The 131,163-nt window shown below is 45.3% G+C and overlaps 25 protein-coding genes across 47 annotated transcripts; 15 read left to right on the forward strand and 10 right to left on the reverse strand.

Annotated features, from left to right (window-relative positions):
• The first annotated feature begins 3,745 nt into the window (after positions 1 to 3,745).
• Positions 3,746 to 5,388, forward strand: LOC117583987 (probable cytochrome P450 6a14). Its single transcript, XM_034272699.1, has 2 exons — positions 3,746 to 4,901; positions 4,958 to 5,388. Exons 1-2 carry the CDS (start codon positions 3,788 to 3,790, stop codon positions 5,371 to 5,373), a joined length of 1,530 nt encoding a protein of 509 aa, XP_034128590.1. The 5' UTR covers positions 3,746 to 3,787; the 3' UTR covers positions 5,374 to 5,388.
• Positions 5,389 to 5,581: 193 nt separating this feature from the next.
• Positions 5,582 to 7,364, forward strand: LOC117583990 (probable cytochrome P450 6a13). The gene has a single exon (XM_034272715.1). It carries the CDS (start codon positions 5,624 to 5,626, stop codon positions 7,103 to 7,105), a length of 1,482 nt encoding a protein of 493 aa, XP_034128606.1. The 5' UTR covers positions 5,582 to 5,623; the 3' UTR covers positions 7,106 to 7,364.
• Positions 7,365 to 7,868: 504 nt separating this feature from the next.
• On the forward strand, positions 7,869 to 9,949 carry LOC117583309 (cytochrome P450 6a22). The gene is made up of 2 exons (XM_034271557.1): positions 7,869 to 9,050; positions 9,111 to 9,949. Exons 1-2 carry the CDS (start codon positions 7,985 to 7,987, stop codon positions 9,539 to 9,541), a joined length of 1,497 nt encoding a protein of 498 aa, XP_034127448.1. The 5' UTR covers positions 7,869 to 7,984; the 3' UTR covers positions 9,542 to 9,949.
• A 491-nt stretch (positions 9,950 to 10,440) lies between these two features.
• Positions 10,441 to 12,087, forward strand: LOC117583299 (probable cytochrome P450 6a23). Its single transcript, XM_034271544.1, has 2 exons — positions 10,441 to 11,558; positions 11,627 to 12,087. Exons 1-2 carry the CDS (start codon positions 10,475 to 10,477, stop codon positions 12,046 to 12,048), a joined length of 1,506 nt encoding a protein of 501 aa, XP_034127435.1. The 5' UTR covers positions 10,441 to 10,474; the 3' UTR covers positions 12,049 to 12,087.
• Positions 12,088 to 12,722: 635 nt separating this feature from the next.
• LOC117592340 (probable cytochrome P450 6a20) lies at positions 12,723 to 14,545 on the forward strand. Its single transcript, XM_034286037.1, has 2 exons — positions 12,723 to 13,872; positions 13,940 to 14,545. The coding sequence occupies exons 1-2, from the start codon at positions 12,786 to 12,788 to the stop codon at positions 14,368 to 14,370; spliced, it is 1,518 nt and encodes a 505-aa protein (XP_034141928.1). The 5' UTR covers positions 12,723 to 12,785; the 3' UTR covers positions 14,371 to 14,545.
• Positions 14,546 to 15,134: 589 nt separating this feature from the next.
• Positions 15,135 to 16,851, reverse strand: LOC117592331 (probable cytochrome P450 6a21). The gene is made up of 2 exons (XM_034286026.1): positions 15,638 to 16,851; positions 15,135 to 15,576 (listed from the first exon to the last, which is right to left on the reverse strand). Exons 1-2 carry the CDS (start codon positions 16,737 to 16,739, stop codon positions 15,158 to 15,160), a joined length of 1,521 nt encoding a protein of 506 aa, XP_034141917.1. The 5' UTR covers positions 16,740 to 16,851; the 3' UTR covers positions 15,135 to 15,157.
• A 282-nt stretch (positions 16,852 to 17,133) lies between these two features.
• Positions 17,134 to 18,809, reverse strand: LOC117592350 (cytochrome P450 6a8). The gene is made up of 2 exons (XM_034286049.1): positions 17,683 to 18,809; positions 17,134 to 17,622 (listed from the first exon to the last, which is right to left on the reverse strand). Exons 1-2 carry the CDS (start codon positions 18,779 to 18,781, stop codon positions 17,207 to 17,209), a joined length of 1,515 nt encoding a protein of 504 aa, XP_034141940.1. The 5' UTR covers positions 18,782 to 18,809; the 3' UTR covers positions 17,134 to 17,206.
• A 2,954-nt stretch (positions 18,810 to 21,763) lies between these two features.
• LOC117583958 (probable cytochrome P450 317a1) lies at positions 21,764 to 24,287 on the forward strand. Its single transcript, XM_034272698.1, has one exon. The coding sequence runs from the start codon at positions 22,043 to 22,045 to the stop codon at positions 23,606 to 23,608; it is 1,566 nt and encodes a 521-aa protein (XP_034128589.1). The 5' UTR covers positions 21,764 to 22,042; the 3' UTR covers positions 23,609 to 24,287.
• A 10-nt stretch (positions 24,288 to 24,297) lies between these two features.
• Positions 24,298 to 48,869, reverse strand: LOC117583606 (KN motif and ankyrin repeat domain-containing protein 2). Of its 7 annotated transcripts, none has more exons than XM_034272319.1 (12): positions 48,767 to 48,869; positions 46,899 to 47,476; positions 36,620 to 36,663; positions 32,868 to 33,154; positions 32,278 to 32,773; positions 27,837 to 28,252; positions 26,365 to 27,773; positions 25,438 to 25,893; positions 25,134 to 25,380; positions 24,853 to 25,065; positions 24,556 to 24,756; positions 24,298 to 24,495 (listed from the first exon to the last, which is right to left on the reverse strand). In XM_034272319.1, coding segments are annotated over exons 2-12 (3,939 nt in total). In that variant the 5' UTR covers positions 46,901 to 47,476; positions 48,767 to 48,869; the 3' UTR covers positions 24,298 to 24,327. The 7 variants fall into 7 exon arrangements, with proteins under 7 accessions (XP_034128210.1, XP_034128123.1, XP_034127957.1 ...); XM_034272232.1 differs by lacking the exon at positions 48,767 to 48,869 and adding an exon at positions 48,566 to 48,729; XM_034272066.1 differs by lacking the exons at positions 46,899 to 47,476; positions 48,767 to 48,869 and adding an exon at positions 38,201 to 38,326.
• A 1,596-nt stretch (positions 48,870 to 50,465) lies between these two features.
• LOC117578406 (alkyldihydroxyacetonephosphate synthase) lies at positions 50,466 to 52,992 on the reverse strand. The gene is made up of 5 exons (XM_034263865.1): positions 52,650 to 52,992; positions 52,482 to 52,568; positions 51,230 to 52,418; positions 51,067 to 51,171; positions 50,466 to 51,004 (listed from the first exon to the last, which is right to left on the reverse strand). The coding sequence occupies exons 1-5, from the start codon at positions 52,775 to 52,777 to the stop codon at positions 50,612 to 50,614; spliced, it is 1,902 nt and encodes a 633-aa protein (XP_034119756.1). The 5' UTR covers positions 52,778 to 52,992; the 3' UTR covers positions 50,466 to 50,611.
• A 110-nt stretch (positions 52,993 to 53,102) lies between these two features.
• On the forward strand, positions 53,103 to 53,838 carry LOC117578408. The gene is made up of 2 exons (XM_034263867.1): positions 53,103 to 53,216; positions 53,533 to 53,838. The coding sequence occupies exons 1-2, from the start codon at positions 53,118 to 53,120 to the stop codon at positions 53,698 to 53,700; spliced, it is 267 nt and encodes an 88-aa protein (XP_034119758.1). The 5' UTR covers positions 53,103 to 53,117; the 3' UTR covers positions 53,701 to 53,838.
• A 2,303-nt stretch (positions 53,839 to 56,141) lies between these two features.
• Positions 56,142 to 60,356, forward strand: LOC117592710 (protein lap1). Its single transcript, XM_034263864.1, has 6 exons — positions 56,142 to 56,476; positions 56,599 to 56,809; positions 56,871 to 57,006; positions 57,070 to 57,359; positions 57,419 to 59,221; positions 59,283 to 60,356. The coding sequence occupies exons 2-6, from the start codon at positions 56,657 to 56,659 to the stop codon at positions 59,457 to 59,459; spliced, it is 2,559 nt and encodes an 852-aa protein (XP_034119755.1). The 5' UTR covers positions 56,142 to 56,476; positions 56,599 to 56,656; the 3' UTR covers positions 59,460 to 60,356.
• A 2,143-nt stretch (positions 60,357 to 62,499) lies between these two features.
• LOC117578407 (fas apoptotic inhibitory molecule 1) lies at positions 62,500 to 64,690 on the forward strand. Its single transcript, XM_034263866.1, has 4 exons — positions 62,500 to 63,040; positions 63,111 to 63,176; positions 64,072 to 64,368; positions 64,442 to 64,690. The coding sequence occupies exons 1-4, from the start codon at positions 62,903 to 62,905 to the stop codon at positions 64,628 to 64,630; spliced, it is 690 nt and encodes a 229-aa protein (XP_034119757.1). The 5' UTR covers positions 62,500 to 62,902; the 3' UTR covers positions 64,631 to 64,690.
• A 1,511-nt stretch (positions 64,691 to 66,201) lies between these two features.
• On the reverse strand, positions 66,202 to 82,243 carry LOC117592708 (atypical protein kinase C). Of its 12 annotated transcripts, XR_004574568.1 has the most exons (11): positions 78,017 to 78,154; positions 73,050 to 73,754; positions 71,779 to 72,772; positions 69,771 to 69,821; positions 69,619 to 69,704; positions 68,589 to 69,545; positions 68,335 to 68,529; positions 67,773 to 67,894; positions 66,986 to 67,112; positions 66,636 to 66,924; positions 66,202 to 66,576 (listed from the first exon to the last, which is right to left on the reverse strand). XR_004574568.1 is itself a non-coding variant. In XM_034286678.1 (10 exons), the coding sequence occupies exons 2-9, from the start codon at positions 81,270 to 81,272 to the stop codon at positions 67,025 to 67,027; spliced, it is 1,830 nt and encodes a 609-aa protein (XP_034142569.1). In that variant the 5' UTR covers positions 81,273 to 81,385; positions 81,978 to 82,243; the 3' UTR covers positions 66,202 to 66,924; positions 66,986 to 67,024. The 12 variants fall into 12 exon arrangements, 11 of the variants coding, with proteins under 11 accessions (XP_034142569.1, XP_034142570.1, XP_034142571.1 ...); XM_034286678.1 differs by lacking the exons at positions 71,779 to 72,772; positions 73,050 to 73,754; positions 78,017 to 78,154 and adding exons at positions 80,875 to 80,995; positions 81,063 to 81,385; positions 81,978 to 82,243 and having other exon boundaries at positions 66,202 to 66,924; XM_034286679.1 differs by lacking the exons at positions 71,779 to 72,772; positions 73,050 to 73,754; positions 78,017 to 78,154 and adding exons at positions 80,875 to 80,995; positions 81,063 to 81,385; positions 82,087 to 82,242 and having other exon boundaries at positions 66,202 to 66,924.
• Positions 82,244 to 83,939: 1,696 nt separating this feature from the next.
• Positions 83,940 to 85,028, reverse strand: LOC117585287. The gene is made up of 3 exons (XM_034274718.1): positions 84,951 to 85,028; positions 84,802 to 84,894; positions 83,940 to 84,742 (listed from the first exon to the last, which is right to left on the reverse strand). The coding sequence occupies exons 1-3, from the start codon at positions 84,992 to 84,994 to the stop codon at positions 83,989 to 83,991; spliced, it is 891 nt and encodes a 296-aa protein (XP_034130609.1). The 5' UTR covers positions 84,995 to 85,028; the 3' UTR covers positions 83,940 to 83,988.
• Positions 85,029 to 86,103: 1,075 nt separating this feature from the next.
• LOC117579433 (caskin-1) lies at positions 86,104 to 101,637 on the forward strand. 3 transcript variants are annotated; one of them, XM_034265320.1, is made up of 6 exons: positions 86,105 to 86,660; positions 93,464 to 94,457; positions 98,309 to 98,542; positions 98,713 to 98,973; positions 99,076 to 99,543; positions 99,604 to 101,637. In XM_034265320.1, exons 2-6 carry the CDS (start codon positions 93,507 to 93,509, stop codon positions 100,450 to 100,452), a joined length of 2,763 nt encoding a protein of 920 aa, XP_034121211.1. In that variant the 5' UTR covers positions 86,105 to 86,660; positions 93,464 to 93,506; the 3' UTR covers positions 100,453 to 101,637. The 3 variants fall into 3 exon arrangements, with proteins under 3 accessions (XP_034121225.1, XP_034121211.1, XP_034121217.1); XM_034265326.1 differs by lacking the exon at positions 86,105 to 86,660 and adding an exon at positions 88,281 to 88,620; XM_034265334.1 differs by lacking the exon at positions 98,713 to 98,973 and having other exon boundaries at positions 86,104 to 86,660.
• An 899-nt stretch (positions 101,638 to 102,536) lies between these two features.
• LOC117584354 lies at positions 102,537 to 115,589 on the forward strand. 2 transcript variants are annotated; one of them, XR_004573846.1, is made up of 5 exons: positions 102,537 to 103,152; positions 103,819 to 104,202; positions 110,993 to 111,860; positions 114,728 to 115,078; positions 115,136 to 115,589. XR_004573846.1 is itself a non-coding variant. In XM_034273195.1 (4 exons), exons 2-4 carry the CDS (start codon positions 104,059 to 104,061, stop codon positions 114,979 to 114,981), a joined length of 1,266 nt encoding a protein of 421 aa, XP_034129086.1. In that variant the 5' UTR covers positions 102,537 to 103,152; positions 103,819 to 104,058; the 3' UTR covers positions 114,982 to 115,588. The 2 variants fall into 2 exon arrangements, 1 of the variants encoding a protein (XP_034129086.1); XM_034273195.1 differs by having other exon boundaries at positions 114,728 to 115,588.
• LOC117584375 (neo-calmodulin) lies at positions 108,997 to 109,680 on the reverse strand. Its single transcript, XM_034273221.1, has 2 exons — positions 109,186 to 109,680; positions 108,997 to 109,130 (listed from the first exon to the last, which is right to left on the reverse strand). Exon 1 carries the CDS (start codon positions 109,642 to 109,644, stop codon positions 109,198 to 109,200), a length of 447 nt encoding a protein of 148 aa, XP_034129112.1. The 5' UTR covers positions 109,645 to 109,680; the 3' UTR covers positions 108,997 to 109,130; positions 109,186 to 109,197.
• LOC117584368 lies at positions 113,660 to 114,828 on the reverse strand. Its single transcript, XM_034273208.1, has 3 exons — positions 114,422 to 114,828; positions 114,126 to 114,362; positions 113,660 to 114,073 (listed from the first exon to the last, which is right to left on the reverse strand). The coding sequence occupies exons 1-3, from the start codon at positions 114,581 to 114,583 to the stop codon at positions 113,675 to 113,677; spliced, it is 798 nt and encodes a 265-aa protein (XP_034129099.1). The 5' UTR covers positions 114,584 to 114,828; the 3' UTR covers positions 113,660 to 113,674.
• A 1,509-nt stretch (positions 115,590 to 117,098) lies between the features above and the next one.
• LOC117585947 lies at positions 117,099 to 117,548 on the forward strand. Its single transcript, XM_034275726.1, has one exon. It carries the CDS (start codon positions 117,222 to 117,224, stop codon positions 117,522 to 117,524), a length of 303 nt encoding a protein of 100 aa, XP_034131617.1. The 5' UTR covers positions 117,099 to 117,221; the 3' UTR covers positions 117,525 to 117,548.
• Positions 117,549 to 118,862: 1,314 nt separating this feature from the next.
• Positions 118,863 to 121,091, forward strand: LOC117591812 (mitochondrial-processing peptidase subunit alpha). Its single transcript, XM_034285141.1, has 6 exons — positions 118,863 to 119,029; positions 119,123 to 119,501; positions 119,557 to 119,973; positions 120,032 to 120,172; positions 120,241 to 120,745; positions 120,804 to 121,091. The coding sequence occupies exons 1-6, from the start codon at positions 118,977 to 118,979 to the stop codon at positions 120,974 to 120,976; spliced, it is 1,668 nt and encodes a 555-aa protein (XP_034141032.1). The 5' UTR covers positions 118,863 to 118,976; the 3' UTR covers positions 120,977 to 121,091.
• On the reverse strand, positions 121,091 to 125,290 carry LOC117591802 (ribonuclease 3). Of its 2 annotated transcripts, none has more exons than XM_034285124.1 (3): positions 123,796 to 125,290; positions 121,408 to 123,729; positions 121,091 to 121,348 (listed from the first exon to the last, which is right to left on the reverse strand). In XM_034285124.1, exons 1-3 carry the CDS (start codon positions 125,219 to 125,221, stop codon positions 121,194 to 121,196), a joined length of 3,903 nt encoding a protein of 1,300 aa, XP_034141015.1. In that variant the 5' UTR covers positions 125,222 to 125,290; the 3' UTR covers positions 121,091 to 121,193. The 2 variants fall into 2 exon arrangements, with proteins under 2 accessions (XP_034141015.1, XP_034141006.1); XM_034285115.1 differs by having other exon boundaries at positions 121,091 to 121,351.
• An 82-nt stretch (positions 125,291 to 125,372) lies between these two features.
• LOC117584583 (ribonuclease H1) lies at positions 125,373 to 126,723 on the forward strand. The gene is made up of 5 exons (XM_034273562.1): positions 125,373 to 125,728; positions 125,789 to 125,845; positions 125,906 to 126,141; positions 126,198 to 126,468; positions 126,523 to 126,723. Exons 1-5 carry the CDS (start codon positions 125,393 to 125,395, stop codon positions 126,619 to 126,621), a joined length of 999 nt encoding a protein of 332 aa, XP_034129453.1. The 5' UTR covers positions 125,373 to 125,392; the 3' UTR covers positions 126,622 to 126,723.
• On the forward strand, positions 126,710 to 128,029 carry LOC117584593 (phosphatidylinositol-glycan biosynthesis class X protein). Its single transcript, XM_034273573.1, has 4 exons — positions 126,710 to 126,905; positions 126,972 to 127,104; positions 127,156 to 127,304; positions 127,358 to 128,029. Exons 1-4 carry the CDS (start codon positions 126,781 to 126,783, stop codon positions 127,764 to 127,766), a joined length of 816 nt encoding a protein of 271 aa, XP_034129464.1. The 5' UTR covers positions 126,710 to 126,780; the 3' UTR covers positions 127,767 to 128,029.
• A 91-nt stretch (positions 128,030 to 128,120) lies between these two features.
• LOC117584570 (putative inorganic phosphate cotransporter) lies at positions 128,121 to 130,839 on the reverse strand. Of its 2 annotated transcripts, none has more exons than XM_034273550.1 (3): positions 130,689 to 130,839; positions 129,034 to 129,698; positions 128,121 to 128,973 (listed from the first exon to the last, which is right to left on the reverse strand). In XM_034273550.1, the coding sequence occupies exons 1-3, from the start codon at positions 130,720 to 130,722 to the stop codon at positions 128,239 to 128,241; spliced, it is 1,434 nt and encodes a 477-aa protein (XP_034129441.1). In that variant the 5' UTR covers positions 130,723 to 130,839; the 3' UTR covers positions 128,121 to 128,238. The 2 variants fall into 2 exon arrangements, with proteins under 2 accessions (XP_034129441.1, XP_034129432.1); XM_034273541.1 differs by lacking the exon at positions 130,689 to 130,839 and adding an exon at positions 129,777 to 129,999.
• Between the last annotated feature and the right edge of the window lie 324 nt (positions 130,840 to 131,163).

Below are 131,163 nucleotides of genomic sequence, written 5' to 3' on the forward strand. Positions count from 1 at the left end.
TTTGCACACAGCTCCAAGTAAGTCCCCCTTCCTCCCTTTGTCCCATCTGTCCGCCTCGCTGGGTTAATTTCCATTCATTTGATTAGTGGTCGAAAGTTGCTCCTCTCTTGCACAGTTTTTGGGGGAAATGCCACACGCAGAAACTTTTTCAATTCAATTGTAAAATAAATATTTTACAAATAATTGTTGCCCCTCCCGCCTTGCTGCCCTGCTGCCCTGCGTGTTGCATCTCCGAATAAAAATATCTGGAAAAGTTTCTATTTTATGCGCCATTTTTTTAATGGCCACACAATTTGCTGCGTTTAGCATTGGCAGGGTGGCAGGGAAGAGTGTCCTGCGCAGGGTACAAACTGGGGAAGGGGAACAAGATGAACCGCAGCTGCTGCACAATTAAAATGCATGACTATTGTCAAGGCAAATTGCTCGTAGAGTGGGCTACGAGCAGCAGGGACTGCGCTGACAATGGCAGAACAATTGAGTCAGAGGTAGAGTGGAGAGGGGAGTGGGGATAACAGAATGAAACCCGGCGAACTGCTGGTAATGGCCGATGTGATTGAGCCCTATATGTTTATGCAAAGTTGTCCTGGGCTTTAACTTATCCACTCACCACTGAAACTTTTGCCAAAGCACCAGATGCGATTTCGAATTTCCTTGTTATTTTAGGCGGGTGAAGCTGTTGGAAGTTGGAAGACGAAGGCCAAAGAGTCAGGATATGGCGGCAACAAGGATGTCCGTGTGCAATCGGGTCGAAAGATTGTTTTTTTGGGTTGGGCAACGTAAGTTTTAGGGGGGAACTACTACAGCGATATTTCGTTATAATGCACTCCACAAATATCAAAGTCATGCAACATACGTCCTGTCATAATTCGACGAATTTGCATGGCCACATGTCAGAAGCAGACGCAGGCCAGGAACTCAACGGTTTGCATGTAATTAAAATGCTGCGAAATTATACATTAGATTTCTAAACTTGCCTACATCCGATGCCTAAACAATGGCCTCCAAACAGCTGCCAGAGCGATGCACCTGAACACGAGCAACAAAACAAAACAAAACAAAACAGAGTAGAACTGGAGCAGGACCAACAACCATTGGCACTCCGAGCAGACAGTGCTAAGAGGTCGCATGGCTGGGCTTGGTTAGCCAAGCCAACCATCCATTTCCTGTTGCACAATTTTAAGCCAGCGCACACAGACGACTCCATATCGCATATGCGAGCCATGATTTTCCAAGTATGTTCTAGAGATGAGAAGGCGATGAGCTGAAATATGAAATTATGAATGAAAGTAAAGTGATTGCAAAATTGACACACAATTTGGTAAATGTGCAGAGAGGCCTGAATTGCCAATCTAAGCCGATTTTTCATAGGCTATTTAAGGCAAATCATTTTCATTTACCAAATAAACGTAAAGTGTATTTAATGCTCCTAAGAATTTCGTTTACTTCAGCTGCATTTATTTGGAATCACATTCAGCGGAATGCTTTTAGAGAATCATTTTTCCATCAGTGTAAGTGGATAAGTACTTAATGAAACTTTGTCTAACTTTCTACGTCTTTTAATATTCACTTTATTTTTGTTTTATTTCTCCATTAGATCACGCTCTCATCTCTAATCGTTGTTGGCCTTTAATGGAGCTTGCATAAATTTGCGCAGCCTTGGCAGGCTACCGAACGCTGGCTGGGATATTGCTGGATGGCGACAACAAACACCACCGCCGACACACACACCGCAAAATAAGGTTTTTGGGTTAAACTGCAAGTTTTTGTTGACATTTAAATTTGCATGGCAACATTTTGGTTGCAGCCAGTGGCAGTGGCAGAGAGTCGGAGCCACACCGACCACGGCCAGCCTGTCATATTTGATGTGCTCCCAAGCCAGAGGCGGAAGTCCGCTGCCAACTGTCAAGCGGCTGCCTGTGTGTACACATACAAATGCGGGCGTGAGTGTGCGTTAACTGGTTTTAAATTTGTTTTAATTAAGGCAGCACTGCCCATTGTTGCAGCAACACATGTACAGCATATTGCCCACTCTCTCACTCTGGTCTTCATAAAATATTCAGTATATTTTTAAGTGCTGGGCGCGGAAAAATTCCTGATCCTAAAAGTATGCAATGCGAAGAGCAAATTGCAATGCCGCCAAGTTCTTCCACCACTCACTGCTGCTAAAATGGGTGGAAAAATGGACAAAACCCTCAGCATTTTCTTTCCAGCCAGGCCCATCAACATAAACAGCTGCTTGCCGCTAAGTGTACGAATACCTTGGGAAGCGACCACGGAAACGACATTGCAAAGCATGGAATGGACACGGCCAAATGGGCAACTGAATAACTGACCAACAGCTGGACACCCGGTTGGTGACGTCGTCAAGGCGATGAAAATGCCAACGCTAGCTGGCCCCCATGGACTTTTGTTCTCCCTTGCCAGATGTGGCTCCAGACTCTGCTGGCTGCTTTCAGCGCATCAAAGTGGTGCCAAATGCCACGGAGACGCAAAAAGACAACAAGATTGGTAAGTAGCTTAGCAGCTTTTACCTGTATAAACCAGTAAAGTTTTATTTTGTGGTTTTTTTCAGTCATCCTAGAACATCTGCAGGTAAGATGTTGTAAGAAATTGAGAATGGGTAAGGGAAGTTTACTCCTAGCCCTACCTGGGCTTATGGAAGTTGATGAGAATCACATGACACTGAGAGGATCGCCGGTTAGGAGTGCCACTTGCTGAATTTGATTTCATCCGCATCACTTTTTTTAACACTTTTGTGTGATTGAGGAACCGAATTGTCCGTTATTAATTCTACTTGTTAGTTCATTCATGCACCACTAAAGCTCACCTCTGCTTTAATTTCCCTATATTTTGTGCTTTGCAAGTTGCTCAAAAGCTCTTCCAATGCATGTAAATATGTACATGTAAAGCCGACCTTGAGGACTGCTACTGCAACCAGAACATCTCTTTTCTGTTCTCGATATATACTTTCTGGCGGGGTAAGCCTGTGCTTAACAGCATTATGATCAACGCAATTTGTTTAATTACTTAAATGTATAGTATTAAATTATAGCGGAATACCTCTGAGAGATTTTTCAACGATTTGTTAGTAGGATAATGTATAAAATATATAAAATATTTAAAATACAATCAGTGAGCTTATCATAAATGGCTTCTATTGCGCCATAGATACTTCAACTAAATGTTTTTTGCAAAGTGTAATCATTAGGTGTAGACTTATTGTGGGAGCTTTTGTGAGATTTATCTCTTTCTGCCACTCTCTTTGAGCTTGCTCTTCAACGAAACTGACGATCAAAACAAAACCAATACATAAAATAAACAAAATAATACGTCTTGATATTAGTGTGCTTTATATTGAACCGCGAATTGGGAGCATAACTTGTTTTGCCTTTTCTTGTTTAGTTTTATTGCTTCAGACATTTCTGCGTGTGTTTTGATAATTATTTTAGAAGAGCAGAGAGAGCTAAGCAAGCAAACAATAACCTTTGCACCACTCATAGGTGATCAATAAAGCTGAAGCTGAAACAAATGAAGAAAAAGAAACGTCTCGCTTCGCGTTTATTTTGATTAGTGTACGTATTCGGGGGGCTTGACCATTGCTTTTGCAAGATTCTTTCATGAATTTAAAAATGTTTACATGTATAAAAGTATAATCTTTTGGTCCCACTTCGGGCATTTCTGATTTAAAAGCTTTCGCTTAAATGTTCTCCAGAAACGTATAGTATGAAGCAAACCAAACAGTCTGGACAGTCTTCGCTGAGAGTGGAACAAGTAAAGTTCAATCTCCATGCTGTTCACATTTACTTTGCTGGGCGTGGCCCTAGCTCTGGCCTACAATTACTACCGCAATACCTATAGCTACTGGGAACGGAAAGGAGTGCCAAATGAACGCCCTCTGCCACTGATAGGAAATGTGAAAGGATTAGGATCCAAGTACCATTTTCGTGACATTAACCAAAGGATCTACGACAAGTTCAAGGGACGCGCGCCTTTGGCTGGAATGTTCACTTTCTTCAAGCGGACTGCACTCATCATTGATCTGGATTTGGTCAAGCAAGTGCTGATCAAGGACTTCAATATCTTTCAAGATCGTGGATTGTTTAGTAATGTGAAAGATGATCCGTTGACGGCTCACCTACTGACTCTGGAGGGCGACGAGTGGCGTTCAATGAGGCAAAAGATGACGCCGGTTTTTACCTCCGGAAAGATGAAGCAAATGTCCGGAGTGATCGTTGAGGTTGGCCATCGACTGGCCGACGCCATGGACAAGGCCGTGAGTGCTGCTGCTGTGGATAATGGCGATGTGGAGCTCAAGGATATTTGTGCCAGGTTCACGACAGATGTAATAGGCACATGTGCCTTTGGGCTGGAGTGCCACAGTTTGAGCGATCCCAATGCCGAGTTCCGCGCAAAGGGCAGGATGATCTTTGAGCAACCTCGCCACTCACCGTTGGTGCAATTTTTCGTCTTTACCAATGCCAAATTGGCGGCAAAACTACGCATGAAACTGTTACCCGACGAGTTGTCGGAGTTCTTTATGAATGCTGTAAGAAACACCGTAGACTATCGCCTGAAGAATGACATCAAGCGAAACGATTTTCTCGACGAGTTGATTCAGTTGCGAGCCGAGAACGAGGAGGCCGCCAAGCAAGGAAAGGCAATTGATCTGTCCAGTGGCTTGACCCTCGAGCAAATGGCTGCCCAGGCTTTCGTATTCTTCACAGCAGGTTTCGAAACTTCATCGAGCACAATGTCCTACTGTTTGTACGAACTGGCGCTGCATCCCGATATCCAACGGCGTGTGAGAGAGGAAATCGAAGCTGTGCTCAAGACTACGGAAGGAGGCGAGATAACATATGATGCATTAGTAGAGATGCACTATCTAGACAAGGTCTTAGCAGGTGCATAAATGCAATATCCAATTAAAAATTCTCTTCTAATCAGTTTTTACGTACAGAAACTCTGCGGAAACATCCCATTATTCCTCAACTGATACGAGAGGCCAATCAGAACTACAAATTGCCCCACACGGACATCATCATTGACAAGGGCACAACCGTACTAATACCTGTGCACAACATTCATCACGATCCTGAAATTTATCCGAAACCCGAACTGTTCGATCCGAGTCGCTTCGAGGCGGATCAAGTGAAGGCACGCCATCCGATGGCCTATTTGCCTTTTGGGGACGGACAACGTAACTGCATAGGCTTGAGATTTGGAAAGCTTCAGGCCAAGATTGGCCTGGTGTCACTGCTGCGAAGGTTCCAGTTTGGCGTCTCTAAACGCACCGAAATTCTCTTGATTCTGGACACTCGCGGTTTTCCTCTAGCCACAAAGAATGGCATTCACCTGAAAGTGGAGCGTATCTGAGTTTTGGGATTATTTTTTTTTGTAATAAACCATTTCGTTTGCGATAAATGCTCAGTATTTGAAAGCAACCGAGTAGGCAGAGGTATGCCCATTACCCATGACTCAATTCAGAACATCAGAGAGATACAATAATATCAGAGAGAGATAGAGAGAGAGAGAGAACGAGGAAACTTATGGAAAGCTTTCCTCTCTACAAGCAAAGTCAGTTGTTTTCCAGAGTCAGTTGCATTTCAATCGAGTGGACGGCAGCATGTGGACTCTGTTGGCTCTCCTTTTTGTTGCTGGCGCGTTGATTTATGCCCGACTGCGTCGGCACTATGACTACTGGCGTCGCAAGGGCGTGGCAGGGGAGAAACCTGTCCTCTTCCTGGGCAACATGCAAGGCTTTGGCAAGAAGCTACACTGGACGGACATCAATTGGCGCATTTATCAGCAGTTTCGAGCAACAGAACGCTTCTGTGGCTACTTCACCTTCCTGAACAAAGCGCTTTTTGTGATGGACCTGGAGCTGATTAGGAAAATAATGATAAGTGATTTCAGCAGCTTTGCGGACCGTGGACTCTTTCACAATGTCAAGGACGATCCGCTGACCGGAAACCTGCTGTTTCTGGACGGGCCTGAGTGGCGCTGGCTGAGGCAGAACCTGACTCAGGTCTTCACCTCCGGCAAGATGAAGTTTATGTTCCCCACCATGCTGAGCGTGGGGGAGAAGCTGACGCAGGCGTGCGAGTTGCAAGTCGGTGAGATAGAGGCCAAGGACTTGTGTGCCCGCTTCAGTACAGATGTCATTGGCAGCTGTGCCTTTGGCCTGGAGTGCAACAGCCTTAAGGATCCCAATTCTGAATTCCGTCGCATGGGTCGCTCCGTGACAACCAATCCTCTCCACTCGGGCATGGCGCTGGCCTTCATGTTTGGCCTGCCCAACCTGGCGCGGATGCTACACATGCGACTCTTCCGGCCCGAGGTGAGCGAGTTCTTCCTGGACACAGTACGCCAGACACTGGATTACAGGAAGCGCGAGAATGTGCAGCGCAATGATTTGCTGCAACTGCTAATAGAACTGCGGGAAGAGGGCACCAAGGATGGGCTCTCCTTCGAACAGATTGCCGCTCAGGCCATGGTGTTCTTCCTGGCCGGCTTTGACACCTCCTCGACAACGATGTCATTCTGCCTGTATGAATTGGCGCTGAATCCCGATATTCAGGAAAGGTTGCGCAGTGAAATCCTCGAGGTACTGGGTCGCAACAATGACCGGCTGACCTATGAGTCCATTCAGGAGATGCAGTACCTAGATCAAGTGATCGCAGAGACGCTACGGAAGTATCCCATACTGCCGCATATTGGGCGCAAAACTACCAAGGAATATCGTGTACCGGACAGCAAACTCACATTGGAGCCGGGCACGAGAGTGATTATCCCCGTGCATAGCATACAGCACGACCCAGAGCTGTATCCACAGCCGGAGAGCTTTGATCCAAGTCGCTTCGAGCCGGATCAGGTAAGGGCCCGTCATCCGATGGCCTACTTGCCCTTTGGCGAAGGTCCACGCAACTGCATTGGGGAGCGCTTCGGTAAAATGCAGGTGAAAATTGGCATTTCCTACATTCTACGCGATTTCAAATTCAGCCAAACCGAACGCACCCAAATCCCATTGAAGTTCTCCAGTCGAACCTTTATTATAGGAACCCAAGCAGGCATACACCTTAAAATGGAAAAACTGGCCGCACCCTAAAAACTGATAACGAGTGCCAAAATCCAGATGATTACATATCTATGTATTTAAGACCCGGTAATCGATTGATAAAGAGCTTCACACACAAAGAGAGAAATATGTACAAACGAACTGAACTTGAAACAGAAATTACCTAAACAGTGGCTGTATGTGAAACTTATGGTATTAATTCATTGCATTGGTCATAGAATAATATTAAGAGAAAACACCTGTAAGAGAGCATTGCAAAGAGTAAATCAAAATAAAGAATATTTGCTCATTTTTTGGTGTAATTAATACATTCCATTCCACATATTAAGAGTAAACCGTGTAAGAGAGCACTGCAAAGAGTAAATACAAGTAAAGAATATTTGCTTATTCTTTGGCGTAACACTCTTACGAGTTTATTAGGAGTCTCTTCATGTGGGTGAATATAGAAATGCACATTATTCGACCAGCTAGCTGTTGTACATAATTTAATTTGCGATTCCCTGCCAGCTCTCATACAGTAGCTGAAAAAGAGTGGGCGGCACATCTCGTCTCTCTCTTTTCTCCAGCCTGTCAGCGCACGTAAACAATTTTTCCACCCTCCTCTTAACTTTTTATTTTTCAAGATCAACGATAGGCACACACACATATACAAATACACATTTCAATGCCGTTTCTTTTTTGTGAGTCTCTTGTCGCTTCTCTCTCATCACATTCGCCTTAGCATCGCTCAAAGCTCTCCGCTTTGCCAGAGTTTCCATTTCGAGTGCAAATTGTGCGCGAGGTTATCTGCTCTCTGTTTTGCTTGTTTACGTTGCCGCCGACTTTGCTCCCCCGGTAGCTGTTGCTGCTGCTCTAATCACTGCGTGGAGGCAGCTTTTGAGTGCAGTTGAAAGTGAAACTCTGTGGAGAATGCTGGATGTGATTGCAACGCTGTTGATTACCCTGGCCATTGGCTTCTGGTATGTGCGCACGAGGCTGAGCTACTGGGCGAGGCGTGGGATCGGACATGTGAGGCCCAGCTTTCCCATGGGCAACATGGATGGACTGCGCAGGACAAAGCACTTTAAGGATATTGTGACACCGCTGTACGAACTGTTCAAGGGCAGCGGAGCACCATTTGCCGGCATCTACATGATGCTTCGACCCGTGGTTTTGGTTCTGGATTTAGAACTGGCCAAGGAGGTGTTGATCAGGGACTTTGCGAACTTTGAGGATCGTGGCATGTATCACAACGAGCGGGACGATCCTCTGACCGGGCACCTCTTTCGCATCGATGGACCCAAGTGGCGGCCACTGCGCCACAAGATGTCACCCACGTTCACGTCGGGCAAGATGAAGTTCATGTTCCCCACCGTGTGCGAGGTGGGCGTGGACTTGGCTGAGGTCTGCGGCGAACTGGCATCGAATGCCATGTGCGGCATCCTGGAGATCAGTGATATTATGGCGAGATACACCTCCGATGTGATTGGCCGCTGTGTGTTCGGCCTGGAGTGCAACGGATTGCGAAATCCCGAGGCCGAGTTTGCCGTGATGGGGCGCCGGGCATTCACCGAACGTCGCCACAACAAGCTGATCGATGGCTTCATCGAGAGCTTCCCAGACCTGGCACGTCGTCTGCGCCTGTGTCAGATACATCCGGACATCACTGAATTCTATGTACGCATTGTGAAGGAGACTGTGAAGCTGAGAGAGGAGCAGGGAATTGTGAGGAACGATTTCATGAATCTCCTCATCGAAATGAAACGGAGCGGCGAGCTCACCCTGGAGGAGATGGCTGCCCAAGCTTTCATCTTCTTTGCGGCCGGCTTCGACACCTCAGCCTCGACCTTGGGATTCGCACTGTACGAGTTGGCCCGGCAGCCACACCTGCAGGACAAGTTGAGGCAAGAAATCGATGCTGCCCTGCAACTGCGTGAGGGACAATTTACTTACGACTCCATGCAAGAGCTGCGCTACATGGAGCTGGTCATTGCAGGTAATGTACTGGAGATGTTCATCTGTCAAACTAGAATTATGATCATTCTACCACCCGCAGAAACACTGAGAAAATATCCACCACTGCCACATCTCACGCGCATCTCCAAGAACTGGTATGCCGCAAAAGGCCACAGGCACTTCTACATAGAGCCCGGACAGATGCTTTTAATACCTGTGTATGGCATTCACCACGATCCCACCATCTACCCTGAGCCACACAAATTCAAACCCGAGCGATTCATGGTCGATCAGCTGGCCCAGCGACCCACCGCCGCCTGGCTGCCCTTTGGCGATGGGCCACGCAACTGCATCGGAATGCGTTTCGGCAAGATGCAAACGAGCATTGCCCTGGTTCAGCTACTCAGACGGTTCCACTTCAGTGTTTGTCCACGCACGGCACCCAAAATTGAATTTGTCAAATCGAATATACTGCTATGCCCAGCGAACGGCATCTACTTGAAGGTGCAAGAGATAAGCAGCCGCAAATGATAGCCATACTCATGGACTGCGTAAGAGATACCCCAAATAATTGTGTTCACCAGCGAATTTCAAACTGATATTACTAGCATACATACATATAATGTTTTTTATCATACCGAATCGAGCCTCAAACAAATTCTATATCTTGCTGTTACATTTTGTTGGGCTAGATTAAAACGCATATTGATTAATTCGTGTATTAGGTGTCAGCACTATCAATACGTTTATCAGTTCAGGTATAACGAATATAATCGTTACCAGGCAAATTTCAATGCTGTTATTTCACAAGCGTATTTAAATTCCTGATCATTAAGTGAATTAACCTATTTTTGTGCATTTATTTTTCACTGTCTTAATTAGTGGAAAGTTTTATTTATCTTCACGTTTGTCACGGTCTAAAGCCACCTCCTCAATCAATCTAACTTGTGTTTTTACCAAAAAATAGTAAAGAACTTTGGTTTAGTACCACTCCATTTTTTAAAACTCACTTTGGAGTGCACTCTGTCGGCTAGAATAATTGTATGCGCTTTTAGCTATTCCACCATGCGTTGCAGAAATCAAATCAAAGTCAAGATACCCTATCACTAGGGCGTACAATTTCCACTAGAGAGAGGCGCATTTCAGTAGGGTATCAAAAGCTTACTGGAGGCCATAAAGCAACTATACTAGGAGGTCTCGTCTGAAAAAGAGGGAAACGTAACAAAGCTGTCAATAAGTGCGAGTGAAAGGGCTCTCGCTGTAAGTGTGAGCGAAACGACAATGGAGTGTGCGCCTGAAGAACTAAAATCAAAGGGAAATGACGACGACGAGACCTCCTTGTATAGTTGCTTCATGCTGGAGACAGAGAACAGAGAGAGAGAGAGAGAGACAGAGCGGGCGAGCTTTTACCCATATAACCCAGTAGACACAGCAAACGGCGACCAGTGTCAAACAGAAAGTAAAATGTCGTTGGTTGTGGCTCTAATTGCTATTGTGGTGTCGCTGATTCTGTTTGCGGCTCGACGTCGCCATGGCTACTGGCAGCGTCGAGGTATCCCGCACGATGTGCCCCACCCACTATTCGGAAACATGAAGGATTGGCCAAAGAAGCGGCACATTGCAGTGATCTTCAAGGACTACTATCGAAAGTACAAGAGTGCCAAATACCCGTTTGCTGGGTTCTACTTCTTCTTCACCAGAACCGCTGTGGTCACAGACATTGATCTGGTGAAGCGTGTGCTCATCAAAGACTTTAATCATTTCGAGAACCGGGGCATATTCTACAATGAGATTGACGATCCCCTCTCGGCGACGGTGTTCAGCATTGAAGGCCAGAAGTGGCGTCATCTGAGGCACAAGCTGACGCCCACATTTACATCGGGCAAAATGAAGCACATGTTCCCCATTGTCGTCAAAGTGGGTGAGGAGATGGACAAGATCTTTAGCGACAGAGTTGGAGGTACTGGAAACGTTCTGGAAATTGTTGATCTGGTGGCTCGCTACACCGCTGATGTCATAGGCAATTGCGCCTTTGGTCTGAACTGTAACAGTCAACAGAATCCGCAAGCGGATTTTGTTACATTCGGCAAGCGAGCCATCACCGATCATCGCTATTGGGGTCTATTGGATTTCTTTATATTCGGTTTTCCGAAACTATCGCGTTCCCTGCGCCTCAAGTTCAATGTGCAGGAAGTGGAGGACTTCTACACCAAAATTGTGCGAGACACCATCGACCATCGCTTGAGGACCAAGGAAAAGCGCAATGACTTCATGGACAGTCTGATTGAAATGTACCAGAAGGAGCAGGAGGGCAACTCGGATGAGGGTCTGACCTTCAACGAGCTTCTGGCCCAGGCATTCATATTCTTTGTGGCCGGCTTTGAGACGAGCTCCACCACCATGGGATTTGCTCTCTATGAGCTGGCCCAGAACCAGGATACTCAGAATATACTGCGAAATGAGATCAACGATGTTCTGGCCAATCACAACAATGAGTTCACCTACGAGGGCGTCAAGGAAATGAAATACCTGGAGCAGGTTGTAATGGGTACGCGTGCTCTATGAGGATTTAAAGTTTGTGTCTGTAACTGCAACACTTTCTTATTTATATTTCAGAAACTCTTCGCAAGTACCCGGTGCTGGCGCATCTAACGCGTAAGACGGATACGGATTTCTCCCCTGAAGATCCCAAATATTTCATTGCCAAGGGAACGACTGTCATCATCCCAGCATTGGGTATTCACTACGATCCTGAAATTTATCCCGAGCCAGAGAAATTCCAGCCGCAGCGCTTCACGGAGGAGGCAATCGCCGCCAGACCCGCCTGCACCTGGCTGCCCTTTGGCGAGGGTCCACGCAACTGCATCGGCCTGCGGTTTGGCATTATGCAAACCTGTGTGGGCCTGGCCTACCTTATCAAGGGTTACAATTTCAGTGTCGCTTCGGAGACACAAATACCCATGAAGATGGTGCTCAAGAGCATTTTACTGTCGGCCGAAAATGGAATCCATCTTAAGGTCGCAAAGGTTTCCAAATAAAGCAAATACAATATTTTGCTGTTAATATTTTTGATTAAATTTGGTGTAATGTTATGGCTAGAACTTAGCACTCTTAAATATCATTAAAATACTAACACGCGCCTTAGTATTGAGTCAACTTTACAGAAAATATGATTATATTGGAGACTTTGGTCTGATCGGCACTATCAGGTTTCGTTTTAACATTGTTTTGAGCTATAAAGCCGGCTATAGCCAGGTCGGTATTGATCACAAATTGTGATCTTTGGTTGCCTTCACTTGAAACCTGTTTTCGCGAATTCATTTGTGCAGTGTACATATTCCAGCGCTCATTTTATGCCGCACAAGTGAAAGAGAAAGAGAGCTTTTGTTATCATTAAGAAAGCTTTTGCAAAGCTCGAACCATGGTTAAATTAGTAATAGGTGACGGATTCACTACAGTGCTTTCTCATCCGAGGCCCACCAGCTCATGGTATAATTACAAATAAACGTTTGCTATCTCTCTCTAGCGCTTGCTTCTCTGAGAGCCGAGCAATCGTGGTGAATAAGCTGAAGGTCCTCCAGCCAGCCGACGACGTCACCTATTACTAATTTCATCATGGCTCGAAATATTTGTCTTCCAACGGTGACTGCCACTTAATGTGTTTTATTTGATTACAGACACTGTATTGGATAGAAGTCAGAGCTCCGAGCAAAGAGAGCTGCGGCTATAAAATGCCTTCCACGTTACGGGCTCGTGCAGTATTCGCTATATCGCTATGGCCATTGTAATCGTATTGCTGGTCGGTGTTGTAACACTCGCCGTATGGTGGGTACATCAGAACTTTTCATACTGGAAACGTCGCGGCATTCCCCATGATGCACCCCGTATTCCTTTCGGTAATACTGCCGAGCTCATGAAGACACGGCATATGTCGGACCTGTTCGGGGAAACCTACCGCAAGTACAAGAACAAGACCGATGGACCCTTTGTTGGATTTTACTTATATCTGAAGAAAATTGCAATTGTCACTGACATCGACTTCGTGAAAACAGTGCTGATCCGCGAGTTTGACAAGTTTCACGATCGCGGCATATTCTATAATGAACAGGATGATCCCTTGACCAATCATCTGGTTGCAATCGAGGGGCAAAAGTGGCGACAGCTCCGCCAAAAGATGACACCCACATTCACCTCGGGCAAGATGAAGAATATGTTCCCCACAGTGCTGGAAGTTGGCGATGAGCTGGTTCGGGTGTTCGCCGAGAAAGCCCAAGGAGGTCCACAGCTGCTGAATGTCGCCGATTTTGTGTCCCGCTTCACCGCCGATGTGATTGGAAGCTGTGCCTTCGGTCTGGAGTGCAACAGTTTGCGGAATCCCGATGCTGAATTTGTCACCATGGGCTCGACTGCATTCAAGGAGCGGCGCCACGGCAAAACTGTCGACTTGTTCATCTTCGGGGCACCCAAGCTGGCGGCCAAGTTGCGCATGAAGGCCACTGTACAAAAGGTCGAGGATTTCTATATGAAAATCATTGCTGAAACTGTCGACTATCGTATAAAGAATAATGTCAAACGAAACGATTTCATGGACATGCTGATCGACATGAAGAAACAATACGATGGAGGCAACACGAAGGATGGTATCACATTCAACGAGCTGGCTGCCCAGGCCTTTGTCTTCTTCGTGGCTGGCTTTGAAACCTCTTCGACTACGATGGGCTTTGCCCTCCACGAACTGTCCGTGCATCAGGACATTCAGGATAAGCTGAGGAAGGAGATTGACGCTGTGATGGCGAAACACAATGGAAAATTGAGCTATGACAGCATGCGCGAGCTTACATATCTGGATAGGGTTATCGATGGTGAGGCAGTCTATTTTTAGCGATCATTTAGATTAGTTTTAATTAATTTTCCGACTTCCATCCCCAGAAACATTACGAAAGAATCCAGTTGTCGCCCATTTGATTCGCATCTGCACACAGCGGTGCGAGCATTCCAATGCAAAGTATTTCATTGAGCCCGGCACTGGCGTTGTCATCCCCACCTGGGGCATCCATCATGATCCCGAGTTCTACCCGGAGCCAGAGAAGTTCATTCCCGAGCGTTTCGATGAGGATCAAGTGCAGCAGCGACCGCCCTGCACCTTCCTGCCCTTCGGCGATGGTCCGCGAAACTGCATTGGCTTGCGCTTTGGCCGCATGCAGATCGTGGTAGGCCTGGCCCTACTCATACACAATTTCAAGTTTGAGGTCCACCCCACAAAGACTACGGTGCCGCTCAAGTTCAGGGTCGGCGATATTCTGTTAAGTGCCGAGGGGGGAGTCCATCTGAATGTGAGCAAGATTCATCATGACATTTAAAAATGTCATTTTGGTCTCAATATTTGAACATGAATGAAATAAATGGCGCATTGGCACACGGTACATAAAAAATAACAATCACAACAGTCTCAGGGTGAGTATTATGACCTAGAGGGAATTTCGCACAGCTTGAAAACCAATAAAGGCAGTGGCTTCTGTTCTGTTTCGTAACAAATGAATTAACTAAGATCAGACTTCCCACACCAATTTTCGCATCGTAGACAACAGAGAACTGTGTTTGGATTAACTGCAAACAGAACTGTTTACAGAGAGAGTCTAAAACCTGTTTCAAACCTGTAAGTATATGTGGACCGTCACTTACACATTTGTAGATAATCGCAGTTACTCGTACAACAAAAAGCACTACGTAAAAAAGGAAACCTTTTTTCAGACATTTGCTCGAGCTTTTTAGATTAAAATTATTATCATAATACCAATACGCGATAAGGTAACTGCTAAATATATGTATTATTTTAAGTTCCAGACATTTTTTCATACTTTTTCTAGGCGTAAAAGATAAGAGATAATGTTTGATTACCATTTTATTATTATCGGCTACAAGCCACTTTACAAGACTCATTTAAAAGCAAACAAATAGTTGAACTTTATATATATAGAAATTCTAGCTTCCCGTACACCATTTAACATCAGAGCTTGTACGGTTGATCAATCATGATGTAATTCCAAACAATTTTATATAGATTAATAGTAGCTTTGGAGGTAACCTGAGCTAAAATTTGATGGATGCGGAATACACGAGTATATGTTACATATGTATATATATTTATTATACACGTTCCACTCTCAGTAAAATGCCAGTTGCACTGGCTATCAAAAAGCTTTCCATGTTGTAGGTCATAGGAATAGTCGTCTCGTCGCACACGGAGAACTTGAAATCCTTGAGCAGCATGGCCATGCCAATGCGGGCTTGCATCTGGCCAAAACGCATTCCGATACAGTTGCGGGGACCATCGCCAAAGGGCAGCCACTCCACCGAGTCGCGGCTCTTGACGCGTTCCGCCGAAAAGTTGTCCGGGTTGAAGACATTAGGGTTGGGGTAGAACCTCTCATCGCGATGCATGGGTCCGGCTGGTATCAGAATGGGCATACCCTTCTTGATCACATACTTTGGATTATCTGGCACCACATAGTCCTCCAGGCATTCGCGATTCAAAACGGGCAGTACGGTGTACAAGCGAAGGGTTTCTAGCGAAGAGAAATGGGTAAGTGGAACGTAACTTTGAAAATGTTGCTCTGTGTCACTCACCAGATATCACCTGATCGAGGTAGACCAGATCCTTCATGCTCTCGTAGGTCAATTCACCATTACACCTCTGTATAACCTCCTGGCACTCCTCCCTCGCCCGCTGCTGAATTTCCGGGTGCTGAGCCAGCTCGTACAGAGCAAAGCCCATCGTGGTCGAGGAGGTCTCAAATCCAGCGGCAAAGAACACAAAAGCCTGGGCGGCAATCTCCTCAATGGTGAGGTTGATGTTGTCACCCGCCTCGGACTTAATTATTTGTTTGTTTTTCAGATCGATCAACTGATCCATAAAGTCGTTGCGTCGTATCTGGTTCTGTTCCCTGAACTTCACCGTCTCCTTGACGATGCGCATGAAAAACTGCTCAATGGGCTCTGCTGTCATCTTCATGTGTAGCTTGCGGGACAGATGTGGAAAGCTGTTCAGGAAGCCGATGCCAAAGGCTCCATGTCGGTGCTCTGTCAGAGCTCGACGACCCATCAGACGGAACTCGGCCTCGGGATCCTTGAGACTGCTGCAGTCGATGCCAAAGGCACAGGTGCCAATCACGTCTGTGGTGTATCTGGCCAACAGTTCTTTGACTTCAACGATGGGCGACTTGTCTACCATCTGGCCAAACACATCGGTGAACTCATGACTCACCCTGACCACGGTGGGACACATGTACTTCATTTTACCCGACGTGAAGGTGGACGACAGCTTGTTCCTCATCGATCGCCACTTGTGTCCATCCAGCAGAAACAGCTGCCCCGACAGTGGATCATCCTCGGGATTGTGGAAGAATCCGCGATCCGTGAACTTGTTGAAATCTTTGATCAAAATGAGCTTGGCCAGTGAGGGCTCCAGTACGAACACAGCAGGCCGCTGGAACCAATAGAAACCGGCAAAGGGTCCACTCAGCCGGAACTTCTTGTAGTAATGTATCCAGACATCGTTGAACGATCGCTTGGTGCGCAATCCCCCCATGCTGCCCATCAGCAAGTGCGGCTCCTCACACGGTATGCCCAGATTCTGCCAGTAGTTCCTGGTGCGATGCCATAGCAGTAGCAGATATCCAACAATCGCCACCAGCACTGCCAGCAGCAGTGTACTCACGCCCACAACCATAGCGATAATATATACCACTTAAGTATATAACTACGTATTTATGCTTGTTTATTTGTTCCCGTTTGTGGCAGTCAAGTGTGCGAACCTGTTCGTTCTCGGGAACTCACTGAGCACCAAAATGCTCTCCGACTGCTTTATATGCCCCACGCAAAACTCAACTGTCATTGTGACCAATGGATCCGAATGCTACTGCCGAAGAATTACGGAGAACTAATGCTTATAAATACATATTTGTATGTGTAGACACGAGCATGTTGTGTAGATAGTGGTGAGATGGTGCTCTGTTCTAGAACACGACTGATTCACGAACGATCGCCCTATGGTCAAACAATTCAACCTGCCCCAACAAATGCTCTCTGAGAATTACTCACGAAAATATGATCACTTTGTGATGTACTTTGGCATCGTTTGAATGGCTAATACTCTATTTAGTGTATATAAATGATGATGAAGATGTTGCTTCAGTGTCACACTGCCTCCACTTTGAGCTGTATGCCATCCACACCAAGTACAAAACTTCTGGGATTGTACACCAAGGGGTCCGCAGTTTCCGGGCATGTGGAGAATCGAAAATTTCTTATAAGCAAAGCTAAGCCGATGAGCGCCTGCATTTTGCCAAAGCGGAGTCCAATGCAGTTGCGGGGACCATCGCCAAATGGAAGCCAGGCCACAGAGGGTCGTTTGGCCGCTTCCTCGGGGGAGAAACGCTCGGGCTGGAACTCGTACGGCTCCGAATAATAGTTGGGATCAAAGTGTATAGCCGATGATGGAATGATGACCGATTGTCCAGCTTCAATGACGAAGTTTGGATGGTCAGGAACAACAAATCGCTTTTTGGCCATTCGTTCCAGATGCGGTACAATGGTATAGAGCCGTAGCGTTTCTGAAAACAAATTGAAGAATTACAGACTGCTTTGACTGCGATTTCGCGTAATTTACTAACCGAAGATGACCTGGTTAAGATACTTGAGATCCTTGGTGGACTCGTAGGTGAATTTCTGGTCGTGCTTCTCCATCACTTCCTCCAGTTCAGTCCTAACTTTGTCTTGTACGTGCGGATTCCTGGCCAGCTCATACAGAGCATATCCCATGGTGGAGGAGGAAGTCTCGAATCCAGCAATGAAGAATACAAAAGCCTGGGCCAGAATCTCTTCGATGCTCAAGCCATCCACCACTTCACCATTTTCCAGTTGAATCTTTTGATTCTTCATCTCAATGAGCAAATCCATGAAATCATTCCGCTTGATGTTTTCCTTCTCCCGCACCGCCACAGTCTCATAAACAATGCGCTTGTAAAACTCTTGAATATGAGGAGGCGTTCGTACCATACGCAGACGCCTCGCCAGCTTCGGATAACTCTGCATGAAGCCGAGCAGTAAGGACCCATGACGTTTGTCCACAAATACACGCTTCCCAATCGTCAGAAACTCGGCGTTTTCATCCCGCAGACTGTTGCACTTAATGCCAAAAGCACAAGTTCCGATCACGTCCACAGTGAATCGAGACACGAGATCGCGAATTTCCAGACTAGAATTTTGTTTCACCTTCTCATGCATGACTGTGATGAGGTCGTCGGCCACGGACACTACCGTGGGATACATGAACTTCATTTTACCAGCAGTGAATGTCGAGGATAATTTGTTCCGCAGGATACGCCACTGCGGTCCATCCAGACTGAAGAGATGCGCTGAGATGGGATCATCTTTCTCGTTGTAGAAGAGCCCCTTGTCGCTAAAGTTTGAGAAATCCTTGATCAGAATGTGTTTGATCAGTTCCAGATCCAAAATGAAAGCCGCCGGCTTTTGGAAGAAGTAGAACCCAACGAAGGGTACCTTGCTCTCGCGATATTTGTTGTAGTAATCCCTTAATATCTCGTGCATATTCCGTTTAGTAAATAGGCCCTGTACATTGCCTTGAAGCAAATGTGGCGGATCGTGCGGGATCCCCCGACGCTTAAAGAACGACAATCGGCGGTAGACATAGTAGGTCACGATCGCCAGCAGAGCGACTGCTATCTGGAAGAGTATATAAGTCACACCCATGTTGGATACGTTGAGCTTCTGACCGGACTGATGTCGGAACGCCTAATGTTCTGCCTTTAAATACTGAGAAAATGAAAACGCTCAGCATGACGAGGCAACATCTCGAGGCAACGAGATTGAGTCAGTTATAAGTTTGGAACTGCTGCCGGTGAGCGTGATTCTTAATCTCAATGTATTGTTTACCATTGATGCTGAAGCAGACCTTTGTGGCTGCAAGCAAATGTGTGGCTCCTACTTACTGATGGGTAAGATAGGGAAAGTAGCAAGAAAGAAATCGAAAGTTATAATATCAGAGACTTACATTTTAATTTACAACGATTTTTCAACAATAAATGCTATTATATTTATTTTATTCTTTTAAATCTGTCGTAATCCATTAATCGTAATTGTTCTAAGTGCTATAATTATATTATCTATAGACAGTAAACGTAGTGAGACACAATCTGTAATATACCGCCCATCCTCCTCTTATCTAACTTCACGCTGTTCTTGCTCGAATCTTTCCGTTAGTTCGCTTCATAGATAATTGTATTTTCTTCATATAAAAACGAGTGGAAACGTGTGCGAAGATTCGTTCGCGTCACTAATTTTTGAAGCAAACTTGATTCAGTGTGATATCACATGAGTCTTCTGAGAACGAGGCGTCAAACAAGACGGACGTACGGATGAACAGACAGATTGATGCTGATCCAGAATATATATACTTTATGGGATCGGAAACACACAGAAAGAATATGTGTTTTTCTAACAAAAATACAATATAACCTACTTACTCTTCGAGTACCGGGTATAAATAGTCATGTTACGTTAATATGTACTTAACATTAAAAATGTAACATTTTTGTTTGTAAATGGAAATTATAGCAACTCTTTAACAGCTCCCGTCTCCACGCTTCTCATGTGTGGTAGCTAACCAGGACTGGTTTCAGAATTAGTTAAGTTGTATTTTTTGTGTTCTTTCTTCCTAACATGTATGTACATTGTATGTTAAATACAATTGAAATTTGAACCACTTTATAACCGCTTCTCATAAGCTCTGATAAAAATCCACAAGCGTCATTGGAGACAAAGTCTCCGACTGCTTGCTTAAGATTTATTACTAGAAGGATAATGATAGCACATAAATGTTGGCTTTGATATGTGTAATCTTTAGTGCCCGGCAATCAGTGCTAATTGCGTATGACACATCTATGTAAATGTGTACATTTATATGAAAAATAGTTGAACTTTTTTATGCATATCAAAGTCTATCAATCCAGCCTACCACAACAGAACTGTGAGAGTAGCAAGTTATTAGCGTAATAAAATCAATTTTTTTTGTTATATGCTTTGCAACCGTTTCATTGATTTGCATACAGATATGTTCATATATTAATTAAGTTTAAGATGGTGACATAGTCATAGTGCCTCCACTTTTTAGCTGCATACTGTCCACAGAAAGTAAAAAACTTATTCATTTTTCCAGCAGTGAATGTGGAGGATAAATTGCGGACATGGAATCATCTTCTTCGTTGTAGTACAAACCCTTTTCGCTTAATCAAAATGTGTTTGACCAGCTCCAGATCCAAAATGAAAGCTGCCAACTTTTGGAAGAAGTACAATCCTACAAAGAGAACTTTCTATCTGAAGACTTACTGCATATTGCCTAGAAAATCCCCCGACGCTTGAAGAATGTCAATGCGAAAAAAAATACGATCAGCATGACAACTGCCGGAGGCCTGATTCTTAATCTCAATTCTCAATTCTTAATCTGTACATTCAGTAGCAGCAATTTTTTTTGCAAGCACCTCTTATGCAGCACTTTATGGGTACAGTAGGCAAAGCAAATGCAAGGCAAATGAAAATAGTTATTTCAAATATGGAAATTTGAATTTATTTTCAATTATATTTACATCGCTTTTTCCATTACGAGGGTTCCTCTGGAGTAATTATAATGCAAGCTGAAGTGATGCTACATTCAATACATTTGTAGGCAAGCTATACTGTACCATGACGAGCCCTCTCTTTATCAGATGTTCCAGGCAAACCCTCTTGAATACAGCGTCATATCCGAATCAGTTCCTGCAACTTCATCATTACTAGTTCTGGTGTGTCCATCTATGGGACATGATATTCAGTTGTGGACTCAGTACATAAAATTGGCAACAACCCTGGTTACGAGATAGCTTTGGTTTTAGTCTCATTTTTGTTTGACAATTGATTAGATTTCAAGTGCGGATATGGGCCGCAACAACAAATACCATTAAACCTGTCAGCTTTTTGTGCTTATTTTTTGTTTGTGTTTCGTTTGTTTTCGGCTTTGTGGATGAGCTTTTCCTTTGTTAATATTTTATTTTTTTGTTATGCCATTTAATCGCTAATTGAGCGTAACATTCGCCGAGTAGGAGGAATGCAAAGCACCAGAATATCATTAGTTCTCACATGCAAATTTGTACTATTTTCGATTAAATGGTACACATTTTTTTGGCCCAGTGTAAAAGCCAGGTACAAAAAATGTTTATTAAAATACACTCGCCAGCTGATAACAAACCAAAATGAACTTTAAAGTAGGTTCTGAATGATAACAAATTGGGGGAACTACCAAGGTGAACACTAAAACGCCCTACAATGAAGGTTGGCGCTCTTAACTCTAGTAAATTAGTTTTTCTTTTTCTTTAGATTCAAAGATAGTTTGTAAATAATTGTTTGCTTATCAAATAACTGTCCATAAATGGCTGGTCCATACTCTGTGCCAGATGGTAAACGAGAATATCTCATTGCGCCACCAACATTTAAAATGAAGAAATAATACGAGTATCCCCTCCATCCATCCATCTGTCTGTCTGTCTGACTGGCCTCACTCCAACGCCCACGTACCGCCTGTGGAAGTCCATAAGCTTCAGTGTAGCGCACACTTCAAAAAAAGCAACAAATTAAAAGCTCCCACCAGGTCGGTCGGTCGGTCGGTCTCGAGAGCGAGCGAGTATCGTAAATAGTTACTTTTCTCCAACGCACTCAGTCGAAAATCGCGATCCGGTAATGAACGTAAGAACGCTCCGGGGAATGCATTAGATCATAGTCGGTGACACTACGACTGCGGTGGCTGGAAGAGAGACGGAAACAAATAGAGTGTCAGTGCGCGAGTGGGAGAGACATAGTGTGTGTGTGTGTGTGTGTGTGTATGTGTGTGTGTTTGGAAAGGAAGGAAGTAGAGTCCCAGAAGCACAAGGGATTTCCATATAATTATATCTACATGTGATTTGTAGTAGAGAAACGCTCATTATGCAGAATATGTGGATAATATTTCTGATTATTGGGCTGGTGGTGCTGGGCCTACTGATTCTGCTTATTATGGCAGCGCGTTATCAGCGTGACTATTGGCGCTATCTGAACATTCCCCACGAAAGGCCGAAAAAGCTATGGCCCATCGTTAGGCAAATAGTGACACAGACTCTCAGTACCGAGGCGATGAAGACGGCTCATTACTCGGCACTCTATGCCAAGTTCAAGGGCGGCGGACCGTTTTGCGGCTTCTACGCACTACTACAGCCGCGGGCTCTGATCCTCGACCGCGAACTGATCAGGCAGATAATGATCAAGGACTTCTGGAACTTCAACGATCGCGGAATGTACTGCAATCAGAAAACGGATCCGCTTTCGGGTGATCTGTACGCCATGCGCGGCCAGAGTTGGAAGGAGATGCGCCAGAAGCTGGACCCCAGCCTGGAGAGCGATCGCATGGCCTGGCTGTATGGCGGTCTGTACGAGGAAGCGGCACATCTGCTGCTTACCGTCAGCTCTACGCTAATGAAGCAACCGCATTCCACGCTCCACATACAGAAACTTATGCGACAATATGTTCTCTCGGCCCTGGCCAGGTGCGTCTTTGGCCTGGATGCCGAGCAACGGCTAAAGTATCCCCTGGAGGACTTTGAAAAAATGACAGAGATGGCCGTGAGTAGCCACAAGCATGGCTATTTGATGAATCTGATGATGATCCGCTTCCCGAACTTCTGTCGCCTTCTGCGCATGCGCCGTACACCCAAGCAGGCGGAGACGTACTTCCTCACTTTACTCTCGGACATTGTGGACCAACGCGAGGCTTCCGGCGTTCGCCATCAGGATTACCTGCAGCTGCTGGTGGAGATCAAGGCCCTGGAGCAAATCACCCATCAGTACGAGGCGGACAAGGAGCTGAAGACGCATCTGCAGAACGAACTGGCTGCCCATGCTGTCGTTTTCCTGAAGGCTGGCTACGAGCAAACAGCCAACACCTTGTCCTACATCCTCTACGAGCTGGCACTCCACACAGACGTGCAGGCCAGGGTGCGGGAAGAGATCAAGAAGGCCATGGAGCGGCATGACAACAATCTGAACTATGAGTGCGTCCAATCGTTGGCATACCTGGGCCAGGTCATCAACGAGACGCTCCGGATGCATCCCATCACGCCGTACATACTCCGCCGCACCCTCACCGACTACCAAGTGCCCGATCATCCCAACTATATACTGGTCAAGGAGCTGTTCCTCATCATACCCACACATGCCATACACCACGATCCTGACATCTATCCAGAGCCCGATGAATTCAAGCCGGATCGATGGGGTGGCCCAAGGGACTCGCTGCAGGAGCAGGGCACCTGGTTCGGCTTTGGCGTGGGCGCCCGCTGCTGCATTGGCATACAGTTTGCCCAGCTGCAGCTGCGCCTGGCTCTCGCCCTGCTGCTCACGGAGTACGAATTTACGCTAAACTCGAGAAGGCCGCTGGTCAGCCTGGAGGATGGCATTGCCCTGCAGCTGACACCATTGGGGATCATCGAGCCAGGCAACGAAGAGAGGGCTATCTGAGGGAATTTAGTTGTACATTTAGAGAGTAGGGATACAGAATATCGAACATGAACAAAGTATAGAAAGCAATTTCAAACGAAAAATATCTAGGCATAAAATGTGGAAGGACTAGAGAGACAAAAAAAATGGCATTCTTACTTAATATACTCGTCTGTGCATTGTTTTATGTAATTCATTTATTTATTTTCGAAAGAGCAAATAGTTTGCTTTAAAATACGTAACTTTGCCGTCTTACAGTAGTAGTACTTGGTAGAAGTATAATTGATTTATTAACATATTTGTCCATTTGATTCGTAGTTACTCGCAATTATTGTTAGTTAAATATCGTTTTGTTGCATTGTCGTTTGCTGATATGGTTGGTTGGTTTTTGTGGTGTGGCCTGACCCACAAGGCCTGTGCAGAGTTGAGCTTATTAGCGTAGATAAAAGACATTGTTTAAAAATAGCTGGCTGCTTTCGTTGGTTAATCGAAATTAGAGTTACGGCTAGAGTCCGTTTTACGTGTTAGCACTAAAATACCAATTAATAATAAATACGCGAAACTAAAGCCTAATTATAAGTCTAAGTTAAGTTTCATTTCCGTTTGCTGTAAGTTTCGATATGGAATGTAATTTGCTTTGCCACTTCTACGTTTTGTCCGGGCCGCTCTACAAAATGCTAATTAAAACGCTATAAACTAACTGGTTTGTTCGACAATTTGGCCGCTAATACAAGATGGCTTTACTCCGGTGACTGGCGGCTGTGCAGCGCCATGGTGAGGAGCGAATTCCGGGCGGTCTCCCCACGATTGGGCAGCTTGCTGCGTAGCATCTGCTCGTGGACATAGAGGAGCAGGCCCACATCCCGATGTCCGGCCTGCCAGGCAATCTTAAAGGCCGTGCTGCCATCCTATGAAAAGGTCTATAATTAGTAAATAGTTTAAATAATGTGTTGAGTTATGTTACTTACCACATCTTGTATGAGGGAGTCGCAGTCTGGACTGGACAGCAAATGCTTGACCACATCCACACGCCCGTGCTCGGCGGCGCACATTAGAGCCGTGCTGCCATCCTCGTCCTGAATGTTGATATCTGCTCCGGCTTCCAGCAGCATGGCGACCATGTCGCCATTACCATGCGACACAGCGAGCATTAGTGCGGTTTGGCAGTGCTGCAATCAGACGGCGGACGGGGTTCGGTTAGTAGGGGAACAACGATCAGATGTCTGGAGATGGGATCTGCGGGGTTTTGGCGGCCCCTTACCTACCTTCTTGGCGCGTATGTTGACATCGGCCATCTTGAACAGTCGCTCCACGACTGTCCGATGGGACGGTTGCTTTAACTTGGCCAACGATACGAGCATCACGCACGTGTATCCGGCGTTATTCGTTTGGTTTACATTGCAAACCTTCGAATCCAGCAGAATGGATACCACGTCAAAGTTGCCGTGCGAGACCGCATAATGCATGGCTGTGTTGCCCTATAATATCGAAAGGAGACATACATAAATATTCGACTCTTAAACATAGATTACAGCACAGAACTTACATTGTTGTCGGAGAGGTTTACGCAATATTCCAGCAGGGGCACTGAGAGAGACTCAAAGTAGTCCAAGTGGTCCTCCACCTCGTGAGGATCAGCCTTGCCAGTGCTAGAGTTTCGGAACCAATGCTCCTGAATTGTCGTCTTTGATAGCTTGAGGCTCTGCGAGGAGATAGGCTTGGCCACCATCCTCTTTAGCAGTGAATCATTGATGACTTTGAGTGCATCCGCCAGGCTCTTGGGTATCTCGGTTCTGGAAATGGAACAGTTTAATAATCTCAATCGAAAAAGGAGTGTTCTTCGAACTCACTTCTTGCGCGGCTCGGCCTCCGCCTGGGCCAGCTGATGAAGCTGCGCCTTTGTGGCCGGTCGCTCGATGACAGTCACCTGGGAGTCCTCGCTTTGACTAGATTTTAGCGGTGTGCTCGACTTTTTGCGTGCTCCCTGAGCAATCTGAACATCCAAGGGCGGTGAGGAGTCACTGGATATGCTCATGGCTTGCTCCTGTTCCTGCTCCGGTGAGGCCGACTTTGTTGTGCCCGATGTTGTGGCCGAGGAGGTCATGAGTGGTGCGGGGGAGGCATCGCGTGACCAGCTGATGCTCACACGCTTCTCCTCCCGTACAATCAGTTCATCGTCACCCACCTGGCTGAGGTCCAATGAAAGGTTCTGTTTGCTGGACGGTTGTCTGATAAAACTTTGTGACTCCCCCGACGAATCGGAAGACTGGAAACTCGACACATTCGGTGGCTTCTCCTGCAGGGAGCTGTAATAAAACAATTTCGTTATTAAGCGCTTGAGAATCAGAGTGGGAGCAACCCACGTTAGCAGCAATGCCGAGCAACCGCTGACCAGCAGCGGGTAGCACGTAAAACTGCTCAGGCTGGAGAACATTGTCAAAATGCGAAAATCAAAACCCAAACAAAAAACCAAAATAAGCGATAACAGAAGCGAATGGCACGAATGTGCCAAAGCAAAAACTAAAGCCTGACTGAAGGTCATCCAACGGAGATTTTCCCCATTCCCCGTTCCAGGTAACCACAAACCAAACAATGCGCAAGTCAAATTTTTGTTTACATTTGGGTTCGTCTCTCACAGAGCGTTGCGACATCCAAAAGCTTGCAAGCGAGTGAGTGAGTGTCTCAGATAAAAGCTCGCGATGTAAAGCTTTGCCACGCAAGCTTTTACGGTGAGTCGCAGCCGACTGAAAAGAGAAACTTCAAGCACGAGAACTCACCTCAGTCGCGTTTTCCGCTCTGCCTTGGGACTTTCGGGCGTTTTTGTGGGCGTCGCCAGTGTGTAGGTATTCTGCCGTTTGAGCTCCCTGCGCACCGGACTGGGACTAGTGATGTGTTTGGGTCGCGGTATGCGCGAGTCCGCCGACGTGGAGCGACGCACTATTCCCGGCTTGGACGGTGCGGGTGATGTGGCTGGGCTGACCTTGGAGAAGCCCTTGGCCAGGTCCTGGATGGCCTCCTTGCAGGAATCACAGTAGTTGGCCGCACAGGCAATCGAGATGTGTGGCTTGACAATCTCGCCGCAGCCCACATCCCGTTTGCGAATTTCATCCGTGTTGCAGGCAGAGTGGGTGGTGGCGGGTGCCTTGATCGGTTCCGGCAACTGTTTTTGCTCCGGCTGATCCGTGTTGCAGGCTGTGTGACGTGTTCGAGGTCGTTGCACAGACTCGGCCACTTGTTCCGTCTTTGTGGCGCTACGCGAGAGGCGCTGCAGGCCGTCGGTATCGGTTTGCCGATTGCTCTGCTCTGCCCCACACTGCACCACCGCGTGCTGCTGCTGCGGCGTCACCTGAGCTCCGGTTGAGCGAACCGTCTTCATCGCAGTCTGACTCGCAGCACTGTGCACCATCGTAATTGGCGTCTGACAGCCCACTGCCTTGCGGATGAGGCTTAGCGATTCGTTCTCTCCGAGGCTGAAGGTGTTGCTGCGTCCCAGCATCTGTGGCGCTGACTTCGCTGGCTTCTCCGTCGTGGGCACTTCCGGACCGCAGCCCACTGATCGCTTGCTGATGGCACACTTCTCGCATAGCTCTTCGTCGATGCGGTGCTCGGAGCTGCCCACAGTGCGCAGATCTGGCTTGCAACTGGTGAAGTTCTCCCTCGTCGCGGGCTTGGCACTGACTCCCACATTGTACTTGAGCTTCGGTCGCTCCGCCAGCGTCTGCATGCCCGAGTCCCGCTGCTCCCGCTTCGGCACGTACATCTGTGTGCCCACTGTGATGAGCTTCTTCAGCTGCTGCTGCTGGTGGCTGCTCAGGGCCAAACCGATTTTCTGCTCCAGCTCTGCTTGTGAGTAAATGGCCGCCGCCTCTTGAGTGGCCACGTGACGGGTGCTCAGCGTGGAGCCAACGGCCACGTCTCGGGTGGCTGTGACCCGGCTGGCTGCCTGGGTGGATACATCGCGACGAATGACGCTGGGCGAAGGCGACGCCGAGGTCGAACTGCTGCGCATGCGTGCCCCCAGGCTCTCCAGCGAGACGGGACTTATGCGCTGTGGCGTGAACTGCACGGGTGAGGCGTTCTTTAGGCCCGGACTGGGAGGTGATGGTGTCTGTCTTTGTCCCCGCACCAGCTCCTCGTTCTTGCGCAGCAGACGCTGCTTCTCCGACCGCAATGAATTGAGTTCCAACTAAGATAGGGAGTCGTTGATGTGAGCTCAGGAATATACATGGAAATGGAGCTGGGTACTCACCTCCATGTCGGGTATGACCTTGACCTGCTCCTCCAGATCCTTCAGGCGCTTCAGGCTCATGGCCATCTGTTCGCGGATCTGGAACAGTGCCTGGGCTTCCGCCGTCGTCTGACCCGTTTCCGAATTCACTGGCGACTGCATGGAGCTGCTCATGGTGCCATTCTCCTTCTCGCCTTCCTTGGGAGTTGCCAGCAGATGATGCCGACGTGGTGGAGGCGGCGGTGCAGTGCCTGGCATAGTCTTCGGCGATTCCAGTTGCTCCACTGGCGACTTGGCATTGGCCGCCACCGTGGCCTGCACATAGCTCTCATACTGCACCTCGGCGGGGCTGGGCCGCTGCTGCAGAGGAAGCGTATTGGAGCGCAGGAAGAGGTGCGGCGTGCTCGTTGGTGATCGATTTCCCGCTATGCAGGAGTCTGTGGAGTGCACAAAAACGAGGATAAATCACAGTTGATACTGAATGCAGGCTGCGCTGATTACTTGGTCTGCCATTTGCCCTGGTCAACACGATTTTGATTTGTAAAGTTGCCATGAGCACTGCCCGTTGGCGACTGGACTGGGCGTTACGCCCACGGCTCGCGAAATAACAATGCAAAAAGCTCGTGCTGATAAAATACATTTTGCTCTACAAATCTAATTTTAATAATTGTGCCAAAGTTCGCATAATTTTCACAGACAACACAATGCAAAAGCAAAGCAAAGACAATGAACAAAAGCCCAAAATGACTCGACGAACATTTTGATGGCTTTTTTCGCTGTGAGAGAGCGAACAAATGCGCCGTGATAAGAAGGGTAAGCAAAGCAGGCATTATTCAATATTAGTTTTTATACCCGGTACTCCTCAGGTAGAAGGGTGTATTGTCTGTGAGAGCAACTGGGTCTCCAAGATCTTAGGTGATAGATTTAAAGGCTAATATGAGCTATTACTGAGAGAAAAAGTGACATCAATATATGAATGATCTGAAGAGGCTTGCTTAGTTAGATGAGGCTATCTTTGAGTCGAGCTGATGTCAGTCTATCTATGCATTTATGTAATTGCTACTTATCGCCATAATATCACAGAAAAACTCAACCGAGTATTTGCACAAGAGACAAGGCTGCCACAGTTGTACTTATCATTGCTGAATATTTGCAAAGATTCTACGAGACAAGTATGCCCAATCTATTAGCACACATTTCTTAGACAATCTTCAAAATATGGATGTATTTTTCCCTCAGTTTCCCTCATACGCACTGTGCGCCCGCTGCCACAACAAGTTGTTACTCATCTCGGGCTGTCAGCCTTGCCAAGTATTTCCCTGCCCCCCTCTGCTTGTGTTGCTTTTCGCCCACTTTGTTGCTATTACTTAATTTTGTATATGCTGTCGGCTGTGCAGTGAACTTTTAGGCTAAGAGAATTCTATTTTCTGTTCGCTCGGTGCCAAATGGGCAGAACGACTTTGGTCAAGGCGAAATGAGGTGGGAGCCAGAGGGGTGGCATACACGCGTGACGCTTGGTAGCATTGACCGGCAGCATAATTAATCAGTTTTTATGGCCCATACAAATTGGACTAAATGGAGTCCGAAATGTGAGGAGCACAACCCAAAGGGTCAGCTCTTTCCGCTAATGAACCTACAGTCACTCCACCAGCTCTTGTCCGGCCTGGTCTTTGGTTCCGTCTTGTGTTTGGTGTTCCTCTGGCCCTGCCGCCGGCGTCTCTGTGGCAGGGCATCATCGGCTGTGGCATACATTTTATTGATTTGCTATTCTTCAGCTTAGCTTGCTAGCACACCATGCGGCATATGGGCCAAGGCAGCAGACATTGCACTTGGGCCCGTCTGTCCGCGAAAAGTTTTTGTTAATTAAAGACTGTTTTTTGTGTGTGTTATTTTTAATCTCCGTTGCCGTTAATTAAAGCGCTGTGTTAGAGACAATATTATATTATTTGATTTGCCAGATATCGGGATCGGGGCAAGCGTAGACAGATCAAAGCGAAAAGCTCATCACATGCTATCTGCTGTACATGCCGTACAGTGGCGGCCACAAAAACAAGCGCGGCTCCCTCAACCACACTCACTGTGCACTAGTTCGTGTTTGATTTTTCTAAGAATCGTTAGCATTATATCGAAAATGGGGTTAACCATTTAATTCAACATATACTGGCGTATTTATCAATGTGATTTATGCTTTTCGTTATAATTAATTTCAAAATCTTCTGTCGTTTTCGCTGCTGTCGAATTGTAGTTACATTTTATCATGTATTTCGCATAAATTTTAAATTACACTTCAAACGTATTTTTATTATGTGTAGTTGCACTCGTTTTATTTAGTTGATCCGTAACAATCATTTCAAACAATTGTTGTTTTTTATTTCGCGGCTAGACAGACACATTTTTTATGCTATTCGTTCGAAAGTCGTCGACCAACTGCTGTCAGATTTTTTTGCTCACACATTCGACCATCGGGCAAACAAGAGCGACAAAACAACCATTTGCCAGCAGAGATTTCTGGGTCATTATTTAACACAACTCTTGTGAAAAACTAATGTTATGTCCGTACTAACAACAATATAAAATAGAAACCAATTTGCTGAAAGAGCGCGCGAGAGCGTAGAGACAGGCCGCCGATAAGGTTTTGCGCTCGGCAAATACAAAATTAAATAATCAAAATAAAAGGCGGAGAGCAACAAAAAGAACATGGGCAACAGTTTGTCTTATTGTTGTTGTGGCTGATAAGCTAAAAGCACAATTAACAGCACAAGCTGATAACGATTATGGCAGTGACGTGTGGTAATGCTCGCACAAAATGCTAGATGAGCATATCGAATCAGGAATACCCTTGGAGTCTGACAGCACTCTTATCTTTATTACATATACCCCATGGTATTCCAGGGTATTCAAAGAGACGTTCGCTGCTTTGTTTGTTTTTGTTTCTTCATAGTCAAATAATATTGATTTTTGATTGTCCATTTGCATATCAATTTGCATTCAGTGCCTGGCCTGGCTTTGATGCCAACGCTGTGTCTCTGAGTCAAGGCCGGGAAGATCATAGATCTATTGATTCATGATTAATGTTGAATAAATCATCATCAAAACACATGCATATGGCATATGGTTTCTATTGCTATTCAATGGGGAATACGTTTATTTCATATCTTATCTGTCTTGCAATTAATTATGGCGAATTTGAAATCTGATTGATTTTCAAAACCCCCCCAACCAATTGGTATTCCTATTAATAGCCAGCATATACCTTATACTAATTATGATTCCAGACAGTTTTTATCTTATGATATATGTCTTCCTAGTACTTTTTGGGGTTGGCAATGGGCTGGGTCCCGCAGTTCCGATCTCACAAGGCTGCCAAATGCCGCTGCCTTTTTAGGCTGGGGAATTTAACACGCATTTTTTGTTGTTGTCGGACATTTTTACTGGCAAACATTTTGGCAACAAGAAATCTATTTTTTGTAGTACTTTTTGGCCATGTTTATTTCAATTTGAAAGCCATTTATTAAAGGCACAAACATACTCCGGCAATTACCTAGGCTCTGTGGCCATTTGGCCATTAATCAATGACAACTGTTTGCTCCAGGTCCTCTGGCACTCTCGAACTACAACAGCGCAAGAAAAAAACAAACTAAAACGCGACAATTTGATTTGTTTATTCGCATTGATTCGTTTCTTGCACACTCTATCGCAAAATTTATGGCATGAAAAAATACAAGAAAATCGAGACGGAGCCAGAGACATTTGCATGCAAATTGAGCGCCAAATGCGCATTTCAAATTGATTTAAGATACGAACGCCTCAAAAATTGCCTTGAAGTTGCCACACGCCACATGCCCCATGCCGTACCTTGCAATTGAGTCTCAAAATGCCAAAGATGAAAAGCGACTGTTACTGTTTCTGTATCTGCATTTGCATCTGCCATCTGCATTTGCATCTACGAGTATGTATATCTGTGTCTGAGCTGCAACTCTAACTGAATTTTATGTAATAATTTTTGTGATTTCAAAGTCCGAGTCTACGGAAATTGAAATATTCTTTGATCAAACACAGCCGCGGAGGTGACTACTCCATGCCAACAATGGCCATATATGGAACATATTCTTAGGAGATTTATAGTGAGTAATAACTGAAAAACAAATAAATGAAAGACTTCCCTAATATCTATCCGTTCAAACTAGCTGCTGGCTTTCACTCTTCATTCCACTGTACAGCATTTGCCTGCCCCCTCCAACAGTTGTGCGAAATTTTTCACACTTTCGTGCGTAGAAATGTCACATGTGCCGCAGCAGAGCAGCGCTAATTGCGTCAAGAAAAGAAAGCAAAAGTATCTGAAAGAGCAACAGTACGAGGCATCTCTGCTCGCTGTTCTATGAATCATCATCGTCAGCGTGTCGGAATGGGAGAGATCAGCCTGAGAAGCTGCTAAATTGAGTTCTTGCTGGGGGCTACTCACCTGCCACATCAAAGTAGCGATCCCACGTGCTGTTGCCCAGGCGCTGATTGCGCTCCTTCTGGCCATAGCCACTGAGATTCAGCATCAACTTATTGTTGTTCCGATCCATGGAGAGGGAGCCGCCCGCATAGGGGGCACCCCCTTTGCGACGCTTCACCGATGTCCGTTCGAGTGTGCGCTCAAAATCGCTGCAGACCTCGTCCAGGGCGTCGTGGAGGAAGGCCCGCGTCTCTGGCGGACTGATCGCCGGTCGGCCATAGCTCTGATGGCGCTGTTGATAGATCCCCGCGTCACTCTCGACGCCGCCGCGCAGCGAGGAGCACGTGGAGGAGGCAGTGCCAAATGGTGACTCGGCTCTCGGCGGGATGCTGCCGTAAGTGAAGCGTGGCACAGACGATGAACGCGGCCGATAGCACGGAGTTGTGGTATAGGACTGCGACAGACCTGCTGCTCCACCGACTCCGCGTGGAGAATCTGGTTCGCTTTCATGTGCGGCCTGCAAGCGGAACAGGGAAAGGTGACAAGTTAATTGAGTGTGAAGCTGGACAAGATCAAAGCGGCCACTGGGCCACCCGGTAGCCGGCACTCACCTCTGCTAGTCGGCCCTGCACTCTCGTCTCCGCCTGCCAGTCGCCGCCAAAGAGGCTCTCGAAGCCGAGCATAACCTCCATGGACTTGCGCGAGCGACGTCGATCCCTACGCCGCTGCTCCTCCTCGCTGGGCTTGGCCTGGGCCAGCGCCTCGCAGTAGCGCACAAAGTCCAGGTCAATGTGATAGCCATAGGGACAGCAGTTGCAGCTGCGCACCGATCGGTTCATACCAGACGACTCCGGACTGGAGGCGGAACTGTTGGTGCTGCCACCAGGCACTTGACGAGCTGTACGAAAGAGAGAGAGAGAGATAGAGAGAGATGAGAATATTGTATCCAAGATGTATCCAAATGTCACTATCAAGGTCAAGCCAGCAGTCGATACATTCAAACAAACAGAGCCACACCTGCGCACCACAAACAAGTTTCGGCTTTGGCTTTGGTAATCTCAGAGCATCCACAAAGGCGCTCATCGCTCTTCTTGGAACGCAGTCGTCTGTGTCTGTGTATCCGTAAGATAAATGCGTGCCTTATTTATGTTTAATTGCGGCATATAATAACTAATTTTGGTTCATTTAGATAAACGACATTTGGCCAGCTGAATCACTTTTAATGGCTTATGCAGCACGGAGAGCACACTACTCTGGCATTGATTTAAACAATTTTGCAATCAAGGAAAATGATAATTAAATAATGATTCAAACATTTGATGATTGCATCGAGCACAAGATCAAGGAGAAATTACAGGGTGGAAGCAATTTAGATGCAATCAACAGATACTTTTATATCCTTAATTAAATGATTCAAAACAGCTGGGATTTATGTCTTACAAATACGTGGAAGCACTCTGTTTCGCTATGTATTTATATAATTTTATCTACAAGGTCTATTTACCACTTTTCACTCACTTTCTTGGTCAACAAACGCGTCCGCCTGTGGCTGAGACTGGGGCCTTTTACCCTCATACCACAGCCACAAGACCCCACACCAGAATAGGTTCCACCACATTTAAATTGTTACTCGAGTTTGCACTTAAAACATTTGAAATTCTTGCAGCACAACGGCTGACCTCCGACTCGAATTCCGATTCAGACCAACCCACGATAGTGCGGCTGGGGGATAGTCTTAGGGGCTACTACTACGTACTACTCCCACTGCACGTCCACACCCAACTGGACGTTTAGATGGTGTCATATTCTCACCGTGCAGCAAATTAGACCCGATAAGATACGCGGCCATTTAGCATTTGCTTATCAGGTCGGAGAGAGCGCCCCCGACTCCGCAGCTTTGCGCAGCGCCATCTCTTGGCGAACAACAAAATAGTTCCGATCGAATGGAGAATCTCGCTGCCACTTTTCACTTTTCATTCACAAACAGAAAACCAGTGGACGGGGTGTGGGACGATGGACAGCAGCTGTAGCTCCGTGTGGGTGTGTGGGGCGTGTCTTGTGAAAGTGTTGAGGCTGCTGCACCACATGATGTTAAGTGGTGCCGCATATTGATGAGCTTCGGCAGCCGTAATTAGCAGCCGGCTACAGGGCCATGGCCAAAGCTTAATTATCAACGATTGAGGCACATCCACCCACTCAATCACTCAATCAGTTGCTGTTTTATTTGGCATCCAATGAGATTTTTGGATTGGGTGGGCGTGCCGAGAATGCAGTTTGCCTAATGTGCGCCATATGCAGAGTAACCAAAACATTTGTACTTGGTCTAATGTAAAGCTTAACTTTCACATTGTCGTTTAATTGCAACTTGCAAGTCTTTGAACTCGATCCGCAATCATTTAAAGTGAATGTTAACAACTTCATTTCGCAGCACAATCGCTGTCCATGTAAGGGCGCCAACATAAATCGTATTCCGGCACCCGACACACATATAAATTAACAAATTAGCCAAGCACTCGAATTACGATCATGCTCAGGCGCTACACGTAGCCGATGTTGGGGTCTCCATGTCTCAATGTTCCAGTGCCAGTCCCAGTCCCAGTTGCAGGCGCTGTCCCCGTTCCAATCATCATTATCATGATCCGCTCTCATGCGGATCGGTCTCTTCTGTAATGACTATGTTTACGCGTAGGCGTGCTGCTGAATGATGCACAGATGCTGCCCGGCATACAAAATGAGCTCGACTTGTGAATGAAATTCGTAAAAAGCTCACACAACAGAGATAAACAGATCAACAGCAGTGGGAATACACTGTCAAAAATGCTTTAAATGTGTACTATGAATCTAATCTTTTGATTTTAGGTTGTCGCAACCTTTTCGGGATATTCCTTTGTGCTCAAAAGTGTTCCTAATTCCCATTTCAGATCGCTACTCCGATTCGCTGCAGGTTCGCAAACTTTTGTCCCAAACAGGCATACCCTCTGGGTCAAAGGGTATGTAAACACCGAAACCAAACTGGTTGTCGGACTGACATGTTTACAATTTGCTCATATGGGGCCTGGTGCCTGGTGCCTGGTGCTTGGGGCTGAGGTAGGCGGCGGTGTCAGTGCAAGTTTCAGTTGCAGTGGCAGTCGCAGCTGCAACGGGCTAATGAAGCTAACGGTTCCAGACTTGCAGCAGCCCCACAAATTACCGTAAGGCGCAAAAATTTAATTATGCAAAACACGCGCAACGCTTGTTTCAATCTAATTGCATGACCGAACCCCAAAAACACAGCCAGACATATTGGAAAATAAATGCATAATGGCTATATCTATATTCATATTGGCAGAGACTTAAGCAAGAAACGCCCAATATCATCGATACTCTTGATACGCTACTCTAAAAGTAAAATCTAACTTGGTCTGTAATTCAATATTTATCAATTTAGAGTCAAATTTATGTGGAGCAAAAGTTTTTCTCCATTACTTTGTTTTATTTTCTTTTTTAATCATTAAGTTCTTCTTTGGAAAGTGCTCCCCAGCCGCATCGCTGCCGCTACAATTTCTTAATTTTTAATTATCCAATTAATGTTGGGCCTACTCAAGTGCCTCCTGTGGCCATTGTAGCGGTAGTTTCGGGGCTGTGTTTTTAGTTTTTATGATTTTAAAAACGTGCCATAAAGTTTCCCGTTTGCTGATCTTAGAAGTGGCTGGGCACTTCGTGTGTGGCTAATGAGTGGATTTCGGCGCACCAGGTGACATTTACATTTCCCATTTTAATTGCCGCAATTAATGCCAGCGCCGAATGAGCGAATGAAACATGGGCTATCGTGATGTGCCACGCCCACAGCCAAGCTGTCACCTCACATCCGCCTGTCATAAAGTGCCAAAACGTGAATGATACCAAAAATTATTTGATATCGCGGTAAATATTTCAGTTTAAGCCCGAAACCAGTTTCGAGTCTTGCCTCTTGGCTTTGGGCTTAATTAAAACTCGCATAGTTGAGGCTGCATCGGCAGGAGGAGGAGGATCGATCGATCGGTTCGTGGGGGGGAGCGTGGGTCTTGCCAAAAGTGATTTCCATAAAGGAGTCGAAAGATATTTTGTTAACCGCTTGCGTGGGTCTGGACGGTCTGGAAAAGTGCGTTGCTTCGCCCAGTCCGAGTGGTGCAGTGACAAATTTGCCATTTCGGCCAAGTTAAGTGTATCGTTAACACTGTATCTGCTGCAACACACACACAGCGCACAATTGTGGGTGTTGGCCTGGCCCGGACTGGCGGCTTTGTGAGGGCGTCACGTTGACCCACATCCGTTGCAGAATGCCAGCCAGCCATGTGGGGGTCTGAGACACGTTTCTAGGGGCCCACGCCGGGTCTTAACTTACCATTTTCCTCAATGAAGGCGCGTTGACTTCGCAAAACCAGCGACCTGGAAAGACACAAGTCGGACAAAAGAAATTCTTGTTAGCAAATTGGCAAATGTAAAAACAAATAGTAATATTACGCGTGAAAGAAAACACACATGAAGTTTCCAGAGCTTATAGCAAAGTAAATAGACAGCGATGGGTAAAGTCGCCCGCGGGCGTGTCCCAGGGCTTTGGCCTAGACAATTGTCAGTATTTCTCTTTGCTATCACATTTAAAAATAATTCAGTGCAACACACTCACACACATGCACACGACACATAGAATGTGGCAAATGCAGGGAGATACCACAGATATAGACACAAATAGCCGAGTGGATGAGATGGATGGGACACAGGAGCCACACTTGCCTTAGGAAGGAAATTATAATAAAATATATCAAGCTGTCAGCATTTTGAGTTCTTGTTGTCGCCCCCTTTGTTCGGTATTTGGAAACATCTTTGGAAATATGCGCGCGCCACAAAATCCACAATAATCTGTTTGCCATTCCATCGAAGGAGAGGAGACTCCACAGTGTGGTAACCCATCCCATCCCCTCCCATCCACAGAACTCATTAGTTAACTTTGCTTCTCCTTCTTCATTCCTGGAAAATGTAACATGCGTGCTGCATTTTTCATGTTTCCACTTTGTTGGAAACGGAAACTGCAATTATTTATAATTTGTTTTGGGTTCCCCATGAAAGGGGGTTCCAAACCAAAAAGAAGTCCTAATGCAATTAGCCAAATTAGGAGAATGGCAATGTTTTGCCTGTAATGCACGTGTAATATTCAATTAATTGCCTGTCATGTTATAAATAATACTGCAACCATACAATGCATGTACGGATCTAAGGATCTATACCTCATTTTATATAAAGAATATCGAGTGGAATGGAAAGCCGTCTTGCAATTTGCTGCCATAGTTTTGTTGAGTCATTTTTCATGTTTCCATCTTTTTGGCCGATTTGAAAATTTATGTAAAATGAAAATTTATGCGTCAACTGATTTATGCGGCAAACTTTATGTTGTTGCATGAATGAAAAAGGCCTGACATGGACCCAGCACCCCCCATTCCCATACCATTTGCCCTGTTGCATTCATGTGGAACGCGTTGCGGCATCGCGTATTTTAGGATTGCAGAGACCAAATTAATATGCGTGTTTATGATTATGATACACCCATCTTGTTGGGTTGTAGTATTTCTAGTCCCTGGACATGTTCTGGTGCTGCTGCTGCTGTCTAGCCACAATTTGTTGTGACTGTTCCTGGTTGGAGCGTGGTGCGTTGTCATAATTAGAAATTATGATAATTGGCTTCGGTTATGTGTTGCAGACAAAGTTGTGCGGTTGGCAGCCGAATAAAAAAAGTTCCATGTCTTATTTCGGAATGAATTTAAACACATTTGTCTCTAATATTTTGTAAGCATTTCCATAACTCGCACCAAAGATCACGCCCAGCTGAAACCATAATCGTTAAACCTTTTTCGAGACACTGCGTGTGAGTTGCTTCCCCTTTTTTGGAGCTCTACCGATATCTGTGCGGATCTGGCCGCATTATCATTACCTCCAGAAGCGCTTGACTGCTTCCTGCTCGGTGGGCGTCAGGTGTCTTATCTTTTCGGCAAACTCTGACTCATTGTACTGCGGCTGGCTGGAGAGAATCATAACGCCGGGGAATACGTAATATCCTAATGGTATTTATCGGCTGGCTTTCTGGGCTGGCATTTAATTAGCATTTGGCTAGGCGCTAGCTATTTTTAGCTAATGGAAATTCTATGCCGAAATTAATGAACTTCGAAGGCGACAAAAAACGACACACACGACACACACGACACACACGGCACACACTTGGCGGATAACTTTGTACACCGCTGCTGCAGCGTTTAGTTTAGTTTAGTTTTTGGCTGACTCAGAGCTGGTAATTTTTAGTTGCTTTACAGATTTCTTCTTTTTCTTTTTCTCTTTTTGTTGTTGTTGTTGTGTTTTGTTTCTGTGCGAGTTGGTGCGCTCCGCGCTCGAAAATCGCTCGAATCGAACTGAATGCGCCGGCAGAAAAACTTCACGAGTGTTGCCCGCTGCCGTTGCCCGCCTGAACTTTATGCTCTGTAACGCCAGTCTGTCCGTGTGTTTGTGTAGGTCTCTCACTGCATGCATCTGTGTTGTGTGTGCCGTATCTTTTGTGTTTGTTTTGGTTGTCGACCATAAAAGAGCGGCACACTGGCAATCACAGAACCCCAGCGAACCCCCAATACGAAACCCAAAAAGCACAATGCCAAGTGGATTTCAGCTGTTCAGCTAAAAAGGGTTCGGTTGTGGCCCAGGGGGGAAGGGGGCGGCTAAGCTCGAGCTCGGGTGCGAGAGCTATCGATACGATAATTAATAAATATAAGTAAGTGACTGCTTAGCGGACAGCCAGCCCCGAAAACCAGTTCGTGCCGAGTATCGTAACGAGTTCGCTACAACACCCAAACAAACCCGATTCCACACATGCCCGATAAGCGAAAAAACCAACTTGTACATATCTTTGTGTCTATACTTTGTTGGTGGGAGTAGTGGCTGGAGTTAAGGTTCTGGCAGCGGAAGCATTTGCAATGATTGATGAAGTTCGAAAGGTGTTGCCGCAGTGTCGCCTGCCATACTGCCAGCCTGTCTTGCGTTTGATCTTCCAGCGATGGCATCATTAGGTTACACAGAAGCTGACTGGGAAAATATTATAGCTGAGCAACTGAGAAAGACAACTCTGTGACATGTCAGCCATTAAGCAGCACAAACTTCAAGTTGCACAATGAATGCTAGTTTCGAGTTGGGCAGCCCAAGCCCTTCGTTGGCAGAGAGAGAATAACATCACTCGTTAGAGATCCCATCAATATAGCATTAGCTGATAGATTCCATTGAGAGTGGAAGCGTGGGCTGTTTAGACCCTCCGGCAAGTAGAAATCTATTGGGTGTGACGCATAAATAATTGCAGCAATTTATTTCGACATTTGAGCAATGAGAGAATCCACTAACGCTTAATTAAAAGCCGCGAAGACCACTCACTGGGGCTTCAACCGCTGGCTCAAACAGAAAACTTGTTTATGAATGGCGAACAAATAATAGAGTTTGCCAGAAACCGAAACCGGCTCACATAACGTTGTTAGAGAAGCCCCCGAAGATGCCGCTGCCCCTACGATCCGTGACAGTTTTGTAGAAATTCTCGAGTCCACTCATAGAGCATGAAATTTTGTTAGTGTTCCGCTCATTACTGACACAACAACTAATACAATATTCAATTCCATAGAAAAAAGTTGTAGGAATTAGCATAAATTACAAAATCAATGCTCAGGGGAAATACTAATTATGAAATAAAATTATCATTGCATGGACTGGCACTCGGAGTTCAATAGACGACCGACCGACGCACCGACCCTGCCTGATAGGCAGCCTGACATCGATTGCCTACCCCGTATGCCAGCAATTGTGTAAATAATAATCAATTGATGATTGTTCTCAACGACATAAACATTTAATTACGCTTACAATTTGAATAAACAATTTGATTATAGAATAGAAAAGGCATCTGCGTTACAGCAGCAGCTCATATGATGATGATGTGTGGAACAATTGACAGAACTTCCATGACTCGTATTCTTATTTCTGCTGATCTTTCTACTCCACAATGCATTTGGTTCTTTTATTTCTAGGGTTCATTGATTGCCCTTGCCTCTGCCCTCTTAGCTGATGTGTCTGATGAGTCTCGCTCGGCAAATAGATCTAAAGTGTCGTACACCCAGAGACTTGCATGACATGCAGTTTGACATGCGCTGTAATGACTCTCAAGTGCATAAATGTGTGTAAGTATGTATGAGTGCGTGACTTATCTAATCGCTGGATCTGTCAATGTGTGCGAGTGCGTCAGAGTCGTTACATTTATAAACATATTCCTCTTGTTCTGTTAATATAGTTGACGGGGAAGATAGCATTGACAATGTTAGCGGTCTGTTGGTGCTTTCCTTGTGGTTTTTTCTAGCTTTTACTTGTCCCATTTGGGTTTACGAGTACGACAGAAAGTTGGCCATTCCTCGAGCTTACTCCCTTCTCAGACTTTTTTTTTGTTGACTATCGGAAGGTGCCCCTTCAAGATTTATTTTAAAGAGTTCTTCCCTTTCCCTTCTTATTTGATATTTTCGTTTACCCATCAAGTTGATTGAGTTCTTTTTTCTCGCAATGTTTTCCCCAGCTGTTTATAAACATGGCAAAAGTGTGAGACGCATGTCTCCATCCTCAACGCATTGTATTTTTGCCTCCTGCTTGTTAGGTTTATTTCTTTTTTCGGGTCATTTCAATCAACACCTGTCAACCGGGCAGGCCGCATCTCATGCGTTGGCGTTGGCTCTGTCGATGACGTTGAGAGTCTAGACAAGAGGTTGCGAGTGGGGTAGACAGACTCACACGGCTGTTGAAAATCAATTAAAAGAAATTGCTTAGCCAGAAGGCATACGAAATGGTTCTCAGGCAAAGGCATCCCATCGACACTTTCGCTGGGCGCAAGACGATAAAAATTTCGATACTGTGTTTTTTTTTTTTGCATATCGATAAACGGTCCATGGCGGTTCATAATTTATGCGATTTGGCGCAGTTTATGACAGGCTAACAAATTTTGTTGCAGCCGCCCCATGTGGTCGTGGCAGATACAAGATGCAAGCGCAAGATACAAAACGCCGCCAGGGGCAAGCCATCAAGGCCGGAGATGGAGTTGGAGTTGCAGGAGGATCGGGCAGGGGAGATAGAGCAGGACTAGGAGTTAGAGATGAAGTCTTACGACTGCCGGGAGCCATGAGCCGCATAATCGAAAACAGAATTGCGGTGAACGCGTGCGCTGAAGCCTGACTCTGCCGCCGACTCCAGCAGACGCCGGCAGAAACGTCAAAGTTGTAAATTATGATATAGCATGTTATGGCCATGGATCGGGGCAACAGAAACACGGAGCTGTATGCTGCCTGTAAATACAGTACTTGAGTTAATTGCAAGCGTTTGTAATCGTTAAGAGAAAAGGTGATCGCCTTTGACGATCACATCTCGGCTGAGACGCAGCCAACACCCACATCCACACGACTCGGCAGAGCTCATGTCTCATAGCAATCCTAATGCAATTTCAATGTGAGGTTATCGCACGGATCTTGACTGTAAATCAGAGCCAAGTCGCAGCCATTGCATCACTACGAAAATATTTCCACACCGGACAGCGCGCTCGTTAAGCGGGGTTAAGCCATAAATGCGGGAACGATACAGAGAGAGAGAGAGGGACAGATAAGCGACAAGTCAGTGACAGATTCACAGATTTCGCTTGACATTTGGCTGGGAATAGTGAGTGTTTTTTCACCCCCCACCGCCACCACCCAGACAGCGTCATTTGCATACGACAATCAATACAGAACGACTCAAAATGATGACGCTAACGATGTCTCAGGTAAATGAACCAGAGACCCGCCTCTTAATTGGCCATAACACGTTGTTGTACACGAGGACATATGGCCAACTATTAGCTGATATCGGATCAAGCGAGCTTATTAATTTACTTTGGGCTTAAAGATGCCGAATTCGTTTTAATTTCTCAACATTAATCCAAGTCTGCTGATAAGAAATGTGTAATTAATTAGATTAAAAAGCAAGTCAAAGCAAAGAGAAAACTTTGCAGACAAAATGCTGAACACGAAGAGCATTCAAATATCGGATATCGGTGAGCGTGAGGTTGAGTTTTAACCCTAAGGTTAGCTCTGGCACTCCTTCAATTAATAAATATTAACGCTTTTCGCATTGATTTCCCCCTGAAGCAATAAGCTTGACTTCCACTTGGAGCTGGGCGTATTGGGTTTCATAATTGAATTTCAATTTGAAATGTGTGCGGCGGTGAAAGTACAAGCCATTTGGTCAACTTCATAGTTGCGGGCAGCCAGCCACTTTATGGCCAAATCGTGAGCATATTTACAAACGTTGAGAATAACTTTTGGCCCGATTCGAACTGCGCATTTGGCACCTAGTTTGGCGAGCAGGTGGAGAAGTTACGATTCTACGAAAATTATGCAAATATTTGGAGGCCAAAACGGATCAACAACGCGACGCGAAATGGTGACAACATTTACAAAAAAAAAAAAACGGCATCGTTAGAAGTTGCCTTTGTCTCTAGTGTGTGTTTGTGTCATATGCAAACGAGGCACAAAGCTCCAGAGATATTGAGCAACTGTAATCGGATAGCCACGAAAAAATAGCTTAGAAGATGCCCTGCCTGGGTGTGAAAATAAAAGACAGCAAAGCTGCTGACAGTGCCCGCTGGCTGGCTGTCTGTCCAAGGGTTAGAAATTAATGCGTGACCACAAAAAAACACACACAGATCAGTGTGATCTCCAAGTGTCTCGAGTTACCGGCAGTCATTAGCCCACTTGAATGGGAAACCACATCAACTTCATCCACAATGGAAATGAAGTAATTTTGATGTATTTTAACACTTGAAGAGCAATTGCCCTGCAGCCAAATGATTCGCACAAAGTTCAGTTCAGCCTTCGAAGAGGCTTCCTCCAATGAAGTGGCTGCCACGTTTTGCTGTTGTACAAATTATTGTATAATTGGACATGGAGCACTCTGACGGATAGAGACACATACATAATAGACACAGACTCCGTCAATTGCCTACCTCAGAGCGGAAGCACTGCCGAAGTATTCGCAAGGTTGGCGCTCAGTTGAGAGCTGATTTCATTCATCGCCGAAAATAAGAAACACACAAAAGGCAGCCACTCGACGTGGCTTGAATTACTTGCAAATTGCAGGCCCGGCACACAAATCTCCGTGACGCTGGCTGCATGCATAACGAGCTTTTGACTTACTTTTTAGTCAAAACAAAACGAGCGATGAATAATTCGATACTGGGAGAGAAGTCGCCCCAAACGCAGCTGCCAAAACATTCTTTCGCCAACCAATTTGGCAAAAGTTTTCCCACAAAAATATTAAAATGCAACAAGTGCGGAGCATCGACTGGAGCTACAAAGTATTTATCTTGAAGCAAAACTCAAAGTAAGAATAAGCCTCACAGGGAATACTCTTCATCTTTTACTTCGTTAAATGAGAACTGAGAAAATGTAGTCTAACTAAAACAGATTCCTGCAGCTCTCAAATCAATCATGATGTCAAGATCTGCAGTTCCACCTAAGAGCCTGATAGAACCATACCTTCTCCTGGGTAACACCCTCTCGAAAGAGTAGAATCTCAAATCTACTAGTACTGAGACTGCCGCAGTTTACGTAGCCAACTGCATAAATCAAAAGGCTCAGAGCTCGGATTACCAAACAAAAACTGCAGACCCAAGACGTTTTCATTCGGATTTTGTTCCTTTTTGACGTTGTTGTGAATACACTTGCACGGGGCATAACAATTTTAAGCAGACTTTTGTAGAGCAAAGTGGAATAATTATGGGAATAGTAGAGGAAAATGAATTATTACCACTATAACTCTAAGACCTTCTACGTATATGAAACCAAAAAGCTTCACCCTCAACGATACGAGGGTGTCCAAGTCTTCGATTCCTACGTTTAGTCTTCCTATTTTTCCTCCTTCTTCTTTTGAGCCTCTTTATGACGATGAAACCGGCTGGCATAATAACAGAGAAGACAGAACTTGGGTCCCTGCACGACCTGAGACCAGAGACCAGAGACGGCGCAAATAACTTGCAGCGTGACTGGGATAAAATGCCAAGCCACACACAGCTCAAGAAAAAAATGTTGAAAAAAAAATACCCCAAAAAGCTGGCGAGGCATCTTCTGCAAAAGACTCCACAGCCAGACATTGTCGGGCGGCGAAATTCAAACAAATCGCTCAAACAATGCCACAAAAATGAGAAACCAAAAAAAAACACAATACACAAAAAAAAAGAAAAGGAAAGGCCCAATGAAAATGAGAAACCAATTCTGAAACCAACGACTCGTGCAACTTTGTGGTCTAACAATTGGTGTTTGTTGGGGTATTAGAAACCCCCCAAACCACACAGCGAGACCAAAGATCTGATCAGATCTGATTTCATTTAATTGATTTGGGGAGAACATCGGTTTTGTGCGTTGGGAACACTACCATAGATTGGGTGGGCCATGGAAACGGGGCTGCAAAAAACACTAAGGAACAGCATCAAATATCAGTTACACTGCATGCGAAAAGTTTCGTTACACAGGAAGGAGGAAAACTTTAAGCAATGCCTTAAGGCAAGGCAGGTATGTGAGTACTTCTGTCAGGCAGTGTGCCAGCTGCATTCGGCTTAAAACGCTTTAACCATATTTCGCTTTGCTCGAATCTTTGGTTGTTTGTTTTTGCAGCTACTGTTCATAACTTGGCTAATGAGTGCCACTAAAACAAAGCAAAAACTTGACCAACTTGTTGCTGTTTATGCTGCTGCTGTTGCTCCTCCTGTTGCTGTTGCTGTTGTTGCCACAAATTTGTTAGCTTTAAGTCGGTGGCTTTTTTGAGTGTCTATTTTAGTTTGTTATTATGGCCTTTTTGCACTGTCGGACATTTATTGGCTGTCTTGTTGAGTGCGTGTTGTTTTTTCCTCAACTGAACTCGGTTTTTATTTGTTTGTTCATTTTATGAACCAAGTTCATGTGTCTGAGGGTCACCATAACGAGGCGTGGCCAATGGCTTATGAATGGACTTCAAGCCGCAGCATTTCCCAACCACTTTAAGCCTATTACGAGCAGCAGTCAATCGATCTTGAGCAATGTGCCGCTGCAACTGCAGAGCGCGACTTATGGATAAAAAAGATACTTGGCCACTTATGACTATGCCCGGCATCTCAGTCCGTCCGACACTCGAGCGAACACTTGCCGTATCTCAACGACAAATTGCCAAATAGCAAATACGAATGCCCCAAAGCTGGAGTCGATTCCATGGATCATGGAATCATGGCTTCAAAGCTGCCGCCGCACAATGGCCAGCAAAATGGAAATTGTTGCTGCTGGACAATCAACATTTTTCCCATTGTTTCCATTGGGCTGGGTGATCGATCTACGGATACAGCGATTATATTTATTATGCAGACCTAATGATAGCCAGAAAAGGTTTCATTAATCCAGCACCACAATATCTACGAATTTTGTAGAATTGTTATCCATAGCTAATTTTGATCAGTGGGGCATTTAAATCAATTATAAAATAATTCTTATTGAATTCAAAGAATCGAAAACAAATACATGCCTGACTGATGAATAGACCTTAAGGAATTTATCTAGGCAAATATTCGTATCCAAAGATTCCATTTACCCTCAAGATCATCTCGCAAGAGATTGTAAGTATTCATTAAGTTCGCCTCGAGTCCAGTAAAAGAAAGACAATCGAAAAGAGATTTCTGTGATAGCCTGGGGGCCGACATGAGCAACTTTAACCCATGCTGACCCACCGTTTGCCCACGATGGCACGCGAGTTAAATACCCCGGCCCGTGGCATGGTTTGCGTGCTCTGTTGCTTGCCTGATTATTGGTTCTTCGGGGGTCTGCTGGAGCGGCTACTTTAAGCAAACATGCAACACTTGGTTCGGGACCAATCGTTGAAAACTATCTCGCAGCTACTCGCCGCGGCTTATTAAAACGCAATAAGCAGAGTCACAGGAAGCAGCCGGCACACAGAAACACAAACACACACACAGCCAGTCGCAGACTTCTTGTTTGCACAAGTCAGCGGTGGTTTTGACCATAAGTCGCAGTGAGGCCAAACCGCCTTCAAAACTATTCGCGGCATTTGTGTCAAACACGCGACCCAGTCTTCGACTCGGACGCGGACCCGGGGACTGCGAATGGGCCTACACGACTGCATCTTTGTCTGCCGTCTGCAATCTTTGGTGCCCGGGCCGGGTCTTTGGTCTGCAGTCGTCTTCCCAGTAGCGGGCACACGGTAAACAATTGACGACAGCCACTGTCACCGGCTGTTTGCACTGCCAGTTGCCTGTTTTAGTTTTGGCCAGTTTTCCCGACTCTTGCCAAATCGGCGAAATGCACCAAATTGGCAACTGGCTTAGAAAGTCGATGGGGAGGCTGCTACTGTTGCTGCCGCTGCTTTTGTCACAGCTCCCGCTACGGCAGCAGCATGAATGAAAGTCCAGAGGCAGCTGCACTTAAAGCCACCCGGAAAAAGGGGTGGCTCAACATATTCCCTTTTCATTAGAAAAGGGACAGATTTCACGGGAAATAGTAGGAGCGTAAATGTGATTTAGAGATCATAGCTCTATGAATTGTTTTGTGTGTACTTACATTTTGCTTTATTTGTTGCTGTTGCTGTTGATTCTGCCGTTGTTGCTTGTTGTTTCCGTCACTGTCTCTGCTCCCGTAATTGCTTTTGGCTGCTGCGTTTCTTCCTCTTGGTTCTCTTCCCCTCTGTTTGCCGTTGCAGATTAATTAACAGCTGCAGGGCGCAGTTCTTGCATGAGGCAGTGGCAGCGTCAGCCCCAGCATCATTAGTCTGGAGATGGGCAAAACTTAGACTGCTCGACGTCGTCGACACCTTCTAGCCACAGCCACAGCACACCACAAAAAACCAAAAGAGAAAACGTTTTTCGCTTTTTGATATCTTGGAATTGCACTGTTCTTTTGCAGCTTGTTGTTGTCGTTAGGTTGTTGTTTTTGTTGTTGACGGGAACGTTGCCAGCTGCATGTTAATTAAGCCCGCCTTGACTGCACTTGCCTCTGACTGTTGTTTTTGTTGTTGTTGCTGCGGTCGCTTCTCCTGTTTCGGTTCTTTGGCAATTGCGGCTTAATGCCTCATTTATGCTGAACGTGCAGGCCTATGGCTAACATTTGTATAACGTCAACCTGATGGGCAGTTCAAACATCTATTGGATAAATTAAAGGCACGTTTTTATAATCCCTGTCCAAAGTTGTCAAGACGCGTACAAGTATGCAAAAAGGCGAGTGGAATGAGTTGATTTGATGAATTATCCCCAGACATTGCCCGCTCACGAATGGGTATTCTTGGAATTTCTAAAGTTAACCAGCAGTTGGGGGTTATATAAGACTGAAAAAAGGTGTAGCACACACAATGGTGTTCTCTGAGTATGGGAATTCTGCTTGGGGGAATTTCCAAACAGTTCTGAAGCGAAATATTTATGTTCTATCTAAATTGATAAGTCGCCAAGGCACTCCAAGGCCAGGACTAATGCCAAGTAAACCCACACAAAGCAAAAGAACTCATAAACCAAATATCGCAAAGCAACAACAAATTTTGCGTTGGCGTTGCAGCCACAAAAACTTAAATTGGTCAAAAGCCACAGCCACAACCAAATGCCTTTTGCATGATTTTATTATTATTATACATATGTACGAGTATGTTTTGCTTTGCTCTTTTTGAGATCGGTTTATGGGCCAGCTGCTCTCTTATAAAACACTCGAGAGCCCCCGTTGTGGGTTGATTTTTAGTGCGAAATTGTTTCTGTTTTTTTGCTTTAATGACTCCAAAGGCCGGTTAGCTCGAGAGTTCGAGCCGCATTAAGGGGCATCTCTGGCTTATGACGCGGTACCAATTTTTATTTCAGCGAGTCATGGCAGGTGCATTAAAACTGACAAAGTAAATGAGCGACTGACTGACTGACTCTCTGATGGCTTGACTGATGAAAGGCCGCTAGGAATGGCTGTCTCTTTGGAGATGGACGCTATGGTGAAATGTTTGATCATGTTTCTAATGAACTTTTAATGCATTTAGTTGCTCTGATTGTTGGTTGTTTTTGTTGTGTCTCGCTTAAGCCTAGACTCGTTTTGGTTGATTCTCAGTCACTTGTTTCACTGTTTTTTGCGGCTCATTTGAAGCTCAATTACAAGCGACAAAACGTTTTTAATTAACAAACAAAAAACACAGAAAATCAGCAGCCGTATAATTTGTTGCGTTTTTCCCACAACCACACACACCAGCACACACACGTACGCACGTTTAGAAACGAATGCACCAAAACAGCAACGAACAGTAATGGGAAATCGAAAGCCGCGACACGATGTGGCAGGCAACACGAACGAAGAGCAAATGCAACACGAATAAGAGAGATTGTGCCACAAAACTGAAGCTGCTAGGAGGAGATCGGTTCGACCTCTCTCTTACGGAGTTGCTGCTCTCACACTTATTGCTCACTCACTTTAATTATGTTCCCCTCTGAAAAGTTCTAATAACAACTGTAATTCCTGTGTTGGTTGTGTCACGCGAGTGTTTCGTTTGCCTGCGATGTTGTTACTTGGTCGCCAAAGTTGCGACTGAGCGCCAGGTGCGACTCGGTGCGCTGCCGAGGCAACGGAAAACAAGGCAGCAGCGACTACGACGACGGCGACGTCAGCCGAGCGTGGGCAGACGACAGACTGCTTCAATGGGTTAACTTGGCTCTAACACTGTTGTTTTTGTTGCTAAGAGCAACGCAGTTCGTGGAATATTTCGTTCTCTTTGGAAATTCTTCATTGCAATGCAAAGTGTGTTAATATAAGGTGCGGCATTCCCAGAGAGCTCTCTCACGAATTGCATTTTAGTTCTTATTCGTAACTGTTGCATAACAGGAATAGAACGAATAGAAATCAAATAAATAAAATGCTTTCAGATTTCTCCTGGCATTAGCTGCATCATGATGCAATTGTAAGGTTATGTGCGACAAGAAATTTCGATAATAAAAATCTACAAACAAAAAAATAATAACAACAGCTTTTAAGTAGTAACATATTGAAAAATCTCACACTTACCACGTAGAACCCTTTCACTAGAACTTATGTATTAACAGCATAGATCGTTGACTCTTTATGCCGACGAGACTACCTTTTCTAGTTGCATCATGGGCTGCATTATGTTTCTGTTGACAGAACTACTCCTTCCCTCTCGTGCTCTTCCTCCCTCTCTCTCTCACTCCCGCTCTCTTTCTGCTGACCACACAAATGAGGTATGCACATCTCCTTCCCTCTTCCGCTTAGGTAAGCAGATTCATCAAGGCGCATCCGACTTTGTTTTATACTTGGAGAACGTGTCAGGATGGCATTTATCTCGCGCTCTCTCCCTCTCTCTCTCTCTCTCTCTCTCCATCTTACTCTCTTTAGGACTGCCTTGATTGTGTGTGACTTTAAGGCTGTTTGAGGGGCATAAATCACGGCGGGAATGACTGCGAATGCGACTGCAACTGACCCGCGGGTTAATTGCTGACAATTTCCAGGCGGCAGTCCCGTGGCTTAGACGGGACTCCTTTTGGCCAACTTTTGGCTGATTGTAATCTTTATTTATAGTCCTCTCATGTACATATGCGCATGTTTGTGTACGTGTGTGTTTGCATGTCCTAAAGGCGCTTAGGGGGCATGCACATGGACATGGATACCCACTGGCCAGGGTAACAAGGCAAGACAGTCGACAACGACTCCTCTGCGACCATCAATAAGCAGCTGGCTGCCTGCTGCCTGCTGCCTGCCACATTCCCATTAGCCAGATTCCAAGGAGTGAGCGAAGAGAGAAAGAGAGAGAGATAGGGAGATAGTGCCTGCTTCCCGGTTGCCTTGTGGCATGCTAACGAAGTTGACAACTTGATGACATTTGATCTCCTGGCGTGGACGCTGCTCTGTCAGCCGCAAATGACTTCGATAAGCAGATGAGAAGACAATGATCGACAATTTGAATTTGGTCTGAAGCCCCGACACGCACACAAAGACACAAATACACAAAATTGGGATTGGCCATGTCTGGAACTGGCTTAAGTGAGCCTCTGCCACTCCTGACAGAACAGACCAGACCTCAGAGAGCCTCCACTGGGTGGAGATGTAGTTTGCGTAGAGTGTTTTGCGGTTGCTCTCAGTGCATTCGATCTACATTGAAGTTACAAATATTATTCCATTTATTTATAAAAACTCATTGAAAACATGAGCCCGTTACAAAAATAACACAAACCACAAAAGCTAATAGGAAATCAGTAATGGGATTTAGAATAGCACACGGAATACACAACTCTACGGAAAATACTCTACAGTTTGGCTTTCGGTGGTGGTGCTGAAGGTGGTGCTGGTGCTGGCTTCTGCGTATCCTCCTCCAGCGGCAGGAGATTGCCCAGGGCAAAGATATTCTTTGGATCGAGATGCCGCTTGGTCGCCGAGTACAGAGCACTGCCCGTCTCGGTGACCGCATTGCGATACCAGCTACTGCGAATCTTGCCCACTCCATGATGGTGGGACAACGAGCCGCCGCAGGAGAGAATCTCATCGCGGGCACTGTGCTCAATGGCCTCGAACAGCTCCACAGGATTGGCCACGTCCACGCAGCGAAAGCCAAAGTAAAAGTAGATACAGGCACCGGCATCGTAGGTCTGGGTCACACGACACGATATCGTGTAGAATGTAATCTGACGCTTGTAGCATTCCTGGATAGAAATCAAGGAAGAGTCTACACACGAGATATGACGAATGGCTGCAATGTACTTACCGACACCACACGCTGCTTGACAGATCGACAGAGCAGACTGCAACGATCCCAGGGCACCGATGTCTCAAATGATTCCGCCACAATGCCCTGATGCAGACCGAAATCCTAGAGAGAAATTGCTTTAGTCTTTTGCAAACTGAGATTAAATAGGGTCGAGGCTCACCCTGATGTAGGCAATCACAAAGGTCAGTATGTAGCCGCGTTCGCCATTCTGTCCGCCAGCTGGAAAGCCCTTGAACTTGGCTGCGATCTCGTAAATGATGGACTCCTGACGCTGCACATCCTTGAGGTCGCCCTCGAAGAGCAGAGTGGCGGCACAGATCTCGCTAAGATCGATGCCCTTCCAGGCGGTTACATAGCGCTGCTTCAGTCCATCCACGAGACTGGCCCACCAGCTTTTCTCCGGCTTGAGCGCCTGTCCGAACATGAACTGCTCGTTGTCCATCAACCGGACGGAGGCGGGCTGGCAGCGGCGCAGGGCCACCTCTCGCATGAAAAGAACTCCCTGCTCGAAGTTGGGAAAGGCGAGGGAACCGTAGCGCTTGACCGCTGGCAGGGGACGCACCTTCAGCACCACCTCCGTGATCACGCCCAGCGTTCCCTCCGAGCCAAGAATCACGTGATTGAAGTCCGGACCGCAGCTCACGCGCGGAGCACTGCACTCACGCTCCAGGGTTCCGCTCGGAGTCACCATGCGCACCCGCACCACGAGATCTTCGATGTTGCCGTATACGTTCTTCTTCATGCCCGAGGCCCGGGTGGCCACCCAGCCGCCGAGGGTGCTGAACTCGTAGGAGTCGGGCTCGTGACCCACCGTGAGTCCCTGCTCGCGTAGCACTCGCTCCAGATCCTGCCCCACAATGCCCGCCTCAAAGCAGACGGTGAGGTTCTTCCTGTTCAGCCACAGCAGTCGATTCATCTGGGACGTGTCCAAGGCACAAATCGTTCGCTTCTCCTCCTGCGGACAGGTGATTGCCCCGGACACACTCGTGCCCCCGCCATAAGGCACCATCATCACATTGTGCTTGTGGGCCAGCTGGACCAGCTGGACAACATCCTCGTGGCTCCGCGGCCACACCACCACGTCGGGTATGCGTTGAAATTTGTTGTGCCACAGGCTGTAGATGTCGTTCAGGGTCTGGCCATGGCATCGAATCAGTCGGTCGATGCCTTCCAGCGAGTGCTCCACTTTGGTGATGCCGCGCAGCTCGCTCAGGAAGGGCGCATTCTCCACGGGCCTTGGGTACGTCTGAGGCAGCTGGGGATACGGCTTTCTGGGGTCCACAGTAAGCTCGAACTTTTTCTCCACCCATTTGGTAAAGCTCGGCAGCTCGCATCCACCCAAGGGGTATCTGTTGCGGGGAGAGAAAAGGTGGTTTAACATAAAATGTGCAACATTTCCCATGGACACTCACTTGTCGCCCCGAAAACAGATGATGCCATTCTGGCCATAGAACTGCGAGTCGTTGTAGCCCCAGCCGAACCACTTCAACGCCTCGTGGCTGTTGTGGTAAGGATAGAAAGAAGATACATATTTAATAACGATTGATAAGAATGGTTAAGTGTTATCCTCTTCAGCTCACCGCTTTTTGGGTATGACACTGTCGACGCGGAGCGATAAGCGTGGGTCCAGGGTGAGGGCGGTTCCTTCAGCTGGCGCGACAGATGATTCCGGCACGTCTGTGGTGACAGTATTCCGTTTGGCTGCCATTCTTCCCTCTTTTTGGGTTTATTGCACTTGGCGAAGTTTATTTATAATACGTTCAGACCGTCGGAGTTTGGAAAACACTTTCCGGCCTTCACGTGAGTCCCAAAATCGATAATTTGTTTTTTTTTTTTATTTGACGTCGGGAAAAGCGTCGCCTGCTTGATTGTATTGAAGATGCCGTTTGTACAAATGTTTATCTATCAAGTATTGTGTGGCAAGGGTTGCTGGGTTTGCCTTTGCTATCAAAATTAGTTGTACTTTTGCGCTAATAACTAAAATTGCACTAGAAAACTTTGGCGGCCCTTTTGGTCTTGGTGCGCACTCTTTGGCTCCGTTTTCACAAATGCAGGAAAATGGGAGCGTTGAGTTCCACGGACCCGGAACACATACAGACAGAAAGATAGAGAGAGAGAGAGTGGCCAAGTGCCAGTGCGCACGGCGGGTGAGTAGCAGCGCCCCCATGGCAGGCGCAAAATGAGGGCGGCGGTTGAAATATTCTGAGTCAACCGATTCACGAAACGGTTCAAATTCGAATTAAAATCAAAAACATAAAGCAGGTCTTGAACTTTAAATGTTACGTAGAAGCTTGTAAAAACATTTGGAAAATTAGTTCTCTCCCAAATATCGAGAGCTAAGCATCAAATTTTTGTGCTATCGGTTCTGCCCGGAAAAATTGTTTTGCATATTTCCAAATTTAATCAAGGTGTGGTATGTTTCAGCTCAAAACTATAATTAATTAAATAAACTTCCGTTTTAAGATAATGCCGGCCAAGAAGAAAGATTCTGCCAAAACTGCCAAAAAGGGTGGAGCAGAGAAGGCCCCTACTACCGACCCCGCAGGAGCTCCCTCCGCAGCATCAACGGTAGAGCCGGCAACAGTGAAGGCGGCCAAGGGCTCCAAGAAGGGCAAGGGCAAGAAGAAGTAATGGTGCTCAAGGTATTCGAAATGTAGCAAACAAAATCCAAATTACACGACATCTTCCTTACAAAAAAGACTCCTCGAAGATATTTCCGAGGACCTAGAACCCAATTTAAATGCAATAAAACCGATTCGCTCCCTCTCACAGCGCTCTCATTTTTAGTGGGGATGAACCAGTGATAAGCGAGAGCCCAAGTGGGGGTGTGTTCTGCCTGGGGGTTGTGCTACCCATTTCCATATCTCTCTCTGCTATCGCCCTCTTGTGGCGTGTGCCAGTGTGGGTCATGGAGTACATTTCTTCAATGAAACTCAGGCCGACAGGTGGTTTTAATTGCAGGAGCCGTAGTAGATTCGAATCTACTTATTAATACACGTACGGAATACCGTGCCATGGTGATAATTGGTTGTGAAAGCCATAACAGATGTTTGTTAATTGTTAATGTAAATCGATCCTAAACGGGGCGAATCCACTAGGTAAACTGTGGGAAAAACAGCAGTGGACAGCGGTCACAAATTATGCAATAAAGCATTATTAGTGTAGATATATTTAGAAATCTTGGTGGGACGCACTTTAATCAATATTTTGGGGGAAACCATATTCAACATTAACAATCCACGGCTATCCATATCCACTCACAACGACTTATCCGGCGGAAAGGGAATCAACTGCAGCGTACAGCATTTAAACCGAAACTGAGATCTCCACCTTCATTTGCCGACCCACGCCGTCTCGCACAAAGTTTTCTCTTGCAAATAGCTGCCAGTGGTTTATTACGTACTTATTTGCACTATGCTGTATAGTTTAACAATTGTTTGAAGTGTAAATTCGTCAATGCTCACAGACTCAACAACAACACAAAAAAAAACACAAAAATTAACAACAAAAGTGGCCGTTATTTGTATAATTTTCACACGACGACACACGAAAACCTGACGACACTGACCGGTCAAAGTATAGGTTGGGCTGGAGCATCGAGCAGGGCTTTAATTGGCGGCCGTTCGGCTATACGCATTAACCCATTTGAACTTTGAAGCTTCGAAAATGGCTAATTTCCTTGATTGGTTGCTTACTTTATTGCAAAGTTAACACACCTTCGTTATCAACAGTGAGCACACGCTCACGCCGCCAGGAAATGGAAAACAAATATTAAATTAGCAAATGCACTGCATTTGTAAAAAAATGTTGTTTTTGTTTTTACTTTGTTTTAATTTGAATCCAAACGGCTCCTTTCTGGCGTCATCTGTTGCTCATTTGCTGAACTATGTATGTCAGCTAATCTATCGATAGTCTGAAAAAAATGACACCTGCAACTCGTCATGTCGTTGATGTTTATAAGCTGCTTGGAAATTGAAATTTTAACATTAATAAATGAATATTAATTGGAGAATACTGGATAAAATTATAGTTTTAAAGATGAAAGTCAAAATTAGCTGGTAAAATGAAATATCAAAATTGAGGAAAACGACTTACGATTTGTATTTACGATATATTTTGAAAATGAGAAGGTATAACCTTTAAACCATCCCATCGTTGGCAACAAAAATTGTAGGGAGCAGCAGCATGCTGCGAAAAGTTATCAGAATTGCTCCCCAACATGGCACGGATTAAGGCCACATAAAGAACTCCTTGTGGGAAGGATATCCTGGATTCGAGGAAATGATGGTGATCTCAGGCTCCAATCAATGCAAAACAAGTCAATCCTGTGCTGGAAATCTATCTCAACAAAATTTTGCAGACTATAGATATCGAGAACGTATCCAGATAGAAAACATATGAAAAGATTAAGAACATGTAAGTCTAAGATAAAGTCATTATTAATGTTTGAGATCAGCTTTGAAAATTTAATTTTAATATAAAAATATGGAAATAGTGTCGACCCATACAACAAATACCTACCCGTTGACAACCAACAAATTGTCAAATACGTAACAGTCCAATCTTACTCACGTAACGTTTATGTTTTTTCTGTTTGTTGACCGCTCTAGTTATAAGCTTAATTCAAATAAAATGAGGTCGTAACAACTAGCCAATCTTGTGGAGAACTGATTAATGAATCGAATCAAATTGTCGGTTTAGTGCTGAGAGTCTTAACCATCTGGTAAATGTAATCAGAATTTATAAAATAGAGCAATATGATTTAGAGTTTTTGGTTTATTTACTGTATATTTTTAAAATGACAAAGTATATTTTGGTATATTCTATGGATAGTTCCGCTGGAACTAGTTCCACTTACACCTACACTTACACATCAATCTATGAAATTACATCGCCCTACATTCTATCATTTGTTAATCTCTTACACACGACCACACTTTTTAACTAAGCCTTATATTGTTTCAAGTATTCGAACATTTCCAAGGCAACACCTTGCATGCCCTCATCAACAATCATCGATAGCATCACTCATAAACAAATATCGAGAGCAACACAGAACATACATTTTCAAGAATATCGACAGCCCCATCATCGAACTAAATACCAAAAAAAAAACATTAAATAAAACTGCATTAGATGGTTTAAATAATATCAAATCGCATTTAATTAGAATAAGAGTTAATGGTAAACCACAAGCACAGCGAAGTGCATGCACAAGAGCAGCTAAGAGAGGCTTAAGAAGTCTCTTTTGTGTATGCGAGTGTAGGTGTGTGTGCATATGTGCATGCTAGTGTTGGTGGACAGAACAATAACAAGCCAAAAAAAAAAGTGAGAAGAATGTCAATGGCTTTGGAATGTAATGGAGCAGGACCCACAGTAATGCTCCAACTTCAGCGATGAATCATAGGTGAGCTATGCGGCAATCCCTCGGCTCGACCCCATTAAGTCAGCCTGCTTTACCGCACCATATATGTATGCATGCGGTATGTATGTGTCTGACAGTTGGGTGCTCTTCTTTTTGTTCTGCAGCAACCCGAACCGTGCCTTAATATCGAACGACTAGCAATATATGTAAATATAACTAAAGATGCCGCTCCTGAGCAAATGCTTTCCCTGCTTCAAATTCAAGCACGAGGAGGTGATTGACAAGCTGGATTATAGCAATACACCGCTCACCGACTTCCCCGAGGTCTGGCAGCACGAGCGGACGCTGGAGGAGCTCTACCTGAGCACCACAAGGGTGAGTCCGCTGCTCCTTTGTTGTATGTCGTTTTCTGCTAACCTCCCTTTGTCTCCTTTAGCTGCAATCGCTGCCCCCGCAGTTGTTTTACTGTCAGGGCTTGCGTGTGCTCCACGTGAACAGCAACAATCTGGAGAGCATACCCCAGGCCATTGGGAGTCTGCGCCAGCTACAGAATTTGGATCTCAATCGGAATCGTGAGTGAGATTAATAACTCGCCATCCCCCAATTGATACTCATTAAGATTTGTTTTCTTTCAGTGATTGTCAATGTGCCCGATGAAATCAAAGCCTGCAAGCATTTAACCCGTCTGGATCTGAGCTGCAACAGCCTACAACGTCTTCCAGATGCAATTACCTCGCTTATATCCCTGCAGGAGCTGCTGCTGAACGAAACCTACCTGGAGTTTCTCCCAGCCAACTTTGGACGGCTGGTCAATTTGAGGATTCTCGAGCTGCGTCTCAACAACCTCATCACGCTGCCCAAGTCGATGGTGCGGCTGGTGAATCTACAGCGTCTGGATATTGGTGGCAATGAGTTTACAGAGCTTGTGAGTGAAACATGGAACCACATCAATATGAATAACATCAATATCAATTCAATTTGCAGCCCGAAGTTGTTGGTGAGCTGAAATCTTTGCGAGAGCTGTGGATCGACTTTAATCAAATACGCCGCGTGTCCGCCAACATTGGTAGACTGCGCGAGCTGCAGCACTTTGAGGCCAATGGCAATCTACTGGACACACTGCCCAGCGAGCTGAGCAACTGGCGGAATGTGGAGGTTCTATCCATTTGCTCCAACAACCTGGAAGCATTCCCATTCAGCGTCGGCATGCTTAAGTCTCTGGTGACGTTCAAGTGCGAGTCGAACGGCCTGACGGAGCTTCCCGACAGCATTAGCTACCTGGAGCAGCTGGAGGAACTGGTCCTGAGTCACAACAAGTTGATCCGCCTGCCCAGCACAATTGGGATGCTGCGAAATCTGCGTTTTCTCTTCGCCGATGAGAATCAGCTCCGCCAGCTGCCCGACGAGTTGTGCAGCTGCCAGCAGCTGAGTGTCTTGAGTGTGGCCAACAATCAGTTGTCCGCGCTGCCACACAACATAGGCAACCTGGGGAAGCTGAAGGTCATCAACGTGGTTAACAACTATATCAACGCGCTGCCCGTCTCCATGCTGAACCTAGTGAATCTCACCTCGCTGTGGCTAAGCGACAATCAGTCGCAGCCCTTGGTGCCCCTGCAATACTTGGATGCCAGTACAAAAACACAGTTGACCTGCTTCATGTTGCCCCAGGTCACCTTCAAGATGAACAGCATGCAGGCCCAGCAGCAGGCTCAGGAGCAGTACGAGTTTGTCTACGCTAACCAGCAGCATCCGCATGCCAGTCCCTCGCGACGCATCTGCTTTGCCGAGGAGGCCACCATCTTGAGCAATGCCAAAACGCAGCCGGCTCCTAGTTATCCCAACTATGTCGCTGCACCGCCAACTCCCACGCCGGAGCAGATGGCAGGATCCGTTCGGCTAATGCGGTCACCCACGCCGTATCCCAAGGAGCTGCGCCAAATGGCGAAATACGTGCGACAAGCCCAGGCAGCGGCGACGTCGGCGAATGCCAACGAAGTTAGGGAGGCACGCGTGGTGCCCAATGGCCAAGTTCACTGTGATAGCAGCAATGCCGAACAAGATGTTGTGGATCAGGCCGCAGCAAGTGCAATATACGGCGTTGCGCCAGAGAACGCTCATATCTATGGGGTCTATCAGCAGCCGGCGACCACGCAGCAGCTTCCGGTTCCTACACAAGAGTACTACGGTCTGCCGTTGGTCAACTACGAGGCGCACTATCAGCAGCTGTATGTCGAGGCCAATACCTTACCCACCACACATCTGAACGGTGAGCAGGAGGACTATGAGTTGCAGCCCTTGCAGCAACAGCAGCAGCAGCTTCCCCAACATCAGCAGCAGGGAGTGCCGCCACCTCGATTAGAGCCGCCACCCTACCACATAGCTAGAGTATACACAAAGAAAACTCCCGAGGATCTTAATCTGTACGAGTCCATGAGACAGCGCAAGCAACAGCAGCAGCAGTTGGAACAGACGATCTATCAGGATGCTCTGAATAGCAACTTTAAGACCACGGCGATTGGTGCTCAGGAAGAGGAGCCCATCGAACAGCAACTGGACTACCAAAATAACGTCAGCAATCTGGAGCAAAGTCCCGAGGATGAGGAAGAAGAGCCAGATGATAGCCTGTCGCAGCACTCAATGAACTCCACGGCCACCAATAACACTTCCAGGGCAAGTCACAAAAAGTCCACCTGGATATTTGGCGTCCACAAGAACCCAACAGTCAAGCAGGTTACCCTCAAATGGGAGCACAGCATGGGCTTTGACGTAGCCGAGCTGCTCAATCACGTGAGTCATTTTGCTAATCATATTTTAAAGACAGAATAGATTCTGATTGTTTGCTCTTTAGGTGGGCATCTTTGTGAGTGCCATTACGCCCAATACAAACGCTGCTCGCCTGCTGAGCGTCAACGACAAGCTGCTTGAGATAGATGGCTACGACCTGACCAATGCGAATCTAAAGGATGCCAAACGGGTGCTGCTCAATAGTGGCACTGTCATGAACATAATGTTGTCAAGAAAATGATGGACCATTTGTTTCTAAACCTAAACCGATTCCCATCACGAGACCGAAGACTTTTTGTGCATTTTTCTACAGCATTTTTCCTGAATGGAGCTGAAAAGCCAATTTTGGATCAAAACGCTTGGATATACCATAATGTTAGTTGATAAATCGCGACCTCTTCCGCCCTGGCGATCCATAGATCAGTCATAGAAAACTATTGCCAGCTAACAGAGCCTACGCTTTTCATATATGATAGATAGGTGCATCCAAACTGCCATTTTCCACATACCTAGATGAAGTAACTACTCGCTAAACAGATGAGGAACCTCATGATATGGATGATATTTGTATTTATATTCTAACTCATTTTCATTTTGTATTTTTTTACGCTTTATTCCGAAAATGGTTCTATGAATTTCTTATTTTAAATGACTGTACTTGCTTAGATTTATCCAAAATTAATTTGATTACTCAGTATTCTTTGTAAATAGTTATGTAAGCGATCGATCAGCAAAAGGCAATATTTAGTTGTGTCAATTATGAATTATAGACATGTAGCTTAATTAGCTTAAATGCATAACGCATTTGTATCTCAAGTTGGGAAGCACTCATTCTGACAGCAAGACGTACCCGTATTTATTTAAATAGTGCAATTAGCGTTACTTATAAGTAAACATATGCATATATATATATATATATATACGCACACGAACAAGTATATACATATATAGACACGATAATCAGGCAAAAATACCTACAACTAGCGCCTACAACTTACGCCCAGCGTCGTTCAAATTTGTGCCCCAAAATTAAGTATATGTATAGATAAATTACTCGATTACAAAGGATAGTTGCTGTTTATGTTAGTTGTTATAGTGCAGCAATATAAATTCTATATATATATATATTTACACATTACACATACGCACACTCCTCCATATTTATTGTCCAATTGAGAAATGTATCCAATCATTGTTTTCCATGGAAAATTGTTAACGAAATGAAACGAAATTAGAGTGGGAGTGAGATTTCTTTCGCATTCTATTATATTGGCGTTGTGATCAGTATTATGTTCTTTTGTAGCTGGTTATACAAAGTCGAGCACTGCTATATCCATTCAGTTTATCTAGTACATAGAACACCAAACACACACACACACACACACACACACACATGCATACAAATCTAGCTAACTAAAGCCAGCGCACACATTTTGCCAATTCAATTTGATTTAAGAGCGTTACAACAAATCACTGAAATACAACTTTCACTTTGTCATTTCGCCATAGTTTTGATTAAATCTTATCAAACCACCCAACAGACAAAAACAGCCGGGCTTAGTGATTAATGTCCCTGGTGCTGGCGCTGTCGTTATCGACAGGCAATTATCTATGGAAATTAATTGTCGGAGACATTCGTAGTGTGCCTGTCAACCGACACCCAGCGAGGCACGCAATCCTACAGTGGACACCGGGATGGGTTGGGTTATGGAGACCGCAACTACCCACATGCCCACAACAACATCATCATCGTCAACGAATGTTGTCTGCGGCGGCACTTTCGGCAAATATATTTGCATAAAAAATGTGTACAAACAGCGCTGCGGTGGTAAATTCCGCAGGAAAGTAGGCAACGAAAAAGCGCAACCGAATACAGTGTGCTCGAGAGGATTAATAAATGAGTGAAAACTTGAACCTTTACTTTTTCAAGTAAACCTCATCGAATGGTGCACTTTTTGTATGCCCTTCCTGATTTCACAACCCATAAAACATTTTTTCCATGGAAGATACTTTACTTCTAGAAGTAAACGAAAATTAAACAATAAATCAACTCTTCAGCTCCTGATAACTGAATTCTTTAATATTTTCATGTACCCATACATATTTACACGTAAAACTCTGTAAGCACCCACTGTGCATCGCGCCGAAGAAGAGCCGCTGGCGGGCGTCAGAAAAAAGGATGACTGTGTGCAGACACACACATTTCTTTTTTATATAGCACTAATAATAATAATTACACACAGACACACAGAAGCAAACAGAGAGAGAGAGAGGCACAGGCATACACGGACACTTTGAGCTCGCCGATGATAGAGCGTTGTGCGCTGGTGGGTGTTGGACCTTGTCCTTGTCAAATGTTTCCTTATCTGTGTGTGTTGGTGTCTTTTTGTTGTTGCCACATACCAAAGCCCAACTACAACTGAGAGCGACTCCAAACGGCGCGTTTCCAGTGACCTTCGCGTGTTGCGACTCTGACGTGGAGATGGCATATGTTTTTGTTACCCCACTCTGAACCAAGGCGTTCCAAGCAATTCGATTTGACATATGATGTGCTGCCTGTTTCTTTTTAGGTTCCTTACCCAATCTGGCCCAAATACATTTATCAATATCGGATCTGGTCGATTGAGGCGCCAACTTTTCTCACAGTTCTTCTGCTGCTGTTGCCACGAAACGTGGCAGTTCTTCCTCCCCGTGCCGTGATCCTACCTACCCCATCCTATCGGTCATTAGCATTTCCGGCGTGTATTTATGGCCACAAAATGTTGCGCCATAAACACGAGAACAAAACAAAATGCGACAAATTATTTGCGACGATTGCCCCTAGCCAAAGGCTGCCAAAAGGGCCGGGTGAAGACTGTGGGTGTGGATATGTATCCCCCTGGGCCATATAATTGTCATCTAGAATAAAATATGTGCATACGTAAGGGTATATTCGCTCAATTGGAGCTTCTCCAAAACCACGGATGGCATGGGCTTGGGAATGGGCATGGCAATTGCAATGCAAAAACCATTGCATACTTGGCGCAAAGTTTATTTTTATGCGAACAACGACGCAAGTGGGGGTTATGGGTATTGAGGAGTGTATACAACCACATACACACACTAGCACACACCCAGTGCTGGAGGCATCAAATCAACTCTGTTTTTGGCGCCATGCGGAGTCGCTTGCTAGCGACTCTGTACTCTGCTCTCTGCACTTTTCTTTTGCCTTTCGAGCAGCAGCAGAGGCCGACAAACGCGACTAAAAGCCAAAAGGCAGGCGGCCAACGACTAGTTTTTTCTCTGTTCCTTCATTTGGTTTATATTGTATGTTGTTTAGTGTGCCATTGGCGCTAACAACGTGCGGTTCGTTCTTGCGGTTTACTGGCAATAGTTTGGGGCTTTATTCAAAATCTAACCAAATCGCGTCTACTTCGTTGGCCACAAAAGAAGGCAAGGTGCAATCGCTTCTGACCCGTAAAGTAAAACCAGCTAAATCTAGATTTTGATTAGTTCAAACCCTCATTGTGACCCTTAAGCAAAGTTCTTTGAACTTTTGACTAAACAAAGAACCTAAGCGGTTGTATAATACCAATTTGTTTGTTGCATTTTAAATGCAATTACTTGAATTTTAATGGGTACTATTGATTCTTTTACTACCTGTGCGACGCCTTAGAGTAGGGGGCAAGGAGTTGGATCGAGTCAATGTCTTTTTTGTCGCCTACACTGCGCTTGGAGAATCTGTCCACGCAGCCCATCATGACGCAGGATCATGTGCCCGAGGACCAGCGCTACAACAAACAGAACATAGTAGCCCAATGGTGCGTGCCTATCAATGGAAAGGTACGCGTACTCGTATTACCCAAAAACACCTCAGCTGAAACCCATGAAAATGTTGTGTATTTTTCCGTAGATGTACCGCATCGAGTTGGAACATGGCACAACTAGCGGGCGGCGCATGATTTGGGTCAATAGTCGGGTAAGTTTTTCCACCCCATGCTGAAAACGGTGGATGGCGGGGATGGGAGGAGTGAAGTATTTGCATAGTGTACGGCCATGTAATTACTGTTTGTATCTCGAAGAATGGAATTAAACTTGTTGTTATACCGGGTACTCGAAGAGTAAATAGGGTATATTGTATTTGTGCACAAAGTGAATGTATGTAACGCACAGAAGGAAACGTTTCCCCATAAAGTATATATATTCTTGATCAGCATCAATAGCCGATTCGATTGAGCCATGTCTTTCTGTCCGCCCGTCTGTCCGTCCTCCCGTCCGTCTTGTTGATCTGGATCTCCGCCTGGATCTCGGAGACCATTAAAGCTAGAGCCACCAAAATTTGCTCACACTGTTACAAGTGTATTTAAAAATGAGCCCCGCCCCTTCCGCCCCCGCAAAAAGGGCGAAAACCTCCGAAACCTACAATTTTGAAGATAAAAGAAAACTAAAAACGCCATTCCGTAGAAAATGGCCATATCTATCTGATCACCAAATCCGATTGGATCATTATTTTAGCCAGAATTTTGCAGTGGCTAAACCCACCCTGTCCCGCAGCTTTTGTTGTTTTTTTCACATTCTTTCATTCTCACTCTGCTTTGGCCTCTGCCTCTGACGCGAGTCAACAGTGTGTGGGTCTAGGGAAGGGCGGCGAGCTAAAGGAGCGTGTTGGTGTAAGAAGTGTTGTGGATGAAGATGACAGATGAAGAAAATATGTAAAATTTGACAAAACACCGCTAAGGTGCAGATGTAGTACTGAGTGCCGGGTATTAAAGTTGTGACGCGTAAGAAGCGTCTCACACGTCCCTTCTCGTTTTCATTGTTTTTAAGTGGATTACATGCTATCCCCCACTGAGCACTGTCATAACTCATTGCAGGAGGTCCTGCGGCGTGACTGGATGTTTAAACTGGTCGGTGAGGACACCTTTCATATCGATCAGTCCCGCTGCATTATACGCGTTGATCCGGCGCCTGGCTTCAAGTACGAGTACTCACTGTACATCGACGGAAAGTCACACGACCAGTACACAGAGGACGTGGCACGTCAGTACCGGCTGTGGCTCAGCACCTGCCATTCGTCGAGCACCTCCGACACACCTCCGCAGGAGTATCGAATAATGCTCAAGCTTGATACTCTGAGTCTCTACGTAAACGATGACCTGCGCCAGGAGGAGGTGAGTGTCAAAACATGTGGCAAAATAAAAAGAGTTACCCTTAGTATTCCACAACCTTCCCACCATTTTGCAGTCTGTTTTCGTTCACGGCGGCACGGACACCAAGTTCATTCTGCAGGACACTGAATTCGTGCTACAAGCACGCTCAAGTGGCAATAAACTTGATGGCATTGTTCACACACTGCTGGCCAACGGTGTGCTTGTGCCAGAGGCAAAGATTCAAGAGATTATGCAAGAGCCCGTCTCCATACTGCAGACCTAGTGTCCAACGAATCGATACCATACGATAATATTTTGCATTTGTTGATTTTTTTCCCACTGTCAATTGTTAATAAAATTTGAAAATTTAAAACAGTTTTGTTGGTGAAAGACTTCCTTTTCTTATTCAATATTTTATTCGTTTCTGTTTATATGGATAATTGTTAGGCAAAATAATGTGTTACGTTCTCAATTTCGCTTTGACATTTTGCTAGCATCAATATTGAATGCCAAAAGTGCATCAAGTGTGTACGTAAATAATACAAAAACTAGACGGAAACGAAACATCAGTTGAAGGAGATACATAAAAACATTTAAACCGAAGTCAACTTACTCGCAAAACTCTGTTATAAAACAAAACACAACAGCGAAAATTAAAGGGAAAGGCTACCAGAAGGAAGGGCTCTCCCTTTTAAGGTTTTTTTTCATTTGTTAACATTAAAGTGCAATTTGTTAGTTGTTTAGTGTTTTTGTCGATTTGTTGCATTTGAGTGGATTGCTTGCTATTATGGATAATTGCTGAATCAAAAACTTGGTTTGATCAATATTATTTACTTTTTTTTGCTTTAGATTGCGTTGTATCTGGAATTATAACAATATATGTGTAATATATTTTCGTTTTCCATACATTAACAAGTAACATTGAAATTTATTTAATTTCTTGCCGTTAAAAACCCAGTTTTTACTCTTGCAACACAATGATATTTGTTTTGTTTTTTGTTTTCTTTTGGATACGTATTAATTTGAATAAAGTTCTCAATATTTATGTGATTTATCAAAACATAATATACAATTTGTATTTAATATCCACTAATTTATATATTTAGGCTTAAGTTTACGAACACGTACGCAACAGATTGAACAAAAATGATTTGCATTTTGATTTCTTTCGCGGCAAATTTTATGCCACTAAAAAATGTTACCTCTTATTAAGTGGCTCAATAGATTAACAAAAATATACATATGTATAATATATATATATCTTGGTAATTTGTTGTTGTAAGTACAGTGGAATGCATTGGAAAAAAAACATAAAAGAATTTGTTTTAATACCTAACAAAGAAATATTGCCAGTAGACGGATTTTGTTTAGCTTGTTGTAAAAATAAATAATACAAGGAGTACAATAAATAAATATATTTTGTTCGTGTGGTACGAGAATGCTACCATCCCATTGGGTTATCGGGGGAAGATCAAAATGTTCGTTTTTGCTTTCGGTTAACTATTTCTGCTGTTTACAATACTCGTACACATATTTATGTCGCTTTTAAAAACCATGCTCTGCTCTTTAACCCTAGACACACACACATTTTACATTAGAGTTATATATTCTTATACGTTATACATAGATTGATTCATTTGAAGCATGCATGTCCGGTCCCTACTCTCCGCACACACACCATCTAGTAAAATTAACATTGAAATGTCTTTTGTTGCTGTTAAACGTTTAAAAATTATATTATATATATATACTCGTATTTGATGTAGCTTAAAAATGGTTTCTTGGGATACACCTGGGAGTCGCCTCCACAGGGTTTCTGGCTGAAAAGTCTTGCATTGAGTTATGAAAGTGTTTTAGAGTCGGGGCTGCCTAGGTGCTTAAGTAGTAAAGTAATCGTTTCTCTCATACTTAATGTTGTTTAGTGTGTAATACTCGCAACTTGTGACTTTCTTTCTTTTTAGTTTTTGTCCTTTCTTTCATGTATATAATATATAGAGTTTGTTTACGAGAAATAGTATCTGCTTTTAAGAAGATTATATAATTTTGGTAGTTGTGCCATTTTTAATTTGTTTTAACTTTAAATTGGGTTTTTCTGTGGTTTATTTTTTTTTCTTTTTTCTTTTTTTTAAGTTGCTCTGCTAGTTGTTGCTGTTGTGTTGCTCATTGTTGTTGCATGTTGCTTTATCTAATTCGTTATTTTAATTAGTTCAATGGAAGGCAAAACATGTGCTGCAGTAGACTTTTATTATTATTTGCTTGCATTTGATTATTATGATTGATATTATTACCATTATGAAGATGATGTTGTTGCTGCTGAACCTGCTGCTGCTGTTGAAGTTGCAGCATCTGTTGCTGCTGTTGTTGCTGCTGCTGTGAGTATACTGAATGAGGATGATATTGCTGTTGTTTCTGTTGCTGCTGCTGCTGGCGATAATGTTGCTGCTGGTTTAGATTGTTATTGGCATTGACTGGCCCACCGCCAGTCACCGCCGCCACTGCACCTCCTGCACTATTCAAATGCAAGAGACTCAAATCATCGGCCACAGAATCGTAATCACTGGAGTCTTCGCCGTAAAGCTAACAAAAAGGACCAAGATTAATATTCAACTTCCATAAATGATTGATTAATAATACTTACCCTTACATTGTACGGATGTAAGTCACATGTTTCGTGGTGTCAGACGCAATCCTCCAGGGACATCAGCAAGGGATTCACATACTCAAAGCCCTCGAACTCCGACTGATCAATATTGTCAATGACATGACTGTGGGAATGAAGTGAATAAATTAGATATAATCATACAAAATAATAGTTTAAAAAGCTAATGAAGTATCCAAAGTGTAGGGGTGGGTAGATCTCATCTGTCAACTTACTCATCATCCGGGGTTAGCTGCACGGCCTCGCCAGTGAACTCGGGCGGGAAGTTGGCCAAGTCGCGGTCTGAGTCTAAGCGTGGCTTGAATGGTGGCGTGACCTGTTTGCGCTCAAGCTGCATGACGGTGGATGGATCGCATATGAGGATAGTAGAAAATCATAATGAATGTTTGGTAAACCATAAACAAAATTCTCAGCCAATTTCCTCAGGCAAAAACATAAAGACAAGCTTTTCTCATTCATTTCCTTGTCGTGTTTTGAGCATGATCATGACGATGATAAAATACATAGAGAGTATGTATGTATGTAAACGAGGTCTGATCTGTTATTAGAAGTAATAGGCAGCGGGTCGATGGCAGGGACATGGTCGAAATGTGGCTGATTGATACGCACAATTACCTGCAGTGTTAGTCTTTGACGCTAAAAACGATCTTTCAAGGACAATATCTCATGCAAAGGAAAAACAAAAACTAACTGAAATAAACAACGAGGAAACGCTGATGTTTCTATACCATCTTGTCTTTCGTGTGGGGTTCTCGAATAAACTTACGGATCGTCGGGCGATAGTTCGGGCGGTTCGCGAGTAAATTGAGCATCGAAATTGGTTGTCACATAGGGATCGCCAGGATCCAGATTTGGTATATAAGGCGGTTGCACCTCCTTCTGTGCAATCTTCATACACGTAATTTAATGCGTGTGTAATAAATAAAGAAATGCTTGTACATATCATAGACATCATCACAGAACCGAAGATAATATTAAAGAAAAATGCTCTATAATGATTGCAGTTACGTTAGTTGGCTATCAGCAAGCTTATCTTCAACTTGATTTGGCCATTGATTCAATGCCAGCTGGCGGTGCAGTCATAGGACCGATTGGACTACTGTTCAGGGTCAATCTAGAAGTTTATTATAGTTGCGGATCGTTCATTAAGCAAGAGATTGTTGTGATAGCTCTTGCATTTCGTAATTATCCCTACCATCTGCCTCCAGTGCGTCAATATCCTGGTGTAAACCATTCCCTCGAGACATTATCATCATCATAAACAATTTTATACAGCCCATACACAGACATAGCAAGAAAAAGAAAAGAGTAAAATTTGTCGAACTTACCAATTCCCAATCCATGTTCTTGAAGAACGGATGGCTGACGATATCCATGAAGGCGGACTCCCGATGGCAGCCCAAACGATCAGCGGGATTCTTGTTGAGGAAACCTTTGAGGACAGAGGCAGCCCGAACGCTCAAGGAGCGCGGTATACGAATGGTCTTTTCCAGAATCACTTGGAACAGATAATCCTCCGTGTTCTGGGTAAACATTTACAATATTATTAGTCGCACTTTAATTTTTTTAAAGAAAAACTCACCTGATCTGGATTCTCAGAGGCACCGGCCAAGTCGAATGGACTGCGTCCGGCCAGCATCTCATAGAGCAAGACGCCCAATGCCCACCAGTCGACGGAGAAGCCGTAGTCCTCGCCACGTAGGATCTCTGGGGCAATGTAGTTGGGTGTGCCGCAGAACGTGGAGGTTGTGTCGCCCGAGCGAATGCCCTCCTTGCACATGCCGTAGTCGGTAAGCTTGATGTGGCCCTCGTGGTCGAGCAGCACGTTGTCCAGCTTCAGATCGCGATAGATGATTCCCTTTTCGTGGAGGAAGTTCAGCGCCAGACTTATCTCCGCCGCATAGAAGCGGGCGTGCTCCTCGGGCAGCCGCCTCTGGCGCTGCATGTGGTACATCAGATCGCCTCCGCGGACGAACTCAATGACAAAGAAGAGACGCGACGGCGTCTGGAAGCACGAGTGCAGTCCCACCAGGAACGGATGGTTTGACGCCGTCTCAAATACATGCTTCTCCGTCTGCACCCAGTCGATGTCCTCGTCGTCGGTGACCAGAGCCTTCTTGATCACCTTCATGGCGTAGATGCGACGCGTGCGCCGTAGCTCCACCATTAGCACCTTGGCATAGCTACCGCGACCGATAACGCGTATCAGCTCAAAGTCGTTCAGCGAGTACTGGCGCTGGGTGCCAGGCTCCAGGGGATCGTCGGGCGGTGGCGGGGCCACGATGTGCGCATGATCGTGCGTCTCGCAGGCATCCGAGCTGCCGCCCATTGCCTCATATGGCAGCGGGGGCAATGGCACCGGCATCGGGTCGCTCGACTCCTCGGCCCGCTCCTTGACCAATGGCTCTGGCTGGTCGGTGCAGTGCTTCTGCACCAGCTTGTGGCACTTCTTGTGCACCAGCAGCTTGCATTGTATGCACTTGAAACCCTGTCGCCCCAGGCCCCAGATACGATCCTGGCAATAGGCACAGAAAGCACGCTGCAATCGATAAGGGAAATGCATTTATGGATTGAATGATTCTTGTGTGTTATTTTCTGTGTTGGATACTCACGCGATTGAAACGTTTGGCCTGGAAAATGTGTCCGTTGACGCGATACAACTTACGCCACCGTCGAGCACCACGTCGATAGATGCTGCCTATGAGGTGAGATTTTGATTTATAATAAGTTTTATTTGTTTACTTACGATATACGATATACTTACGATCTTCACCATCGCAGGACAATCCAGGCGCTTGAGGAACATTGGGAAATACTGAAACATTAAAAGGAAAAGGTTTGTTTGTCAAAAATGCTTGTGGCATGTACACAATGTTTATAGCGGATTTGGTCACGTCACTGATTTTGTTATGGCTGGGCCCAATGCTTACGGAAAGCTAGTTTGCCCATCGTGTGGGTGGTCTTTTATTGCCAGTCCCTGGGGTCCCTCGCTTATCAATTTAATGTGATTTTATTCAGCGATTTTTACTTATAAACGGATTCCGTCCCAGCCACATGTATTGCTGTCTGCTGTCGGCTTGTTAACCAGCCAGCACCCGTTCCACGACTGTGGAACTGCACTCAGACAATCCATTTGCCAACCAGCGCCCCTTATCTTTCTGCTACGCACCACTTGGAGAATACAGACAGCACGAGAGAGAGATACACACACAACTACAACTATAGAATGAGCCATGGAGTGGGGGGAGTGTGTGAGTTAGATAGATAGATGGATGGAAGGGTTCCCTCACACTCCACTCTCGCTTTATCGCTCTCCCTTTTCCGAAGTAATGTTAATTAAGCTTTTCCGGGCGGCTAGTCCATCAATTGAGACCACTTGTTCGGCTGTCAGGGATTCGCTGCTTGTGGCTCATCATTCATGCATAATTCAATTAAAGTGTCCCAAGTGTATCTGCTCTGCCTGGGTTCAATAATTCTGCCTGTCTACAAGGTTATAATAGTGATAGATTCTACATATTGCGTTGCCCCATGCCTTGCATTGACCTAGAATTTAATATTTCACACACTCACACACACACACGTCTGTGTGTACACACAAGTGTAGGTTGCTTTTATCAATGCTGATATGAGCGACAAAAATTTGTTTGGTTTCTGTTGTTTTGCTTTTTTTTTTTCGCTGTTTCTGCCGGTTACTGTAATTTTTTTATACCTCGTAAATGCTTTGCCCCAGGAGATAACGTGGCGGGTAAGCAAAGTTTATGACTAGGAGGCCTGGGGAAATACATTTTGAAACACAGTTAGACGCGAATGTGTGGCTAAAAAGGTGCGATATGCCATCAAATTACTCATAACGGACTAGGCTTAATCAGCCTGAAGGTCGGACTAACAAAGGAACGGAAGTAAGTGCTTTTAATGCAAAGATCTACAGATACATATCCACTTTCTTCGATTAAAAAAATAAATTACACTTTCGGTAAATGTCACTTTTCCTAACTGAGCCTCTTTATAGGGAGGGTGCAACACTTGCAATACTAACACGATGGCCCACCACTCATAAACGTCGCCGTCTGAGTGCTATATATTTGGGCCGCCTCGCAGAAGCCGCTCCAGATGATCATTGTGGTCGATGGCGGGTATGTGTCTGCTTTGTGCGGGGCTGTGGCCGGTTCATAGGTCACTGGAGCCAAGAAAACAATGACCAATTGGCTGGCAAGAAGAGAGAATTGGGGTGATGTTCCAGTTAAAAGATGTTAAGGCGCTTTTGGCACGCGCGGGGCGTCGTCACCGCGCGACTTTCAACAGTAAACTGAGCGCCCCACAATGGAACGGAACGGAACGGAGAAGGAAAAGCAGACGCAGAGGCATAGACAGAGTCAGAGTCAGAGAGAACCAAAAACATAACAAAAGAACAATAAAATCAAGTGCGAAACAAAACAGAATCAGCCTCAAGTGCGCAAGTGGTCGATTGAATTGTCACAATAACCGAACGCCAAGACCGTCGTCCGTCTAATTGGGAGCAAGTAAGAGCGCAACAAATGGGGCTTCCACGATAAGCTCAGGGATGGGTTAAACAGTATTAAAATGAAGTCAAACCACGGCAACTTTTAGTGCCAAAACAACATGCATAACTAACATAAAACATAAATTACCATTTTTGTCAAGAAAACAAAATATTTATTGATGGATACAACAAAAATAAATTAAAACTAAAATTATGGTTTTTAGCTGGAAGCGGAACGAATCTCTTTACGATGTGGAACTTATCCATTTACCTGTCGCATAGGCCGGCTCAATTTCCTCCTCCGACTGCAGTTGATGCTGCGGCAGCATTTGAGGCGGCATCTGCTGCTGCTGCTGTGGCAGTGCCACGCCCATGGGCACTGTCGGAATGGGCACGGGAATAGGCAGACGCTCATAGTGAATGCACTCGTGATGATATTGCTGATGATGATGGCCGTGGCCGTTGTGAATGGTGCCCAGGACACTGCTGCGCCCTCCAATGCTTCCGCCGGCGATGCTGCCTGATCCACAGCCGTTGAGGCCACTGCCGGCGCTGCCACTGTGATGGCCATGATGGTAGTCAATCAGCATGCCCGGCATTCCCACGGCGATTGAGGCACTGCCAGTGCCAACGCCTCCACCGCCGCCACCGCTGCTGCCGCCGCCCGAGTCATCGGTGGTTGTGGTGTTCGTGTTGTGGCACCGACTCGAACACCGTCCCAGCGATCCGCTGCCCGTGCTGTGGTGTCCCAGGCTGCCCATGTGCCCAGGATGGCCCATGACAAGCATTCCACCCATAATGGAGCCGCCACAGCCCTGACTGGAGTCCGATCCGGAGTCGTGGCCGGCACACACGGCTCCCGCCGATCCCGGCCGGCTCAGGCTGCCACGCGGGGGTGTCACCGATGCCGTTGTCTGCATATAGTGATGTGTGTACGGGTGCGGGTGCGGCACATCATAGTCGCCGGTATCGATGTGACCCGCCGACATCATACCAATGCTCCCAGTGCTTCCAGTTCCGACACCCACACCCACACTTACGCCCCCCTGGAGGCAGCCCAACGAACCATGGGCACTCCCATGATGACTGTGGCTATGGTGACTCCCATGGTGACTGCCGTGGTGGCTTCCATGAGCACTGCCGCTGCGACTGTGCAACGAGACGCCGCGTGTTAGCGTGTTATTTGCCGATTGTATGGAGCTGACCACAGCACCGCGGCACATGATGTCCGACAGCTGATTGGCCTGAATGTCGAAGTATTTGGACTTTTGAGAGGAGAGAGAGATATAATAGATACAGAGATCAGGGTCAGAGTGCCATAGATTTAGACTCGTTTGGTAGAGAGCTCTGCTTGAGATTGAGTTCCTATTACCGATCGATTCCTCCATTGAAGCAACTGATTCAACAACGATAAATGGGTGAGTATTTGAGTACTTTTTCTTTTAAACTACCCACTTATCATAGAATTAATTCAATCATCATCAATGATCAATTATCCTTCAAGCAGAGCTCTTTTTAAGTGGAATATCTCTGCTGTAGTACCTGCGGACTATCCAGCTGATCCAAAGACTGCCTCCTGGCCGCATAGTCCAGATGTGTCATCAGCTGCTGGGCAGCGGGACAGTTCTTGTTCGAGTGGAGATGCTGCTGCGAGGACGTCAGCAGCGGCGGTGGTGGCGGTGTTATGGAACCGCAGGGTGAGCCCGGACACGGACTCGAACAGCGCGACCGACACGATGGACTGTAGCAGAGATTGCCACTTCCATGTTGATTCGCTGACGGCGTGCTGGGGCAGGTTTGCGATTGTTGTTGCTGATGTTGATGTTGATGCTGATGCGGCTGCTGCTGCTGTTGCTGCTGCTGGGGTATGCATGATTGCGGCAACGGCTGTTGCGGCTGCTGCTCCTCCTCCTCCTCCTGCTGCACTATGTTCACGGGCAGCGGGGCGCACTGTGTCAGGCGACGCGGCGACCGTCCACGATCCACAGTCGTGGCAGACCAGTATCCCCAGGCCATCTTCTATTTGATGGTTGGATTTCTCGTTTTCCCGACGAATTACGATTCGATTTTGGTTATCGCTTTAATCGGCTTTTGCACTTGACTTCAAATCACTATTAATTGCCGCACAAATTTGCATAGACTGGCAGTGTCCTCAAAGGACGTTCGAGTTGAGGGCACACGCACACAACAACAACGAGTCGCAGACTGGGTTCATGTAATATGCCTGTGAGGCTCATGCACAGTGGTCTGAAAGTGGGCAACAACTTGTTGTAAAAATCCGAGCTCAATTTGAAAGCAAAAGATTCAACCAAAATGTAAATCTCTGCTAGAAGCATCCACTTTACTATCCCTTCAAATAACCCGGTTTTTAACCTATCAACTTCCCACTGTGCCCGGTCTCTTTATGTTCCACAAATGGAGCGCATAACAAAGTAACGAAGAACAAGCTGCGGCGGCGGCAGAGGATGAAGAAGAAGTACCAGAGCAAAGCGGAACAAGGTCCCAACTGCAATTACAGTTACATGGCAAAAACGCCAGAGGCCGCGACTAGAAACTATGCAAACTTTGCAAGTCCCCCATCCACCAATCTCCCGGGGGGGCCCCTTGCATGCCGATCAACTACCACAAACAGCGCACAGTTTTGTAAAAAATGATTGATTAAAACAAAAGCAAGAACAGCTTTTTTTTGCAAGGATACCCGACCGACCATGAGCGTGCTAAGGGCGTGGCCGGTGTGTGGGCGTCACATACAGACGCCGTTGCCGCAGAAACCACACCTAAAAAAAATATATAAATTGTGTAATAATGGGCCAAAGAGCGAACGAGAGAGACTGGGCAAGAGAGAAAGCGAACGGTAAGAAATGCAAGTGAAACAGCTGACAACTCTGTCAAGGCGAACACACACACACACACTCGAACAAATAAACACACACACACACTGGCCTGGCACAAACTTTTGCAGCGACAGTTGCTGCGACGACAATCACAAACAATTTAACCCAAGTCAAACGAGCGCACAAGTTGCTGCAAATTGACAAAGGCGTGAAAAAGAAGCAGAAGCAGAAGGAGAAGCGGAAGCGGAGCAGCAGCTAAGCAGCCAAGCAGCAGCTGAAAGATGAAGAGAGCCAGAGCAGGAGAAAGGTGTATTTTTAAAGGGTGGAAAGTATAGCCAGAATGTGCTCTCCCAATGTCGCACTGTTTGGTTGTTCAATATAGCTTCGGTTTCTGTGTTGAACTCTCCTAAGATTATTTTCTACGATAAGGTATCAGAGTTTCAATTATAACTAAATTGAATGACAAATAGAGTTCGCTCTTTTCAATTAATTAACTCATAGACAGACTGCGAAAGCGTGGCAAGGAAAATCATCGACAGTTCACCTCGGAATAAATACACCTTGTACAAAAGCTTTCTCTCTCTCTCTCTGGGTCGCCTGGCATCTCTCACTGTGAGACACGCGCAGGGAAATTTACTCAGTTGCTCACCCTCATAAGTATGCAATTCGCTATACGCTCTACCCTGCCACCCACCCACTAATGCAGTCAAGTGTAAATAGAAAATTTTCTTCAAGTGTATTGGTAGGTCACATCGAAATCGCTTGTCGCTGACGTTGTTGTTTAGACAATTGAAATTAAGTACTCCACTTTCATGCATAATTCGCATGATTAACGAGGGGCCAAGTGGGTCGAAAGCTGATGCTGGGGACGGACGGACTAGCGACTTGGGACTGGAAGTATGAGTCTAGCGTTGATGCCAGCACCGATACTGAGGCTGGGGCCAATTCCAAGGGCTGCTTAGGTGGACGGACAGCCGGCACTTGACTCAAGAGCTTTCTCGTGACAAGGCAAGCAAATCCTTTTGTTTGGTCCTCATTTTACATCGCCCAGTTTCCCTCCGCCTTCCTCTGGTTTATCTGCTGATGATGCAGTCTCGAGGGGCAGGCAAGACCCCAAAGTGATGCATTTCAGAACTTGGCTTACTTCTCTCTCATTCCCACTCAATCGGTGTATATATATGTATCTCCCATCTCTCACCCTCTCCTCTACATCATTTGCTAAATATAAACACTTGGGTGCTGGCACGGCCGGCATTCTTTTTCCTGTAATTGGAGCATGAATATTGGTTGCCTGCTTGTATGCCCAGGAGGGGAAAACATCCCACACAAAACCACACAGAGGAGACCTCCCAAGCTACTCTTCTCCAACCGTTGCGCCCCTGAAAGCTCTAGAGACCAAGAGAATTGATTAGGCAGTCTTTCGGATGATGGTGATATTAACAGCAAGCTCTCAGATAGATAATACGAAACGATGGCAATTGAATATGGCAATTATTTTCGAGCATTTCAGAAAGTGTAAAATCATACAATTATTCTTCTCCTTTCTCAGCCAGCACAATAAATATAATTTAATTCTTATCTGATTTAGACATTTGCCATTTATGTTCATCATTTTGTATTTTAATAAGCAAGTGCTAATGGGATAATTCAAATGTAATTATAATTGAAGCCTTATCGACTGCCTATTAATTCGATTATTTATTATATTTGTTATTGACATTTATAACCCATTTAAATATTCCCAATATTAAGAGAACTCCAACAGCCAAGCTTCTTACATCACTGAACTAATAAATCTTTCATATTCAGCTACACCCCCCCATTATAATAAGGCCCCTTTCCACTCGGCAAACAAATGTTTGAGAGCAGTCCAGTTCCAGTTCAAGCTCGTCCAAGCCTTGCCATGCCATGCAACGATAAACATAAGCAGGCAATGGCCATCTGGAGAGATGCGAAACAATCTCCTGGATGCCAGCTAAGCTACAAGCCGCATCGGGCATCAATAGTTAAACATCAATTCGGTTGGGCCGAGTGACGTCAAGAGGCCACGTCCAAGGACTAAGCCGGGGCACCTGCTCCCACTTCGGCTCCTACACAGTTATAAAATTTCACACCCAACAGGGTGGTGGATGGTTTAACGTGGAAGGATGGATGCTGTGGCAATATAAAGTTTCCACGAAAAATACCGGGCGTTATGGCGTGGGTGAAGCAAAGGGACGTTGTGTGCATACGAAATGGAAGACCTTACAAAATTCAATCCCTTCCCCAGTTTTGCTTTAAAGTGGACTTCTTGTTGGCTGAACTAACAATAATTTCATTAAGCCCAATGGCATCATTAAAATTTGCCAAACAATCATAATGGGGACCAGCCCACGCCAGGGGCTTATCATCCCAAAGGCTACAGAAACAAAAAAAAACCTGGATCCCAAGAATTCTGAAAACCAATTCAGAGAGAAGTGGAAATTTGCTGATTTTACTTTTTGCGGAGGCTGCAGAACGAACACCTGGTTGGCGGGGGGTGGCGGGCGCCTTTTGGGACAAAGCCCAGCCAAACAGGAAAAAGAAACGAAAAAGTTTAAATGGCATTGCGACAGCCTGGCCAACAAAATGCCTTGCCAAAATGTAAAATGCCTTTGCCCTGCAGCTTCTGGCTCTGGTGTGTGTAAATATGTATGTAAATCCTTTGTATGTATATGCCTGCCTATATGATATATCCATTTGTTCGAGCAAGTTTCTGGCGATTCTGGTCTGGCACAGACATTCGGCTAGTGCAGGCATCGTTTGATGAAGTGCAAATGGCTGGGGTCAAGTTTAGGGTGGGGATTCTCACACATACACACACTCGTCCAGCCTTATGTGTCGCCTGTTTCTCTGTGTGCGTCTGTGTTTCAAAAGTATACCAGCGGAACATGGAACAAAACATGGAAATCAATGGTTCGATTTTAGCCTGAATGTCTCTTGCTTCTTCATTTCGGAAACGATTCAAAGTTTACCCATAAAATGGCAGGAAGAGAGTTAGACATATAACATCAATATGTGTTTAAAACACTTGATGTTTCTGTAAAATTAGGGAATATTCTGCAAACCGATCTGCATTAAACGCCAAACGAATTATTGAATTCCATCCTTTGGATAAAATCCCTAAACAACTTAAAGGAAGGTATTTTGCAAACTCCAAGAATTCTTTGCCTTTAACGCCTCAATTCTTTTTACGACTAACAATCAAGACAGGATGAAAATGTCCCAAGTTACTTTCCGCACTGTAGAAAAGTAGCGATGCCATAAATTTCCATAAATTCATCTGTCCCTTGTCCAATTGCCTTTCTTGAGGTAACAAATTCCAAAAGTTTCCACTTCATTAGCAGCTAAAAAGTTTCATTCATGAAATAATACATGAATTTATGTTAATCATTCTCGTTTCAGTCTTTTTTGCTGACACGGACGCATTCGTTACCAAAAAGGAAATTGTATGGCAACTAATCAGAAATACGACGGCTAGCACGCCGGCGAAGCCGTCAAAAAATGTTGCCCAGGGGCAATTGATTTTTTTCATACGATTTTCAGGATTACCAGCGTTGGCGAGGAGTCAGAGACGAAGGATTGGGGTGTGGGTCTTGCAGAAGTTCTTATAATTATATAAAATTATGTTGTTTGGCACGGATTTTTTTTTGTTACTTTTTCGGCTTTGTCTATGGTATTGCTTTCACTTTACACCGCAAAACTCGTTATGCCGTTATAAGTGTGTACACAAATACATGTACATATTTATATACATACATCTATGTATATATAAAATTATATATGTACTGCGGTAACGGTATGTGTGTGTGTGTGGGCGAGACGCGCGACTATAACGATTTGGGTACCCGGAGTCGGTTCGAGATTCGAGATCCGCACGGCACTTCCACACAGGCAAACAGCCAACGCGCGAGTGAATTCCGAAACAGTCCCGTTATGCTGGGGATATTCCTCTCGTATCGGGTGAGGAATAAAGCTACCAGAGAGAGAGCAAGAGCAAGGCTGCTCTCCCGCGCCTGGCTCCTCCGCTGCGGAGTTGTTTTTGCAGGACAAATAAAAGCCGCAGACCGGCGCTTTGGGCATTGCCAGGCCAACTTGAAACACACCGAGCTGGCAATGCCGGGCCTCAGCATCGGCTCAGCTGTTTTTTGTTACGTTTGGGGAAATGCTCTCTCTCCTTCTGGCTGTCTCCATCGCTGCCTTCTGTCTCGCTCTGATGTAAAGGCATTTTGTGTATCGACCGACCGACCTTATGTGCTCCAAAGTTATTTGGACCTGGATAAAGTTTTTTCCTGCCTCTGTGACGCGTATGCGTGTGTGTCCCTGTGTGCGGCTGGGCAGCGTTGCCATATTGCAGGCGTATAAATTATAACGGTACTTCTGTTGCTGGTTTTTTTTCGACCGTAGTTATTCAGTGTTCCGTTTTGGAGTGGACAGGAGGGTGGTCCCAGCATTGTTGTTTGGCCGGAGATGAAACCGGAAGGTAAGCCGGCAACATACACAAAGAGCCCTCCCCCCACCCCTACAAACTGGAGCCGAAACAAGGGCTTATAAAACACATACACGTACAGGCATAACAACACTGCCATTTACTAATCAACACTGGCACAGAGCCAGTGTAACCACACTAACAACAGACCAGACAGGGGCGGTAGGGAGTAGTAGAGGGAGCTGCAAGTCTTGTCGTGTAATGCTTTTACGACACATGTACACGTACAGGTAGCGGGCAGACGTGAGTGTGTGTGTGTCGGCCCGTTCTAGTAGATGTAAAGGTAACATAATACCCCCACAATACGCACACACACACGCACTGGCAGAATGCTCTTAATCCGCTTTTTTCACACGTGGCCACAACACAAAAAGAAAGAACAACATGGAAGGAAGTCTAACTGCGAAGGACAAAGCTCTTTATACCCTTACAGAAAGATGGTTCACCTCAATTGTACAGCTACAAGTAACATAAATAATTAATCTCTAACTACCTGAAGCAACTTCATTCTATTAAGTTCTCGCGTTTAGTTTAATTACGCCTGTGTGCCTTTTTTAATTTCAAGAAGAGAATCATCTTAGATGTAGCAACTTTAAAATGCCCGCTGCAAGAGTATAACAATGTGGTCCATAATTTCGTTTTTTTGTGGAGGAGAGTGGTACATCCAAATGGCCACAACATATCAGGAAGTGTGGCCCACCAAACACAAAAACAATGGCAGAAAAAGGAAGCTCTTTTCCATCCTCTGCGACCCGTGCTCAACTTTGTTTAGTGCTGCTGGCAGTTATCATATCTGTCCTGCAGTTAGTTCTCCTCTTTCCGGGTATATGTACACGCGTTCTGAATACGAAATGGCCACAGGTACGCTGGGATGGAGGACATATGGGATGGTCGGATTAACCTTGTGGAACACTCTACAGAGAATGCAACGTATCGGGAAAATGTAACTTTGGTAATAAACTTGATTAGATAATCTTAAAATGCACTTAATATTGGTTGTTAAATATTCGTTTTTAAAAGTATTTAAAGCGTATTCCTCCTTCTGCCCATTTTATTTGTTTAGTAATTTATTTTTGTTGGTTTTTTCTTGCATGTAAAAAGGGTTCTCTGCTTGTCCTTTGCCAAACGAAGCCCTTTCTTTTTGTGGGAAACCAAATAAAGAACAAACGTTTAACAAAAAGTGAGTTTTCATATGTGCATGTGTTTGTTTCCACATGTTGTAGTGCAAATTAAAACTCAAAAAAAATGAGCCAAAAAATCCAAGCCCACACTGAGCAAACAATTTAATTATAATGAATTATAAAAAAGACCGGCAAGCCAAGAGTCAACAGAATTTATATGGAAATATAGAGAAAAACGTTGGTTGCCTTTGGCCATGCCAAAAGCCATGTTCTCTGGCAAATTAAGAGTGTGTGTGTGTGTGTGTGTGCAAGTTAATTAATATTTTATGTTATTAAGTCAGAGAGATGCTCTTCCCTTTCGGCAATGTCTGGGTTTAGAGGGGTGAGAGTCGGCAAATGCCCAAGTTTATTAGACTAATTAAACCCCCTCTGTGCTCTAAGCCTGTTTAATCAAGCTTAAATGCTTTAAAGCAGGCTCAAATACTGCACCCACTTTGATGATGTTGCTTATTGGCTAATGGATTTATTGCTGCCTACTTTTCAGAGATAATTCAATAAAAATTGAGGGAAACAACATTGAGGAAAGTTTACTAATTGGATATAAAACATCCGCCACAAGCAGACGAGCCATAAAACATTTAAAAATATCCATATAAAATACAAATTGTACACAACTCCTACTATCTTGAGTAAATATATTGAAAGTTCGTACCGGTATGCAGTGGTATATAAATATACCCGTACAGTGACTCAGTTGGTTGATTACTTTTCCAACGATAAGTAGAGTAACCTCCTTTACTTATCAAACTTTTACTTTTGTTCACATCTAACCACAGTTTTCTTTTATGAGAATCATTGGAATATTTCAGAGCCTACACGAATCAAAGAAATTCCTTAGGACTCACCATGAATGACCAATTGGGAATCGTAGTTCATCTCGTACAATCGTATAGCTTCATCCAATTCCATTTTGGTGGATATCGTGCATGGATCATTCTCCTCGTCCACCCACTTGATGGTAAACGGCTGCAAAGGAAAGGAATCTTTGTTTAGGGGCCACTTCTTCTACACTTCAGTTAACCGAAAAACAAACCTGATCGATGGGAAATCGGCATATGTTGCGTATTTCATAGCAGAGCTCCTCGTAGGAGACATTTTTGTTGATGGTGGTGATGATGACCTGGCCGTTGTAGGCGGTCTTCACCGTAATGCTGTTGGGAGTGCTGGCCTCCAGGCTGGCGCTGTTCAGACTGCCGGCGCCACTGCTGCCGTCGTTTAAGATTTGCGATGGCATTTTCTGCATTTGCTTCACCGTTATTTTATAGGTTTGTTTTTGCTAAAAACACGCACGTAACCACACACACATATACACACGCAAAAGCGCACAAAAGAAAACACGAAAAGATAACAGCAAAACTGCAAAAAGAATAAGATAAAAGATTAATCAAGATATCGCCCACAGACTACATAATAACTAGTTCGCTTCTAGTTTGAACTGGCGCCAAAACAGCTGTTGTAAACTTTGACATTTGGAAGGCATTCCACAGGTAGTTGTTGCTGCTGCTGTTGCACAAAATGGAGACAAATCCAAAACAAACCCAAATGAATCATGCCCCATAGAAGAAGCACAAACGCCCCTCAAACGCAGGGCAGAAGCAGAGGAAACAGCAGCATAATAGTAGAAAGAAAATAGGTTTTGTTGTCTTTTTCTTTTACTTTGTATCTTTTACTTGGGGTATAATTAATGCTGTGCATTGACTTGCACAAGCTCTCCCCCTCTTGGCAACAAATGCCGCAAGAAATACCAAAGCGTACGATTAGCAGACAGAGTGAAAGAGAAAGAATGAGAGAGGAGTGGTAGAGTAGGGGCAGGGAGGAGAAAGAGTTTCGACAACCTGTTTTTGTACATTTGCATTTTTCAATTGTGCCGCTGTCTATTTGCAATTACTTATTGCCCATTTAGTCAAATACTTTATTCTAAGCTTATGCCATTAGATAAAGTGCTTACACCAAACAAACACAAAAATCGCAATTTGTTTAACCAAAAATAAGCGACAAACGAACAAACGCCGCAAAGGAATGACAAATCAAACGTAAAACGAAACACGCACACACACCCGAGAACAGAAACGAAAGCCAATTATAATGTCGCACACATTTTAATTGAAAGCACTCAAATGAGTTAAAGACTTTTCACTGGCTTTGGCTTGCAGTTTAATTTGTTTAAATAAATTAAATCTAACATTGCTGTGGAGCTGGGACGGCACTGTCACCGCGGATTTATCGATGAAATATACCGCTTGACCCTCATAAATATACCGAAATATACCTTCTCATTTTCCAAAAATACCGAGGAAAACAAATCCAACTTAACCCACTATTTAAACAACGTAAATTGCTTGAAAGTGCTCCTTCAAAAACCTTCATTCATCTTCATTAAAAAAAAACTTGTTCTCCTTAACTGTGTAATATTGTGCAAGTGTATATACATTTTTAATTTTATGCCACACATTTTAAGACACCTCCACGAAAATGGGTTAATCTCTCTCTCTCTCTCTCCTAGTCCGAAACCTATATTCCTAAATTTTAACATTCTTTTTAACGTTTAAAAAACGTAACTCGTATTAGTACCGAATTTGACGTCAATGTTCGTGATGGAAAGTGTATACAATTTATTCTTTAATAATTGTTAAATTTGTAACTGAGAAATGTTGTTGAGTAAATTCTACATACATTGGAGCATAACATAACGAAAATTTCATCAGTTTTATTATTCCCCTTTCCCAAGGCATGCCGAATATCCAACGCATAGCTGCTCTGCCCCAACAAACAGAAAATTGCTTTCGGCCACCAAATTTTGCATCCAGACTTCTTATGCTTACACTGTTACAAGTTTTTTTTTTTTTTTTTTCTCTCTCTCTTTATATTTACAATCTGTTTTTAAACAATAAGTAAATTGTATAATTAATATTCAATTAACAGAAATAGCAGTTTTCCAATGAGCCCTGCTATTATATATAACATCTTTTTAGTTTGTTGGATTTATCTATCAGGGAGCCCCTCCCCCGCAAAAGGGCAAAACCACCCAAATCTACCATTTTGAAGATAAAAGAAAACTAAAAACGCCTTTCCGTAAGGAAGGACCATATCTACCAGATCACCGAATTGGGACGCGATTGTATCATTATTATAGCCAGAATGAAGAAATTAATTTCCAGTGACTTAACCCACCCCGTCCCACAGCTTCTATTTGCGGTATTGTGCGGTTCTAGGGGAGGGGGGCGAGCTAAAAGAGCGTGTTGGCCTGAGAAGTTATGTAGATGAAGACGTTGATGTTGATGAAAGAATGTAAAATTTAAATTTGAAAATTTGAAAAAAAACCGTTAAAGTACCGATGTTCTACTGAGAACCGGGTATAAAAGTTGTGACTCGTAAGAAGCGTCTCACACGTCCCTTCTCGTCTTGACAGCGTTCGATGCTTAAATTGTTTCGTTACCCACCCACCCATGTCCAGGTTCTGGGCTAGTGCTTTAGAATGGCCGCTGGGCTTGAAAATATGTAAATTTACGGACATTTAAAAATGGATATCGAATGCATAAGGTGATAACCATTAAATATTTGGATTTTTTGGATTAACTTTGAAGGAGGATCAAGGGAGGAAAAGTCATCGTAGGTCTGCGCCTGTAAGTTTCTCCAGAAGTACAGCCTGTGGACTTATAAATGAATATCCATCCAGGTTCTATACATTATTCTCCAAGAAAGCTTGGAACAATTTTTGTACTAAAACACTTAAATTCCGTTGGTTTGAAAACTTCTCCCCCAAAAAACTACGAACTGCTATTGTGTGTTTAAATGATACCTTGATACCCTGATACCCATAGTCGATTGGGATTTGCTTTGTTGAGTTTTATTCAGCATAAATGAATAAATTATTAAAATTTATGTTGCCGAATAAACAAAAAATTAACCTTAGTAACTTTTAATTTGGAACACTTTTCTTTTAGCACAGCCCTGTGCTATCATATATAATTGTATGCTTTCAAATAATCCGGAGTAATGGGATACAAGATTTTCCATTCAGAAAAAAAGTGTTGAAAATGGTAACTGTCATTTCTGTAGTCCTTTTTCCCATTGTTCATCACGGCGTGTAGAAGAAACTTGAGGAAGCCCTTCAGGTTGCCCCTGAGAAGCCAAAGGTTGGTACTAGCCTGCGTATCCTGCCCGGCTTCGATCTCCAGGGCGCGTCTTTCGCTGTCAATGATGACAAAGTTGTAGCCGAAAGCAACGCTCATGGCGTAGGAGCGCAACGGCACGCCAGCAGCACAGATCTCCAGCATCTCGGCACCATTGGCCTGGAGCATTTTATCGCTGGCGAGAATGCGCACATTGACGGCACGAGAATGGGCACCCAAAATGCCGTTGAGGTGCTTGGCACTTTCGTCGGACAGCAACGCCACATCCAGGCACACTTTTGCCTGTTCAATCAGCTGACCCACGCGATCGGTGCAACAACAGGACACATCGTGCCAACCGTTAAATACTATAATGCTACCGGTACTCGGCATACCGTAGACAAGCTGCCAGACACTGAGGTTGCACTCGTAAAGGTATCGACGCACCTGCGGATTGGACCAGAAGTCAGACCAGGCACCATAAGCGACTTTCCAGCCCTTAAAAATCCATGTACAGAAGTAACCAAAATAATTTGCAAGCCAATATGCCACATCTCTGGTATGTGGCGAACGCATGAGACTTTTCCAGATGCTTATAAAACTGTCGGGAAAAGAGAGAGCTCAAGAGAAGCTCCAACACACATCTGCCGCTCAACTTACCACATCAGAAAATAGGCAAATGCAATTTCAAGCCATATCCATAGGCGTTCATAATGTAGCAATCCAATAATTGTGTTGTAAAACAGCTTAAGACTGTGGAGTAAACCGTTAGTGCTAGCAAATACGCCAGACTCGAATGCACAACATACCAAAGCTGCATATTCTCAGCAAAATCAACCAGAATTCGAGCCATAGCGAGAAACAATTGAGTGCTGAGAAAAAGCTTATTACTTAGACGAATGAATAATATTTATGTATGACATAAAAATAGATGCACTCCTGACCATGACGTAATTATATAAGGAGGTGCTGTCGGGACGGCGTTCGGCTATAGAGGTTCAGTGCGCGCACGCTTGTTCGTGCGATTTTTAAATTTTTTTGAGCCCTATTAACCCCCCATATTAAGCATATGCGCGCTGAAAACGACTTTTCGATTTTTGTCAATAAAATGTTAATTTTTTTTTAGAATTAAGAGCCCAACAAAAAAAGAAAAAGATTTGATCGCGTTTACGATGAAAATTTCAATCAGACCACTGCTTCGTGCTACTATTGGGAAACGATAGAAACATAGTTCGAGCATCTATCTGCTAGCATTTAATGTAAGTAATGGTATGTATATGTACATATGTATATACATATGTATGTAGTACATACGTCTATGTACTTTCCTACCTTTTAATTAAGGGCATACGTACAAAGGATTTCAAATTTCGATGAGTAGATTCTACATACATGGGAGCATAACTTAACGAAAATTTCATCAATTCTATTATGCCCTTTCCCAAGGCATGCCGAATAGGCATTGTTTGCGAGTTTGTTGACAATAGCAGATTTTTTTATTATTAGTGGATGGTCAAAACAGGAAAATCGTATCCAGTGCATAGCTTCTCAGCCCCAACGAACAGAAAATTGCATCCGGCTCTAATATTCAAACAAATGTATGAGGGCGAATTCACATCGACTTATCGCACAATAGAATCGATATTGTGCATCAAAGCTCATACTTGAAACGCAAAACTGAGTTCAAAACCTTCGGTTAAACAATTTCTATCCATATATCAATAAAAATGAGTCCTTTAGTAAGCTAGACTGTATAGAATTGATTCATCAATCGAATCAAATTATATTTTTAGTGCTGAGAGTTCTAACCAGCATTTAATATTTAATCGAATATCAAAATTGAGGAATTTGATTTTCATTGCCACTTTCACGGTATAGACAACGTAATTGTATCTTTTGGCATCTTTTTGAGGGTCGCTTGGTATATGTTGTGGAATAATCCGCGGTCACACTGTTAATTTTGTTTTTGTTTTTACGCGGAACCGACGCTCCGATGCTGCAATGTTTGAAAAGCGATTAAAATTACAAAATGCATAGCACAAGAAATGTCTAATAGTTATAAAAACTATAGCATTACTACGTTCAATAGTTAAGTGATGGTGACGCTCTTGCAAATCCCAGAAGAGTGAAGCCCAATTGCTGGGGAAAAAATGGCGGAGTAAACAAGTAGAAAATCTACACACGTAAGCAGCGCGCAGCTTAAAAAAAAACATTTTCGGCGCTGCTCGAAATTAATCTGGTTTTTATGTTTTACTTTGTGGCGCGCGCGGCGCAGACATAAAATAAAAGACGGCAGACCGTATCAGTGTATGTGCATGTGCGTGTGAGTGCCAGTGTTTGTTTGACCCTCCTCTCCCTCTCCCTGTGTTTGTAGAAAATGTCATATAAACGTGAAATTCATTAGGCGACAAACAACAGCAACAACAATTGTTTACATTTTCGCTGCGCCTGTAATTTATGACAAGAGAGAGATAATTAAAAGTTGGAAAATAGTCTACTCGGCATTCGGTTTGTTAAAAGTAAGTACTAGTATTTAAGCTTCCATTAACCATAGCTGTGCTTCGGCAACTCTGGCAGTGTTTACGTTTTGAAGCCGGGACACCTCGTCCTGCGCTGCTAGCACCCGCGTCGACGCCAATGCCGACGCCGCCATCTGTCATTTCGAGTTTTAGGGGTTGCCAGCTGTTCTCACCGTTTGATTGTGCGGCATCTTCCAGCATCTGCAGGAAATTGGGTTTCCGAAAAGAAAAGGAAATAATAAAATACAAAAACTGCAGATGCAGCTGGTGTGTGGCTTATGTAATTAATAAACCAACACGTGTCTGTAGGAGAGATGGGGTAGAGCTCTTCAGCGTCATGCTCGAGCGCTGCCGTCGTCTGGCGCGTGACAACTCTGGTTAACAATGGAAGCGGGGGAGGAGTGAAGTTGACTTGACTGATTTGTAAAGTTTTTATTTAAATTTGCATAATTTATGTTAGTTTCTGAACAAAGCGCAATTAAATGTAAAATGCAGTGCGCGTTTTCGATGTCTTCTAAGCGGTCGTCGCACTCGAAGTCTTTTCGTATGGCTCAGATTGCGCCATAAAACTCATATAAATCAATAGAAAGCGCAGTCCACTCACACTCATACAGAGACATATACCAGATCCCATAACTCACTTGCCATAATGAAACGAGTGAGAGCGAGAAAGAGCAAGGCGAGGGATAGAAGGAGAGTCGCGCTCAAGATGCAGAGATTTGTGTGGGAATCAAATGACTTGATGGCGTTGTCGCAACGAGCTCCAATGAAGTGTTAGAACTGTTGTTGGGAGAGGGGTAGCACCAGTAACAGATTATACAGAGAGAAAATATCAGAAAGAGAGCTAGAGAGGGCACTGCGCGCACGTCAAATGAATAAAGTTGCCGCTGGAGCCTTTTTTCAGCTTGGAGCTTAGCATGGCTCTCACTCGCTTTGGCTCTCTGGTTGTGGTTCTCTCTTTCTCTTATTGGCTTGTGCAGCATGAAAAGTGGTTGACGAGAAATCGGTGTGTGTTCGGTTTTATGTCTGTGTTTGTGTGTGGAGTTTTGTTTGCCTTTTCGGTGATTCGTGGGCCACAGTGGGACAAATTTGAAAGATTATGGATTGGTAATACCCACTTCAAATGGTATTTATTTTCGGTTAAAATTCGAAAATTTTAAAAATAATCTCTTATACCCAATCTTCAGCATTTGCCTCTCTTTGACTCTATTTGTCCCACTGTGTCCACCGAATGAATGCATTTTCACCGTTTCCAATGGCAACCACAAAACCGCTTTTTAGCCCGTACTTTAGGGAATAAACCGCTTTGCTTCCCTTTCCTTTCTTTTTCTACTACTTCGCTCATATCTTTCATTCATTTATTAACAAACTAATTTGCCAGGCAACAACAAATTGCCTTGTGGAATTGTTATTGTTTCAATTGCAACAAATTGCCCCGTCAAGCCGCCACATCAGAGAGTCCATATCCAGAGAGAGAGAGAGAGAGAAAGAGAGGGAAGTTGCGCACAATTGGCGCTCTCCCGCTCCGGTGCAACTGCGAGGACTCTAGCTCCAACATGGCTTTTGCCTGGCTCTGAATGCTGTTGGAGCCGCGTTTCAATACGCTTTGGCTTGCGGTCGTCGTCGGTCCCGTGCCGTGCCGCCTCCTCGGAACCTAAAAACTAAAAGCCAGTTAAATTGCCAGCTATCCTGCTGCCGCTGTTTGATGCTACTGCCTTTTGGCCAAAGCCAACGCGCTTGCACGTCGGTATACGCTCGCAGCTCTCGTTCGCGCGTGTGACTGTGTGTGTGTGGTTGTGTGTACATATACGTTTTCGTGTTGGCGTAAATGAGATTTTTGCACAGAATTTTCTAGCGGAAAATCAATTGCAATTTTATTGAATTTGATGGTTAATGTGCATTTCCAGTGTCTTTTGTGCTAATCAATAAAAATTTTCAGCAAATTCAGCTTTTAACAATGGTAATTTCCCTATTTTTTGCACAGTTGTTTTCGCGGACGATGGAAATGAAAAAACGTTTACCCACGCATGTGTATGCATGTATGTATGTGCAATGGCGTAAAAGTGTGTGTGCGTAGTAGCCGCATTCGGTTTTTCGGCATAGTAATGTTGGAATAGGGATGGAGAGAGGGGGCCAAGGCGAGGCAAGTGCTTCAAAAGTCTCTAAAGTTCAATGTAGCTGTAAACGCTCAGCTCGGCTACCCTCCATTATTCATTTCTCTTCCACCTACTCCTCCCCCTTCCCTTATCTTCTTATGGCACTGCTTCTTCTCCGTCAATGTCTTGTAACTGCTTTTGTCTGCACTCATTGCTCGCCTTACAACTTGTTCGCGTTCCGTTTGCGCCTTCTTTGACCAAAAAAAGAAAGAAGGAATTGATGGCCGCTTTTGGCTTGGTGTCTCTCTTTCTTTGGTTATACTCGTATTTCTTTTCTCTTGTGTACGTGCTGTCAGCCTTATTTGGTCCGTCTCGTCTCTGCTGTCCGGGGACTCGGGCCAGCCGGACAGTCCGACTGTGGGCCTGTGCCATATGCGCAACGCATTCGTTTGTCGTCTTCGTTTGCATTAACCGTTAAACTGCACGTAAGTTATCCGTGTTCCCCTCCGCCCGTCCGCCCACACCTTCGACACATCTTCAACGCTGCAGTTTACTCCCACGAGCTTTTTCTTGTGTGTTGCTGTTTCTTTCTTGCCCAAACGCCAATGCAGGGTAAACAAGGGTATATTTTATATGTGTGGAATGCAGAATGTGATTACAGAGATCGACGATATCGTATGGACGAGCTGGGTATATTCAAGAAGAATATTCCATTTCAAAATTCATAATTAGCTTCTTTTATGTGTGTGCCTCTCCTGGTCGGGCACATTCTTTCTATCAAGCTCTGTACCTTATATCTTTCAATATCTTATTTAACAAACAGCTTACTGAATCAGCTTTCCCTCTATTAAACGGTTGCCAGTTAACAGAAACCGAAACTAATATTTATTGGACTGGTCGTCCCTTAAATACCTAGTAGATGTTGAAGACAATTGCAGGGTATCCTCGGTGCAGGACCTCTCTTTATTAATGCATTCTGCCTCATATACGTATGTATTTATTATGTACATGTGTATGTAGCTGTCATGGCACTGTTTTTGCCTGTTCTTGGCGTTTTCTGAAACCTGAAACAAAACGCAGACACAGAGACAATGAACAGCCGACAGCAGCAGAGGCAGCAGCAACGACAACTCCCTTTTACAGGCAAAACAAGTTTGGGCTGCCTCCGGCCATGTATTGTTGCTGTTGTTGCAGTTGCAAGATCGAGAGCTATCGACAGACTGTGGTAGTAAGACGCACAGGGGAATGGGCATGTGAGCAGCATCATCGGCACCATCTTTTGTGCAGTTCTGCTTTTTCTTCTGTTTTTTTTTTATTTGACATAATATTCTACTAAGTACACCACTGCCTCTCCTTTCCCACAGACTGGGGCGTGGTAGACACGAAAAAAAACTTTGCCCATTGCATTTTGGGACAAAATGAAGAAAATGAAGAGGGAAATAGGGAAACAGAGATAGGGACGGAGAGAGACAGTGAGTGAAACAACAAGCTTCAGCCTGAACATGTCATATGCAAAGCACCCGCAGCAGAGGATAAAGAAGAAGGGAGAGAGGCAAAGAGTCGAACCAGCTTTTGTTGTCGATAATGAAGTGTTGGCCAAAAGGGTGGGGGAACTGTGGGGTGTAGGATGAAAGAGCCCTCCTTTATCTAACTGGCTGAATGACACCAGCACCAACACCAGCACAATCACATTTGCCCACCCACCCACACACACATACACAGACAGTTGAGCACCGTTAATAAACATGAGATTGAGATGCGCCTCATTTGATTCCAGCCTGTGTCCCATCCGGTGGGAGGAAGGGAATGGTGGCCGTTGACTGGGCAACGATACCAAGCCGATGATGATATGGTGGGTGTGTGCCCCCCTCTCTGGTGGTAGTGGTAGTGGTGCTGGTGCCGGCCGCCTCTTGTGATAGATTGGCCGTGTTACCGTTTGCCATTTTATTGCGCTCCATTTGACCGATTACTCATGCCAGTAAACTTTAACGGTTCTCCCTGGCTTAATAGAGGGGGAAAAAGGGGAGAACGTGCAACTAAATGGGAAAATTAACGAAGATTAAATACGCTTTCGTCAGCTGTGTATAGCAGATAGTTTTAGTGTGTGTGATATACTGATGAGATGGGTATATGAATATTGCGTTGATACGCTGTTTAGTGCTGAGATTTACCCATACAGAGTATACGAAATCGTTTAATACCAAATGGAACTCTTTAGGTCAGCTTCTAGAAGATGGAATAATAGGAATACATAGTTTAAATTAGCTCTCTTTCAATCACTACTCTCACATACGATCTTCTCAAATGTACATATGTAAGTGTATTCAAATTGCTGTCACTCTGCTCCATCAATTTATCTATCCCTTTCACAACCGCTCTCTCCCTCTCTCTCTCTCTCTCTTTCTCTCTCTATCTCTAAGTGGAGAGCATTGGCAGCCATAATTATTTTTAGTTGCTCAGCGTTTTTGCTGCCAACTTCAAAACCGCAACTCCCCTTCATTGTACATTTATCAATACATGTGTGTATGTATGTGTGTGTGACGACAACGACAATCAATAAATCTGTCAGCCGCTGCCCAATCCTCTTTTCCTCCCTCTTCTCCTCCGTTCTCTTAATTTTTCCCTTTCTATACATGTATTTACGAACGTGTATTTATGTTGTATGGTGTTGTGTGTGCATATTTCCCAATACAAAACCCAAAAAGGTCCCAAGCCTTCAATTGCATTTCCAATCATTTTTTATGCTGCACACAGAAAAACTTCATACCATGTACGACGGGAAGGGGGAATTCCGTAAAGGGAATCTGTTCAGCTGGATTCTGGAATCGATGCCAATAGCGAACGTTCCTTGTTGTATTTGCAAGCAAGTGTTATGCTCATTACAGGATTACTCACCCACCCACAAGAATGGTAATGTGGGGAGCGACAACCCTGCTGTGTGTACGGACAGTGGGCCATGTTCGCAATTAAACTTACAATCCAACAACACAACAATGGCAACTCATAAAAATTGCGGTAACGACAGGGGGCAAAAGACAACATTTGAAAGAAAAATGCAGGAAAGCCGGCCGCATGAAACGGTTCAACAACATCTGGCAGGGGAGTTTGCAGCGAGTGGTGCGAGCCCGTAGTGTGGGTGGTAACAACAGAAACCGCAGGCAACCCACATTCGTTGATATACTACCCTACTACGCCAACAACAGCAACAACAAGCAGTCCAATGCAAGCGACACTCTACTCTGCACTGCCACTGCTCCTGTCTCTCTTTATCTCTCCCCTGTGCGCGCTCTCACTGGCTCTCTTCGCGAGTCCTCGCTTGGGTTTCGGCTCTACGCTGACTGCAGTTTTTTTTTCGGCACGTCGCATACATAAAAATTCATTAAAAGGCGGTGGCACCGACAGCGGCGGAGCAGAGGTAAAGCTTGTAAATGAGATTTACTACTGCCACCGTTATTTGTTTCATTCGTTACGTTTTCTGCCTGCCTTTCGCCTCCCACACACCCACGCAAAAAGAGCGGATTTTGACACCTGCTCTTGTGCACTGCTTTCCGTAGCAAGCAGGGTAGGGCCGGGCCGGGCCGTTCATCAGGCGGCACTTGATCGAACAGGTGGCTGTTGCTGCTCTTATCGGTTCGGAATGTGTTTTCCAGTGCACTTCTGATTACTTTGTAGTTGTTGCATTGTTTCGCAGGAAGGCTTGTGTGTTGTTTGTTGTTTATTATTTCCAAGTATTGAAAGTAGTGTGGCTTTATGTCTCGCTCTTGCTGTTAATGACATGCTGAGGAGGAGAGATGGTTCGTGACTTTTTGCCAGATTTTGCGGCCTGAGGAGGCCCGTGCCCGTGCATTTTTCAAGTGTATTATGACGTTGCCGACTAGACAAGCAGCTGCCATGTCTGTACCATACCATACCCGCCCTGCCCCAAACCGCAAAGCGCAGTCAACGAACTTTGACACAGCTCGTGCCGGCCTGCCCGAGCCTTTACCCTTACCCTCGCCATCAGCCTCTCGCTCTCTCTTTCCTAGGTCTTGCTAGGTGCATTTCTCTCTGAGTCTCTCTCTCTCTCTTCATCTGTTCTGCTTCCTCGGAAATGTGTTTGTGTGTTTTTTTTATGGTGGAATCAAGGGCGTATTAGGCTACTTGCATTAAGAGATAAGAGATTTTACCGCAAGGCAGCAAGCAAAACATGCAAAAACATCCCGAAAGGAAGTAGTATATTAAATAGTATTAGAAAAGCTTACCGAAAGATAATTTTAGGAGGAACATCCGCTCTTTCTCTCTACATTGAATTAATTAAAGAATTTTAACATGAAAATCCGCCCAAGGCAGGGTACTCCTCAGTCGAATACCTACTTTGTTGACATTTTTTTGTGAATGAAACTGGTAATACGATGCTGCGACGTCTGCGACTACTTTGCTTCATGGGGCACTGAGTCGATAAATGTGGTGAGGGGGGGCTAGAAACTCGAGACTGCCCCAGTCTCATACGCAGAGCCTGCCTCATCCCCATCGCCATCGCCATAGCCATTCCGACGAGCAGTTTATTGACTTGTGCCGCATCGCGTAAACACAGTGTGAGCCCTATTTTTAGAGATGCTGCCAGCACATCAAAATTCTATGACCAATTATGCAGATTTCGCCGTTTCTGGAACACACATCTGGCGGACACATTTACTAACTGCAGTCTCCCTCTCTCTTTTTCCGCAGGAGTCGAACAAAGTACGGCCCCGGGGGCCAGTAGAGGCCCATCATGCACCGTTCCCTCAAGCCGCATGCATCCACGGCACAAGCTAAAAAGGTTCAACCGCCAACGATTCCTGGGGATCCGTTACAGCAGCAGCAACATCATCAACAGCACTACCACCCACTCCAGCAGTTGCCATCATCGCCCAGTGGAGGTCACCATCAGCCGCTAATACCGCTGTACAGGCTCAGCGGACCTCTGCGTCACCACCACCAGCAACAGCAGCAGGCGGACGATGGGATCAGCATGAGTGGCAGCAGCATTGTCTCGTCGCCCTCGCTGGAAGAGGGCGGCTTCAATCTGCCGCGCGAGACGAGCGTGGCGCTACGGATGAAGGATGAGGTGGGTGCACCACCCACAGCGGCCGTGACTCCGGTTCCACCGGCCGCCGGGAAAACCGCCGCCCCGCCGCCCAGCATTGTGCCATGCCCGCCGCCCGTGTTTTGTGCCACGCTGCGAGAACCGCTGACCCACAAGGCGGCAGTCTACTACCACCAGCAGCTGGCCCTGCAGGAGGACCAGGGCATCGATCTGACCCAGTCTCCGGGACGCGACTCACCCGGTTCCTCGTCGGGATCGGCGGGCTCAGGCTCGCGGCACAGCACCGCCAGTCTGGACTCCGGCCGTGCCTCTTCCTACCTGACGGGAGTCTCCTCGTCGGGCGCCTCCATCCGGGCCCCGCTTTCCTCACCTCGCTGCAGCTCCGTCAGCTCGTGCTCCATCGGCAGCGTGGACCGGCAGCGCAACGACGAGCTGATCATCGACTGGCTGCTGGAGATGAAGCACGAGGAGTACGCCCAACTGTTTATCGCCGCCGGCTACGACTTGCCCACGATCGCCCGCATGACCCCGGAGGATCTCACTGCCATTGGTATCAAGAATCCGCATCATCGCGAACGCATCAAGCAGCGCATCGACAAGCTGCAAGTGCTCGACAATCTGCCCCACTTTGTGCCGGTGAGTAGCAGAGAAATATAAATATAATCTGCCTATCTAATCGTTCGTAACCAGTTCCCGGAATCATTCTGAGAGAGTAGAGAGATAGAGGGTGATAGGCAGGGAAAATATGGATGAAAGGTTGGATAATCATTGTAAAGATTATTTAGTTAATTGCTTTAACTATTTGCATAGAAGACAGAGAGAACTGTCAACTCTTAACAATCCCCAACCTGCTAATCACCAGAGCAAAACAGCTATCTTAGTCATATGGTAAATCGCCACTATTGGCACTAATTGTGGATCGCTGCGCCCTGCCATGCCCGTGCTTCTGGCCTGCTCACCACACCGCTCCAGACGGGCTCCCTTTCCGCAGATTGCTTGTTTAGTTGCCGGCTTATCTGAAATATTTCATTAAAAAAACATTTGCAAAAAGCGAAAGAAAAATAACAAAGAAGCGAAAGAAACTTGTTTCCCACATGCGGTCCACACACCGCGCCAAGACTGCGATAAAGTGAGGGACAGACGGAGAGCGTAAAAGAGATGAAAAAGCACCGTCAGCGTTTATTTTTTAATTTTATTGTTAATGAAAGAATTTCAATTATTATGCGCACATTAATTCCCATCAACAATTCATTTAAAACACGGCGAGGCGAAGTAGATAAATATACAATTTGTCCAGTCCGGTCGTGTGGATTTCATTGTGGAATCTGGCGCCCGGATCGGGTTGACATTAAGGTGAACTTGAAGCCGCAATAGGTTGTGGATAATTGTTCAACGGATCGAGGCTGATCATTAGCCCATCGATCTGACAGATCAAGGTTCCATTCGAGTAACTACAATAATAGCCCACAAAGCACAATTCCATTCAAAGTTGAATCTGGATATATTCATAAATAATACCACTGAATGTCAATGCCAGGGGTTAACACACTTTCAAGTGCAGAGTGTCAGATAAAACAATTTTGCATAGAACTCAAATGTATCCAGTCGAATTTGCATGTTATACGATTGGTAAATATCTATTTAGCAGAAACCTGTGAGTTCTTACAAGCAATACGCTCTGGACTTTGGAATCCCTTTTATTTCTATTTGCAAAACTAACATCCACTCACTACAATAATATAAGTACATACTAAACAATTCGTACGTGACTTGAGTTGAGTCTTATTGGTTGAGTCTTGAGCCATGGAGTATTATCAGTATGCATTCCACATAGTACGGTTATAAAGTCAATTTGCAAATGACCGTGTTAACAGCGCTCTCAAAAAGTAGATCTGAAGCAGCTATTTAAACAGATCCAAGGCAATGTTAGGTCTCGGCAGAAGGCTGCACTCAAATAAACATGCAATCCACATGGCATCCACATGAGTCCGCCTGAGTCCCACATTCACACGGCGCATTCCAAGCGTGATTAACACCCCTCGACCATAATCTTCAACTTCAACAACTGCAACTGCATATTGAGTTGGGTGTGCAGCCTCGACTGATTCACAGATTTCATCAGATTGCAGGCAATGCTGCCCACTTGCTGCTGGTGCCAACAGCCCACCTGCAACCGAAAAACTGTTTAAAATATCGCAATTTATCGATCATTTATCGAGCTCAAACTTGAGCCGCATTCCATTCGATTTTAAATAATTACTCGTTTCTGCCATACAATAACCTCTAGCGTGGTTTTTCATTATCGCAGCAGCGAGCGCCTTCAATCTCTGGGGGCAAACGATATGCTAGATTTTGAGTCCGGCCTAACCCCCGCCGCATGATGCAATTTCAAATCGAAATGACCTCAGTTTTTGTTTTATTCACCCGCTGTTTGAGTTTCTTTTATGGCCGGTTTTTTGTTGTGTGTTTCAGTTGAAAAATGCTCCATGCCATAATATTTTAATATCCATGTAGAATTTTGCGCTCTTTTTTTGTTGTTGCTGTTGTTTTTCTCGCTCTGGCCCGGCTGTTTATATAACGCGCCGTGACTGTTTTCGTAAGTTTGCCAAGTTTCTGGTCGAGTTACCAACTGGCGTCGTCTCCACCGTCTGCGTCTGCGTCCCCTGATTGTCGCTGTTGTAGATACTTTATCGCCCCATTCCGATATTCGTTATTTGCTGATCTCGAAGCTCGCTGTGCTCGACTCTCTTTGTCTTTGGGGTGTGGTTTGGGTAGTGAGGTGCTGGTGCCAGTGCCAGTACCTGCACTTACATCATCATCAACGACGGGCGTGCTGGAAATGAAAGTCGTCACTCTTGGCAAAAAAAAAAAACCGTCACCACTCACAACCCTCGAGATGAGATGTGCCCCTCATTAGCCGACATTCTACCAGCTTCTCCGCTTTCTTTTCACACACATTCAGACTCGTATTTTTATCTCTTGGCGAAAAGGGAAATAAAACGGAATACCTGAGAGATAGAGCGGGAAGGAACAAAGTTATTAAACGGTCGCCAATCTCCGTTTTGTTCCGAAAAAAGAGGCTGAAAACAGAAACCGCAATCAACGAACGACCTTGAGGGTCATAGAGGGGCTCTCGTTTTGTCTTTGGGGTCCGTTATTAGACACTCAAAATGGTATTTAGTTTTCGGCCTGACGTACTCACCGTCTTAACTTTGCTTGCTTTTATTTTTTCGCCCCGGTACGTACAGTTTGTTGTTTTTGTTGGAAAACCTGTTTTTCGCCTGCGCTAATGATGGCCGACAGTCGACTGTTGTTTGGTATTTTGACGCTGGTGACGCTGCGGCGCTGCGGCGCTGCGGTGTTGCTGTGCTGCGGGTCTCTGTGTCTGTTTAGTGTCATACCATATGCTACCTGCTAATGGATTTCGAAGAAGCCACAACGAACAAACCGAACAAAAAAGATCCCAAAAACCAAAATTGTAATTTAGATAAATATTTTGTTAAAGTCTTATGAAAATATTTGTTGGTCTTCACTCAATTGGAATGGGGATAGGGGGCATTCGATTAGCATATGAATAAACATGCATATTTCTGGTGAAGTTTTGTAGATACTTATGTATGTACATACAAACTACAAAGTTATGTACATATGTATGTTGCTTGTACATTGTTTTCTATGGTTTATATGTACAACTTAGCAAAACAAATTTCTATATCCTCCTTCAATTTTATTTTCCTTTACATTTCCCTAAACAAACTGTAATCAAACCATACAAGTTTCCCCAAAGCAAACTGCGACTCAGACCCCGTTGGAGCAGCAGCAGCATCTCAGAGAAACAAGACGACATTTAATTAAATCGAAATCAACAGCAATTTAGCCGAAAGACCAAAAGAGCAGAGAGCTTGAAAAAGTTATTAACACATCCACATCGTTCGTGTACATATCGTGTATCGTATGTATAAAGCAACAACAACCAAAAATATCATAGCTTTCCACGCTGCAATGTTGATGATTTTTGACTGCTGCATTTCTTGTTCGTGTTATGCGTGTGTGGAGACCGCACCCCATCTCGCTCATTGGAGCTGCCCCACTCGCCCGGCTACCGTTTAATGACGACAGCAACGAGTTTTGGCCTTTATTCATTTCTTTCTGCTTGTGCTTTGACGCGATTTATGTCATATCTTATCAATTACAACTGATTAGAGCTGGAACGGCTATGGGCTGCGACGACGGCGACGACGGCGACGACGGCGATGGGGAACATCATGGGAGACACCAGTGAAACGAATAACCCATCCAATCCTCTTCGTATCAGTGGGGTCTGAACTAGTTCATGGACAATTTGTAGCCGGGCTGATCTGTGTTCCCTTTTCTGACATGAATCAAATATGATTAGCTCTGACAGACTGGCGCATTTGATTTGGAAAAATATATAAACATAAACCATAATGATTATGACTCTCCCCGCCTTCGATCCCCCATTTCAGGGTTCTATTGAGGAGTGGCTGCAGCTGTTGCGGCTGGAGGAGTACATACAGCCCCTGTTGGAGCAAAACTACAAGACGGTGCGCGATGTGACCCAAGTGACTTGGGAGGATCTCGAGGATATTGGCATCGTCAAGCTGGGCCACCAGAAGAAGATCCTGCTGGCCATCAAGCGGGTCAAGGACATCATTAGCGGCAAATGGAATCCAGGAGGTGCCAATGCATACCAACAGCAGGTGAGATGCGCAACAGAGTGGAGTGGGAATGGGAGGGGTTCCTCCCCAGTTTATCCTTTTGCTTATTGCTTCATTTAATTATTTGTTTATTATTTTATCTAATTTGTTTGTTCTTCCTTTCGTTATTATTTTCCTTTATGTATGATTTTGCTTTTGGCTTCGACGATCAGGAGTACCAGCGGAAGCCGTGGCAATTTAATGTGCCAATACCAAGTACGCCATCTTATGTGCCAACCACTCGCGTCTCCTGGGATGACACGAAAATCTATGCCACCAGCAATGTGCTGAATGCCACTGCCCCTGCGGGCAGCCTGTGCCTGGGACAGGGCAGCAGCAGTAGCAGCAGCTGCAGCAGCAGCAACGGAGACGCCTACTACTGCACGGGCAGCAATCACGAGTGCTGCTCGGGCAACGATATGGTGCTCATTAAGGTGGGCAGCGACTGGGGTTTTATTTGACAAACGCTTGACGGCCTTGACCTTTTCGAGTGCAACATGAAACTTATTCCCCTCCATCTCCTTCCTTCGCTGCAGGTACGTCAGCCACGCGGCAAGAGCTTGGAATCGTTGGAGGACATACACGACAACAGCACTCGCAGCCATTTGACCTTTAGCCATTACACGACCACTGACTACGGCCACTTTGGGCCACCCACAACGGCAGCGGCTGCCGCAGCCATGGCCGCTGCGGCCACGCTCCAACAGCAGCACCACCACCAGCAACTAATGCAACAGCAGCAGGCGGCGGCCGCCCGTTTACTGGGGAGCAATGCGGCAGCCATGGCCTGGCGACGCTCCTACGACGACGGCGACATTACACCCACCAATGATACCACACGGGAGCTGCTCTACGAGGAGGGTGGTGGCACCTTGCCGCGGCAGCAACGTGGAATCCTGCAGCGAGCCGTGCTGAACACGATGCCACCCTTGGAGCATCATCACTATATGAATGCGGCGGCGGCAGCCGAGTACGGGGCAGCCAGCGGTGGCGAGGGAGGAGCGGTAAGTAGTCATTGGATCATTTATTGCCTAGAGCTGATTGTTTAATGTTGTTTCTTGCAGAACTTTCTAAGTGGCAGCCCGTTGAGTGGGAAGAAGATTGCACCAGAGCCGCCAAGACGCCACTGCAGCATACGCAACTCCCGCACGCTGAGCGGAGAGGGAGTTGCGCCCGGGTCAGTGCAACTGCCCCAGCAACAGGCAGTCGGTTCCCAACAGCAGCAGCAGGCGCAACAAATGTTCTACTGGCAGCAGCAACAGCAGGCGGCGGCCGCAGCGGCAGCGGGCAGCCAACAGCCAATCTATGCGAATTATGCCACAATACAGCAGACCACGGCGGAGATACACTGCGAGAAATACCACGACAATAAGTCCACTTCCAGCATCGATTCGATTGACACGATACCGTTTGCCAACGAGAACACGGGCACGATCAAGCAGCGGCTGCTGAATCGACAGGAGTTGGGACAGGCCGGTGCTGGTGCCACCACCATTCCCGGCAGCCATCCACCCCACCTGCACTCCTCCAGCTCCAGTTCCAGCTCCTCCTCCACCAACACGATCGCCAACATTGCGCACTCGTTCCACTCGCTTAAGTCTTCAAGTTCGCTGCACGACGCGACTCTGGCGCGAAGCGAGAGCATGGGCAGCACGGCCAGCGGCAGCAGTGCCCTGCATCTGCGCTCCCCCACCCTGGACGCAGGCATTGGCGGGGGATCGTCGGTGTCAATGCCAGCAGGCGGCGATGCCATGCCACCGCCCGAAACGGCTGCCCCCGTGTCCAGTGTGCCGCCGAAGGTGTCGGTGAATGTGCTTAACGATATTGGCAACATGCTGGCCAATCTCACGGACGAGCTGGACGCCATGCTCGAGGAGGAGAAGCGTGTGGGCCTCAACATAGACAGTGAATGAGCGGATAAATATAATTAGAAGTTTCCGTATGATTCAACACCATTAACACTCCAATCCAATCAAACAACAAATCGTAGTGTAGCTGAATTTTTGGTAGAACTTGTGACGTGTTGTGTCCTGTCCCTTTGATGTGTTTTATGTACTTTAAGTTTCAATTGTTTGACACCATTTACATTTTTTTTTTTTTGACAAAACTGTGTATGAAGAAGGACTGTATCCCCCTTGTGTGGCCGGGGTGGGATACGAAAAACTAAAACGGAAATCCCTTGGATGAGATGTGTGTATACTTTTGTACTCTTCCCCTTTCTATGAATGTTGTTAACAAAACAAAATAATGGATATATCTAGGCGGAAGGATGGAGAATCAAGCGCAAAATGCATATATGCAGACCTTGCATAGTTAATATCTAGCGTAAAAAAATATATATATATAAATCGATATATAAATAAAAATATTTAAACGAAAACATTTATACGGGCAAGTATTTAGTGGTTTGATACTAACTACAGTAAAAGGCAACAAATGAACCACAAGGCACACACTTAAACACACACAAATCATAGGAAAGATAGAACTACTACTATGAAATCCCCTTCAGACAATTACAAATTGCATTTATCAGTCATCTACAAATTTGATTTTACGAGTTTGTTCGATTTTTTTGTGAAAACAGCAGCCCACATTCAGCAGACATTCTTCTGTTTCGTTATGATTAAAACTGAAATCAAACTATATAAAGTGAATGTATAATTAAGTGTTATTCCATACAAAGTAAAAAGATGCATTATATAAAATATAAATCTTATATTAGCGTTATATTAAGCAAAACAAAAAGAATGAGACAAAAACCAAGCGAGAAAAGTTGGAGGGAGAATGATTGGGGAGACGAATTGATCTTTATAAATTATGTTTAAACGGGCAAGAGTGCTGGAATGCCATTTAGAATTCCGCTGTATACCTACTTGAATTGCCTTCTTTTCTTCATTATAATTTACATACAAATAAAAATGTTGTAGCAAACAAATCTATCTTTTGAGTTGTATTTTAATACATTTTTTGGTTTCCTATTTTCTGTTAATGGCGCTGAGTGGAATTTAGTTTGGTGCGCATATCATTAGTAAATTGAAATTTGAAATTGGAGTATCGACTTATAAACGCATATAAAGAAACGTAAACGAAATAAATAAAAATACAAATCACAAACATGTAAAGCACATAATGGGCTAAAGAAAAAAACAAAATAAAATGATGAAAGTCAAGAAATAAAGTAACATTTCATAGTAAAATAAACCTTTAAGGTGTTTATTTATTCACATAAAACTAGCTGCCAAAACGCAGGACACTCATCGTCGATTTTGAATTGGCAACAACAATTTCAAATGTTTCTCAACATCCCTCACAAAAAGTGAAGGGAAGAAAATCAAAATATCGATATGCTATCGCACAAAACCATCGATGTTGTTTTGAAAAATGCCTATCGATGAAATTTTTCTCATAATAGATCATTGAGGATGATTAACATTGCATAGGATTTCTTGAAAGCTCGCTAGAATAAAAAAAATCAAATAAAAATTAGCAACTTAATAAGTATTTGAGTATAGAAAATACATAAAAATAAAAGAAAATAAATAAGAGATGTAAAAAATATATCCATTCTTGATTAGATAGACAATGATGATGATTTTTCCATAGTTTCTCATTTTTCATTGCAAAAGAAAGAAGTTAACACCATCCCAAAAACCCTATTACATGGTAAAAATAAAAGAACTTTCCTCCATATTCAAAAATGTAATATCTTTTGTTGCTCGCAGATATGTAAAAAAGTGTAGTAATTACTTTGAAAATTTCAGGTCATAAGGTATACAATTCAATAAAAATTATTATTTAAAATACGTCAAATAGATCCTCCAAACGGATTAAATTATTGTTTCAGTGCTAAAAATCTTCGCGAGCTAGAAATATTAAATAGAACATCAAAATCGGCATATTTACAGTATATTTTGAAGATGCAATATTATATATTGGTATATTTACGAGGCCCTGACGGTATATTGTATCGATAACTTCGCGGTCACAGCTGGGTGCAATCGAGGAAAAATAAATAAATTAACTTCACAAACGACCGAGCCGGAAAATAGAATGTCCAGTGAAACGACGCGCTGTGTAGTAGTCTTACCTTCAGCGTGTTGATTGATTTCCCAGCACTGACCGCAGTGCTACCACAGATGCGCACACACACGCCCTGTGGATGTGGGTGCATATTCATATGAATATGTATAACAGTTGATAACAACAACTACAACAACAGAGCTGCAGCCCAATCGCATCGCATCGCGTCGGTCGCGTCTGATTGAATCGCATTCGAGTGTTTTGTTATTCATTGCATTCGACGTGCTCCGAATATTTCATACCTTCATAGTTTCGAACGCCTAACGAAAGTTAACACACAATACAAATTATGTAAAGACAATCGGAGCAACAACAAGTCTGTGCGTTTATGTGTGCGTATGCGTGGGATGCGCTTATCAGAGTGTCTGCTCATTTAATGGAAGCTGCGCCGGCAAAATGTGCTACCAGTCGCAAACAGTGCTAAACCTCCTTGACAAACAGCAGCAACAAAAACGCGACAGACAACGACAGCGGCACATCAAGCAGAAACTTAAAATAGCCGGAGCCCCTTGTTGAGCGCCACTCGAGTTGTAAGTTGAGCACCAGTCAATGCCCATCATTGTCATCGCCCCAATCATCTGCTGCACTGCTCATTGAGCCATTGCCCTCACCTTGTGCACATTTTGCTTTGTCTTTGGCTCAGTGCCACAAACGCCCACGAGGGCGGCCGCCACGCATCATACGTGCAGATATATGAATGCCATTGAGGAGGGCGTTAACAGATGCAGTCCAATAGAGATCAGATCACTACATCAGTGTGGCATTTCATTGTTTTCGCTTGTGTGCCATTTCGATACAAGAAATTCCTGACCAACATCAACAACCGAATCGAACCGATTCCTCGCATCTCATCTGAGTGTATGTAAATATGTACAGACATGCGTAAATACATATTCTTATCGCAGCCTCCAAATGATGTTGTAGGGAGTTCAGTTCTGCTTTGTTTCCCTTTTTCTGATTAGTGTACACAAATGATTCCAATTAGTGGGCATTCCCATAGTCGACCCAAAAAATTTCCAAAATATAAATTGATTTTTTTTTTCATTAAAAACACAAAAAAAAAATTTAATTTACTCGCATTCTGTGTTCAATTTATTGCAGCTGCAATCTAAAAGATAGGCTAAAGATGTTTGCGGAACCAATCTGCTTGGAAATTTGTTTAATTTGAATTCTTTGCTTTCGTTTTTTATTAACAGGCGCGCAAATAAACCACAGACACTACAGACAACACCCAACACAAGGGAATAATCAGCAGGTACGATAAAAATGAAGAAAACCAAATAGGCAAAACACCCGGAGGGATAGATTGAACAGGATTACTAAATACTACAGCGGCTACAAGGAAAACCATCATACTGGAGGCCTCACTCACTTTAAAGCGCATCTTTGCCCGCAAAATTGGCTACAACTCGAAATCCAAGTCAATTCTAGCGGCCATGCGCACGAAACACTTGATCCTGATACTAATCGGGGTAATATTCGCAACGATCGTGTTCATCGCGGTTGGACCAGCTGGCGAGCCGAACGATTCATTCAAAAACATCGTTGTCCAGACGCACCAGCAGTTGAAAGAGTTTCAGGTGAGTCAGGCCATAACCCACCCATCCATTTCTTGGGGGCCCATCGAGGTGGCTTTGGGACGGACTCTTTGTTTTGTGAACAGATACCAATTGAAGCACGGCACCAAACTAGCAGCGAAGAGCCAGCCCCACTCGCCACCAATGGCCCAGATAAGGGTATTAAATAACAATTATATATCTATATCTGACGGCTTTGCTGTTGAAGCTGTCGTAGATAAGCAAAGGAGCAAGCCCCAGTCCCCTTGTGGGTTCGCGATTGCACTTTGCGTGAATAATTTGTCTTAATAAGTGAAGCTTTAGTTTTTCCCCAAACTGAAACGAGAGGAAAATATTGCTCATAAATGTACTGCTTTGGCAACGACCGAAAGTGTCACATGAGAAATCTAAAATTGATTTATTGCCCCCGGCCGCCGACCTTTTGGATGATTCACACCTGCTAATCATATCAGATGGAACACGAAACGCACTTCAACTTTAAATAGACTGGGAATGGAGAGATGTTTTAATGTTGATAGAGCAATATTAAAGATATTTCTGGGAGGGAGGGAGATTGGCTGGCTGGCTGGCAATCATCACTTTTGGCAGGGAGTCAGGGACTCGTTAGATATTTGCCAACTTTTTGGCAACAGACATGCCCTTGAACTGTGCTCACACACATGCTACATCTAAGCTTATTTTCCGCTCAGTTTATGCTTTTAGCCAAATTGAGGCACGTCCTATTGGGTGGGCGGCACTCACAGAGACACTCCAAGACACGCCAGGCTGCCAGGCTGTCTGCCAAGTGAGCAAACACGCCGAAAGTCATCATCATCATCATAATGTTGTGGTAGTACGATGTTCGAGTAGAACATCCCACAAAGTGGACCGAGTTGGTCATTGTGTGAGGTCAGCCACCGCTGGAAGTTATCTTCAGTGTGCGCTCTGCCTAGGCCTATTCTGTTTGCCTATATGGAACTCATTTTGGGGCAGAACTTCAGGCCGAACCTGATGCCACCTCCGGTTCGATGTTTACTCAACTTTGTGTGTTTACATTAATTGGATTCCGGCCACGGCCACAACCAGGCTAGACACTCTGGGGGCTACCAGTGGAAGTGGATTTGAGGGACGAGTAAGTCATCCTGCGATACGATATCTGGCAGTTCTCCACATCATTACACAGCGGATTGCACGGACTGAATTATGGTATTTAAAGGCACCTTGGGGGCGGCTGTGTTTCGACGCTTTACTCGACACGTTCGCGCATAAAAAATAATATTTAATTGGGTCATAAAAATACAAAGAAAAAAGACTCTCCGGCACAAAGTTTACAACATTTTCTGTTATCTCTGGCCCAGGCCCGGAAACCAAGAAGATTTTGTACGAATTTGGGGTATTTCGTATCAGTGCAAACAAAGATAGCAAAAATTTCGCGCTCTCTCGCTCAGGGGAGCCCCAACATGATGTGGATCATCCAACTATCTATGGAGCTGTTGCCTGATATGGAAAATGAATGCGAATTTCCTGTAAACTGCAGTTTGAACAAATGATAGACGAGTGATTTGTAATTTGGATTGGTTTGCGGTGGCAGTAAACCCGTTCCCGCAGCCACAATCAACTGTAACAATAAAAGCGACTCATATTCCGATTGTATTCCACGGGTGGCAGCAATCAACCCACTAAACGGGTTTTGCCTCCCCAAGTACAGACAGACAGACAGACAGAGACTTTATAACGCTAGTTACAGTTATGCGTTCAATTCAATTTTCATTATAATGCAATGCAAGCAAGTACATACATATATACATAGATGTATGTACATAACACATGCGACGCATGCCGACGGCTTCTATCAATTCCGTGTCAAGCTCTTCCTCGACTTGAGTGCTTGACACATCCTCTCGGATATGTTCAGAGTGCACAAAACAAACGAATTGCACTCCTAGAAAAAAGGTACTACGAATAAAAGTTGCTAAGATGATATTTGAAATCAACGTTTTAGAGGTTGAAAAGTGTATCCAAATCTCCTGTTTCTCAGCAGGCATTCCCATGTTTATATTGCTGAGCGCTCTACAGCCATGAGAGTTATAAATTGTACCTTAACTTAATACCTTAATTCATTCATTTTCATATTCTTAAGTGCTCGTTGTGTGGGAATACGCCCAGCTGTACCACCGCCCATATGCATGTATAATCGCTTATTTAAGTCTATTAGCAGCGGGATATACTGAACACTTTACACCACAACTGAATCAGTTTTAGTTTTCTAGCGATGCTCTTGATCGATTACTCCTTATTCGAGTGTTGACTGATACAACATGAATGATTAGACTTTGCTATCTTGAACCTTTTGCCAAGAGCTTGACCGCATTTAATGGCACTCAATGGTAAAGCTACCGAAAGACTCAACAAAGTACTGAAACTTTTGCTACCAATCGGGCAGGGGATATGCATTCCCCCTGAAGCAGGTGGAGGGAATGGATTTTTAATAACAGCAGAGCCCTGGGTGATGGCATTGTATTTTTGGTGCTGCATGAAATATTGATATTCCCAGCTATTTCTGAAGCTATTGAGTTACTTGAAAGTGTTACTTAAATTTCGACATATCCAATTACCAGTTGGAATCGCTGGAAGACTTATCGAGTACTGTGACAGCCATCGTCAGATTAATGTCAGTCCATGGCTGTGCTGAGGCACAATTAAACGGGTTGGTGCCTGGCAGATAATCTATTTAAATTGCACATGGAGAAAGGTCTTATGGCCTGACCGGAATGATGGAGACCGTCTGACCTCCGTGACATTTGATTAACATGAATAAATTGCAGAGTTGTTGCTGTAATTCGACTAATTTACTTGAACTTCTGGTGGCAGAATAAAATAGTTTTCCCAGAGAGGAAGGGATAGGCAGAGCGCAGCACAGAGCCAGTTGACAGTTCTGTCGCGAATTCACTCGATAGTCTTTAATAATTGAGTGAGAAGCAAATGAGCAATGTCCCAGCAATGGAAACGCTAAGCTAACGCCTGGAAAGGTCTCCACTTTCAAGGATGTATCGATAAGCAAAAGTCAGTTGTAAAGTGAAAAAAATATGTAATTCAGTCAGGGATTAGGATCTGTATGCATGGAGGAACTCCGCGAAGCTCAGTTGCCCATCATTGTTCCTATCGGCCACGCGGAACATATCATCGAACTCCTGATCGCTCATCTTCTGCCCCAGACTGTCTATAACGCTGCGCATCTCCTGCGCTGTTACATATCCATCCTCATCGCTATCGAATACGCGGAAGGCGGCCATCACAGACTCGTCCAAGTTCAGCACCTGATACTTCTTGGCCATCATCTGGAGAAACTCCATAAACTCAATCGAACCGCTGCTATCTGCATCGATCTCCTCGATCATGTCGTACAGCTCGGCCTCCGTGGGCGTCTGTCCCAGGGAGCGCAGAACGACACCAAGCTCGCGGCAGGTGATTGATCCAGTGTTTTCTCTGTCGTAAACGGAGAAAGCTTCCCGAATCTCCTTAATTTGTTCGGGTGTTAGATTAGCATCCATGATTTCTTATTGTTTCTTTTGTGTTTTTGCTTTAAAATTAAATTTTAGGAATTTCCCAAAAGAATATGTATTTTGATTTACTCGTTTTCAGCTCTCGTGTTTTATTGAGTGAATATAGACAATGATCGGTTTATAGACATGAACATTGATTCAATGCTTGCTCTTTTCTACACAACATTCGATTCGAGCCAAGAATAAATGCTAAGGGGAGTACTCTGAGCATCTAAAAAGAGTTCTTAATGCGCGGAATTTATCCAAATATGAAAGTCCAAAGTGCCTGACCGCTGACCTTGTGGAATACACATATGTATGTGGTAATTTGCTGTAGCTTGGTGACACATACCACATTTGGGTATTGAACTATGCTCCTACATTAATCCCCCATAACAGAAGTGGGCCAGACAAAGGGGTAAACAGCGGGGCATGAGGTGCTTGGTCAAATATTTAAATTGCCTCGCAATCAGAACGGGGCTCGTTCTTGACTGCTACTGTGCTTGTCCCCAAAAGAGGGCCAGTCCTCCTCCAGCAGAGGCACTCCCCCAAAAGGGCCATTAGGCACATGCAACCATTTCAGAGTCACGCGCCCCCAAAGGAAGGTTCTCCAGGCGCGCGTGGCATATCGAATGATTGGGCTTACATGGCCGACTCCCAGGCGCTGACCAGCAAGAATGCCATAGACATTTATAGTGAACCCCAGCCCCACAACAAAAGAAAAGAGTTCCTCGAAATGGGGTTCACAGTTTCATCGTGTGATTGTATTTGTTGCTGGGAATTTTGTAGAGTATTTTGGGTTGTGCTTAGCCCCGCATGGCAGCGAGATACTCGGCATAGCTGATCTTGCCATCACGATCCTGATCGATTTCGTCCATAATTTCGCGCACATCCTCGTCCGTCACCTTCTCGCCCAGCATCGTCATTGTGGTCTTCAGTTCGAGGGTGGATATATAGCCACTGCCGTCACGATCGAAGGTCTTGAAGGCCTGCAGCAGGGACTCATCGCTGCCAAGACTCGCCATCCGCTGCGATATTGCGTGCAGAAACTCAGAGAAGTCAATGGTGCCATCCCCATCCAGATCAATCTCGTCAATCATGTCGTAGAGCTCCGCTTCGGTTTGGTTCTGGCCCAACGAACGCATCACAGTGCCCAGCTCCTTGCAGGTGATGCATCCTTTGTTGTCGCGATCAAACACCTGAAAGGCCTCTCGAATCTCTTCGATTTGATCTTGTGTCAAGCTTGAAGTCATGATGGATGGTTGTATGGGTGTGTTGCGTTTTCCAAAATGTATTATGAAATATGTTTTGTGTCTTAGTTATCGAAGTGTAATTAAAGTCTAAATGTGAAACCCCCTTGAAACTTAAAACTAAACTTTGTGACAGAAATGTCAACGATAGAGCCTTGCCCTGCAAAGCACAAGCGGATGGTATGACAAGAGGATATACAGACATAAACACTCACATAAAGGCGAGGCTAACGGGTGGTCATCATGTTGACGAACTCCTCAAAGTCCAGATGGCCATCCTGATCAATGTCGTACTCCCGTATCATCTCCTCGATCTCGTCGTCGGGCAACTTTAGGCCCAGGGCTGTTAGCACCACCTTTAGCTCCGCTGATGTGATGTAGCCATTGTTCTCCTTGTCGAATACCCGGAAAGCGTCACGCAGCTCGTCCTCGTGATTGGTGTCGTGCATCTTGCGAAGAATCATGCTGCAGAACTCTGCCATCTCGATGGAGCCGTTGCCATCCGAATCCACCTCATTGATCATTGCCTGCAGCTGGTTGTCGGTGGGTTGGCGGCCCAGGGCACGCATTATGATTGCCAATTCCTTGGAGGTCACCGAACCATCCTGCTCTCTGTCCATTATAGCGTAAGCATCCTCAATGATTTGACGTTCCTCCTCGGGTAGATCCTCCATTGTGGCTGCAGTTCGCTAAATTACTCTCCCGGGTGCGGCTAGCAAATAATATTCTCGATTGTCTCACTGAATGTGTTTCCAATGTTCACTTGGTTGCCAATCGCTTTGGGAAATCCAAATTATTTTGCCAATTTCCCGAGGACTACCTACTCCTCCCGCTTGCTCCTGCTGCGCCCACAATGGAAACCAAATGGAAAACAGCGGCAAATGAAATGAAAAATCCAAATGGAAACCACCAGGGAACATCCCATAACAACGGACTGGGGGCGGTCGTTCCTAGCCAGTTCCCTATAAAATCAATAAAGTAGTTATGCAAGGGTTTGGGGGGGGGAGGGGGTGGCAGGGCGGACATGTGTGGACAAACCCCAAGGAATAGCCAGGGCTTACGATCATTTTCTATTCGGCTTTTATCCATCATTATGGCTGGGCCAGAGGGCAGGTGCTTCGAAAATAAAAGGCGTAGGATCTGGCTCTGGCTCTGTTCAATAAAGGTCCTTGACACACGGCCTGCCATTGGCGACAGAGGCGACAGGGTGTCATGCGATTTGTGCTTGGCGACGACCAGCCTGGGGCCTTTGTCAGTCAGAGTTGGCTTATGGTGGGGAGTGGGTTAATTATACCCTGTAATGGGAGTATATGTATGTATGTTGAAGAGGGTAGGTATATCACATTCCAGTTGCTTGATGTAACAGTCTGAATCTCCATTAAAATTTTACTAAAATCCAATTTGCAATTACAGTCAGATACGCATTCTTGTGGATTTTTGCAGTTTATTTTGGGTATCTTTTTGTACGACTATCGGGGATGGTGGCTGGTTTTTTATTGTGCCCCCAAACCAAACACCTGCCACCAGAGCAGCGAGAAGAGAACCGCTTTTAAGGGCATGTGGCACGCTTACCTATCCCGTGGCCATAATAGACAAGAATTTGACATCAACACGAAATTTTTCCATTGTGCGGCGCACGCGGCCGAGTTTGAGTTATTTGTTTGGGGAGTGTTGTGGGTCGTGGGTTGTGGATGGTGGGTTGAGGGTTGAGGCGGACTACCTCCTCAGAGGAAGCTCAATAAAAGATTTGCCTCAGTAGTTTCCGCCAGTGGCCGGAATGTATCCTTTTATATTGCTCCCATGACGAAGCGAATTCTGCCTCTGCCTTTCCCTTTGCCACTGTTTCTGCTTCTGTTTCTGACACTGGCATTGATTGCACTGCACTGGGGCTGCCTTGCACCGTGGGATAGTCGGAAAGGAGTCCTATACGGACTCTATCTGGGTCAGCGCTGTGTCCTTGATTGAAATCTAATTTGCGAGTAGCAATCTCATTTACATAATCTCGTTTGCTCTGCTTTACAGGAGAATCTGCGTGTGGGGCTGGAGCGTAAGAAGCTCGAAATAGATGCCAAGTATCTGGTGCTGCTCGGCTTTACTGCCGCCAAGGATGGCTCGATACAGCAGCAGCAGGAGCAACAGCAGCAAAAGGAGCTGCATCAGCAGCTGCCACAGACAGACCCTGGACCGGCCACCAAGGCCGAACTGGAGCTCAGTGATCTGCGTCGCCAGCATGCACAGGAAGCGGACGCCAACGCTGCGGAGAGGGAGAAGGAGATGGGGCAGCACAAGCGAATCACCACGCCGTACAATGGCACCAAGAGCAACTTCACCATTGTCACGTACGTGCAGGAGGGCCAGGCGCCCTCGGCCATACTGCTGGCCCAGAACATTGCCGTCAAGCTGCCCGGCGAGCATCTGCTCATCTACGACCTCGGCGTGTCGGAGGACCAATTGAAGTCCCTCAGCGCCTACTGCAACATCAGTCGTTGCGCTGTCATCACCTACGACCTGTCCGAGTTTCCCTCGTTCGTCGCCGACCAGCGGACGCACGCGTATCGGCCCATTGTGATAAAGGACGCCCTGCTGCGGGCCCGGTCGGTACTGTTCGTGGAGAACTACATGCGGATGCGTGGCGGCTACCACGAGCTGCAGGAGCTGCAAAGTCGCGGCATGGTGGCCGGCGTCCTCGGCTGGAACACGCCCACGGCGGTCTCCTCGCTCACCCATCCCAAGATGTTTGACTTCTTCGAGTCGGATGCCGAGGATTTCATCTTCTTGCGGATGGTCGATCTCGATGTGGTCTTCTTCGTGGACAATCTCTTTGTCACCGACAAGATCCTGCTGCCGTGGCTCAAGTGCTGCCTCACCCAGGAGTGCATCGATCCAATTGGTGAGTGGAGTAGACAGCCATCGAAATGGAAGACTGTCATTAGGACAGACTTCCCTTTCTCCCACACCCCCATCCGAATGGGGGGAATCAATCAAAATTACCTTAATATCACATACCCCGCACCAACTACAATGCCATCCACCCCCTCCTGGAGGACTAATGACCGCCATTTGCACGGCATTTGCTTGATGGCCCTCATATCGGGGGTAAATTTGTATGATTACTTCCACCTGATTTGGGATTTATGGCCAAACGATGACATGCATTTCATTTCCAAACAAAATACTTCTGTGTGTAATTCAGTCGTTTGGACATCCCTTTAACATTCTGTGGGCACATGCATAATGTTATACTAGAGTAAACAAATTCCCCAAGGAGAATCCCCCCAGCAGATCAGAGTACTCAGCATTAAGTTTGTCAATCCGATTGGAAGCTGAAGCTCGAGCTGGCTGCCCCACCCAACGGCTGATCGCAACTCCACAACATCTCCAGCGAAGCATCTTCAATCACAGCAAAATCTCTCCTCCAGCTGCTGCTCGGCTTCGAGCAGAGTCTGATAACACATCGGAAGCTCTGTAATCTTCGTACATTTGGCTTCGACAACTATTCGGGTGCCAACCTTTTTTCGTAGATTATTTCTCTAGTATTGTTTTGGCTTCAAGATGAAGCCCTTTATATTGAAATAAAACGGGCGACGACGGGCCCACTCGCGGGCATGAAGCAACTATATAAGGGGTCTCGTCGTCAAAAATTATGGGAAAGTGCTGTAAGTGTGAGGGCAACGAGAATGGAGTATGCTGATTTTGACTTTGCTCCCACAATTTTCTCTTCTAAAAACATACCGGACATGAACCAATTTTACATCTTTCGAGACCTTGCCGCATAAACTGCACCAAATCATTTTTTGGCGCACATACGGTAAAGACTTGCAAACAAATTTTTTCTGCAACCAACATTCTGCGTCGACAAGCAAACGAGCACTGAAAATTAGGAAAAGCAACGATTAACTCTGCCACCGGCGAGACCTCCTGTTAGTTACTTCATGCTCGCGAGCATCTATGACTTTGCGCAGTCTGAATTGGTGAGGAAGCTATCCAATGATATTTTTTTGGCTCATCAACTCTTTTTCGTTGGATTCAAACGAGGTAGAAACGATCTGCCTCTACCCATTGGCTGAGCGTCGGAGAGACGTTTTCTTCTTTCTCTTCTTCTGGCCAGACTCATATCGATCTCGAAATTCAGGTTCTGTTTAGGTTTTTCATTATCGAAACTAATGTCTTGTTGAATTAATTATCTTTGGACTTTGGGTTATCGGAGCTTGCCGTCCGTTTGATTTGTTCTACCCAATCGAAGCATATTTGGACTAAGGATGTGATTGAGCCTCTGAAGTACTAGACGTGGTCGCTCTTCTATTATCCCAAAAGTGGTAAGCGCGCCTCAAAAGTTGATAGAGTGGGGATCTGTCTCTTTATACCTCACTTGTGGAAGGATTATTTTCTTTGGATACCTGAGACTCGAATTTCAAGTACTTCGTAATGCGCCAACAAATTGGCTTTGCTACAAAAGATTTACTGATAGGCAATCGATTGATATTTTTGTTCTTGTTGAAGCCTTGAACTGCTTCCGTGCCCTCAGTTAGTAGTTTCTTAATAATGAATGAGAATCTTGTTCCTACTCCATGAACTACTTCTGCAAATCCTCAAGGAATTTAGCAACACTTGATGTTATGCCCCTGGTTCAATTACAGAAATACTTTATTCCGAAGCTTTGAATCCAGAAAGTTAATTTAAAATCCACAAATATTCCGGGCCAGCTTAGCAGACCTCAGCTTTGAAGCATTCCCGTAGCAAGTGGAAAGTCTCGACGAACTTGTTTAGGATCAGCATCTTCAGCAGCCTCCACACGCACTTGGGGAGATCGATGTGAATGCTGCCGGCGGCATAGACATACTCCGCATCGCCAATATTGTAGCCATGGCGGCCGCAGAGCATGAAGTGGGTGTCGTAGAGCACATACCAGGCCTCGATTGTGCAGGCCATGCTGTAGACTATCTGAAATAGGAGGTCCAGCCTATAGGCCATCAGGGTGAACATGCCAAAGACGAGGAGTATTATGAAAATGCCTCGAGCCTGGGTGAATCGGTAACGTTCCTGTGCCGAGTACAGCATCAGCGCCAAGAGCTCCGCCATCAGTATGATGGGGTAGGCGTAGAGCTGAAAGGACACCACTATATCGCTGCCCTGCCACACCTTAGGTAGCACTCACCCAATGCGCCTTGGCCACGTATATCAGATAGAAGCTGCGGTTCAGCGAGCTGAGCGCCGTGCCGAGGAGCAGAACGAGATAGTTGTAGGGCGCCCGTCGCCGCCAATCGCGCCACACGTAAAAGCACGTGTACAGGAACATGGTCATCAGATAGAAAAACAAAACAATCGCTGCGGGATAGGGCGGTGGGTATTCCAGCATTATCCTTAGCCAGGGCATCGTGCAGGCAACCTGAAGCTGCAACGGGAAAAATAAATGGATTGGATAAATCGAACTTGGCTGAGTTTGTGACCTACGACTAGCAATCCATAGATGCGTTGCACTAAGCGACGTCTCAGGCGAATATCTGCAATGTCGAATGCGTAGGTCTTCCGGTGATGTCCATGTGGAAGGAGCAGCTCGCATTGGATAGCCGTTTCCTGGATGGTTGATTTTTCCGCTATTATTGCCGTGTCCATTTTATCGCTCGACCGTAGCAAAACTGATTAACTTTATGCTAATTGGCAGTGTAGTAGATGATAATTTGTTAGTTGATAAGCACCGCTTTTTCCAGTTTATCGTTTATCTAATTTGTTTGTTCTGTATCACGTATCTGTCCGCAGGTGCCCAATCGAATGGCTGCAAGTTCAACAAGAAGCCGCTGTATCGGTACTCCGGCTGCCATGGCTACGATGCATCCGCCTTCAATATTGTCCTGGGTCTAACCTGGCACTGGGACAACTCAAAGTACTCGCTGCCCAGCGACGATGCCAAGAACGTATTCTACAAGGAGACCCTGGAGCAGTCAACTCGAATACTCGAAAGTCGACGACGCAACAGCAGCGAGACATCCGATCATCCGTTCACGGAGGACTGAGCGCTGGCTGATCAGCATTTGATATCACATTTTATACGAGCATCCGCACACAGACAGACACACACACACACACACGGACAGACACACTCAGGAGCCGGTAGATCAAAGCAAGCTTGATGGCAAATTTGCAAACAAACCTTAAACCGAATAAAAGTCTTTAATCTAGTTTAGCTAGCACGCATGCTACTCTCAACTTTACGATGTTGGGATCATCCTGCAGCTCCTACGCTTGAGATAATGATGATGATGAGATGACGAAGACCAAGATCAGGACCAGATCAAAGCAGCAAACTAATACGTGCAGCTCATCGATAGAACCAACCCTTTAGTCAAGCCCTAGTTACTTACTAATCATACTAGTTTAACTCGCATACTCGTTTTTCGATTCGAGGATCGTAAGTTATTTTCTACCGCGTAAATACCCCTGTAAATACATAAGTTTATCAAATGGCATACATTTTGTGATTGTATTTTATAGTTACACCCATACCAATAGCCACACCTATACACGTACACGTACACACAGATATACAATATATATATTATAATAATATTAATAAACTTATTGTAACTATCGTAGAACAAGATGAGCCAAAAAAAATTAAGTTTATAAAATATTAAATAATCAATAATGCCACAATATTATTTCATTTTTGGATTCAGCTTTTTGGCATGTTTGAAACATTTAATGGCACTGCTTTTCACATTGACTAACCATCGAATGGTAACTTTTGTCATCTTGTATAAAATATCAATAAGTTTCTTAATCCTGCTTTGCGAAAGGAGACTGTGGTGGGATTAAAAGTGAGTTCAGTCCACTATTTCAACCTCACAATGCAACTCAGGATATGTAAGAATACTACGTGCAATGTGAGTGCGGCAAATACATACGTATTCTCCGGATTGAACTGGCACTCGTGATCGCCACCGATGATCTGTTGTGTATCGTAGATGAGGAAACGGCAGGAAATTAACGCCATTAAACACGCCACGGCTATGTTTTCGTTGAGGCTCGGCGTGAACATAGTGCTGATGCCACAGGCAGTGAAGCACATCGCATATGTGACCAGGACTGTGCCCGACTCAGGCGCCAAGGCAAACAATGTTTGTGGGATGATCGCGTCGGAAGCTTTCTATGCCGGCCATAGGGATCAAGACTATTATATTAAGGAAAAAATATTAAGGCCACAAAGAGCACGGGGGGATTCTCCTGCACAAACATTTTTAATGGCTCGTGGCAAGTAAAAAGCAATTTTACCTGGAAATGTATAACTAACGTTAGTCCTGTTAATACTTGCAAGCAGAATGGATTAAACCCTACGAATGAAGCCTTTGCGTATGGTCTGGTCATCGAAGAGGAGACCCTTTACCTCCCCCCCATAGACTTCCTCATATCCACGGGTTGGTACTAATATTATGATTTCTCCAGACTCCAAGGAGTTTCAGAATTCAACGCTTGAGACGTCGATGGTTCCTTTCTCACAGGCGGTGGTGGCAGGGGAATAGGTGGGAATAGAAATTATCAGATTAAATTCAGAAATTCCGTGTCTACGTACAAATGTGTGCAAAATTTCGAAAAGTTTCTTTAAGTTTAAAACCACTAGGAACCACAAGGAACTAAACTTTAGTTACTAATGTTACTCCAGGAATATGCGAAATGATTTCTATATATTTGAACGTGCATAGAATCCATTGTCAGTCTTCCTTATTTTTCTTGCATACACATGCATGTGTGTTAATTCTCGCGGATGCACTTTGCCATTTCCTGGAAATGTATATTCGTTTTGCTCGTCTTCCTAATATTTCACACATTTGCATATTTTAGACTCCTGACGAACCAGCCAACGGTTCGTATTTGTTAGCACGACGAAACCAGACATTTTATTAAAATTATTTTCTTTTAACAAATTGTTCTTAAAAACTGTGTGTCTGTGACCGGTCTTTATCGTGGGCGGGCACTTCTGTGGGATTCAAACGGGAAAGACGGGAAAGCTTATGCTAGCAGCCCTGCCAACTCTGTTAAATCAAAGACAGCGTTTAACAGCTGTCTCCAGCAACAAGAGCAACAACCAGAAACATAGAAACAACGTCATGTCAGGCATGCCATTCGTTTTGGCCAACATTAATACTCGGTCCACAGCTTGCAACGGTCAGGCTTAAACGGGTTCAGTTCTGCCTTGTCTTGTAGCCGAAAAGTAAAAGTCAACAAACAGCTCGCGTGCGTGTGTAATTGATAAATAATGAGTGTTATTACGAAATTATTCAAAATATTGGCCGTTTTTTTGTTGGCTCGAATGCCAATGATGAATGCCAAACCTTATGATCCAAATGATACTAAGATAGCAGAGTGCTGCCTTCCTCCTGAGGGCATGTTCGAGGCTTTCTATCCGCGTGAAGTTGAAGGAGTCCCGAATGGCGCCTCTCGCCCCGCTCATGGTCACGGCAGCTTCTTTAAACATCGCAATCCTGCGCTGGTGGACACGAAAAATGCAGCAGCCTATGGTTATCGTTTCGATGGAAAGCGGCGATTCAATTTCGATTAGCTTAATAAGAGAATACAAATAAAGGAAAATAAATGCTTAAATTTCACTAAAACATAACGGAAAAACGCTCAAGACATCGGAGGGGGTTGGCAGCGCTATTCACATGAGCAACTCTAGCACATGAAGGGGACTTATCTGAGTCTTTATCCCATCCCCCTACGTTGAATACATCGATATTTGTGGACATCGATGCTTACGATGTTTTCAGAACAAACCGCGTAAAGCAATTAACCACAAACCATACACCATACAGCATATATTTTCTGCAAAGAAATCTTATCGGCGTTCCAGACATATCTCTATTTATGTTTTGAGTTCTAATCGTATCTATTAACCTCTAATTCAATTTTGTAAGGTATATTCAAGAATATAGGGTACGGAAACTCCCATACGCATGTTTTTCAAATGTCCCTTGAGGAATTTCTCTTTATCGGGGATGGGACGTTGAATTCCATAACACTTACGTATTTTACCGTTGGCAACAAAAATCGTATGGACCAGCAGCATGATTCGATAAGTTATCAGCATTGTTCCCCAACATGTGCACGGAATAGGGCAACATTTATTACTCCTTGTGGGAAGGATATCCTGTAATTAAAGAAATGTTAGAAATCTCAGGCTCCAATCAATGCAAAAACAAGTCAATCTGTGTTGGAGATCTTCTCAACTAAATTTAGCAGACTATATATATTGAGAACGTATCCAGATGGCAACAGGCATGTTGGTCTAAGATAAAGATCAAAGGATCTTTAAAGAATCAGCTTTGAAAATTGAATATTAATATTAATTTATGGAAATAGGGTATACAAATGAACATACAATATCAAACCTACCAGTTGACAAGCAACAAATTTTCAAATACTATTTTTCAATGTTATTTTTGTGTGTTGGCCTTTTGGTTTTAAATTTAACCACAGTACAAAAAATTGTGAAAATTTTCCAGTCTTGTGGAGAACGGAATGATGAATCAAATAAAATTGTCGCTTAAGGGCTGAGAGTCCCAACCAACTGGTAAATCTAATCAGAATATAAAATTAGAGGAATATGAATTACGTATATACGGTAAATTTTTAAAATGAAAATGTATAACTCGGGCTACGAAAACATCGACTGTGATTTTTTTTATTTTTATAATTATAATTTTTTAAACTCTTACAAACGATCACACTTTTTAACTAATCATAATATTTTTTAAATCGTAAGAACATTTCCAATGCAACACCCTGCATGCCGTCACCAACAATCATCGATAGCAACACTCATCAACAAACATCGACAACAACACCGAGCATACCTTTTCAAAAAAAAATATCGACAGCCCATCATAGAAAATAAAAAAAATAAAAATAAAATTTTTGGGTTTTGAGAGAATAGAATATGTTTTTGAATAAAATTCAATTATAAGTCAAACAAATTTGTATATATCGGTTATAACACCAAACCTGCAGCAACATGAACGCGCGAGGCATCGGCATGCTGAAAACGCTCAAGCACTCCTGGCGCACGTAAGAATCGTGTGGTTTTGTGGTGGGGGATTGGGGGGTGTGCCTATAAGACCCGGCGAATGTAATCATAATCATTTCACAATTGTTCCGCAGATTTCCACGTCGTTTTGCCACCAAGGTAACGCAAGTTGGGAACGATGAAATAGGCAGTGGCACAGGCATTGGGAAAATCACTGGCGGAGTGCGAGCAAACGATGGCCACAGCAAGGTTAACACGCCGTCGAAGGAAATTGTTACGCATCTTCCGCCACTCACAGAACCACTGCCCGACATGCCGGAAGCTGTGTACGCGGCGCCAATGGCGGAGAGTGCCATCACAAAGGTGACGACCCTTCCCAATGGTCTGCGCGTTGCCTCGGAGCCTCGCTACGGACAATTCTGTACTGTTGGCCTGGTTATAGACTCGGGCCCACGCTATGAGGTGGCCTATCCCGGCGGTGTATCGCATTTTCTCGAAAAGCTAGCCTTCAATGTAAGTCTGGTTGGAAATATGTCGGATAATCCCTAATTGTCGTTCTATTCCAAAGTCCACAGTTAACTTTCCGAACAGAGATGCCATACTGAAAGAGCTGGAGAAGAACGGTGGCATCTGCGATTGTCAGAGCTCGCGTGATACCCTCATCTATGCTGCCAGCATTGACAGTAGGGCCATTGACTCGGTCACGCGCCTCTTGGCGGATGTTACCCTGCGGCCCACGTTAAGCGAGCAGGAGGTGAATCAAGCAGCGCGTGCCGTCAACTTTGAGCTGGAGACGCTGGGAATGCGCCCCGAGCAGGAACCGATACTGATGGACATGATACACGCGGCTGCCTATAGGGACAACACTCTAGGCCTGCCAAAGCTCTGCCCGCCAGAGACTCTTGAAAGCATAGATCGTGCTGTGCTGATGAACTACCTGAAGCATCATCACTCTCCCAGCCGCATGGTGATAGCAGGCGTTGGTGTAAGTTGATTTTCTCAATGGTTGTTCTTCTATACCTAACGCTTGTGGACTGTTGCAGGTGGATCACGATGAGTTGGTGGAGCACGTAAAGAAGTACTTTGTAGAAGAGAAAGCCATCTGGGAGAGCGAACCGCAGAGCAACGAAGGACCTAAACAAGTAGACTCATCTATCGCCCAGTACACTGGCGGTATTGTAAAGGTGAGCTGTGCAATAATTTAATTTCACAAGTATTATTGTAAATTAAATTAAATCTATACGATTTCTAGGAGCATTGTGAAATTCCCATTTATGCGGCGGCTGGTCTGCCAGAGTTGGCTCATGTCGTCCTTGGCTTCGAGGGATGCTCTCACCAGGATCCGGACTTTGTGGCTTTATGCGTACTCAACATCATGATGGGCGGCGGGGGCTCCTTCTCTGCAGGCGGACCTGGCAAGGGCATGTACTCGCGCCTCTACACAAAAGTCCTGAATCGCTATCATTGGATGTACAGTGCCACGGCTTACAATCATGCCTACACCGACACCGGCTTGTTCTGCATACACGGCAGTGCGCCGCCGCAGCACTTGAACGACATGGTCGAGGTGATAATCCGCGAAATGTTAAGCATGGCAGCGGAACCTGGCCGCGAGGAGTTGATGCGCTCGAAAATACAGCTGCAATCGATGCTACTGATGAATTTGGAATCGCGGCCTGTAGTTTTCGAAGACGTCGGGCGTCAGGTGCTTGTGACGGGGCATCGTAAGCGTCCAGAGCATTTTATTAAGGAGATCGGTAAGTAGAGTACACTGCAAAAGCTAGAATATCATCATAAATTAAATATTTTTTACAGAGAAAGTGTCCGCCGCTGATATACAACGCGTGGCCACACGACTGCTTAGCTCCCCTCCATCACTGGCTGCACGCGGGGACATCACCGGCCTGCCCGAAATGAGTCATGTGACCAACGCCCTTGGCGCTGCTGGTCGCTCCGGTCTGGGGCGACGTTTGTCCCTCTTCAAATAGCACTGGACGTGAGACTTCCAAGAAATGAGAAATCATTTCACATTGTTGCGCTCGTAATTTGAAGAGCATTCATGTTTTGTTTGAATTGGCTAAAATATTTACCAAAATTCAACTTTGTTTCGTTGCACTTTATTTTGGCAGAGCTACATTTAAGTTAAAGTACATTTTGGAAATGCAAGCGACATTGAAAGAACTTAAGTACACATTCAGTCGACTTCTAAGACAATGGCGATGAGGACGATGGCGAGGACAGGGATGACGCTGACGAGCTCTTTCGCATGCGACGACGACGCTTGGGAGTTATTTTGGAGGTGTCGCTATCGCTGTCACTGCTGCTGTCGCTGTCGACTCCACTCCGTGTCAAGCGATGGGCTGCTGAAAATGGGCAATTACCAATTGTTGCACCAAGCGGAAAGTTTGGGCGTACTCACCAGTCGGACTCTTGGCAGAGCCATTTTCAAGTTCATCATCCTCCGGCAACTCGTCGCTGGAGATGTTTTCATGCATGCGATACTGCTTGGGCAAGTGAGATTCATCCTGCAAGAGTGCTGTGTATTTTGGTTTCTTGGCTTTGTCCTCGTCCGGTTGCTTGTCGGCATCGTTGTCCACCTCGCTGCCCGTCTGCTTCTTAATGCTCTTGGCAATCACCCGCTTCTGGTGATCCAACTGTGGGAAGAGGTCCCGCGAGTTATCCAAGGCCTGCTTTGCTGCGTTCATCTCGGCCTGCTGAATGGAGGCGCCACTGGAGGTGGCCAAGCGCTTTGATCGGAAGTAGACAGCCACCTTGTAGACACGCGTGTTGGTCGGACCGCTGGCCTCTACCACCTTGTAGTAGGGTATGTCCGGCTCCCCGCCATCCATGGTGCGCAGTGTAAGGCAACATTGCTGCAGCTTGGACTTGGGATCGTTCCAGTCCTGATTCATGATAAACAACTGAAGGCGCGGAAACAGGCACACATGACAAAACTGCTCGCAGAACAGTAGACCCTTGTCAACATATAGCGAGCCCAGAAATGCCTCCAGCAGATCAGCGCGGTCCTTGGTCTTAAGGTCAGCTTTGGGATTAGCGTAGACGGCATATTTGGTCATGCCCAGGTCATCGCACACCACGGCCTGCGTGCGATTATTGACCAGCGAAGAGCGTAGAAGCGACAAATGTCCCTCGTGATGCTCCGGGAAGTGACGGTACAGATATTCCGAGCTGATCAACTGAAGGACAGTGTCGCCCAGGAACTCTAAGCGCTGATTGGAGCCCAACGTGAGATGGGTGAAGCCGATAGAGCGGTCGGTGAAGGCGCGGGCCAACAGTCGGATGTGCTTGAACTTCAGCCCAATCGAGTCCTCGAATTTAGTAAGATCCTTCAGGACGCGGTAAGAGTCAATGCAACGGCGATCGCCCAAAGGTTCTTGTTCCTGCAGCGGATGCTCCGGAAGGTTTTTCCAAATGTTCAAAAGTTTGCCTTCCTTCCTGAAGAGTGCCTCCGTGAAGACTTCGTCAGCTACCTTGATGCCGCCATCCAGCAAGAGGGCTCCCATCAGGGCCTCAAAGCAATTGGCCATGGCGTGACGTAGCTCCAGTTCGTGGCACAAATCGGATCCATGGGCATACAGCATAAACTCCTCGAGCTGCAGCTTCTTCGCCAGCAGAGCCAAGTGTTGATTCTGGACAATGGCTGCTCGGTAGGTGGCCAGGCCGCCCTCCTCCAGCTCTGGGAACATAAAGAACAAATGAATCGAACTGAGGAATTCCACGACAGCATCGCCCAGGAACTCCAGGCGTTCGTTGTGGGTGATATTTGAAAGTGTCTCCTGATCCTTGCCAAAGCGTGACATAATGCTGACCAGGGTGTTGATGCCCCTCTTCCTTGTGTTCATGTAGTGGATCTTGCGGTCCCCGTACTCCGGCTGCCGGATGCCACAGTTGGTGAGCGAGTTGCGAGCATGGTCCGGATTGGTGCCGTAGTTCTCCTTGTACGAGGGATGCGTCAGCGCCAGCTGCAGAAGATAACGATTCTTGAATTGATAGCCAATACTCTCCTCGAGCAGGTCCAGTGACTTGTGGAAGCGTAAGTGGCAGGTCAACACTGGTATCAGCATGGCATGCTGTACAATGTCGCACATGATGCCAGTGCGATAGAAGCCCTCCGAGCTGATGGCCACCGTGATGTTGCGCTTCATCCGTCCCTGTGTGCGCATCTCCTGCAGCCTCTGCTCCTTGTCCTCCAGCTTGCGCTTGTCCTTGAACGAGGGCTTCGACATGTTCGCCATTAAATGCCGGAACTTGACGTAGTCACGCCAAGCCTTCTGGTACTCCGGATTGCCTGCATAACTCAACTGGGGCGGACGTATGCCAAAGTGGACAATGGCCGGATGCGAGATACCCGATTCCTGGTGCACGCACTCGGGAAGGTCTGAGTTGTTTCTGTCCAACTGGTCCACACGCAAAGAGCACGGCTTGTGGCCCGGCTTTGTCACCAGCATGCCCTTTATAAAGTCCACATAGTTCTGCCACTCGCTCTGGCTGATCTGGTTCAAGTGCAGCAACTGCTGCCGCTCCACTAGCTCGGCCGAGTTGTCCAGCAGATACTTTAGTACCTCACACATAGCCAGCACCTCTTTGCCATTGTCGGGCAGGTCCCGCACGAACCGAGGGAGGAAATGAAACGCTGGGCAGGATTCAACACCATCAGATCCAGCATTGGGCTCCAGGTTAAAGTCAACCAGCTCCAGCAGCTCGTGGAATAGGTATTTGACTGCGATGCAAAAGGGTTAGTCATAAGTCATTAATGATTTTAAGATTATGTTCCATGCATTCTTACAGAAGAGGTCCAGCTCGAGAATGGTGAAGTTGTCGGGCATCTTCTCCTCGTCGTACTCAATGGTGTACTCAATGTTGAAGCGAATCACCTTGCAGACGGGCAGATCGGTGAGGCGTACATGGGAAAGCAGCGAGAATCCCTCGAAGAGAAACTCGTGCTCATCGTGCTTGATAATAGTTGGCGTCTTGGTCAGAAAGTTTGTGGGTGGCGAAATGGTTATGCGATAATGGAACAGACTCTTGGCATTGTTTGTGGATTTGTCGCACAGCTTGTAGCCGGTCTCTCCGGGATAGATGCCATGCCGAATGCCGCTGCGGCGCGACTTTGCGGAGCAGCGACACAGCGGACCATCGTTCATCTCGCCTGCATCATTGTGCCAGAGATCGGCATGAACACGCTGCGGATGCTGCACCTTGCGCGACAATTCCTCCATGCAGCAGTCCTGCTCGACCTTGAAACCGTCTTCGTCCGAGTCGTCATCGGACGACGAGGAACAGGCCTCCGACTTGTGTTTATGCTTGCAGACTCGACGTCGCGCCTTCCTCGGAGGCGGCGCATACGCCGGCAACGTCTTACGCACTCGATCCGCCCTCTTAAGTAGCTCGTCCTCAAAGAGATCGCACAGATTCTGCAAACGCTTCTTGCTTCTCACTTCGTTTTCGTTATTGGTACGCTCGTAATATGGCTCCGCAGGCGATGATCTTACCCAAGACTCGACGTTCCCTGCCGACTCGTTGAGGGCATTCATTTTCTCAATGTAATCCTCTGGCTTCTCGCAATAGTTGGAGCACCATTGGCGCAACAGACGATCTCGCTCCGTTTCCACTTTGGGTTTGGACTTAGATTGCGTCGCTTTTCCATCACCTGGCTCACATCTTTCTCGATAGCTGCGGCTGGCATACTCCTCGCCGGAACCACCTCTTGGAGGGTAATAGGTATGCTGCGACGGTCGGGGTTCTCTCTGCGGATAGTACGCATGCCGTGGATCATATCGCTTGGAGTAGTTGTATCCCACAGAGTGGTTGCTGTACCCTGGATTCACATTGTACGAATGAGGTCTTGGGTTATTCGGTCGAAAGTTTGGCGTGTACGAGTAACGATCCTGGTATTTGTACACGTCATAGGAATGCGCGCTCTGGTCGTATTGGCCATATTGTGGCGCTTGGTACTGATAACCCTCATACCCGTACGCTCCTTGGTGATACTCATCGTAAGTTGGCGCTGCAGAAGCGTTGAAAGAGGCGTCTGGATGTCTATAGTAGGGTGTGGAGCCCCCCTGAGCATACTCGTTCACCGGGGGCGTAGCATTTTGGCTGTAGTTGTACGAGGATGAGCTGAGATCTTTCACACCAGGTGGCGGCGGATCCGTAGTTGGCGCTGGTAGAAGTGGCACTTGCTGCGGTGCTGCAGGCCTAGGTTGATACATTGTTTCCAATAAAGAAAACTTATTTTCAATCCACTATGATCTGCACACTGCAATGCTTGAACGCAGCTGGCAACTCTACCTGTTTGTTTACGTTGTGCTGGCTGATCTGGCAAGGCCTGGAAAAAGCAATCGATGTTTATACAATTAACATCGATATCCCCCCAAATTAGCATGCATTTACTCCGTTCTTTAACTTATTTGCGAATCCAGCGGACAATGGCGTATTATGCTGTTGCGAGTGGGCGAAAGGCGGGAATCTACGAAACATGGGCTCAATGTGAGCAGCAGGTGAAGGGCTTCAAGAATGCCGTCTACAAGAAATTCAACACACGCCAGGAAGCGGAGCAATTCATAAACATTAAAAGTAGCTACGCGCCCCATGAAGTAGCAGTTCCGCTGGGACAAAAGCAGCCTCCGCCATCAAGCTGGGGCACTACCAAGAAACAGGAGCCACAATACACAGAAGCATGGCCAGACGAAGATCACGACCTGGTGGAGGACGAGCTGGTAAGTAAGAGCAATCGTTGGCCTGCGATTGGGGGTTTATGTTTTTTGTTTTACTTCCAGAATGCAGCCATGAATGAAGTGGAGGGAGATCCGAAACCAACCAGCAGTGGTAGTCTGGTAAACAGAAGGCTTTGTTTGAAATGATGTCCCATATTCTATTAAACTCTCCCTGTACAGATCTATGGAACGACACAAAAACGAAAATTGGACACCAGCGAAGATCGACAAAAGAAAATAAAACGGCATGTTTCCCGGGTTGCAGAAGCTGCTGGCATCAAGCACGTCGGCGAATTTGAGTTTGAAGTCGATGCCGAGGGCTATGTAATTGTATACACAGATGGCTCTTGTATAGGAAATGGTCGCAAAGGAGCAAGTGCCGGCTATGGAGTCTACTTTGGCGACAATCACCCACTGTAAGTAAGCGCATGCCAATTTCGGAAAGCTGTTGAATTGTTAAATGTCCATGTAGAAATGCAGCCCAGCCAGTGAGCGGACGCGTCACAAATAACGTGGGAGAGATACAGGCAGCTATTCATGCCATCAAGACGGCTCTGGATTTGGGCATTGGGAAGCTTTGCATTTACACGGACTCGCAGTTCCTGATCAACTCCATAACCTTGTGGGTGCAAGGTTGGAAGAGGAGGGGCTGGATGTTGGCAAACAATCAGCCGGTAAAGAATGTAGTAGATTTTAAGGAGCTGGACGAACTACTCCAGAACAAGGACATCAAAGTAAAATGGGTAAGTATTTCGCTTCAACGTATCTTAGTGTTATCATTAATTTTCTTCCTCTAGAACTATGTGGAAGCCCACAAAGGCATTAAAGGCAACGAAATGGCTGATAAATTGGCGCGACAAGGATCCGCCTTGTACAAAGAACAGAATTTAAAATAATCATTAATTAGACATTAGTTTTTGAATTTCGCGCTTAGACCAAGGTGTGGAATGCAGCCGATATGGCAGCACCAAATAAAATCGCAGACAGTGACAACTCCAGGCAGAATGTTTTTATTTACAATTGTGCCTGCTAATTTTGTGTTTCATTAGCTAAAAATGATTTCAAAGCGTAATTGGAAGAGTGCAATATGCGTGCTTACCCTACTGGCAAGTGCAGCACGCAGCTATATTCTGCAACAGCCTGTGGTGCACGTGGAAATGGAAAAGGCCGGCATGCACAGGTCCGTACAAGAAATCAATTCTGTCTAATGAACAATATGAATTGTATTCTATGCTGCATGCTACAGAACACTAACGTACAAAGTGCAGTTCGATTATCCGCTGGCGGGCAAGGATTGTGACTATATGCTGCTGCAACCGCTGCCGGCCGGCGTTTACATAAGCACCGACGAGCTAGACGATTTGCAACGCCTGAAAAGAGTAAGTTCGAGTGCATGACTCAACCAGCGGCTTATCCCATTGACTTTCTAGCTAAGTGCCGTCTACCCGAAGTTTGTGAACATTGAAGAGGCCACCGAGAGGGCCCAGCCGTTCTCTGTATTGCTACGAGGAGTGCCGAAGCTAATGGAAGTTGTCACACTTCCAATACATTTTCGCTATCATGCTCCCAGCGATAAGAGGTAGAGTGTTATTGACTGGGATTGTATATATATTTACGGCAAACACCTTACAGATCCACCAGCGTGGTAGCTATAGCTACGCCAGAACTCTATCTTAACTGTCCGATCGCTGATAATGAGCTGGTTGACAATGAATTGGTTGCCCGACCCGATAAGCTCTACTGCCTGAATGCGCACAATAGCAGATTTGACGAAAACATCGTCTCGGATAGGGAGCCGACAACCATCCACAATCTAGAGCGTTGCAACTGGAAGCAAATACATGTCGACTATCAGCTAAGGGCGCCTTTGAGAGCCGAAATACCCGTTGGCAATACGAATGCCTATGCTCCCATTCTGTATGGCACCATTATACTCACCTGGACGATGGCTATTTGGACAATGCTGCGCACGCTATCCTCATCGCGTCGCATTAATCAGCGACTCAACGAACAGCGGCAACTGCAACGAAAGGTCAAGTAACATGCAACGAAATCGGTACGTTTCCATTCCAATATCGAGACGATTTTCCACGATGCTGAAAACAGTGGATACTGTTAGTCAAAATTGATTTAGGTTCCTTTAACTCTCGTCAGACGAACAAAGAATTTAGGATGTAGTATTGTAAATATTTATTAAAACGCCTCGGAGCAAGCAGAGGCCGACGATGATAGGACAATTCAAACAAACATTTTAACATATTCGCTGAAATAATACATATGAAGAGTAAAACACATCGTAAACTTTATCACAAATTGGATGCACATTAAGCTTAGCGTTAACATAAACTAATTTATTTAATTATACCTAAGCATATACATATAAAATATATATGTTTGTTCATTTGTGACACTCGTGTGCCGAATTATATATACAGAAGAGGTATATTAGGGTAAAAGCTCATAGAGCCATAATAGTATTAACGAGATTGTGGTCAGGGTCGAGGTACAGCAGATTAAAAGCGATTGTCCTTGACTGTCGTGGGCGAAATGGTCTGGGAATCGTTCTCAAAGTTGTTTCGCAGAGCTATCGTGCTGGACATGCTCGTTGGCTCGTTCCAGGACTGCACAGTGGCTTTGCCGAATATCACAAACAAGGTGTTGCACACCAAGTAAATTGCTCCGGTTATGAAGAAGACCAAACGCCATTGGTTCGGATCCTCCTCTTCGGTTAGAATGGCCCCCACCACCAATGGTGCCACAATGGATGTCACACCGGCAATTCCATTGGTGACGCCCATCATGGGACCAGCAAAGTTGGGCGACAAATCAATGTGATTAATAAGGTACCCGCAAGAGCAGCCCGCATTGATGCCCACTGCTAGTGTCAGCAATAGAATGGCCCAGGTCTTTTGGTCGGCGGTCATGTAGCCCAGTCCAATCAGGCAGGCCATCGGTCCCCACTGTCCTATCGAGTTGAAGAGCTTTCGAGCAGTTGTGATCGATATGAAGCCTCGGTTGGTGAGCACATCCGATATGGGACTGACCACCAGGCACAGCACGCCCATGGCTAGGTACGGCAGGGAGGAGAGGAATGCGTTCGACTTGACATCCAACTGCAGAACCTTGTTCATGTACGTGGGCATCTGGGTCAGCAGCGTGTAGAATCCCCAGGTGAAGCCGCAATGAGCGGCCAAAAGACCGTAAAAGGCTGGCGATTTGAAGATCGACATCCAGGGCACTGGCATGGACTGGAGCGAAATCGGATTATGATTACTCTGGAATAAAATCAGTTGGTGTGCTGTACATACCTGACTGCTGCTATTGCTGCCTGTGAGGCTTTCGATGTACTCCTGTTCCGTCTTCGTGATGCTGCGAGCTGTCGCAGGTTCGTTGGCAGCCTGCCAGAAGAAGAGCAGCGCCCAGGCCAAGCTTAGGCCACCGGACAAGTGGAACAGTCCGGGCCAGCCCAAGCTCGACTCGAAAATAAATCCACTCGTGACCAGAATAAGAGCCGTCCCGAACTGGGCGCCCGAATAGATGCCGGTGGTGAGAAAGCCTCTTTCGGTGCGCGGCACCCACTTGGCCAACAAGGTGTGCACACAGGGATAGACAGTGCCTTGAACCAGACCGGTGAGGATCCGCAATACACAGACACTCTCCCAGCCACTGGCCGCCGCCATGGGATGGAAGAACGACAAGATTCCGCCGACTGCTGTTGCTGTGCCCAAAACAATCTTGGCCCCGAAGCGTTTTGCCAGCAAACCTGCGGGCACCTGCGAGACGACATAGCCCCAGAAGAAGCTGCTCAGGATCAGGGATTTTTCCGACACGTTCCAGCTGTAGGAGGGTGCCCCGGCTGTGGACTGAGTCATCGGTACGATGGCGGCCGAGATGTCGACGCGCTGAAAGTAGTTGATCATCATACCGATAAACAGAAGGATCGCCTGCCAGTGGCGGACTCCAAATCCACTTGCTATTGGAAGAAAAAAGTTGGGAATTTATACAAATCTTGAAAATTATTCCTACACTTGAGTTATAATGATTATTTTACAGGCTAATGTCTTGATGTGATTGGGAACGACACGGAGCAGCAGCGGCGTCCTCTCCCCGTTCACTAAGTAGACCATGTTGGAGTGGATCGTCGTCTGGCAAAGTAATCTGCCGATTGCCCCATTATATAAATGAACTGTGGGATTTGTTTGTCGATTGCCTGATTATTTCTAGGACCTTTTTTTATTCAATTTACGTTTTATGGCCGTTTAACAATGTTCTGATAGTGCGTGCTGATGCTATTAATTAGTGAGTCCGACTGAACGCTTTGTCGTTTATTATGTTATAATAATATTTTCATTATCATTACCGCATGCAAATGAGGAAAAACAAAACAAAACTCGCGGCGGTCTCAATGGAAAAGTTGCCGCCGCCGACCCAGCGGCGAACCCAGCGGGTAGTCAAGGGAGGTAATGGCCGCGGAAAGTGTGAATCAAGTCATAATTCTTAATTGCTCTTAATAGATCTCGAGATTTATGTTTATTCCCCAAAAAAAATGTTTACCGTGAGCAGATGGAAGATGGGTAGTGACCTTAGGAAGAACGCAAATATTTTCATTGTCCCAAACGATCTTAATCTTCTGTTGATTTGTGTACATACTCGTATAAGATACGGCATGATATGATTTGCAAATACAACCAGACACACAGGAATGCAACGATGATAGGATTATAGGGTAGGTCTGGAAAGCAGCCATGTCGTGTTCGTACTACGAACAGAGAGCACAAACACCATGTATTATGGTATAAGAGCGAGCCGCTTCAATTCAGGCGAGTTCTCAACCCGCAAAGTAGTATCAATAACCTATTAATAGATGACTGAGAAGAACTATTCCTTGTTCGATTGGACACGAATACCATGCAACACTTCAGATGAGGTCTTTAATCAATTTGCTTTGCTTTGATTTACTCACGCCTTGCCATATCCAAAGAGGTATCGAAACCCATTTTTATCTCGTATTTGTTTGCCGTATATTAACACTGAAGGGATAACACTTTGATTTAAAGTTGTTATTGTTTGGCCTTCTTGGGCGCAATTCCGGTAGACGACGCGACGCGACAACGACTGTTTCTGGGTTTAAGTGCACCTTTCGCTTTTATACTGATACCACAAAGAACAAAACCCATTTTTTCCAGATTACAGCTGGGTGAGTTTTGAAGTGCCTGCGACTGACTCCACGCCGATCGTTCGCCATTATCTGGACCATAATCATAAAATAGCAATAAATCTCGGAGAGAACGAACTCTCGGCTTTTCTCCATGCCCAATGCAAATCACTTATTGTATCAACTATGATGCACATTAGGTTTTGACACACTTTTACAAAGAAATTGTTATTCTTTCGATCAATCTGTGTGCGCACGACTCCTTATCGCAGTCTGTTCCTAC

This window comes from Drosophila guanche, unplaced genomic scaffold, assembly GCF_900245975.1.
Source record: "Drosophila guanche unplaced genomic scaffold, DGUA_6, whole genome shotgun sequence".
Lineage (NCBI taxonomy): Eukaryota > Metazoa > Arthropoda > Insecta > Diptera > Drosophilidae > Drosophila > Drosophila guanche.

Excerpts from the sequence above, each read along its gene's own strand:
- LOC117583987 (XM_034272699.1), top strand. The coding sequence starts at position 3,788 with ATGCTGTTCACATTTACTTTGCTGGGCGTGGCCCTAGCTCTGGCCTAC. Across the intron at positions 4,902-4,957 it reads TCTAGACAAGGTCTTAGCAG|AAACTCTGCGGAAACATCCC; the intron begins GTGCATAAATGC and ends TTTTACGTACAG.
- LOC117583990 (XM_034272715.1), top strand. The coding sequence starts at position 5,624 with ATGTGGACTCTGTTGGCTCTCCTTTTTGTTGCTGGCGCGTTGATTTAT.
- LOC117583309 (XM_034271557.1), top strand. The coding sequence starts at position 7,985 with ATGCTGGATGTGATTGCAACGCTGTTGATTACCCTGGCCATTGGCTTC. Across the intron at positions 9,051-9,110 it reads CATGGAGCTGGTCATTGCAG|AAACACTGAGAAAATATCCA; the intron begins GTAATGTACTGG and ends TACCACCCGCAG.
- LOC117583299 (XM_034271544.1), top strand. The coding sequence starts at position 10,475 with ATGTCGTTGGTTGTGGCTCTAATTGCTATTGTGGTGTCGCTGATTCTG. Across the intron at positions 11,559-11,626 it reads CCTGGAGCAGGTTGTAATGG|AAACTCTTCGCAAGTACCCG; the intron begins GTACGCGTGCTC and ends TTTATATTTCAG.
- LOC117592340 (XM_034286037.1), top strand. The coding sequence starts at position 12,786 with ATGGCCATTGTAATCGTATTGCTGGTCGGTGTTGTAACACTCGCCGTA. Across the intron at positions 13,873-13,939 it reads TCTGGATAGGGTTATCGATG|AAACATTACGAAAGAATCCA; the intron begins GTGAGGCAGTCT and ends TTCCATCCCCAG.
- LOC117592331 (XM_034286026.1), bottom strand. The coding sequence starts at position 16,739 with ATGGTTGTGGGCGTGAGTACACTGCTGCTGGCAGTGCTGGTGGCGATT. Across the intron at positions 15,577-15,637 it reads CCTCGATCAGGTGATATCTG|AAACCCTTCGCTTGTACACC; the intron begins GTGAGTGACACA and ends TCTCTTCGCTAG.
- LOC117592350 (XM_034286049.1), bottom strand. The coding sequence starts at position 18,781 with ATGGGTGTGACTTATATACTCTTCCAGATAGCAGTCGCTCTGCTGGCG. Across the intron at positions 17,623-17,682 it reads TCTTAACCAGGTCATCTTCG|AAACGCTACGGCTCTATACC; the intron begins GTTAGTAAATTA and ends ATTTGTTTTCAG.
- LOC117583958 (XM_034272698.1), top strand. The coding sequence starts at position 22,043 with ATGCAGAATATGTGGATAATATTTCTGATTATTGGGCTGGTGGTGCTG.
- LOC117583606 (XM_034272066.1), bottom strand. The coding sequence starts at position 38,301 with ATGATTCTCTCCAGCCAGCCGCAGTACAATGAGTCAGAGTTTGCCGAA. Across the intron at positions 25,894-26,364 it reads GAGCGGAAAACGCGACTGAG|CTCCCTGCAGGAGAAGCCAC; the intron begins GTGAGTTCTCGT and ends GTTTTATTACAG. Across the intron at positions 24,757-24,852 it reads TCAACATACGCGCCAAGAAG|CACTGCCAAACCGCACTAAT; the intron begins GTAGGTAAGGGG and ends GTCTGATTGCAG.
- LOC117578406 (XM_034263865.1), bottom strand. The coding sequence starts at position 52,777 with ATGGCAGCCAAACGGAATACTGTCACCACAGACGTGCCGGAATCATCT. Across the intron at positions 52,569-52,649 it reads AGTGTCATACCCAAAAAGCG|CCACGAGGCGTTGAAGTGGT; the intron begins GTGAGCTGAAGA and ends TTACCACAACAG. Across the intron at positions 51,005-51,066 it reads TCAAGCAGCGTGTGGTGTCG|GAATGCTACAAGCGTCAGAT; the intron begins GTAAGTACATTG and ends ATTTCTATCCAG.
- LOC117578408 (XM_034263867.1), top strand. The coding sequence starts at position 53,118 with ATGCAGGAAAATGGGAGCGTTGAGTTCCACGGACCCGGAACACATACA. Across the intron at positions 53,217-53,532 it reads AGTGCCAGTGCGCACGGCGG|ATAATGCCGGCCAAGAAGAA; the intron begins GTGAGTAGCAGC and ends TTCCGTTTTAAG.
- LOC117592710 (XM_034263864.1), top strand. The coding sequence starts at position 56,657 with ATGCCGCTCCTGAGCAAATGCTTTCCCTGCTTCAAATTCAAGCACGAG. Across the intron at positions 56,810-56,870 it reads TCTACCTGAGCACCACAAGG|CTGCAATCGCTGCCCCCGCA; the intron begins GTGAGTCCGCTG and ends TGTCTCCTTTAG. Across the intron at positions 57,360-57,418 it reads GCAATGAGTTTACAGAGCTT|CCCGAAGTTGTTGGTGAGCT; the intron begins GTGAGTGAAACA and ends TTCAATTTGCAG.
- LOC117578407 (XM_034263866.1), top strand. The coding sequence starts at position 62,903 with ATGTCTTTTTTGTCGCCTACACTGCGCTTGGAGAATCTGTCCACGCAG. Across the intron at positions 63,177-64,071 it reads TGATTTGGGTCAATAGTCGG|GAGGTCCTGCGGCGTGACTG; the intron begins GTAAGTTTTTCC and ends AACTCATTGCAG. Across the intron at positions 64,369-64,441 it reads ATGACCTGCGCCAGGAGGAG|TCTGTTTTCGTTCACGGCGG; the intron begins GTGAGTGTCAAA and ends ACCATTTTGCAG.
- LOC117592708 (XM_034286676.1), bottom strand. The coding sequence starts at position 73,523 with ATGGCCTGGGGATACTGGTCTGCCACGACTGTGGATCGTGGACGGTCG. Across the intron at positions 72,773-73,049 it reads ATCAGCTGGATAGTCCGCAG|TCCAAATACTTCGACATTCA; the intron begins GTACTACAGCAG and ends TCCTCTCAAAAG. Across the intron at positions 69,705-69,770 it reads GTCCTGCGATGGTGAAGATC|GCAGCATCTATCGACGTGGT; the intron begins GTAAGTATATCG and ends CTCACCTCATAG.
- LOC117585287 (XM_034274718.1), bottom strand. The coding sequence starts at position 84,994 with ATGGCTCGAATTCTGGTTGATTTTGCTGAGAATATGCAGCTTTG. Across the intron at positions 84,895-84,950 it reads GCTGAGAATATGCAGCTTTG|TCTTAAGCTGTTTTACAACA; the intron begins GTATGTTGTGCA and ends TTTACTCCACAG. Across the intron at positions 84,743-84,801 it reads TTTGCCTATTTTCTGATGTG|TTTTATAAGCATCTGGAAAA; the intron begins GTAAGTTGAGCG and ends TTTTCCCGACAG.
- LOC117579433 (XM_034265320.1), top strand. The coding sequence starts at position 93,507 with ATGCACCGTTCCCTCAAGCCGCATGCATCCACGGCACAAGCTAAAAAG. Across the intron at positions 98,543-98,712 it reads CCAATGCATACCAACAGCAG|GAGTACCAGCGGAAGCCGTG; the intron begins GTGAGATGCGCA and ends TTCGACGATCAG. Across the intron at positions 99,544-99,603 it reads GCGGTGGCGAGGGAGGAGCG|AACTTTCTAAGTGGCAGCCC; the intron begins GTAAGTAGTCAT and ends TGTTTCTTGCAG.
- LOC117584354 (XM_034273195.1), top strand. The coding sequence starts at position 104,059 with ATGCGCACGAAACACTTGATCCTGATACTAATCGGGGTAATATTCGCA. Across the intron at positions 104,203-110,992 it reads AGCAGTTGAAAGAGTTTCAG|GAGAATCTGCGTGTGGGGCT; the intron begins GTGAGTCAGGCC and ends TCTGCTTTACAG. Across the intron at positions 111,861-114,727 it reads GGAGTGCATCGATCCAATTG|GTGCCCAATCGAATGGCTGC; the intron begins GTGAGTGGAGTA and ends ATCTGTCCGCAG.
- LOC117584375 (XM_034273221.1), bottom strand. The coding sequence starts at position 109,644 with ATGGAGGATCTACCCGAGGAGGAACGTCAAATCATTGAGGATGCTTAC.
- LOC117584368 (XM_034273208.1), bottom strand. The coding sequence starts at position 114,583 with ATGGACACGGCAATAATAGCGGAAAAATCAACCATCCAGGAAACGGCT. Across the intron at positions 114,363-114,421 it reads GCATCTATGGATTGCTAGTC|CTTCAGGTTGCCTGCACGAT; the intron begins GTAGGTCACAAA and ends TTCCCGTTGCAG. Across the intron at positions 114,074-114,125 it reads ACGTGGCCAAGGCGCATTGG|CTCTACGCCTACCCCATCAT; the intron begins GTGAGTGCTACC and ends GTGTCCTTTCAG.
- LOC117585947 (XM_034275726.1), top strand. The coding sequence starts at position 117,222 with ATGAGTGTTATTACGAAATTATTCAAAATATTGGCCGTTTTTTTGTTG.
- LOC117591812 (XM_034285141.1), top strand. The coding sequence starts at position 118,977 with ATGAACGCGCGAGGCATCGGCATGCTGAAAACGCTCAAGCACTCCTGG. Across the intron at positions 119,030-119,122 it reads CTCAAGCACTCCTGGCGCAC|ATTTCCACGTCGTTTTGCCA; the intron begins GTAAGAATCGTG and ends ATTGTTCCGCAG. Across the intron at positions 120,173-120,240 it reads ACACTGGCGGTATTGTAAAG|GAGCATTGTGAAATTCCCAT; the intron begins GTGAGCTGTGCA and ends TACGATTTCTAG.
- LOC117591802 (XM_034285115.1), bottom strand. The coding sequence starts at position 125,221 with ATGTATCAACCTAGGCCTGCAGCACCGCAGCAAGTGCCACTTCTACCA. Across the intron at positions 123,730-123,795 it reads TCTCGAGCTGGACCTCTTCT|TCAAATACCTATTCCACGAG; the intron begins GTAAGAATGCAT and ends TTTGCATCGCAG. Across the intron at positions 121,352-121,407 it reads CTCTGCCAAGAGTCCGACTG|CAGCCCATCGCTTGACACGG; the intron begins GTGAGTACGCCC and ends GCCCATTTTCAG.
- LOC117584583 (XM_034273562.1), top strand. The coding sequence starts at position 125,393 with ATGCATTTACTCCGTTCTTTAACTTATTTGCGAATCCAGCGGACAATG. Across the intron at positions 125,729-125,788 it reads ACCTGGTGGAGGACGAGCTG|AATGCAGCCATGAATGAAGT; the intron begins GTAAGTAAGAGC and ends TTTTACTTCCAG. Across the intron at positions 126,142-126,197 it reads TTTGGCGACAATCACCCACT|AAATGCAGCCCAGCCAGTGA; the intron begins GTAAGTAAGCGC and ends ATGTCCATGTAG.
- LOC117584593 (XM_034273573.1), top strand. The coding sequence starts at position 126,781 with ATGATTTCAAAGCGTAATTGGAAGAGTGCAATATGCGTGCTTACCCTA. Across the intron at positions 126,906-126,971 it reads GAAAAGGCCGGCATGCACAG|AACACTAACGTACAAAGTGC; the intron begins GTCCGTACAAGA and ends TGCATGCTACAG. Across the intron at positions 127,305-127,357 it reads CATGCTCCCAGCGATAAGAG|ATCCACCAGCGTGGTAGCTA; the intron begins GTAGAGTGTTAT and ends AACACCTTACAG.
- LOC117584570 (XM_034273541.1), bottom strand. The coding sequence starts at position 129,852 with ATGGTCTACTTAGTGAACGGGGAGAGGACGCCGCTGCTGCTCCGTGTC. Across the intron at positions 129,699-129,776 it reads TCACATCAAGACATTAGCCT|CAAGTGGATTTGGAGTCCGC; the intron begins GTAAAATAATCA and ends TTCTTCCAATAG. Across the intron at positions 128,974-129,033 it reads GCAGCAATAGCAGCAGTCAG|TCCATGCCAGTGCCCTGGAT; the intron begins GTATGTACAGCA and ends ATTTCGCTCCAG.